General features: G+C 45.8%; 2 protein-coding genes across 4 annotated transcripts; one reads left to right on the forward strand and one right to left on the reverse strand.

Moving 5' to 3' along the window:
* Positions 1–16,312: 16,312 nt before the first annotated feature.
* Positions 16,313–63,252, forward strand: LOC125436159 (low-density lipoprotein receptor-related protein 2-like). The gene is made up of 30 exons (XM_048502873.1): positions 16,313–16,380; positions 17,688–17,801; positions 17,903–18,022; positions 19,598–19,723; positions 21,597–21,803; positions 22,885–23,053; positions 24,782–24,950; positions 27,947–28,169; positions 31,781–31,906; positions 32,708–32,932; positions 34,100–34,411; positions 35,703–35,912; positions 38,602–39,021; positions 40,942–41,157; positions 43,059–43,297; positions 43,611–43,737; positions 44,923–45,098; positions 45,939–46,128; positions 46,997–47,215; positions 48,991–49,174; positions 50,773–50,974; positions 52,459–52,623; positions 53,848–54,048; positions 55,293–55,827; positions 57,031–57,159; positions 58,568–58,678; positions 59,317–59,553; positions 60,899–61,421; positions 62,563–62,674; positions 62,882–63,252. Exons 1-30 carry the CDS (start codon positions 16,320–16,322, stop codon positions 62,924–62,926), a joined length of 6,093 nt encoding a protein of 2,030 aa, XP_048358830.1. The 5' UTR covers positions 16,313–16,319; the 3' UTR covers positions 62,927–63,252.
* A 4,945-nt stretch (positions 63,253–68,197) lies between these two features.
* CLDN23 (claudin 23) lies at positions 68,198–77,588 on the reverse strand. 3 transcript variants are annotated; one of them, XM_048504030.1, is made up of 3 exons: positions 77,432–77,588; positions 72,634–72,750; positions 68,198–69,559 (listed from the first exon to the last, which is right to left on the reverse strand). In XM_048504030.1, the coding sequence occupies exon 3, from the start codon at positions 69,550–69,552 to the stop codon at positions 68,776–68,778; it is 777 nt and encodes a 258-aa protein (XP_048359987.1). In that variant the 5' UTR covers positions 69,553–69,559; positions 72,634–72,750; positions 77,432–77,588; the 3' UTR covers positions 68,198–68,775. The 3 variants fall into 3 exon arrangements, with proteins under 3 accessions (XP_048359987.1, XP_048359988.1, XP_048359986.1); XM_048504031.1 differs by having other exon boundaries at positions 72,634–72,852; XM_048504029.1 differs by lacking the exons at positions 72,634–72,750; positions 77,432–77,588 and adding an exon at positions 72,327–72,543.
* Between the last annotated feature and the right edge of the window lie 48,637 nt (positions 77,589–126,225).

Below are 126,225 nucleotides of genomic sequence, written 5' to 3' on the forward strand. Positions count from 1 at the left end.
ATTATAGCAAAACGTTGCTCTCCTTCCATAGAAATATATCATCTTAAGCATGGGTAACAACTTGAATATATGAGCAAGATTCAAGTCCAGCTGCACTTTAAAGACCAACAAGATTTTTAGGGTATAAGCTTTCGAGAGTCAAAGCTCCCTTCATCAGATACAAGTAGGAAAGGCCCAGGGAACTCTATTTCTACTTCTATCTGAGAAAGAGAGCGGGCAGCTCAATCCAGAGCCCTGGGGCAACCAGGGACAGTGCTGCTTCAGTACCACTTCGCTGCCTCCAGAGGATGTTTTGGTAGCACAGGGTAGCAAAACACACAAAAATCTCCCTCCTGTCAAAAAGCCCTCCATTGGATGGCATAAGTCCATGCCCCAGGCGCTGATGTCCCAGAGGCAAAGTTGGGGTGGAAGTCATTACGTTGGCTCTACTCCCAATCACGCCCTCGGAATGCTCCCAGCTATGCCGGTGCAGCATTCTGCACCAAAGGGGAAATGGCAGTCATTAGGCATTGTGGCTCCCAGGCACCTGCATATCTGGCTCCTTTGTACCAGCACAGCTGTGCTGATTCCAGAAGTGAGCCTGCCCCCTCCCCCAGTTGTGTTCTTAGTCTCCCCAAAACCTATGCCTTGGAAATCTTGTTGGTCTCTAAGGGCGAATTCCCACTGCCTCCTTAGCACGGTTTCGGGCCACTTACTAACACGGTTTCATCGACGTCCTCCCCATGACTTCTGTGGCAGCAACCGTTTCTGACGCTCGTTTTACCCATTAATGTGTGTCCCGGCAGAACCTGGATGCAAGTGGGTTGGGCCCCGTTACCACAGTTTACGGCTGTTCCGAGGGGAGGAACAAGGTTTGGAACCTGGAGTTGTTCCCCGCCCCAGAGCGTGACGTGCATTTCGCGCAGCCAATCAGTGCTCCCGGCGCTGTTGCTGTGCGTGCGCATCGTTTGGTCAGTTTTGCTTTCCGCTGTGGGAAATAACGGTAGAAAGTTAATCGTTTAATCGTACATCGTGCGCATGGTAAATTGATGAGCGGTAAACTTTTCATAATCAGTTATAATGGACAAACGAGTGATTTTGCCGCACAAACAGGATTAGAAGGATAGTTTTTTCTGCAATGGCTGGCATTTCGGCAAGCATGCCAAGTCTGAAGGTCCCCAGTAGAGGTGTGTCGTGGCGGCCAGATGAGACAAGGGACCTCATTGGGATATGGGGCAAGGAGGAGGTTCAGAGCACACTTTAAAAAAAATATAGAAACTTTAATGTGTTTGAGCGCGTGGCTGCTCAGATGCGGCAGAGGGGCCACAGGAGAAGCGCCTTGGAGTGCCGCACCAAGGCGAAGTCCCTGAAGAGGGACTTCAAGAAGGTCGTTCAGCACAACAAGATATCAGGAAACAGCCCAAAAACGATGCCATTCTTTGATGAGCTGGCCATAATTCTTGTAGAGGACAGGAATGTTCATCCCCAGGGACAGCTCAGGACTACGGAGCTTGCTGTGGGCAATTCTTCAGATATGTCCCAATCCACCACACCATCCGTGACTCGTTCACCACTGCTGACCATCAGCCAGATGGACATCTTGAGTCCCTCTCTCTTCTCCTCAGGTAATTTCTCTCTCTTCTCCTCAGGTAACTGGCTTCTGCGGGGCTTTCAAAGGCGCCTCGCTCCCCAGCAAGGCAGCGGGGCGAGGCGCCTTTGAAAGCCCCGCAGAAGCCGGCAGCCAAGGCGAATCAATTGCAAACGCTACCTCAGAAGCAGTTTAGCAACAAGTGGTAAGCGGGCTTGCGAGGAACTGGCGAACTCCACCTCACAAACCAGAAAGACAGTTGCACAGTAGAGCGAGATCTTAAAAACCATTCAGTTGAACACACGATTGAACGGTCAACTACTGGCTCGCTAACCAGGAACGCAACTGTAGATTGATTTGACCCTTGCGCAGTCTACTTCCGGGTTGATGGAACGATCACGTTTCTGAGCATGTGCAATACAAGTGAAGGATCGCCTGTTAACCGATTTAACGGTAAAACTTTCAGAAAATAGTTGCTTTACAGTAAATGACAAGTATTCATAGTGGTTGCACTTCAGCTTTCGCACAGGTTTTTTAATGGGTAAAAATGGGTAGTGTTTCTGAAGTGGCTAACAGGTCCCGCCCAACTGAACACCGACCAATCAGATTAGGGCAATGAAGCGCGATCACATGGCTGTGGGGATTGCAACGATGCCTGCACCCGGGAGTGTCTGCTGTCTGCTCGCTGTGGTGGGGAGGGAGAAACTGTGATGAGGAGGACACGGATTCACAAGGAACAGGTTTGGATCCGCTTGCAATTTTCAAGTGGGAATTCGCCCTAAGAGGCTACTAGACTCAAATCTTGCTCTTCTACTGCAGACCAACATGGATACCCACCCACCTGAAACTAATTTGAATATATGAATAGTTAGCGGCTGTTATTTTGTAAATATGAGCCTGATTGTGATTGGGTTTGAATCAGAAAGGTGGTGTAGAGGGAGGAGGTGTAACCCTTGGCATCCCAGTACCCTTCTTCTAATCTAGAACAATCTCACAGAGTGGCTGCTGGGGCAAAAATATAAGCCGCTTACAGAATGCCAGCATCCAAGCTGCAGTGAGGAAAACAGCAATTCTATGGGCTGAGAAAATGGCATGATATGGGGAAGGGTTAAACCTTACCCCACAGCCCTGATGTGAATCTGGCTCCTACAAGGCTGTATGCCAAGGAGGGGAAGAAATTTTTGGTCTCTCCGAACACGGATCTCCCAGAGTATCACCTGAGTGGGTGTTCCTCTCCCAGTCAACCCTCCTCAGGATGAGGAAGCAAAAACCACCTCCACCGCAGTTCCAGAGGGCCAGTTATGTAAGTCTGCTACAGCACAAATCAGCATGAGCCTGGCAGCACCTTACAGACTATCTAGAATTTATTTCAGCATAAGCTTTCACGAAGCAGAGCCCGTCATCATCAGATGCATGAAGAGTATAATCATGCTGTGGATAGGTGCATAACTGAAGTTCCACATAGATGGGAAGCTGTAGCAGAGAGAGGAGGAGAGGGCTGTTTCCAATCGTGTTGTAAATCATTCCCTGTCCAAGGCACCAGAAGTTGTTGCACATAATGAATGGGAGAAAGAGGTCAGTTGATGGCCTGATTTAGCTCAGCAGAAGCATCCACTTTGGGTGCTAATTTGTTTCCCATAGCAAAGAGGGAATATTTGGAAGGACATTAACTCCTGCTCCAATTAGACATCTAAACATTCAGCATTTTGAGTTGGAAGTTTATCAGGAGAGATATAAAGAAGGGCTTTTTAAAAACACACACACGGCATTTTAAATACACCCTCTTTTTTTGCAATTAAATCTTGCATGTCGGCTCTGGCCTTTGGAATTTCTTTGCTCCTGACTGCGGAAATATGAAATATGGCTTTTGGGATGCAGGAGTTTCTGTTACACGACCTCAGTTATTCCCTGATGAAGTAACAACTCTGGGCCAGCTGCCCAGAATCCTATCACATGCATCAAAATACTTTAATTTCTTAGAGCCTTCCGGAAACCTCATTGGTTAACCAAATCAGGAATCCAGTTACATCACCCAGTACTTAGTGCGATTCACTTAAGAATAGATTTTTCACCAGCATAACAGACTTGGACCAGCTAAGAGCAGTGACCAGAAAATGGTCAGATTCAGACTTTTGCAAAGTGAGATCCCCATGGAAGATTCTTCCGCTCTATTTTGCCATCTGCACTTGGCTGTCTGTTGTACAGCTTGTTCCTTCCTTCACTTATTTGTGACTGGCAGAGATTCAGCTGTAATTTGTGTTTTCGGAACCCCACCAAATCTTTTGTATTGATCTGTTCTGTTTCAGGAGATGCACAAAATAAACAGGCAACCTGCCCAAAGTCAGCTGTCTTTTACAGACAGCTCCCATAGCAACAAGGTTGCCACCAGAACAAAACACACGCGCGCATGGTAGCAACAGGTTCGTTCAGAAACCTCTGAGACTGGTGATACTGTGATCTGACATTCCTTTCCTAGCTGTTTTGGTCACCGGCGCCATCTTGTGGAGAATATCTTTATTAAAGCAGGAAACAAAAATCTATTTCTTCACGCCATCCCAGAAGCAGGTAAAGAACCTCTCCCGTGTAGTGTCTGTCGAAGGTCGATTCCCCACCCACCATTAGATGCACGCTCCTCACGGCAAATACCCCGGGGTCCTGCAGTACTCCCCTCTACACCAGCAGTGACAACGCAGCGACAACGCAGTCACCCCAATTCTGCTGCTCCTCCTACTCCTCAGCGCACGTCATTTCGGATCCTGGTCGGAAGTACACCTTTTTGAAACCGCGCACCGAACACGGAGCAGGGGTCCCCTCCACTTTCACTTTTGAAGTGGGGAAAGGGCCTGTGGCTTTCATGGTCAGAATTAACTGGCTGATGTGGGTTTTCTGGGCTATCTGGTAGTTTTGCTCCTAACGTTTCGCCCCGCACCTATGGCTGGCATCTTCAGAGACACATCACAGTATGACGTGCCACAGAGAGAAACACATCTACCCATGACATGCCAGTCATAGATGTGGGTGAAACACTAGGAGCAAAAAGTACCAGACCATGGCCACACAGCCTGGAAAACCACAACAGCCAACCTGTCCCATCTTCAGACAAGAGCTGGTTCCTGGAACCGCATGCAGTCCTGGAGTTGTCTTTGGAAGGGCAGGAAGGCAGATCCTGAAATAAGGTGACTGTGTTGTTGATGTTACGAAAATTTCATCATCACAGAATCCTTGCACTCCCAAGGAGAGTTACACTCTACCAAGTCCATTGAAATAAAAGGATTTAAGGACCTAACTCTGCTTAAGATGCATGGTGGGTCCCCAAAATGAATCTTTGGTAGGCTGTTGAGCACAGTGAGGAATCAATAAACATTTCCATCAAAATGGTCAGGGTTGTTCATTGTTACCCAGTGCATAGCCAACATTCATGGTGGCCCAGATTAGTCCCCTTTGGCTGACTCATGACCAGTCCACACATTCTAAACTCTCGACTGCCTTGGCTGCCACAAAGACTTTCCATCAGATGTGCACTGCTCAGAACTTAATTCCCAATTATGCACAGGCATAATTCAGACCAGGACCATGGCACATCCATCAGTCTCTTCCCGCCAGTGCCATTGTCCTACCTGAAAGGGATTTGGGAAGCCATAATTTGTCCTACTTGGGTAACTTGCATGCAGCCACAAGCTCATTTAAGTTTCTTCAGAAGGGCAAACAGCAGTTATTGGAGCCATTTCACATCAGGAAAATGGCACAGGAGGAGAAGAAGAGTTTGGATTTATATCCCCCCTTTCTCTCCTGTAGGAGACTCAAAGGGGCTTACAATCTCCTTGCCCTTCCCCCCTCACAACAAACACCCTGTGAGGTAGGTGGGGCTGAGAGAGCTCCGAAAAGCTGTGACTAGCCCAAGGTCACCCAGCTGGCGTGTGTGGGAGTGTACAGGCTAATCTGAATTCCCCAGATAAGCCTCCACAACTCAAGCGGCAGAGCTGGGAATCAAACCCGGTTCCTCCGGGTTTGATTCCAGATCAGAGTGCACCTGCTCTTAGCCACTGCTCTTAGCCACTATGCCACTGGGAAGTCTTTGGGGAGAGGCTGTGTTACTCAGTAGTAGGTCATCTGTGTGGCATGTAGAAGGCCCCAGGTTCAATCCCTGGCATCTCCAGTTAAAAGGATTAGGGGCAGTAGGTGATGTGAAAAACCTCTGCCTGATACTGAGCTAGCGTTAGTTTGAGTAGGCAATGCTGTCCTTGAGTGACCAAGGGCATAATTTAATATAAAGCCACTTCATGTATTTCAAGGCTTAAGCCCAATCTATCCACACACTGGAGTTTCAGTCCAAAGTGGGCCCATGCAGATTGAGAAAGGAAGTCGCAAGTGATCCATCTGACTGAAAGTCATTGTGTGATAGGCATGAGGACGTTGTATTGTGTGAATGGGCCTGTTCTGGAGAGGACTGCTTGACCTTTCCCTACCCTGAGCTTGTAACAGATAAGTTCACCAATTAAGGATTCAATTTATTTTATTCTGTTTAATTTATACCCCACTTTTCATCCCAGTGCAAACCCAACATGGCTCACAGCATTCTCCCCTTCTCCATTTTGTCCTCACAATAGCCCAGTGAGATAGGTTAGGTGAGAAGAGAGCCCCCTTCCGCACATGCAGAATAATGCACTTTCAATCCACTGTCAATGCACTTTGCAGCTGGATTTTACTGTGCAGAACAGCCAAATCCACTTGCAAGCAATTGTGAAAGTGGATTGAAAGTGCATTTTTCTGCATGTGCGGAAGGGGGGCAGAGAATAACTGGCATTTTCATAAGTATAGGTGTAATATCATTTTTAGAAGAAAAAATAAACTAGAGTGTCAATAAGCCAGCTGGGATCTTTGGGCATTTTGGCATTTGAAACAGACTCGTCTTTCACCTTCAGAAAGCAGACTATACTCTGTCTCAGAAAAAGATGTTAGTACGGTCAGCTGAGATGCAGCAGCTTTCGCATTAGGCTATAGTTCTAAACAAATATGAAAATTATAATTCATTTTTACATGCTGCCTTCATCAAAACTGTACAATAAATATAATTCAGTATAATTAAACTGAATGCAGAAATGTATTTTTACTTTCAAACAAATGTGTGTCTGTGGGGTTGGATAGGCACTAGGACCCAGGCAGAGCATACTACAACATTCTACAACAAAGAATGTTCTGAGGTGGAGGAATATACAATCCTACTAACATCTTTTTTCTGAGACAGACTGTAGAAATTATACTTTTGACACCTGATACAGCAGCCTACACTTTTCCCACCTGACAAAGTTCAAAGCTTTCATTCCAACGAAGCACCATACTGATGAAAGCATTTAGGCAGGGCTCCCTCAGCTTTTTGAGCCTGCTGGCAGAATTGGAATTCTGAGGCGGCATGATGAGCGCAGCAACAAAATGGCTGCCACAAAATAGCTGCAGGAGGCAAAACAAGTCACAAAATGATTGCCACAGCTTTACCCTTAATATCAGTGTAGATCCTTGTGCTATTCCCGAAGCAACATTTTTTAAAAATCTGCACAGCCAAACAAATCTCCAATAGCCAATCAGAGGCCTTTTGGGGCACAAGATCTACATGGCCTCAACTTTCCTTAAGAAAGTTGGCAGGCACCAGAAAAGGTGCTGGTGGGCCTCATGGCATATACAAGCACCAAGTTGAGGAGCCTTGCATTTAAGGTCTTCAGAACGACTGAACAGTGTTCCCTGGCAACATAAGTTTGCCTCTTTAGTGGGCCAGCTCTGAGTAGGAATATTGCTTTTGCTTTGGAGCTGTCCAAAGGCATGGCTCTAGATGCCAACAAATTTTTTCTGCCAGAGCTCCTGTGTCTTTAACAGCAGCAGCAATGGACAGAAATTCAGCAAGGGAAGTCTTTCAGGGCATTGCCAAGAAGAAGATTCAATTGTTGAATGCCTGCTAACCATAAAAGAACAGGAGCCTTCCCTGGAAGAGGAACCATGAACTTGAGAAACCATGCCAGAAATAATTTTATGGACCCAAGAGCCAACATATTAAATTAAGGGTAAGGGATCTCTGGCATGCATGCTGATGACACACAACATTTGGCACTTACATCTGGGTCTCCCCTAAGCCACCAACAGATGTTTGAGCCCAAGAAGGCAACAGATGTTTGAGCCCAACACACATTCTCCTGCCTCCTCAGCCACTAGTTGAGTCCAAAACAAACCCTTAACATGTTACCAGCACTGCTGTGACTTGGCTTATATCAAGTTATGTCTTTACAACACCTACCTCCATTTGACAAGCACATCAATATCTTTCTAGGTCAGGGGTCTGCAGTCTTTTTCAGTCTGTGGGCACATTTGGAATTATGACACAGCTTGGCATATGAAGCAACAAAATGGCTGCCAATGGAGGTGCTGCTGCTCACAAAATGGCTGCCACAGCTTACCTTCAGTAACTCATTGTAGATCCTTGTGCTATAGTGGCAGCTGTTGGCAAAGTCACATTTTAAAAGCTGCATAGCCAATTGAATCTCCAATAATCCACAGGTTTCTCTATCTGGCCCCACCCATTTCCTAAAAACTATTGGTGGCACAAGAAAAGGTCTTGGGGTGGTACCAATGGGCACCACACTGGACCCCTGTTCTAGGTAAAAATTGCTCTTTTGGTGCTTGATCCTCCCAATAGCAGTCTAACACTGCATTAAACACACATTAAATTAATTCTTGCATCATCACAGATACATTAACAGCTTGACTTTTGTTTGTAAACTGTTGTTTTTATTAGCTGCTTTGAGATTAAGAAGATAAAGCAGGATATAAATGTTTTATACCAGCATTTAACCAACCAGTTGATAAAACATATTAGATAGGTAAGCAAGCATTCTCATACATACACACAAAGAATTGTGTTGCCTCAAACATTCTGTAAAACAAAACTAATATGTTGAAGCTTGCCTCTGCCTAGAGATCATGTGTGTGTATGTGCTAATTACAAGTAAAGAAGAGAAGAGGATTTATACCCTGCCTTTCTCTCCTGTAAGGAGTCTTACAGGTGGCTTACAAACTGCTTTTCCCTTCCTCTCCCCAAAACAGACACCTTGTGAGGTAGGTGAGGCTGAGAGAGTTCTGAGAAAACTGTGACTAGCCCAAGGTCACTCGGCAGGCTTTGTGTGCAGGAGTGGGGAAACAAATCCATCAGATAAGAGTCTGCTGCACATGAGAAGCAGTGGGGAATCAAACCTAATTCTCCAGTCCACCACTCTTAACCACTACTACACCAACAGCACATCCAATCATAAACTCAGCACAACTCCAGGGGTTAGGACTTCAAGCAGAAATTCGAACCCACATCTCCCTCCTGTCATCCCAATTGTTCTAGGCTGGGCTGGAGATCACTTCTGTAACAACCTGCACACACTAACTTACAAGTAAACCCCATTCAGCTTAGTGTTAATTACTTCTGAGAAAGAGCAGGGGTGTAAAGCTTAAGGCTAGTGCTGTCTGACCCTTTGAAGGTTTGTGGTGTGGTTCAATGAGCCCAATTCCCAGCTAAGTGCACACAGGATTGCAGCCAGTGTGATCTAGTGGTTAGGAGCAGGTGGACTCTAATCTGGAGAACTGGGTTTGATTCCCCATTCTTCCTCATGAGCAGCCAACTCTAATCTGGTGAACTGGATTTGTTTCCGCACTCCTACATTCCTGCTGGGTGACCTTGGGCCAGTCACAGTTCTCTCTGAACTCTCTCATCCTCAGCTACCTCACAAGGAGCCTGTTGTGGGGAAAGGAAGGTGTTTGTAAGCCCTTCTGAGTTTCCTTACAGGTGGGAAAGGGGAGGGGGGTATAAATCCAAACTCTTCAGCCACAGTTTTCTTCAAAAGTAAATTCTACTGCTTTTACTCCCAAATAAGATTAAGACGGAATCACAGCCAGAACCCAGGAACATTTTCTCAGGGGAAAGTAGGGGAAATATCCACGAAAAGTAGAACAGAAGTCCCAACTGTGCCTTAAAGAGGAGCAGAATTTATTCCAAGAGAAGTTTCCAGGTGTCACCTGTCAGTTCATCACATGCACCTGAGCGCCCATCCCTTTGGTCTCTGTTTTGAAATTGGCCCGATCTTACACACCCAGCAGTTAGAACTAGAACAGATCATCCCACCCCCGGAGCTGTGGTTAAGAGAGCCGGACTTGTATCAGGGAGACGCGGGTTCGAATCTCCCTCTCGTGCTCGCCGGGTGTCACTCTTGGTCTAGCCTACCCCACGGGGTTGTCGTGAGGACAAAACGAAGGCGAAGAGCACAAAGCAAGCCGCCTTGGGGGCGAAAGGCCAGGCACAAATAGAATAAACAAACAGGTGTCCGCCGGCTGCCTTCTCCGTGCGCTTTGGTCGAAGGGGTGGTGATGGTCACTTCCAAGGAAGCGGTGCTATAAGGCGGCCGCCTGCAAGCCCGGGGCACCGACTTCCGAGGAGCCCTCCTGAACCTTCCGAGGGCCCTACTGCACAGTGGAGGGGGCTCAGGATCGCGGGGCTCGCCAGGTGCCAAAGGATTGGCGGAGGCGCAAAGCTGGGCTAATTGGCGCGCGCGCGCCCTGCCCAATGGGACTCCGGCGCGGGGCAGATAAAACCCTGGGCCGGCGCTGGGCCCGGCATGGCTCCCGTCTGTGTCCGCCCCGGGGGCCCTTTCCAGTCTCTGGCGCAGCTGCCGGCCCGGCCGGCCTCACCTCTCCTGCCTCATGGGGCGCTGTGCGCTCCAGGTTTTGTCGTTGCTGCTCGCTGTTGTGGCTGCTGGCTGGGGGGATCCGTGGCTTGAAGAGGGTAATGGGAGAACTCTCTGGGGTCCTGGAGTGGGGGGAGCAGGGGGCGTCCTGAGGTGCCTGGGCGGGGCTGGGGTAGCTCTTTAGGGTCAGTGGGGTTTGCAGTGGGGTCGCCGTGTGGCCTTAAAACCCGAAGGTCAGTGGTCTCTTAAGCCCAAATGGCACCTGCTGGAAGAGTCAATAAACAAGTGTTGCTATTTGGTTAGAATTTACTTTGGAGAAAAACTGTTCAGTGCACGCTTAGTCAGGGAAGGGACCCATTGAGCTACACCACCAACCTGCGGAGGGCTGGACAGCTCTAGCCCTAGGCTTTACAACCCTGTTCTTACTCAGAAGTGAGTAGAATTAAGGCTTAACGGGGCTTACCCACAGGCAAATGCATGCAGGTTGCTGCCCTAGAAGTGACTTATTGCCAGCCCAGCCTAGAACAGCTGGGGTGACAGAGGAGAGATGAGGGAGACCCTGGTTCAAATTCCTGCTTCATGTTCTAAGACTAGTTGGGTGGCCTTGGCCAGGGCAGTAGTGAAAGAAAAGGCCAGGCATTCTTGGATCCTCTGCTTTTTAGCTTAGAATTCTCACCAGAGAATTTGGAATTCTCACCAGAGAATTTAGCTTAGAATTCTCACCAGGCTCGATTTGCGAGTCTAGTAACAACCAATGTTACTTAAAAATTAGCTTCAGGATGTGTATATGTGGGTGTGTATAATCTTGAAGCCCATTTTTTAAAAAAGAAAGTCTTCCTGAAACTAATTTCAGGGGATTTGGCATGGCAAAATAGTTTCTTGAAAAGCTAACTGACTTTTCTAATTTGGAGTAGTAGGTGTCCCCCCCCCCATTAGTTGGAGTACGTTTTGCAGTGGAAGTAAAAGGGACCCTTGACTGTGTTCCCAGACAATATTTTAGCATTGCGTTTTGTGGAAGACTAGAGGGTAGAATTCAGGGGCTGCTTTAATGCCACAGAATCCATTTTGTAAACGAACTGTTATCTCCTGCCTGAAGATTGGCAGCCCTAATTAGTCCCATTTCTTCTCATGCTGTTTGGGTCTTCTGAAGTTGTCCGTGCTCTTGGAAAGCAAGCCTATCGGCGTTCCCAGAAATCCTGCTGGAGCAGTTGGTCTTCTAATCTTTGCTCTTGGGGAGGGTCACGTGGCTTCCAACTTCACCTTTCTTTTTTCTTCCCCTTGCAGGCAGACGCTCTTGCAATGCCTCTCAGCAAGCTGCGTGTGGAGATAAATGTATTCCTTTAACATGGCTTTGTAACGGTCAACAAGAATGCCCAGATGGGTCAGATGAACGCTGCGGTAAGTCTTCCGGCTTCATATCAACTCTGTTACAGGTGTGCCTGCTAAAGAGATGCCTTCCCACCTCACTGGGGAGTTTAAAAAAACCCAAGGCAGCATCTCTGGTAGTGGGAGTCAACCGCGGTTGCCTGCCTGGGGCTCGTATCCCCCTTTCCCCAAAGCAAAGAGCAACTCCTGTTTTTCCTCCACTTTACTAGAGTAAGAGCAGAGGTGGGATCCAGCAGGTTCTCACCAGTTCCCGAGAGTGGGGTACTAATTATTTGTGTGTGCCGAGAGGGGGTTACTAAGTGGGTCTGCTTTTCCGTTAGAAATTCCATTAGGTCCAAAAATCATAAAGTCCTGTTTCCTATGTGGCTGGTTAGCGAAGGTAGAAAACAGGATAATTCTCCCTGTTGGGCTGTTTTAAAAACATGTTTTAGAAATATGGTAAAGTTTCTTGTTTAAGGAAAGTATCCTTTTGATTTCTAGAAACAAAATTAAGTATTTGAAAGTATTAAGTATTTGACAGGCAGTCAATTAGAGGAGAAGTAGTTGTTTCTGTTGGCAGTAGACGATCAGACTTGCTATAATGAGTTTAAATTATGGACAGAAAGATACCAGCTGGAAATTAGGAACTTTTTTTACAGTAAGAGTTTTTTACAGTAACAGAGAAATTATTAATGCCCCGCCCCAGAATGCCCAGCCACGCCCCCGTCATGCCCCACCCAGTCCCATTGGCGCTATGCCACTGTTTGAATCCTACCACCATGGGAACCTGTTACTAAAATTTTTGGATCCCACCACTGAGTAAGAGGTGCTTTTAAAGAACTCAGCAGGTGTTGCCTTTGTGTCTGCAGGGCCTTCAAAACTGGCTACCCCATCACAACACATTTGATTTAGAACTTGCTAACAATCTTGTAATAGGTCCCAGTGCTCCATGGCAGCCATTTTGTGGTGTTACTGTGAGCCGGCAGCATTCATATGCTCAACAAGGTTAGGGGGCCCTGTTTTACAGGGCTGGATTTCTCATAAATAGAAGGGTGTGGCAATATGGTGCTTTCAGTGTACATTTGTCACTTTCAGTGTATGTTTGTTAAGCATGCACAAAGAACCAATTGCTCAACTATATAGTGGCATTCCCCCCACCCCCACCCCTGCAAAGATACTCATTTGGAGTGGTAATTCCTATCTTACTTTTGGTAGTCTACATATAAATAGAAAACAGTTTTTCTCCAGTTTCTGTTCTAACCAGCAAAGGTATCCAGAATCTCCCAGCCATGAATCATTTTGTTGGGCATCTTCTAGCCATTAGTTCCATAAAAGCCTGGAGAATAGTATGCTATTTTGCTATTCGTGGCCATAAGAACTCTTACTATACGCTTGCTGCGACTGCTAAACCGCTTCCTAAGCAAATGTAGGTGTAATTGTCAGTAAGATAACTGATGAACTTGTAAAATTGAGTCACTAGACTTTTCGGCAGGCTAAATGGGAAGCTATTAAAGCAAACCAAATGCTCCTGTTTTTCCCTCTCTAGAAGAAGCATGTCGTGGTGACCTACAGGCATGGCAGTGCCTTGATGGGAGCTGCATTCCTGCCACCTGGCTGTGTGATGGTGCTGTTGACTGCATGGACGGCTCAGATGAAAAGAATTGTGGTGTGTACCAAAGGTTTTCTTTAGTAGCTGGAGGAGCCAGGCCTCTATGCAGATATCAGCTTCAACAGTAAAGCTGTTAACACAAAACATTGGCTGCCTATGGCTTTGCCCTTAACAGTTTCTATAGTTTCTATATACAGTTGCCAACTGATCTGGAGTGAAATGTCCAGTCTCTTCAATAGAATCTTGATTGGGTTCAGACTAGGTGATATGAGAAAAAAAAAAGATGGCGACACTGGGGAAGGATGCCTGCAGAGCTACTCCACAAATACTGTACATTTTTCCTTGATCGTGCTTGCTTGTTGTTTGTGGTCTTAAAATAGTTAACAAGTGCCTGCAGTTTGAGAGCTGTGTGAATTTGGGCTGAAGGGAACTGCTTCCCTGAAACAGACTGAGGAATCTGTGGAGCCTAATTGAGTACCTTCTTTTAATCATTATGTGGGCTGCCTGGTAGTGATTTATGCTTGAGACCTAATGACTCCCTCGACCCCCGCTCCTTGATTTTCCTTGGACTTTTAGATGTTTGGCACTTTAAAGCAATCATTTAACATACTGGCAAGATTTCTCTCCTGTTGTTGAACTGGAAGGTTGAACTCTATTCACTGATACTACCATGACTGGGTAAAATGGCAGCTGGAGAACGCCTGAGAAATACGGAGGAGTTGAGCCCTCCTGTGCCTAAGCAATTAAAAATTGATGATTTTTTTACACCTCATAGTGAGTCTCCGTTTAATTTTACAATCCCAACATCAAACGGTTTTCCCCTCTGAAGGGAAACACACTCCTTGCTTCTGCTCAATATGAAGGTGGAACTGTGGGAGTCACTAACAACGCTGACCCAAGCTTGAGTTTACCTATGAGTAGTCCCATTAATTATAAATTGCCAGGCTCTGAGGAGCTGGCCAGGACATCGCAATCCACCTCCAGGAAAGGAGATGCAGTCTGCGAGATGTGCTTGAGGAGTTCTGCTGACACCACTTCTCTTTGTAATCTTCTTGCTAGAACTCTTGATAACATTCACAATGAAATAAAAAAATCAAAATGAATTTGGACTCATTGTGCAAACAATTCTCTGAGCATCATACTATGGATTTAGCTCATAGAATTAGGAACAACTGTGGTTTAAAGCAGACAGAGCCATCTGCACTCTTCATCTTAAGCACAAATTAGCACTATTTCACATAAAGGTGTCTCCAATACTCAACATACTAATTGCCTACAACTGATACATGACTAGGTGATATTAATTTACCTCAATTCCTGAAAAGCTTCAACAGGCCATTCTTATACATTAAGCCTGCATTAAAGGGACAGGATGCTTTTCCTGAAAAGCTTCAACAGGTCATTTCTATACATTAAGCCTCCGTTAAAGGGACAAGATGCTTTAATCCATGCCAATAGCAATCCTAATTCCATATTCCGTTTTCCTAATTCCCTTTTCTCCCCTCCCCTCATTTTGTTCTCTCTCCCTTCATACATTGTATGAATTAGGAGTTCATGAAATCTATCTGTCTTGAACTTGCTGAATTTTTAATATAATCTGGATGCAATTATATTGGATTGCTACAGATTTAAGATATTGGGTAAAAAGTGTCTGCCAGGATCCCAAGAATTTCTTGTGTGTTTCAAAACACCTTACATCTCTGAATCACAACAGAGACTATCTGAAACGTTACCTCAATGCCCTTGTTTGAATTTGGGGTCTTCAGTCACCCCAATGTGCTCTTTTTCATTCCATTAATTTTGCTTGCCTGCCTGTCTACAGAACAGGAAGAACCCTTCCAGGCTGTACAAACTTTTTTTTTAAAGCCCTAGAAAAAAACTGTCTCATTTATGTTTGCCAGTGGCAGTTTAAGGATTTGTTCTATAATATGAGACCCTTTGGAAGCTGCTGTTGATACGTCATCCATTTTGGGGGGGAAAAGCAGTATGAGGTTTAGTTTGACTTATCAGAAAATGTAGGTTTAATGCTGAACACATCTAGAGCTGTTATAGGAACATTATTCTTCCTTAGGGTGAGGGGGAGAGAAGACTATGAGAGAGATGTTGTAAAGAGACCTTTAGTCCAAAATTGCCTTATGGGGAGCATGAAAAAAAAAATCTCCTGATCAGCTTGCAAATCTGAGTTCTTACTTTAGGTGTATCACCTAGAACAAGAGCTTGAATCTCTCTAATCTGCAGGTCTGTTAGGGCTGATACTAGCATCTGCTCCCAGGGCACCTTCTATGCCAATTAACCAAATTGTCCAGTCTGGTCGGATCTCTTCAGAGCTGAAAAGCCAAACTGGATCGGTACTTAGTTTGGGAATCACCAAGGAAGATGATTGACATTATATGTAAATATTTGAATAATAATTGAACTTTGGGCCTCTTCTCTAGAGTCTGAAACTGCAGGTTACATTTTAGGCTATTTCCCTTTGAGACACATTGGTGGGGTGACCTTAGTCCAACACAATTAAAAAAAAATTACTAAGACATTACAGGGAACTGTCATTTCTGATGCCGGTGTAGTGTAGAGAGCCAGCATGGTGTAGTGGTTAAGAGCAGGTGCACTCTAATCTGGAAAACCGGGTTTGATTCCCTGATCTGCCACTTGAGCTGTGGAGGCTTATCTGGTGAACCATATTAGCTTGTGCACTCCAACACATGCCATCTGGGTGACCTTGGGCTAGTCACAGTTCTTTGGAGCTCTCTCAGCCCCACCCATCTCACAGGGTGTTTGTTGGGGGGAGGGAGAAGGGAAAGGAGATTGTCAGCCCCTTTGAGTCTCCTTGAAGGAGAGAAAGGGGGGATATAAATCCAAACACCTCCTCCACTTCCTCTTCCCTCCTCCTTCTTTTGTTGCAGTGTGCGGAATGAAGAAAGTCCCATGCCAAGGAACTAATCAGTGCATTGAACCATGGGAAATATGCGATCAGCACACAGACTGTGAGGATGGCTCAGATGAAAAAAATTGTTTCATGGATAAGTGCCTGACTGGTCAATGGCAATGCCAGAACAGAGTATGCATAATGGCAGACTGGAAATGTAACGGCATCGACAACTGCGGAGATCTCTCGGATGAAATCTGCAGTAAGCTTTTGGGCCTACTTTAGCTGAACATATATAAGTTGGTTGGATATGGAAATTCATCTTAAAACTACACTAAAGAAGCATAATGTAAACTCCTGGAATAGCTTGCTCTTAAGACTCTTGTGTGCGAAGAGCTGTGTAAAGTGCTGGCAAGTCTCAGCCAACTTATGGCAACTCATAGGGTTTTAAAGGCAAGCAGCTAACAGAAGTGGTCTGCCATTGCTTTCCACTGCTCAGCTCAACTGCCCTGGCCTTCCTTAGTGGTTTCCCATCCAGTTACCAACCAGGGCTGACCCTGCTTAGCTTCCAAGATCAGGCAAGCCTGGGCCATCCATGTTTGGGTCTGAAGTATCCTTACAAAAGTTAAATTCTAATTGTACTATGTAATTCCTGCTCTGAATTAAAGGATGAGCCACTGGTCAGAAATCTTCCAAAGACTGAGTGGTAATGCTCATGAAAAAGGGGTATGGGAACCCTTCTTCACATAGACTAGGCTGCCTTTCCCCATTTTGCAAGGAATGTTAACTTATCCGTGCACTGTTCTTTGCAGCTAGCTTCACCATGAATCCAGGCCATTGAGTGCTGTATGCTTACTTAGAAAATGTATATGCTGCCTTGCTGGAGACCAGTTCATAATAGCTTAAGAAATAGAACAGGATAATCCTGAAAATGATTAAATTTAAGCAAGCCGCTGAGAATCCGTTCATTAGTATAGCAGCTCAGTCTGCCAAGATGCCGGCACACATGGAGTGCCACGCTGAAACTCTAATCTAGGCTGCTCTTTGAACCTTACTCCCTATGCAGATGTGAACAAATTGCAGCTTGTACAGTTAATCACTGAAGCCTGTTCTAATAAGTAATTTTTCCTAATTGGCTGCAGCTAACTGTGGCCTATTCACAATGATGCCCCATTGTTATGTTTAGTGTCCCAGATCTACTCAATTCGGGAATATTAGGCTTAGTCTTGACTGATTTCGGCGCTCGAGACTAACGCTTGAGACCCAGCTAGTATGAAGCATGTCTAGTGGTTGGGTTACAAAATACCTTGTGTTGGCTCAAGGTCCCATTTCCCAAGCACTCGTGCCAGGGTAATGGCACATAAATGTGAATACTTGGATGCAGAGTCACTGTGGTTGTGTAACGCTGGAGCAATATGTGTGTGCTGGTAATCTCCATCATGAGTTGTGCTTTAGGCGGAGGAGACATGAGTATGTACTGTGGCTTAACTATTCTTTTGGGGGACGGGGAGTGCAAAACAGTTTGTAAACTCTGTATGTTATTTTGACTAACTTGGCCTTTGAATGCAGTTCACTGCCCAGACGGAATGAGAAAATGTGATGATGGGAAATGTATTCTAGAGTCCACCATGTGCAATGGAGTGGAAGACTGTCTCGATGGCACTGACGAACCCATCACTTGTGGTATTGTAACTCCCTTGAATTCATCTCTTACCATAACGTTCTATATCATGAAACTCGCAGCCCATACGACTGCAATGCTTAACTCTTGTCTCTGCATCTAGGCAGGAATTGTTCTGTGAACAATGGAGGCTGCACGGACACATGTACTGAGACATACTGGGGGGTGAAGTGCTCATGTAATCCTGGTTGGGATCTCCATGCCAGTGGTATGAATTGTACAGGTATGTTTGAAGTGAAGTCCAGGCGTAATTATTAAGGATGCTAGCTCCCTAAACTAATGGAAAGTCAGCATGGTGTAGTGATTAAGACCTGTGGACTCTAAACTAGAAAACCAGGTTTGATTCCCCACTCTTCCACATTAAAAGGGAATCTTTCCTGGTCAACCAGGTTTGTTTCCTCACTCTTCTTATGAAGCCCGTAGGGTGATCTTGGGCTAGTCAGAGTTCTCTCAGAACTCTTGGCCCCACCTACCTCATAAGGTGTCTGTTGTGGGGCGAGGAAGGGAGGGAGTTTAAGAGACTGTTTGAGATTCCATAGAGAAAGATGGGGTGTAAATCCAAACTTTTCTTCTAATAACTGGAAGTCAGGCTGCCTATACCCTACAATATGTAACCAATATGCATACCTTGCTGAAGCCATTAATCACTCTGGAGTGAACATATCCTGCACTCTGGAGTGAAGATATCCTACACGTCTCTTCAAATTAGCAAAGGGCATTGCATTTCTAACTTGTTTTGGATCTATCAAGGTAATTAAATGAGTTTTGGTGTTGCAGAACCCTATGAGTTCTGGTGTTGCACAAAACCTTCTAGACCAGTGTTTCCCAACCTTTTCGAGGTCAGGGTACCATTGACCTCTTCATATCTCACGGTACCCCTGCCGCCACCCCCACCTTCCCCTTCCATTGCCCCTGCTTGCCACACCCCCTCCTTCCCCTCCCAGGGTGAAGGGAAGTAGTGCGGGGGGGGGGGGGGCTGCTGACCTTGCGGCAGGCCCTGCCCCATGGGCCAGCTCCATGTCCTTGCTGGCACCGGTGGGAGACACCACAAAAATGAGGGGGGGCGGTAGTGTTGCCGCGGTACCCTTGGGACATGCTCACGGCACCCCAGGGTACTACGGAACCCTGGTTGAGAATGGCTGTTCTAGACTGTAGATATGTTTAGCTATTGGTGTGGCAGCACTGAATTTTTAAACTCGGATTATGCAGTGTACTAGCACCTAAGGCAATAAGGTAGGTCCCTGAGCTTCATAGAGCTTCACTGTCTATCAATCTAACACTGTGAAATTTCAAGTAGCTAGAAAAGCTTCCTGTTGCTCAACTCAGGGGATACAATTTATTTTATTTACAATGACTTTTTTCTAGTAAAACGTGAACCCCCAGTCAGAACAATTAACTTTCCAGCTGGATCTAGATGCCACTTACTGGAAGAAGAGTAACTCTGGCCCTGCTTAGTATTGAATGACTGAATATAATGGCATTATATTCCACATGTTCCTTCAGGGGCTTATTGAGCACAACTTCTGTACAAGTACACATAAGTGGGGGGGGGGCAGGGGAAATAATGTGTGAAAGAGCATTTGCTCTGTATTCTACGACAGAGATTGTGCTAGTATCCTCTGATAATTAATATACTTGCTGTTGAAATGATTTAATATAGAATAATATACTTGCTGTTGAAATGATTTAATACCTGTGCACCAGAAGAAAGACACTACAATGTCAAGTATAGAGACTTGGCCTTGACACTTTAGCAGTATCTGTACTTAGTGATATTCCTACTTGTTTTTCATTGCAGATACTGATGAGTGTGCAGTAGCATACAGCCCTTGCAGTCAATTGTGCAAGAACACAGTAGGATCTTTTACCTGTGACTGTGTACCAGGATATCAACTCTACAATGGAACTGCTTGTCGGGCTTTTGGTAAGTCTCTGACTGTGCCTAGTATGGCTGCATTTTGAGTGCTGAAGGAAAACCAGAGCTCTTTTGCAGGGACATTTAGTACTTAACAAGGTATTTCGGTAGAAGCAGTAGCCTGCTGTTCTAAATCAAGTGACACAGAATCTCTGGCTTGACCCCCACTGGTACCGCTGGTCTAAGACCGTTCTCATTAAATTTTATTTGATTCTGATTTGACATCCTATGTTGTAAAACAGGGAGCTGTTCAATTTATATTTCTATAGTTCTATCTAGGCCATTAGTCAGGGAGAACACTTAACTGCCACAAATTGCTATAAAGCTGTAAGTATGACAGAGAAGAAACTGTTTTTACCTCTGTGTAGACACAAATGAAAAGCAAGGGGTGTTGCTGTTTGCTTGTCACCATTGGACAGGGGTCATGATATTGCAGGCTGAAGGACCCAGGTTCAGTCTCAAGGGTTTTTTTAAAGAAGCTATCAAATGCAGATTTTCACTAAGTGGGTTTTGCATCCTTCAGTGGCATTTGAAGCTAAATAAATCAGAAGGGTGCGTAGTGATGATGTATGTAGCCATCAGCCAATCAGCCAATCCTGTTTATTGGAGAAAGTCAAATATATGGTCTTCTGAGAACAAGCCTTACTAAGAATTTTTTCCCTTCAAATAGGGAAATGGTAGTCTAGAGTCTAGGCCCAGCTGAGCTGACTGGGAAGACAGGTAATGGGGTGATGTAATCAGCAGGAAACAGGATGGCACGATGGAATAGCTGTCATAGACAGTTGTGCACTTTGGAGCAGGGTGGCCAAACCATAGCTCGCGAGCTGCATGCAGCACATAATATGTGGCTCATGGCCAGGGAGGCTGATCAGGTGACTGGATCTCTCCTGGCCTGTCCCCTGCTCTACATGTCCTTGTCCCTGGACACGCTGCTGCCTTTTGCCATGGGGCAGGGAGGCCAGAAGGGTGGCAAGACCTTGGGTGTGGGAGGTAGGCATGCCCAAGGCTCCACAGCCTCTGTAATTTGTACAGCCCCAACAACACACAGTTGGATTTTGAACAGCTCACAACAAAGATGGAGACTTGCAATATTTCTATTAGCAGTAATAGGCAGCAACTATTATTAGCAATATCTGTTTTTACCCCTTTTGTTTTTATTTTGGCAGTCTTGTTTAATGTTCATCAAAATTTAAAAATTTTGTATGTGTATAATTATTACATTGGTGTATTTCTTAAAATTTATGCCCGGGCGGCAAAAGCATGTCCAGCCTCACCCCTCCTCCTTCCCAGAAGTAACTGGGCCTTGCCCCCCATGGTGCCCCCCCACAGAACCCCCTTGCCCCCCCACCCCCCCAGCTTACCTGAGTTCAGCCAGTTGCAAAAAGCAGCTGGCTGAAAAAGTAGCCTGGTGGGAACTACACTTCCCAGGAGACCTTGTGAGCCCCAAAGTCTCCTGGGAAGTGTAGTTCCCACCAGGCTACTTTTTCAGCCAGCTGCTTTTTGCAACTGGCTGAACTCAGGTAAGTGGAGGGGGGGCTGGCTGCTATTTTGCCCCCCTATGCCACTGCTCATTGGTACCTATTTGGTCTAGCTTAGCTTAGGGAAGGTCCATGGCTCAGTGGTTAGAACCTCTGCTTTTCATGCAGAAGGTTCCGGGTTCAGCCTCCAGTTGAAAGTGAGCGATGTGAAAAACCTCTGTCTGAGGCCCTGAAAACTGCTGCTGGTCTGAGAAGACAATGCTGATTTTGGACCAGTGGTCTGTTTCAGTGTAAGACAGCTTCATGTGTTCATAGATTTCTCTGAACCTGTTCAGTGTATATTTAACTGTCTGCATTCAGCATCCAGTGGAGAGCACAGGTTAATGGGAGAAATTTGTTCCTAGGTAAAGCTACCAGATTTCTACTGGCTGTAAAGGAAGATCTTGTACTCCTGGATTCAAGATCTCATGACTACAAGGTCCTCGTGAAGACCAAGACAACACTTGGCTCTGTTGCCTATGACTTGTCAAGGGATGCTTATTATTGGGCTGATGAAGACAAAAAACTGCATGTTTATTTTATGGGGGGAAATGACCGTCTTCTCTATCCAGGTAAAAGAGATCATAATCTTTTTCGGATAATTGCTTTGAAGTGCTGAGCTAGAAGCAAACTTTTCCTTTTGTATCTTTGATTTGATTTATGAAATCTTTGATTTATGAAATCTTATACCTTGGTAAATTCTGCTAGTTTTTAAAGTGCTGCTGTACTCAAATTTTGTTCTTCTATAGCAGCACTTCCTTCCTACCTTCTTTGGCCAGAAGTGTTGGGGGCTGATGTATATCTACTGTTAAAAATGGATTATAAATGAAGCGAAATTGCTTCAAGGCAAAGCAAAACTTGCTTAAAAGACTAACTGCATTGAAACTACCCAGCATGCTTTATTTTATTGTTCCTTTCATTCAGAAATTCGAACAAAGGATCTAAGCTCTAATTTTGTAAACAGAACTGGACTTTCCAATTCTGCAAAGTTGTTCCTTCTCTTGAATAATTCTAATCTTTAAATAATCAAGAAAGTTTTTGTATGATGCTATAAAGTTGTGTCAAAATAAGACTGGGAGTCATTTACTATTTGTAATTATGGCTTACTTAATTTTGTTTATAGTTTGATCATAATTATTTGATATGTTTTATATGCCAATCAAGGTTTATGTCTGTCTGATCAACACAATGTCTAGCTTAGTATGAGCTTTTGTGAGTCACAGCTTACTTCTTCAGATAACTTGTTTAGGCAGCCTGTTCTATCAACTAATAGTTGTTAAAGGACTAGTGCATTAGGCTCTTACCAGAGGTCTCAAGATTTAAAAGGCCCTTGTGGCTAGTGTGTAGGCTTTTCTATTTCAATACTGAGTTCCTACAGCAGTCTCACAGGGGCTACTGAGTGAAGCCTAAAAGCAGGTAAGTCCTCTTTGTGGTTTTGGTTCAGGTTTCCATTTGACTGCCATGGCTAATAGCTGTTAATAAACCATCCTACATAAAATGATTTAATCCCCTTTGAAAACCATCCGAGTGAGGAAGCACTGCTTCTTCCTGTGGCAGCTGATCCCTTAAATAGCATATTAAACTTTCTTATGACCCTTTTTTTTGGAGTGATCCTATTTAGATTGGTAACTGATGCTGATTAACTCTGTCTAGATGCTGGAGAGGTCAACAGCATCTCTGTAGACTGGCTGACAGGGCAGCTGTTCTGGGCCAGTAACTCACCTGACGCCATCTTTGCTGGTTTGAATGACGGCAGAGGATATGTGAAAGTCCTCGAGAAGAACGTGGTGCCGGAGCAGCTCACTGTGTCTCCAGAAAGAAGGCAAGATTACTTCAGGAAGCATGTCTCAGTTGGGCTGATAGTTGGAGCGTGAGGAAGGGAAACTCCAAGTCAACATGATCCAGCGCTTGTGGGAGCAAGTGGTGTGTGCTTGATGGTGAAGTAGGCTGGCTTCCTCTCTTTCCACAGCCTGTCTGCAGGACCATCCAACAAACCTTTTCTGGGTATCAAGGGGGGCTCTCTCAGGCATAGGCTTGGAAATCTTACAGGCTTGTTGCGACTGTTTTGCAACACCTTTTGTGAATGTAGTAGATCTCTCATCTCTCCACTACAGCCTAGATGCTTCTGCTGTATCAGTTCCATTTTGAAATGTTCATCGAGTCACATAGATGACTTCCAGTTGGTGAGGGCTAGTGAAGTAGGCAAGCTGCTTAATGTGTAGGCCAATGCATCTGGACTTGACCCTCGACCTGTGTGATTAATAGTATGTAGTTGGATTGTTCAAGAGGTTCCAGGAGGGGATCATGGTGGCAGGGTGTTCAAGCTTCTTTCAAAGTAGTAGCCCAGAGGCTCCTGCTGAAGGGAATGCTTGTCCTAAATAATATTTACTGGTAGCCAACACTGTGCCCTGACCTAGGTGGCCCAGGCAACCCTTAACTTGTCAGATCTTGGAAGCTAAGCTGGATTGGCCTTGAGTAGTACTTTGATGGGAGCCCACCAAGGAATACCAGAGTCACTAGAGCCGTGGTGGCAAACCTTTGGCACTCCAGATGTTATGGACTACAATTCCCATTGGGCTGATGGGAATTGTAGTCCATAACATCTGGAGTGCCAAAGGTTCACCACCACTGCACTAGAGGAAGGCAACAGCAAACCACCTCTGTTAGTCTCTTACTTTGAAAACCCTACTAAGTTACCATAAATCAGCTGCAACTTGATGGTGCTCTACCTTCATACGTAAATGTATACATACACACCAAGCTAGGGTTGCCAGCTCCGGGTTGGGAAATACCTGGAGATTTTGTGGGTAAAGCCTGAGGAGGGCGGGGCCTGGGGAAGGGAAGGACTGCAATGGGACACCATAGAGTCTATCTTCCAAAGCAGCCAAGCAGCCATTTTCTCCAGGTGAACTGATGCCTGTCACCCGGAGCAGTCATAACAGCGGGAAATCTCTAGCTACCACCTGGAGGCTTTCAATCCTACACACAGCCAACCCTGTTCTTGTCACTAGGCAAACCAAACCCAATCACCAGCCACAACATGATATTGGAACATCTAAGGCAATCTGAAGTCAACATACTGCTTGCTGTAGAAACAGCACTAACATATTGGCTGTAGTAGGTATGTGGACATGGTTTCGGTAGTTTTAGCTCCTAACGTTTCCCCCGTATCTGTGGTTGGAATTTTCAGAAATGTTAGGAGCTAAAACTACCAGACTACAAAAGCCAGTTGATTCCAGCCATGAAAGCCTTTGACCATACCTATATTTAACTACATGGCACACCAGTCCATGTCTCCAGTGGGTTGCCATCCTGTGGCTGTGATGTACCTAGGTGGCTTACTTGACTTGTATGGGAATGGCATTCTGATAACCTGACTACAACTCCTGGTTGTAAGGATACCTCAACAGAGTGGCTGTACAATAGGATATTTACTTATTCTTTGGACTGCTTTAAGCGTACTGGTTGCTACCCTGCCCTCTTGGAACACATCTAGCTCTTTGTAGCACTGCAGTATTTTGTGGTGCTCTGACTTACCTTATCCCTGCAGGTACATGTACTGGGTGAACCGTGGTGCAAAAAGCAGGGCTGTAATAGAAGGTGCAGGGATGGATGGCTCAGACAGGCACTTGATCGCTGTTGTAACCAAAGAAGGACCAGTGGGATTGACTCTTGATCATGTAACTGGCAGGCTGTACTGGATCAGTGAGTATAAAGAGGTATGGAATTTGTGCATAAGCATTTTTGCTTGCTTTGTTCTAGTCTATCAAGCAATAAGGCTCATGTCCAAGGCACTGGAACATCTCCTTTGCAGACTATTCCAGAAATGTCTCTGATGAGGTGTCTACAAAAATGACGCTATCACAGCAAAGTGCATGGCAGTAAAACTGCATTAACAAATTTTGCCAAACATAATGGTCATTCTACATGCCTCCCATTATACAAGGCCAGCTACAGAGTCAGCGCTATGAAATGCACACTGCTTTTCAAAATGCAGTGGCATACGTCCTCCAGCCTTTGTCTCAGAACAGCAGCATGTGGCCAGTTTTCACAGCATGTGGGCCCAGGTTTCTGCCCAAGCCCTTGAGATACTGGCAATACCCTCAGAGCTGAAGAATAGTTGGTTTTTATACCCTGCTTTCCTCTATCTTTAAGTAATCTCAAAATGGCTTACAGTCACCTTCTTTTCCCTCCTCACAGCAGGCAACTTTTGAGGTAGGTGGAGATGAGAGACTTGTGGAAGAGTGGTGAACTGAATCTGGTTCTTCAGATTAGAGTTCACTGCTCTTAACCGCTGTACCGTGCTGGGGGTGATGGTGTAGGCCAGGGGTCTTCAAACTATGGCCCTCCAGATGTTCATGACTACAATTCCCATCAGCCCCTGCCAGCACGGTCAAGTGATAGGGCTCATGGGAATTGTAGTCTCTGAACATCTGGAGGGCCGTAGTTTGAAGACCCCTGGTGTAGGCAGTAGGTATGGCTTATATCTACCTTGCCTCTTAGTGTCCAACATCTGGTTCAGTCCCCAGTCCGTGAACCTCACAGTTGAAGCTCTGTCTGCTTCTGATGTGTCTGGCCAAGGGTAGTCCTTCTCTGTCCCCCATTTGATTGCTGGCACATCAACATCGTCACAGTTAATTCTGGGGTTTCAGTGCTTGGACCACAAACTACTGGTCTAACTGCTGTATTTATCGGTGTGCAACTAGCAATTGCTGCTTTAAACAGCAAAGTGCCACAGGGGCTTTGCAGTGAGACATGATGCAGGGAAAGATAAAATGTTTAAGGAAGAAGAAGAAGAAGAAGAAGAAGAAGAAGAGTTTGGATTTATATCCCCCCTTTCTCTCCAGCAGGAGACTCAAAGGGGCTTACAATCTCCTTGCCCTTCCCCGCCCCCAACAAACACCCTATGAGGTAGATGGGGCTGAGAGAGCTCTGAGAATCTGTGACTAGCTCAAGGTCACCCAGCTGGCATGTGTGGGAGTGTACAGGCTAATCTGAATTCCCCAGATAAGCCTCCACAGCTCAGGCGGCAGAGCTGGGAATCAAACCCGGTTTCTCCAGATTAGATACACGAGCTCTTAACCTCCTATGCCACTGCTGCTCCTAGGTATTGCTAAAAGTAACTTGCTGCTAAACACAGCAAAAAACCTGCCATAACACCACTACATTCAGTCAATATATGGTGTGTTTCATGAATGAAACACTAGTTCAGTGATATTTTCACTCAGTGACTTGGGAGCCGCCTGTGGCTCTTCTGAGCACCATTTCTCCCATTTGACTCTTACCCCATGTTTTAAGGAAGTCTGCCAAACCCCTGCCTGGTTGGGATTGTGAGCAGCAGGTGGTCCCCACCTTGAAACAGCCAATGCTGGAGGAATGGGTAAGTTGTGAGCTTCCCTGAGGTTCAGGTCTCATGAGCATGATGGAATTAGCATAGTTCAGTCAATGACTGCAGATATGGCTATCTGTGAATTGCAGAGGGAGTGGCACTACATTAGATAGAGAAGGCCAGTAGAGTGTGGTGTTGCTGTGTCAGGCAGCAAAGGTGTGTTTGTCAGTGCATTATTATGAATATCAGAATATTATCCCTTCACGTTGTAGAATTCTTGGTGGGGGGAAGGGTCTATTGGCCTTTCAGAGGTGTTGATGGCTTTTTAAAGCAGCTGTTGCTTAACACTTGTGGTTGATAACCGACCCTAAGTCAGGGTGTGATACTGTGGTTTTAAGTTACCATGACTTGAAGCTAACTTATGGCAAAGCACTTAAGAACATAAGAACATAAGAACAAGCCAGCTGGATCAGACCAGAGTCCATCTAGTCCAGCTCTCTGCTACTCTCAGTGGCCCACCAGGTGCCTTTGGGAGCTCACATGCAGGATGTGAAAGCAATGGCCTGCGGCTGTTGCTCCCAATCACCTGGTCTGTTAAGGCATTTGCAATCTCAGATCAAAGAGGATCAAGATTGGTAGCCATAAATCGACTTCTCCTCCATAAATCTGTCCAAGCCCCTTTTAAAGCTATCCAGGTTAGTGGCCATCACCAATCTCTTACCAATCTCTGCATATTCACCCACAAAGTACTGGGTTTCATTCAGAAAGTGAAATCTTGTATTGTTTCCCATATTCCTGGAACTGAGTGTGTACAATTAAGGGTTGAGCGTCCAAACCATAGGTAGGCTAATATGAGGAAAATTATTTGTCAACTGTGCTGGGTTTGTAAAGTAATGTGATTTGAAGAAGAGGAGAAGAAGAGTTTGGATTTATACCCCACCTGTGAGTCTCTCCTGTAAGGAGACTCAGAGGAGCTTACAAACTCCTTTCCCTTCCTGTCCACACAACAGACACCTTGTGAAATAGGTGGGACTGAGAGAGTTCCAAAGAACTGTGGCTAGCCCAAGGGCACCCAACAGGGTTCATGGTAGAAGCTGGGAAATGAATCCAGTTCACCAGATAAGAGTCTGCCACTCATGTGGAGGAGTGAGGAATCAAATAAGGTTTTCCCGATTAGAGTCCACTTTTAACCACTACACCATGCTGGCTCCTGGAATCCTTGTGGACAGTGTGCTATGCTAGCACTGATAGCACGGCTTGGCATAGAAAGTGTATGCCACAGAAATGCATCTGGAAAACTAGCCAGCAAAAGTGGCTATCTGAAATGTTTCATTTGCAGATGGCACCCTAACTTCAGGACTATGACTCTGCATTGTTTCTTTGCAGTCCATAGAGACCATAAAGGTGGATGGGTCTGGCAGACATACTTTCCCTGATATGCTACCAAATGAGCAGAATCCTCACAGCCTCGCTGTCTTTGAGAACTCCTTCTTCTGGGCGGACAGCTGGCATCTCGTTTCTGCATCCCGTACCTCACGAGGTGTTCGTACGTTGCTGAACTCTACAATCTCCTCCTTCGCTGTGCTCCACGAGGTACTTCAGCTTCCACGTAAGTAAAGCAATCCTTGTCTGGCTAGCAAGTGACCCAGGGATAGTGGGATAAATCCCTGCCTAAGCTGTAGCAGCACCAAATGCACAACAGTGCTGCTTAGAAATGCATGTCACACCGACAGTGACCTCTGGTGGTTGCTCTGCACACCCTTCTCGCTGCCTTGGAAGCTGCTGTTTTTGATGCTGGGCAAGGGCAAAACCTGTCTTGGGCCAAATCCCCACCAGGAAATTCAATCTAGATCAAACCAAGTTTGAAAATAAATTGCACCTTTTCATCGAGGTTTCAACCTCCCCTCCGCAGCATGTTTCCAGTGAAGACATTTAGACCTATCTCGGATTCAAGAAATATAACAATCCCCGCTACCACGCTAACGGCTTGGCAGGTTTCTCCTGATTGGCTGTCATGCCGTGTTGGAGCGGGACCTTTTTTCTCCTGCAAAAACGTTCTCACATTATGACGTCAGCACATCTCCCCCGCCCAAGTTTCTGGTTGGTTATTGTTCTCTTGTGCTCTCGCAAGAACAGCACCGAGCGCACTGATTGGTTGTAAGGCATTTGCGCCATGCTCCACGGTGGGAAATTTGAACCAGGATTAGAACCCCGATCCTCCCCTCCAAACTGGATCGAAGACGTGCTTTTTGAAAAAGTAGTACTTTTAAGCAGGTTCGGCAGAGACGCAGGATAAGGGGGAGAATGAGCGCCAGAACCGGGATGAACCCTTGTTTGTCAATCAGGCAGTGGGGAGTTCTTCCTGAATCCTTGATATTTTGCGTGAGTATCACGCAATTCATTGACCGTGGGGAATTGGCCTTGGTTACAAAAGCGCTGCCTGATAGCACAGGCAAGGGGTGCTGTTGCACTTGCCCTGTGTGTGGCCTTTCCAGAGGCAGCCAGTCAGTCATTGTGAACAAAATGCTGGACTTGATGATGCGACTTTGGTGTGGTCCAGCATCCTTAAGAAGGATGCAGATTGCCCTGGTACAGCTGGGCTTTGCTTTCTTTTCTCAGGGATGCTGCTGCTCTCTACCACAACAGAATTCAGAGTTGTCACACTTCTGCACAGACGCTGTGCATTCTGCTCCCCCCTGCCCCCAAACTTCAGCAGGCTTTCAGGCTTCTGCACGACATTGTTACAGTCAGCCAACTTCTCATTTTTCCCTGGTTCCTCGGTCTTCCTCCCAAAACCTGTTTTGGGGCACTCATTCACGGAAGACCAGAGCTGCATCAGGCTTGGGATGGAAAGCAGCTGATTTCCCCACACCTACCATTTGCCTCCTTACTGCTGGAATGCTCCTTGCTGGATATGAATTGTAGTAGGAAATCATGGCAGCTATAATGCTAAACCTACTACTGATTTTAGAAAGGAAAAGAGTGTTTGGGGATCAGGTGGGGGATACTGCAGTTGGGGTCCAGGCCCACGTGAGAGTTCTAGTGGGAATGCCTCTGCTTTTGCAGTGGCAATGAGAGCACAAAGGGGAATTTACTCCAAGTGAAAATAAGAATGTATCCCAGAACACTGCACTGAATTACACGAAGGCTTTCTGTGTGTATAGGGGTATAGCTTGTTAAAATGGTGCCCAGGGCTCACCCTGAGTGCCATGCCTCCTCCAGCTGCACCATGCCCCATTGAGTGCTGGCAAGCAGGGCTTGCCTTGTCCTCATCCTTCATATGGAGGTTGGGAGTGGGGCCAGGTAGGCTCACCCCACCCCCTCTCCACATGGAGATTGGATGTGAGGTCAGCCGGCTGGCTCTAGCCTGCTGAGGCCAGTAGCAAACCACCACTCTGATCTCCACATGGAGATTGGGGCAGGGTGCCTGACCCTGGACTTGAACTCCATGTTGAGTTTGGGAGTGGGGCCAGCCCCCTCCCAAGCTCCACATGGAGTTCAGGAGTAGCTGACCTTTAACTGTACTCTGGCCCTGAATGGGACTGGGGCACAGTTGCAAGGGTTTGTGTGGCAATGCGCCCCTACCCCTCCAGGAAGTGGTGCTTCGGGCTCTAGCCCTCTCATGCTCCACCTTCACTATACCAGTGCATGAATGGGTGTTACTCCAGCTCTGACCTTGAGTAGCTGGCAATTCCTCTTGCATGCATGGTATCCCTGCATTTTACCCTGGCCTGTATACCCTTGGATGTAAATTGTCTGTACCAGAAACGAGTGCATTGTCAGGGCCAGATTAAACTTGTGTGCACATAATTATTAGAACAAAAATTTGCTTGCATAGTGAAGTAATTATTCGTTTTCATTTGCTGTGCAGCCAGATAATACAATGAATGTTTTGACACTTAAGTAATACTACTACTTCACCATTAATAGTAATGATCCTCTGATTTTAGGAAAAACAGCTCACTATTTGTTACAGGTCATGTTGCTAAGAGTGAATTAACAGCATATGTTATACCTTTTCTTGTTGTAATTTTATGTAGCACAAATATGCCTAATAAAGGACTTTGTATTATATTGTACTACTTCACCATACCTGCGCATACAACACAGCAAGGAGCCAATATACGCCTATGCATACACAAAGCCCACGACACGTACCATGCAACATGCAGTTCCTCTGACATGTAAACAACAAACATCGTGAGAATATGGCGAGATGCTGATTTCACCAGACAGCTTGCAAACATTTAGCACGGGGCCCTCGAAAATGCTGGGCCTGTAGCATAGGCTACTTTTGCTTCTAGGTTAATCTGGCACTGTGCGCTGTAGATTCAGGTGTTTAAATGTAATTCTGCTAATCATAAGATACAGTGAATAGGTTACAACACCAAAGTCACACCATCCAACTAGAAATCCTGAAACCAGGCATGCCCATGTGTATCATGGCTGCAGAAATAAAGCTTTAAAGGTCACAAGCAGTGGTGGGATTCAGCAGGTTTGCACCACTTTGGCAGAACCGGTTGTTAAAATGGTGCTTGTAAGCAACCAGTTGTTAAATTATTTTAATCCCACCACTGGTCACAAGCTTAATTTAATCTTGGTTTTAGATTCTTAGGCCGTTTCCACACGGCCATGCTCGGGGGTGCTTCGGCGTATATGACGCCGACGCACACACCCCCGCTACTGTTCGCACGAACAGTCCCGGTAGGGGCAGGGAAGACGGCGCAGTGCTGTGCCATCGCCCGAACGCCTTCCCTTCCCTCCGACCTTCCGCCGCATTGCCCAGGCCAGGGGACACACACCCCTGCCCTGCGCGACAGCTCTGGAGTCGCAGGGCAGGGGGGGCGTGTCCCCAGGCCTGGACGACACGCCGGAAGGTCGGAGGGAAGGTAAGGTGTTCGGGAAAGGGGGGGGATGGTGCCTTCCAGCCACTGTTTCCAGAAAACCTTGCTCAGAGAGCGAGGTTGGGAAACAGTGGCTTTGCACTGCTGGGATGCAGCGGCGCCCCCCATGCAAACAGCTCCCTAGGGATGGCGTTTTTGCCATCCCTAGGGCGCTGTTTTTGGCCCGTGAGGAAAGGGCCTTGGAGTGCTGGATTGTGATACTTCTAGCAGCTTCTGCAGAGTACACATCTTTCCTGTAGCTGGAGTCATTTTATTACAAGGGTAGATCTAGCCAACTTGTGAACTACTTTAACAACTGCCCCATCTTGGTCACTAGGTCTCACAAATGTGTGTCTTCCTGGGTTGTGCAGCCACATCTGCCTCTTGTCGCCAGTCCATCCTAAAGGTTACAGATGTGCCTGTCCAGAGGGCAGTTCTCTCCTCCCTTCTGGAAAATGTGCTGGTAAGCTTGCATTTACAAATTCACAAGTGAAGCAAATGGACCAGAAGTGTACTTGCACTGTGAGTTATTTATCAGCATTTAATGAAGTATTATTGTCAGTTAGCTTTGACATTAGTTGGAATTGACCTTTATTGGGTTATACAACCACGATAATTGACATTTATTAGAATTGACATTTATTGTGGCTGTATGACTGCATAGTTTTTTCTAACTATAGTGGCTGTGTCACTCTGCTATGACCCTAATATTAACCTTTAAAGGGATACGTTTCTGTTGTGACACAATTGTGTCAGTTGCGGTTAATACACACAGAGTTGGAGTATTTATCTGTATTTATTATACTTTTCACCATTAAGAATAATATAAATAACAGTTCAAGCCTAGTGTTACAGAATTTGGTTGTTTTGTGTATATATTAATGGAAAAATTCCTTGGGAAACCTAGTAGTAATGCTTGAACACGCTTTCTTCAAGCAGTACTGTAAACCAGGACTCTTGTGACACAGTGCAGATGCTACATTAAACTTGGTTTCTGATTGAATTTCGAGATCTATCCCTGGAGAGCATGGCCTGAAACATATGCTGCTCTGTCCTGCAGTCCATCAGCCTTAACACTAAGCTAGGTTGAACAGCCAGCTGAGCTCTTTAAACTGATCTTCTGTTAGAAGGCGGGATGGGATGATGCTACTGAGAAACTTGATTTTATTGTGTGTTACTGTCTCTTTTGCTAGAAACAACCTTCGACTTCTCGCTGAAAGGCTGCCCTCAAACTAAACACTAATGCAACTACTCTTTCCCACAGCGCTGGAGGTGTTGTATGCTACTAATAACAAGATCTACTTACTCCAAGTTGAGCCAAAGGAATTGGAGCGTCCGTGTAAACTGGTGCAGACCTGGTCAGAAAATATCTACTTGCAGGACATGGACTGGCGCCGGGGCTTAATCTATTGGACAGATAGCAAAGGGCAGCTGATGCGCTTCCATAGAGCGACCAGAACAGACATGATGATCCCTACTAATTCACCAGGTGACCATGCGCTGTGTTGGGGTAGGGCTGTTGTACAAGTAAAAAAGCATACATTTTTTCTAGGAATGTTTTTTGGTAGAAAGGGTTGGCAAAGAAGCCAAGTGGAGGGCACTGAATGTTCAGTGGTTCTGCTCCTAAATGGCTGAAGATTCTTCTGAGAGCTCTTCAGCATTGTCCAGAGATTCAGAGGCCCTGTTGTGTTGGTCATCATGAAACTGGTTATGCATAATGAATGCTCTGGCCAGACTGGCAAGGAACTAGTCCAGGATCTGGTGCAGTATTGTGGTGCAGATTGCCACAATAAATAATCCTTTGTCTACAATCAGGGGTGAGATTGGTTAGTGGCTTGCCTGGAAATATTTAGATATACCAGAGGCATGGTGAGAAGCACCATGAAAAGATGCTTGCTGGGTGCCTGCTCACAAAGATGTTGAATCAAATCCCTAACTAAATTCAGCTGCTTAGAATATACAGGTTGGGTGGAAATTGCTGCTGATTGCTGATTCCCCAGCCTCCGAGGGCTCTGGTAGGCCCCAGAGCGCAGCGGTAACATCAGGGGGCTTCAGAGCTACCCCTCTGGCCTCCTCAGGAATTGATTCCAACAATGGCCAGGCTGGTAAAGTAGCTGCACCCAGGTTTCCTTCCTTCCCACCAGAGGAGAAGGACCCTTCATGGGAAATAACCAATGGTTGCTTTTAAAGAAGAGAAAGAAGAAATAGTGGAAGAGCGGACAATGAGATGCCGTTGTAGATACCCTGGTTGAATGGTTCTATTGACTGTAGCAGCACTAAAACTTTCTATAGAGTGCCTGGAAGTTCTGAACTTAAGTTAAGGGAAGGAGAAAGCTATAGAAAGGCTGAAAGTTTACTTGACCACTTGGTGGCAGCAGGCAGCAATGGCTTAATGTATAAAGGTGTTCCGAGAGTTTCAGAGAGGATCACAATTATCTGCCCTTAACTTAATAAACCTCTAGATCTAAGGGGGTCTCACTCCTTAAAGTGAAGGGAGAAATTGTCCAGAACTGTAAATGAGGAACTTTCAACCCAAGCTGATAAAACAAATGAATGTGGATGGTGGCAATGCATATCAGCAAAAAGTATTCACCTGCTAACAAAGGGAGGAGGCAGTTAAGTGAGCTTAAGCTGACTTTATTTTCTTGTCTCCTAGTCTGCGCAGCAAGTGTTGAACGATCCTCTGGAGATCTGTATTGGCTGAACTGTGACAGAACAGAAATTAAAGTGACTAGATATGCTGGCATGATGACACAGGCCCTCTATCGTGCCCAGCATAGAATTTGGCGCCTATTCCTTGATTGTCAGAGAGCATCTCTTTACTGGCTTGAAAGTGGGAAACCTGTTCAGAAGATGGACCTCGATGGCAGCAACGTCAAGGAAGTGTGGAACAACACCTGGACAGAGAATGCCCCAATTGCTTTTGATATCGGCTCTCTCAGCTTTATCTGGAGTTCCAAAGATATGGGTACTGTAGAATATGCTCACATGTCGCCAAATGCTAGCTCCTAATTGAGATTGTGTAGCTTCCAGGGTAGCCAAATTCAAATTCCACTGTAAAAGCTAGACTTTGATTGCCAGTTTCTAGTTTAGCTTGCAAATGGAAATAATTTTACGCATTGAGTGTTTTTTCTTAGAATATGATGAGTGAGTGAAAAGAATCGTCAGAGCTAGCCAGGATGGTGCTAAAGTAAAGGCATTCCTGTGAATACACTTTTTACTGGCATGACTCAGACCAACTGATTGCAATAGACTGCAAACATCATTCGTGTTCTGAAAGTTGCTTTGTATGAACTTGACAATTGTGGAACAAAACTTTTGTTTGTTTCAGGTAACATACTGGCTTCTTCAGCTGGTAGAAATTGCATCTTGTGTTAGATTACTGGGTGTAATAGTGCCTAGCCAAAATTTCTAATTTAAAAAAAGATGTGAAGGATCCACTCAAATGTGCAGTTATGTCTCCGATCCACAGCAGTTCTTTGAATGTTTGTTTATAAAGGGAGTTTCCATGTTGGCAAGTTTGGAGATGGTTTATCTTAGTTCACCAGAGCAATGTTGATGAGTATTAATCGTGTCTACAGTCTTTTGTATGTAGCTTGATTAAGCTTCCAAGTAGATCCACTTAGAATCAGGGCCGGAACTGCGCCAGGAACTGCACCTTGCCATGCCCCTGCGCCGGCGCGCACCCGGTGCGTCATTCCCCCTCCCCCCCGGTCCCCTTGGCGCTACGTCACTGCTTAGAATAGTTCTCAGTTCCATTCAATGGTGCTTACTCCCAGGGGAAAAGCATTTTAGGGTTATTTTAAGTATGGCAGGCTAGGTAGGACTAAATGAAACATTTAGAAAAATACAGTCCAAATAAATTCTGCATGAATTTACAAAAGATATTGAAGGCATGATACGAGAATGTCCCTTAATTGACTTGACCTTATGTTTATGGTCTTAATGTTATATGTTTTTGCACTCGTGTACCTCTTCACAATCCATTTCCCTAAAATTGTACCCATGTTTTAGCAAATCCATGACATACTCTTTTTCACATATCCCCAAACACTCTGGTGTGTACTCCTGGGGGGTACATGTACCCCAGGCTGGGAACCACGTCTTTTCAAAAACCTTAAAATACCCCTTCTAAAATTTTAAACTGGGTTACAATACCCATTAAAAAACTAGAATAAGAGCAGTAAAGCACATGGAGCTTAAAAACAGCACTGCTGCCATAGCATGTATAAATATAATGACGCCCTTCTTGTCTGCAGTACTTAAAGGGTGGAGTCTAATTGGTCGCAGAGAGTATAATCTGAAAGAGAGCTGGACAGATGGAATAGCAGCTGCCTATGGGCCTTTCCTGGTGTCATTCAACAAAACAACACTCATGGTATGGGATAAAAGATCGATGGAGCTCTCTGCTGTGCAAGTAGCTGATGTACGGAAAGCCATGATTGTCTTTGATATAGACCCAAATGCTGGTAAGCTGAATCTGCACGTATATTTATCTGTGTGGTAGGCATCTGAGCACCTGTAATGCCTCCCTTCTGAGAGCATTAGCCCGTACTAGCCCGAGTGTGTCAGAAATCAGAAGCTAAGCAGGGTTTATTTATTTATTTATTCATTTATTTTATTGGACTTTTATACCACCCCATCCCCGAAGGGCTCTGGGAGGTGTACAACATATATTATTATTATTATTATTATTTATTTAATTTGTATACCGCCCGATCCCCGAAGTAGCCATTTAAAGCAGCGATAAAAATATCAGTTCCTATTCCAATTATATAAAAAGCTCAGCAAATTAAAATGGCGTCCAGCATTCCAATAATAAAAAGTCCCTCCCCCCTCAAAGAGGGAGGCATGGCGAGTCTCATTAGATGACAGGTGGCCCAGTTGTCAGGGGCCGAAGGAAAGGGGGCACCATTAGCGGCTGGTTCCTCCAAAGGCCCGGTGGAACAGCTCCGTCTTACAGGCCCTGCGGAACTCCCCAAGGTCCCGCAGGGCTCGGACAGCTGGAGGAAGAGCGTTCCACCAGGCCGGGGCCAGAGCCGTAAAGGCCCTGGCCCATGTGGAGGCCAGCCGCATCACTGAAGGCCCAGGGACCACCAGTAAATTGGCCTCCGCCGATCGGAGAGGCCGTGTGGGGACATATGGGGTGATGCGGTCTCTAAGATACGATGGTCCCAGGCCGCGTATGGCCTTAAAGGTCAACACCAGCACCTTGAAGATGATCCGGAACTCTACTGGGAGTCAATGCAGCTGGCGCAGCACAGGCTGGATGTGTTCCCAGTTGGCGCTGCCTGTTAGCAAACGCACCGCTGCATGCTGAACCAGTTTTAATCTCCGGATCAAACGCAAGGGAAGGCCCGCGTAGAGCGAGTTACAATAGTCTAATCTGGAGATTACCGTTGCATGAATCACAAAGGCCAGATCCGTTTTGGGAGAGGAAGGGGGCCACCCACCAGGCCTGACGGAGGTGGAAAAAGGCGGCCCGGGTTGTATGGGCCACCTGGGTCTCCATTGAGAGAGACAAATCCAGGTGGATCCCCAGGCTGCAAACGGAGGGGGTCGGTGCCAATGCAAGGTTGACCTTGGTTGGTACTTGCATGGGAGACCACTAAGAAAGTCCAGGGCTGCTATGCAGAGGAAGGAAATGGCAAACCATCTCTGCTCATCTGTGGTGGTACTCTTGATCTGAGCTATGGTGCTTGCTATGGCTGAACTGTTTGGCTCTACCAATGCCGGGGGAAGACTGCCTTTCCCCAGTAGTTATACATAGTTCCTAGTTACATAGCAGTTCAGATTCTCACTGTCCCAGGCCGTGTATGGCCTTAAAGGTCAACACCAGCACCTTGAAGATGATCCGGAACTCTACTGGGAGTCAATGCAGCTGGTGCAGCACAGGCTGGATGTGTTCCCAGTTGGCGCTGCCTGTTAGCAAACGCGCCGCTGCATGCTGAACCAGTTTTAATCTCCGGATCAAACGCAAGGGAAGGCCCGCGTAGAGCGAGTTACAATAGTCTAATCTGGAGATTACCGTTGCATGAATCACAGAGGCCAGATCCATTTGGGAGAGGAAGGGGGCCACCCACCAGGCCTGACGGAGGTGGAAAAAGGCGGCCCGGGTTGTATGGGCCACCTGAGTCTCCATTGAGAGAGACAAATCCAGGTGGACCCCCAGGCTGCAAACGGAGGGGGTCGGCGCCAATGCAAGGTTGACCTTGGTTGGTACTTGCATGGGAGACCACTAAGAAAGTCCAGGGCTGCTATGCAGAGGAAGGAAATGGCAAACCATCTCTGCTCATCTGTGGTGGTACTCTTGATCTGAGCTATGGTGCTTGCTATGGCTGAACTGTTTGGCTCTACCAATGCCGGGGGAAGACTGCCTTTCCCCAGTAGTTATACATAGTTCCTAGTTACATAGTAGTTCAGATTCTCACTGTCTCATGTTTGTCATGAAGTTAAGAAACTGCAACATGGACCAGTGATGGGGCCTACTTTTAGATGGCTCTGAGTTGCACACATTGATGGAATGGATGCCCTGTCCTTTGTCTAGAGCCACTATATTGATGAGAGCAAATAGGGCACAACTATTTCACTGTGCTCTGACTTTATTTTGCTGTCAAGTCACAACTGACTTATGGCAACCCCAGGTAAGGTTTTCAAAACGAGATGTTCAGAGGTGGTTTGTCTGCCTCTGCATTGTGATCCTGGTATTCGTTGCTTGTCTCCCATCTAAAAACTGACCTGGACCAACCCTGCTTAGCTTCTGATCGAATGAGACTGAGCTATCCTGGGCTATCCAGGCCTAACTACTCTGTGATAAACATCCTGTTGCTTTATAGCCAGCTAGTTTTTCTTTTGTGTGTGGGTGGCTCTGGGGCAGGGGTTTGCTTTCAGCCGCCATGGATTATTGGGAAAGGTAGTGGATAAATGGGTTTGATGCTTTCTTAGTTCCCCTCCCATGTGAGGTTTGTCAGTACAAATCCCATGAACCTTTTATAACTTTACATGACACCCAAATGGGTCCCCTCTTCCCTTTGCCCGTGGAAAAGCTATCTGCAGACAGCCTGGTAGCTTAATAGGAAAACCCATGCATTAGCATGCAGGTCTGTACAAAGCAAAATCTCAAAACGCCAACTAATGCTCAGCTGTTTCTCCTTGAAGCACAAGATGCTGCTCTTCCGGTGTCTGCTTGTACGAGTGCATTGGCGAGGGCAGTTTCTGCTCCTACGACAGCTAGCATTACTACTGCTACCACTATAGCTAGCACTACAAGCTCTACTGCACCAACGGTCCAACAAACAACCATCTCAACTATGGCAACCACCAAGGCCGCAATCCCAACTACTCCAGCAGCAACCACAACCACGATCCCAACTACTCCAGCAACAACCAAGACCACGATCCCAACTACTCCCACAACCACCCAACTTATGATCCCTACTCCTCTGCAGTGTCGAATGTTTGAATTTCTGTGCCGCAATGGGGAAGAATGTATCCAGCACGAATATGTCTGTGATGGAGAGAACGACTGTGTGGATGGGTCTGATGAAGAGAACTGTTCCCAGTTCTGTAGCAACCAAGGTACTAAGTCCCAGTGTCCTGCTGCCAGATCAGGAACTTCACTGTGTCTGGCCAGATGAAGTTAGTTATTTAGTTCAGAGGAAGGCATTCCCTGGCCAGGTTCCACAATGCATGGTCCTGTGTGGTGCACTTGAAAGGGGACCTCCTACTCCAATGAAACAGGAAATTCTGGCCCAGTGGCTGGCTGTGTGGATCAAGGCCAGGCTGTGGATCAAGGCCAAAGTACTAGAACCAGGGGGCATTCATTGAAAATGCTGGGGGGAAGAATTAGGACTAATAACAGGAAACACTTGTTCACGCAACGTGTGATTGGTGTTTGGAATATGCTGCCACAGGAGGTGGTAATGGCCACTAACCTGGATAGCTTTAAAAAGGGCTTGGACAGATTTATGGAGGAGAAGTCAATCTATGGCTACCAATCTTGATCCTCCTTGATCTCAGATTGCAAATGCCTTAGCAGACCAGGTGCTCAGGAGCAGCAGCAGCAGAAGGCCATTGCTTTCACATCCTGCATGTGAGCTCCCAAAGGCACCTGGTGGGCCACTGCGAGTAGCAGAATGCTGGACTAGATGGACTCTGGTCTGATCCAGCAGGCTAGTTATTATGTTCTTATGTTTAGAGAGGCATGTGTGGAGCTGACCAACTACTTCTGCTAAAATGGGGTGGGGGTTCTGTACAGTGGTCTTGTTCATACTGAAAGGAGGACAGGGGTTACAGCAAACCTGATTATGAAGCATTCAGAAGTCTAGTCATTTATGCTTGATGAACACCTTGAAGCTGGAACAAGAACTGAGGGAGAGATGACAAACAGGTTGGATGGGATTGCTTTTCCTTCAACCAGTTGGCCAGTCAGGCTTAAAATAGCAGCCAGCCAAAGAAAGAATTTTTGTTTGAGTGTTGCATGCCAGTTAGTCATCTCTGACTTATGGCAGCCCTTTGAATTAATGTTCAAAATGTTCTGCTGTTCACAGCCTTGCTCAGGTCTTTCAGACTGAGGTCCATTCCTTCCTTTATTGAATCTATCCATCTCAGCATTGAGCCATCCTCTTTTCCTGCTTCCTGCAACTTTTCCTAGCATTATTGTCTTTCCAGAGAGTCTTTTCCTAATGTGACCAAAGTATGATATCCTCAGCTTAGGTATTTAAGGTTTTAGGGAGAATTATGGTTTGCTAATAAAAGCTTCTCAGCTTCATCAAAATAGCTTGGTCTGAGCAAAAATACCTGTCACGAGATTAAGACTTTCGAAAACCATAGTCCATTAAGACTTTTCCAGAACATCTTCTAATGAAATAAATTTGCATTCTGTAATGGAAAGATTCAAGCTGTTAAAGTAATAAGCATAGATGCTGAACTCCTATGGGCAAAACTTGTGAGAGCCAGCATGGTGTAGTGGTTAAGAGCAGATGGATTCTCATCTGGAGAACCGGGTTTGATTCCCCACTTCTCCACCTGAGTGCCAGAGGCTTATCTGGTGAACCAGATGTGTTTCCACACTCCTACATTCCTGCTGGGTGACCTTGGGCTAGTCACAGTTCTCTAGGAACTCTCTCAGCCCCACCTACCACACAAGGTGTCAGTTGCGGGGAGAGGAAGGGAAAGGAGCTTGTAAGCCACGTTGAATCTCCTTACAGGAGGGAAAGATGCAGTATAAATCCAAACTCTTCTTTGTTCCTGCTTCATAAGCATGTATTAAGTTCTGTTAATGGTTACAGGCAATGGTTTGATCCTGCTGTAGTTCTGAAGACCACCTTCTCTGCCCTCCCAGCTTCCCACATAATCCTACAAGAGCTGCAAGTAGCACTTGGCTGTGATGCTCAACTGTTTCCCCCTTCAGCTGGCATCTCGGTAGTTAACCACTCTCCTACCTCCCTTTTTAACCTGCAAACCTTAATATGCAAAACTCTTGTCATTCTCCAAAAGGAATGTTTGAATGTGAGAGCGGCAACAAGTGCATTGAGGAGCGATATCGCTGTGATGGCTTTCCGCACTGTCCGGATGGCTCCGATGAATCCAGCTGCTGGGTGGCGACAGCAGAGTGTGCCCTGCGCTGTGACAACGACTCACATTGTGTGCCTGAGAGCTGGCTGTGTGATGGTTCTCCAGATTGCCTTGACCAGAAGGATGAACAGAGCTGTGGTAAGGAGACCTTGGGGTATTTGCACCTAGCAGGCACAGGGATTTCTCAACAGGGACATTTGATCAATAGCCCCTATAGAAGGCAGTGGCAGTCTTTACAAACTGTAACTTGGATGAAATGCTGGCCTTCCCTTAATGAGCTTGTGTCTTCTGTGGAGGCTGGCTTGATTTAACCAGCTTCCTTGTGCCACAGCCTTGTATACGAGCCCACACAGTGAACTTTTTCTTAGCTTAAAAAAAAGTGAACTAGTTTGCAAGATTTTGCATTTAATCATTCAGCTTGGGAAAGAGTAATGCCTTTGCGGCATCGAATTGCTAGATTAGGGTTGAGCTCTCCAAGCTGGCAACAGGTGAAACAGGTGAACCTTCCCAAATCTCATATCTGCTCATATGCAGAAGTTGTTGGTAAGGCATTCCTTCTGCTTGCTCCCATAATAAAGTGGTCAATGCATGGTATTGCAAGCTCGATCCACTATCCTTCCATTTAAATTTCACTGGAAGAAATTAAACTTCCAGTGGAACTCTAATGAAAGCAAATAAGGTTGACTAAATCTAATATTTAGCAGTGGCGTAGTGGTTAAGAGCAGGTGCACTCTAATCTGGAGGAACCAGGTTTGATTCCCCGCTGCCGCCTGAGCTGTGGAGACTTATTTGGGGAATTCAGATTAGCCTGTGCACTCCAACACAGGCCAGCTGGGTGACTTTGGGCTAGTCACAGTTCTTCTGAGCTCTTTCAACCTCATCCACCTCACAGGGTGTTTGTTGTGAGGGGGGGAAGGGAAAGGAGTTTGTAAGCCCCTTTGAGTCTCCTTGCAGGAGAGAAAGCAGGGGGATATAAATCCAACTCTTCTTCTTCTTAATATAGTGAACTCTTAGCAGCCTGAATAGCTGAGAATAGCCCGAGCTCAGAAGCTAATCAGGGTCAACCCTGGTTAGTGCTTGGATGGGAGGCCACCGAGGAAAACCAGGGTTGCTCTGCAGCGGAAGACCAAGGCAAGCCACCACTGCTAGTCTCCTGCCTTGAAAACCCTTTAAGAGTTTACCATAAGTTGGTTGTAACTTGATTGCACGTAACTATTTTTTAGTTTATTTTATTGAATTTATACCCTGCCTTTTTCTGTCCATGGATGGGCTCAGGGCGGCTGAGACATACAAAAAATATACCTCTAGTGATAAATAATAAAAATCCACCCATTCAAATTACTCCCCCAACCCCACCCAGTGCCGCCTTATAATTATAACATTATATGTTCCTGGGTTGAACTGCCCAGGAGGGGGAACTTAATGTGTTGGTTGTGGATAAAGATAAATAATTGACATTATTGAAGTCCAAACTGTTGTGTTTTAGTGGTTCTTCAAACATACGATAGTAACAATAAAAATTCATGCCCAAAAGTGAGTCACTGGGTTTCCAGAACACTTTAAGGAAGTACTTCATGTTGCTGACCTCACCTTTTTGAATTCCGAAGAACACCGAAGCTGCTTAAACGTTGATTGCAACTGGCAAAAGGAAACATATTATTTTGTCAGTATCTTCCTGCAACATAGGAAAGCGCATGATCTCCACAGAGGGACACTGAGGGAGGTCAGTCAGGCCCCAGGTGACACTGCCATATAGTTTGTATCCCATACTCCTAATAACTTAAATTTGTATCTTGTCAGCCTTTGTCTAACCAGGCATGTTGATCTGGTATTTATTTATTTATTTATTGGTCAGTATGCCGCCTTTACACTTCCAAATACAAACCAGTATAAATACATTTAAAACATTTAAAACTTCAAAACTTGAAAACAACTTTAAAACTCCTAACTTTGTAACTTGGGGTCCAAGACCACCAACAGAGCCTGTGCAAGTGACTTTCAGGAAGCCATGTAAGGCTAAAGGCTGTGTTTGCTTTCAGTTCAAGAGGAGTGCACAGAACAGGAATTCCAGTGTAAAACTGGCCAGTGTGTTTCTTACTCCTTCCGCTGTGATGGAGACTATGACTGCAAGGACCACTCGGATGAAGAAGGCTGCATCATCCCCAAACTCCAAAAGTGCCGTTCAGATGAATTCAGGTGCCTGAGAACTGGAGAGTGCGTCCTAGAGGCATGGAAGTGTGATGGGGACATGGACTGCAAAGATGGATTTGATGAGCAGGTATCACTAGTGACTTTGGTTTAGTAGTGCACTCATGTGGTCATTTTGCTTTCCCTGAAGCACATTGTCAGTTCTGAGCTACAGCATAGCAGCATGTGGTGGACATGAACCATTGTTAGAGGTTGCATTCACAGTGCTACAGTTTCAAAGCTTATATTTCCAGTTATAACAAGAGGCTTGTGCAAATGAAAGCGAAGGCTGTCAGCATACTGCCGTAGGCCTCTTTTGTAGCCAGATCAGCAATGTCTGACTTCTCCTTTGTGATACTAATCAAGGATACACCTGAGTTCACCTGATTGTTGTTTCCTTGCAGGACTGTGAATCTGGAGAAGTGCAGTGTGCCATCAAGGAGTGGCGATGCACCAGCCAGGAATGCATCCCTGACTTCTGGTTGTGTGATGGGGAGGAAGACTGCAAAGATGGGAGTGATGAGATGACATGTAAGCTCACCCCTCCCCTGGCCTCTGCGCTTCATTACTGGGGCTCTGATGGGCATTGGCTGATGGCTCAGCCTCTAGCTCAGTGGTTCTCAACCTGGGGGTCGGGACCTCTTTGGGGGTCGAACGATCTTTCACAGGGGTCGCCTAAGACTCTCTGCATCAGTGTGCTCCATCTGTAAAATAGATAAATGTTAGGGTTGGGGGTCACCACAACATGAGGAACTGTATTAAAGGGTCACGACATTAGGAAGGTTGAGAACCACTGCAGTAATTGCACTTGGCCCAATTAGTGCTTAATCCGTAAAGGGGAAAAACCTCTTGAAATCCATCATCTGTAGTGGAGGAAATAAAAATGGCAAGTGGTTCTCAAAATGAACGCTGAAGCTACAGCAAAGTAGGTTGCGGGGCAGGTCTGCGCCAAAAATCCCTGAACCAATTTGAGGCCAGTGTTCAGGTGGGCCTGATAAGATCCTGGTTGCCTACCTGTACCTCCCCAGGGACGATGCTTCACAAATGGTGTTTCTGATGGGAAAAAAACGTCTAATCAGACATTCCAGCTGACTTTTCTAACCTGAGCTGGTAAACCTGCCTTTAACTTCCTCACCATTGATTGCCTTTTCTGCCACTCACTGACTTTGAGAAACTCTGAAGCTGTTTTTTTTTAATATCCCTTCATTTATCCCTACCTTCTTTACAAAGATGCAAGGCAGCTTACAAAAAATAAAAACGATTCAGGTTGCGTAAGAGGTGTAGTGGGATATACATCATTCAATTATGACATTGGGAAACAGTGCAAACTAACAAGAAGCTAGTCTAAGGCATGGCGTACTAGAGTGCCGGAGATAGGTTATTAAGGTGGAAGGCAATGCGAAACAAGGTGAGAGATGCAATAAACATTGCAGTGTTCTTTAGTCCTATTCCCTTATACAAGCAAGATCTTGAGCTCTTCCATTATACTGCAGTTCCAGTCCCTCTCAGAATGTCCTCCTGAATACTTCTGCATATTCTTTGAAACAGTGAGGGGCCAGTTGCTCCTCCAGAACCATGGAGATCCAAATCTGGATCTTGAAATGCAAGTTTGCCTCAAGGCGGTAGGAGGCACAGTTCAAGCATAATGAATTGGGAGGGGTATGCCAACCCTTTCCTGCGCAGAGACTTTCTTGTTAAACGTTTCCTTCACCCTAGGTAAGCCCAGGAAGTGCAAAGGTTATGAGTTCCAGTGTGACACAACCTGTATTCATTACACTCGTGTCTGTGATGGGATCCGAGATTGTGTGAATGGATCGGATGAAGGTGGAAGGTGTGCCATACCATGCCAAAGATCTTGCTCCCAGATTTGTTACAAGACGCCTGCCGGGCCTGTAAGTTAGCAGTGTTCAGTACTTAAAACACCTTGTTAAATTGGAAACTGGGGACTGTAATGGGGCAAATGAGTGGCAATCCACTAGGACGAAGGGTTTTTTCTTGAGAGCATTCACTCTTTCACCTTCTTGGGATGAACAGATGTTGAAGGAAGGCAAGGCTTTTTTGTACTACTGTGGTACAGAAGATGCCCTGACCTGGATGGCCCAGGCTTGCCCGATCTCCTCAGATCTTAGAAGCTAAGGTGGGTTGGCCCCACTAAGGTGGGCTGGTCTCTCAGTCAAAAGCTGCCCTGTGGTGTGGTGTAATTAAGAGAGATCACTCTAGAGCAGGGGTCTATGCTGGCAGGGGCTGATGGGAATTGTAGTCCAGGAACAGCTGGAGAGCCGCAGGTTGCAGACCCCTGCTCTAGAGCTTTATAGTTGGTAAACATATCAATAAATAACTTAAGAATGAAATCATTATGATTTCAAACATTGCCATCTGCTGTGCTCAGGGGGCGATACTGTCAAACACTGAGCTCTGCCTTGGAGGATCTTCCTCATTATGTCCTGGTCTGCCCCTTATATTCAGTTCCTAGGGACAGATTTCTTGATAAGACCATTCCCAGGGCATACCTTTTTGGAGATTGATTGACAGATTCTCTGTCTATAGTCACTAAACTTTCTGTTCTGCTTGGAGCCTTTCAGTTACTTACTGTACTGTTGTTGCTACATTTCCTAGCATTGATGCTGCTGAGAATCAAAGTTCAGGCACCTCACTACAGCTGAGAAGACTTTGTCTAGATCTTCAGCAGATAACAGTAATTGGGGCCTTCCAATGTGTGTTCTTGCTTTCAGAAATGTGCTTGCAATAAGGGGTTCAGGCTAAGCCGGGATGGACGTTCTTGCAGAGATATCAATGAATGCAAAGATCCGACATATGAGGAGACATGCAGCCAGACGTGTCTCAATGCAGTTGGTGCCTACAAGTGCATTTGCCATCCTGGATACTTGCTGGAACCGGATCGCCACACGTGCAAAGTAGGCGGTAAGAATCTGTTTGGGGGTAGCTTGGTTCTTCTGGCATGGCTTAAAATAAAGCAAAGTTGTTTGGAATCAGCAAAATTCTTTTACTGTTCCTGGTTCCGGTTGCTGATTAGTTTGAATCTATTCATTCATCTATGGATTTTTGGAAGAAAGCCCTGGAAATGAAAGAACTACCACAATTCCTCTTGCTAGCTGAATACTGGTGGTGAGAGGTTACATTGAACAGCCTGTAAACTGACCCATAATCTTTGACCTGTACCTGGAGTTGTCTACCCTAAAAGCATCATTTACCACTAGAGTTCAAGTGCTGGCAAATGGGAGAAATCTAGTGTTTGCTAAGAAAATCAGTGAACAACTTGGGTGTAAATGACGTCATCTTTCTAGGCATAAAGAATAAAGATGATAATCTCTTAAATCTATACTACAACTGAAGTCTATAAATAGTGACCAACATCGAGGTGAGCCCTGGAGTTCTCCCAAATAGAGATGATCTCCAGGCGACAGAGATTGGGTGTCTTGCCGAAAATGGTACCTTTGTAGGGCGGAGTCTTTGACATCGCATCCCTGCTGAGTTCCTTCCCTACTCCCACTTCCCCAGGCACCACTCTTAAACCAGAACTAGCAACCATACCTACACATTATTGTGTAGATATAACACTAAACACAGCACTACTAAATCCATTTGAACAGAAAATCATGGTCGTAGCCATTTTTTGGTCTAGCAACTGGCTCAAGTATGAAGACCACAGAGCACTTACTGTGGTCCAGAGGTAGAGATCAAATGAAGCCTATTCAGGAAGTGACTGATGGTCCATGACGGTATTAAGTTGGTGAATCCCAACACAAACTCTCATCTGTCTTTGCTGTAGGCTCTGAGCCAATGCTGCTAGTTGCAGTCCAGTTTGACTTGATCCTCTATGGACTGAGGAGCATGAAGGAGGATGTTATCTTGACGACAGAGAAAGACTTGATTATTTTTTCCATTGACTATGACTTGGTGGACCAGAAAATATTCTGGATGGATCTTAATGCAAAAAGTATTAAGTGGATGAACACAAAAACCAAGGAAAGGGGGAGTTTAGTAAAAGGTAGGTCTTTTTTCCAGTGTTCCGGCATCTTTATGAAGAACCAAATTGGACTAAGGTATGCTGACTTGAAGTCTTGATAAAGTCTACCAAATGTATATAGATTTCATCTTAAACTTCAATCTGACTCATAGTAGCCACTTGAATACAGTGCTTCCCAAGCTAAGCTGAAAGCAATGAAATATAGCAGGGCCACCTGAATTTTAGAAGATAGTTGAGAAGATAGGAGGTAAGTGTACAGCAGTCTAGGAAGTGCTGCAGAAATATAACTGCCTTCCTACAAGTCAAACAAGCTTCCTCTAATACCTTAAACTAGGTGGCAATAAGCAAGTGGAGATTGAGGATGGGTATTAACATGTTGAATTTGTTTTGCTATTGAAGTTTTTTTCTGAGTAGTGCTTAGGCTGAGGGTCCAAGCTTATCAGATGCTTTTAGGTCAGGGGTTCCAAAATTGGTGCCTGTGGGTGCCGTGGTTTCTGCCAAGTGTTTTTAGAACATGAGTATGGCCTGGTGGGGCTTTTGTCCAGCAAGGCTTCTGATTGACAGTTAGAGGGCCTATTCCGCACAAGCCCCTTAAAATGTTTGCAGAACATTTGCAAAACTTTTTTGACCCCCCCCCTCCATTTGTCCACACTCACCCCTTGAAACAATTCCTGGCTGCCATTTTGGTTTTTTTTTTCAATTTTTTCCATGGAATTGATTCTTCAGTGCCTTGTGCTGTGATTCCCGTAGCTTGTATAATCAAAACTTCAAAGATTTAACCCTCCCAAAATAAAAAGAACCCAGCAACGATGAAAATAATTAGGTGAGAAGGAATGGAGCAAGCTCAGTGACGTGATAGAAAATGGCATTGGGCCAAAGGTTTGGGGATGGCAGTGAGGCATAGAAAACAGCTATGAAATGATAGCACAGATAGTACAGCCATTAAAAGGTTTTAAAAACATTTTAAGGTTAAAGAATATAAAACATTTCCAGGCTGGAAATAAAATGTTTATTTCCAGGCAGCATACAAAACATTTCCAGGCTTCATATAAAACATTTTCAGAACGTTTTGGGGTAAAAACCATGCAGGACTCCACAAAGGAACATTTTGTTTTGGTTGTATGGAAGGGGCTGAGGTTTGATTGGTTGAGCAGATTTTTAAAAAACATGGCTTTGGCAAAAACTGCCACCACTGTGCAAAAGACTAAACGTAAGCTATGGCACTAGACTGACGAGTGGCGTTCAGCTGCCAAAACCTGAGGCCTACAAAATTTGCATGCAAAGGCCGGACTTCAGAAAGGATGCTCTAATAACTGGTGTAATATAATCAAGCTATCAAACTACTGAAAACCTGATAGAGCTACCCAAAGGTGCACCACTTATTGATAAACGCTAATTTATTTACTTGTCCTAGAACGTAAAGGAAATAAATACAACGGACTCATGCTTCACCCATGTATTACACAGGAAATAGGTCTACTGCGTAACAATACAACTGAAAAGGAAGTTTTAAGATAAAAGGTTTAGGGGCTATAGACTGTACCACTGGTTATAGCTCATACTACCTGTTGCTGTAAGTAGGTTTGCACTATATAATCTTGCGGTTATGTAATGTGTCATGTTACTTACCTGTACTGTGCTTCACCTCTGGTTGGTTTCCATGTCAAGTCAAATTCTATGTACTATATTTTCAACGTCCCACTTTGTTTAATGTGCCTTCCTCACTAGAACTCAAGGCAGATTACATAGAATAAGTACAATCGACAAACCCCTGAAATTTCTGTTTTATTTTCCAGGAATAAGGTCTGATTGTATAGCTGTTGATTGGATAGGAAGAAATCTCTACTGGACTGATGGGACAGCTGGACAAATCTTGGCTACAAAGCTGAATGGTACTTGGAGAAGAAATCCAGAATACACCGTGGTTCTTGAGGAAGACTTGGACCAGCCTCGCTCACTGGCTCTTCATCCATTGGATGGGTAAGATTTTGAAGCCATGACCTGTGGATGCTGCTTGTTGCTGGAATAGCTTGTGAGAATCTAGTGTGGTCTCCCAAGCTATGCATGCCTTCCTCGTTTTCCCTCAAAGAAGATGCAGATGAAGGCAAAGTTTTAAGAATTTGCAGCTGCAGCTGACTGGGTGAATGTTTAAGTTTATAGGGATTGTCTACATCAGGGGTCTCCAACCTATGACCCTCCAGATGTTCATGGACTACGATTCCCATCAGCCCCTTCCAGCATTGCCAGTTGGCAGTGCTGATGGGAACTGCAGCCTATGAGCATCTGGAGGACCATAGGTTGGAGACCCCTAGTCTACTGGAAGCAAATAAGAGTTTGTCATGTCGAATTCCGTTTGGGATCAACAGAAGCAATGCAGTTTCCCTAAGAGTTGGGCCGAGGCTCAAACCTGCATGGAAGACATGCCTCTCATCAAGGTGTGATACGGTGGGGTTGACTTGGTGCTCTACCACCAGCTTTGCATGTCGGAAGTCCTAAATTCAATACCCAGCATCTCCTGTCTGAAACGCTTGGGTGGTAGATTATATGAAAGATATCTGCCTAAGATTCTGGAAAGTTTCTGCCTCTCAGAGTAGACAGTATTAACTATGATAGATCAGTGGTCTGAACTGGTATAAGACAATTCCTTATATTCACCTGAGAGCCAAGGAACTAAAAATGATTGTAGAGTATGTTCAGCTCGCACTGACCGATCAATGAATAGAAAAAAATAAAGTACAGGTCTAATCCACCGTGTTAATGTGGTCAAATGAAATACATGGCCCAGATGAGTAGCTTGGATCGGCTTCACTTTTTTGTAGATGGTTAGGAGCATGTCTGCTTGTGATGTGGGTGAACTTAGGACCTAACTATGTGATGTGCTTGATTTGTCAGGCCATAGGTGAGCAATCAGACTCTCATTCAAATGTACATTGGGGGAACACCCCTGAAGTACTGCCCATTTCCTCAGTGCTACAAGGAGGGAGAAGGGGTTCCAGGACTCTCTCACACTCCTCTTTTGCCAGCAGAAGAGTTGCAGGGGTTTCACCCCTTTTCTCTGGTTCCTTGTGTCCTTCCTAGGATGCATGGAGCCAGAGGAAAATGACAAGAAGTCTCATATCCAAAGAGGGGCAACCAGAAGTTTTCTTCCCTCCGCCCCACAGGACTGAGCAAATTAGTACTTTTTAAGGTGAGTTTCCCCAATGTACATCTGAAGTCTCATTGTGCACCTTTGACCCAATAAGTGCTGGGTGTATAATTTAGTTACCCCGTAGTTATCCCATCGTTATCCCACATTTCTTGTCTACAGAGCTCCTTTAAAGGGAATATTTTTCCCGGTTGTAGCTTGATCAAATTGGTTACAATTCTTGTATGCAAATGTCCTGGGATCCTTGTGGAAGAAGCTAGTGCTAGGGTATGCTTCACTGACTTTGCAACACAAACTCTGGACTTCTTTGTCTGTTCTAAAATGGTAGCAGGTAGAACTCAGAGTCCATACAATGAATTGTCCTAGAAATATGCAAGCAATAATGACCAAACTTTCTCTTATACCAGTGTCCTTACACCCTTGTGTTCCCTAGAATGATGTATTGGGCTGAAATTACAAGTGACCCCCACATAGAGGAAGCCAGCATGGATGGAAACAACAGAAGAATACTAATTGACACTGGACTTGGCTGGCCCACCAGCATAACCCTTGACCTCGTGAGCTGGAGAATCTTCTGGTCTGATGACAAACTTCACTCCTTTGGATCAGCCAAGTTGGATGGCACAGACATAAAGGTACAGCATGCCAATAAACCTGCCTGTCTCCAGGCTTGGGAGGTCATTCTTGAAATCCAGGACAATTGAACCAGGGGGCATACATTGAAAATGCTGGGGGGAAGAATTAGGACTAATAAAAGGAAACACTTCTTCACGCGTGTGATTGGTGTTTGGAATATGCTGCCACAGGAGGTGGTGATGGCCACTAACCTGGATAGCTGTAAAAGGGGCTTGGACAGATTTATGGAGGAGAAGTCGATCTATGGGTACCAATCTTGATCCTCTTTGATCTGAGATTGCAAATGCCTTAGTAGACCAGGTGCTCGGGAGCAGCAGCAGCAGCAGCAGCAGAAGGCCATTGCTTTCACATCCTGCATGTGAGCTCCCAAAGGCACCTGGTGGGCCACTGCGAGTAGCAGAGAGCTGGACTAGATGGACTGGTCTGATCCAGCTGGCTTGTTCTTATGTTCTTATGTTCTTATTGCTTGTAGTACTCAGTTTTAACACTTTACTTAGTTGTAGAAAGGTTTGGCAGGATTTGGTTTTTAAAAAATTGTTAAAGATGGCAGTGAGGGAGTGTACACCATGAGATGTTGTGAAGGTCAGGATATTAAATGTTATTTTAATGTATTAATGGCATGCTATGACTCATGGTAACCCCAGCACCATGGAGTTTTCATAGCAAAAAGTGAGCAGAGATAGTTTGCCATTGCCTTCCTCTGCAAAGCAACCCTTGGTATCCATGGGTGATCTTCCCCACCGATGACCCTGCTTAGCTTCCAAACTCTGACGAGATCAAGGTAGGCTGGGCTCTGAGGCTGCCAGTATTTGATCAGAGGTAGCATGATGGTCTCTACCCTAACTTCCACCCAACATTCTGAGCCACAATGACTTCTAAATGTAGCTATTTCAGATAAGGCTTGAGGAAAATAGAGGGGGGGGCACCTTTATTAACCTTCTTAGATTAAATAAATTTGAGACTTAAAGCTATATACAACTATATATGTAAAAAGGCTTGAAACTTTATACAAGTGTAGCACACAGCATTTTTATCATGCTCAGTTGTAACAGTTCAGTTATCGGTTCCTGGGTGCAGGGAACAGTTGTCAGACATGCTTTTGAGGTAAACCGACTTCTCAGGTGTGATGCCCCTCTAGAAACCAGCCTCTGTAACAATAGCTCCTGTTTAAAGTATTCACCAAAAAACTAGGCTCTGAGATAACACAGTCTCCTGTGATGAGAACCTTCCAGTCTCTCTGACATGGTAGCACATTTTTTCTTTCTTGTTTTCCCCCTATTATCTGGCTTCTTCAGCCTTCCATGGGTCCCAATTGGATGTTAACTGCACTCCATACACAGACCACACAGGCATGCAGTAATTTGGTGACTGACACAAAGGGGAGGGACCTCAACCAATCCATCACAGAAGTGATGGACCTCAAATCACGCTGGCTTCTAAAAATCCCAAACAGCTCGAGACATCTTCGCATGTTGCCTCTTAGGTATTCCAGCTGCCTCAGATTCACAGTCCCTTCTCGGTGACAGTCTTTGAGGATAACGTCTATTGGTCCGAGATGAAAACAAGAACTGTGCAGAAGGTGAACAAAAGGACTGGCAAGAACAGAGCAGTCCTCATCAAGCGTCATGGGCAGCCGTACGGGCTAAAGGTACTGTCAACATTTCAAGTGGTGAAGATCTCTTTACAATATAGTAAGGGTAGAATTTGGGACAAAAGGTCTAGCCTCTTGGCATGGCAGTGAGATCTAAAAATAAATACAAGCTTCTCCAGGTCAGCTAGTGCCTGAACAAACCCCTGATTTACTGAGAATTGGCTAAGCAGCATAACAATTCGAAGTTGGCTAAAGAGAAACTTGGCTTGGGATAAGTCAAAATACCATTCAGAGCTTGCTGTTTGCATTAAATGTAATGTAACATATTGAGAACTGTTTGCATTAAATGTAATGTGACATTTTGAGTTCCATCCTATGATTCTACCTTCTAAAATTGTTTTATGAATAGGTTTCCAATTGCTCTCTTAAAATATTGGCCAGATTTTCCTTTGTAAAATGCCTGGCTCATTAAAACGATGGTCATGCAGGAGCGGTGGGCTTGGTTGTCATATAGAATGTAGAGAACTAACTTTACCCAGGGAAGAACTTCCCCTTCTATACCATTCAGATCAGCATTAATGTATTGTAGTGTCCCCAGTGTAGTGTCCATGGACTCCATAGCACCTGCCAACATCTTTTTTTGGTTGCCCAGGTGTTTTTTAAAAGGGGTTGGGGCCAGGTAGAGGCTTCTGATTGGCTATTGGAAATTGTGTTGATTTAAAAAAAAAACACACTTTGGCAGCAGCTGCTACCACAGCACAAGGATCTGTGCTGTTGCTGATGTCACAATCATTTTGTGGCCGGCTCTGGGTCCTGTGGCAGCCATTTTGTTGCACCCATTTTCTTTCTGAACCCACCAAGCCTTATCGGAATTTCAGGTGCATTTCAAGTGAATTCACACGCTCAGGAAAGTTGGGCACCCATCTATAGAGCTCATTGATTCAGCAAATAACTTACAGTGAGCACTAAGATTCTATGTTCTAGGTAGGGTTGCCAGCACCAGATTGAGAAATACCTAGAGATTTTGGGGGCGGAGCCTGAGGGGATGGGGTTTGTAGAAGGGAGGGACTTCACCTGGGTATAGGGCCACAGAGCCTACCTTCCAAAGCAGCCATTTTCCCCCCAGGGGAACTGATTCTGTTGCCTGGAGATCAGTTGTAACCTCAGGAGATCTCCAGCCACCACCTGGAGATTGGCAACCCCAGTTCTAGGATCTTCATATTTTCAGCCACCTCCCTATGCAAGCAAAGCTTTACAACTTGCAAACCATTTTCCCCTCAGGTAATGCATGGAGTTCTTCGGCCAGCGGCACCCAACCCCTGTGAAGGAAGCAGCTGTTCACATCTGTGCCTGTTGAATGCCGACAAAAGAGGAAGCTGTTTTTGTCCAAGTGAACTTGTGCTTTCCAGTGACAGATCAACATGTGTCCCCCTAGAGCAGTCTCCATTCATGTTTCTGGTTGCCTCCACAGTGATTACAAAGGTACTGCTCTCAATGAGCTTTGATATAAACTAGCTAAGAAAGGAGGGGGCGGGGATTCAGTTTGTCCAGAACTAAATGTCTGTCTGGACTCTTGGGTTGCCCCTTTACCAGTCCTGCATAAGTGCTGGTATTTCTCCCTGGTAAGGGACACCTTTTTCATTATAGTTGAGCGTCCAGAGGCAAAGCACAGCAGAACTTTCAAGAGGCATGCATATATGCTGAGAACTTGGAGGCCAGTTCATAGTTTCAAACCCAGTATAAGGAATCTTTATTAGAGAACTCTGTTCTAGATAGGAAAGTGAAGAGAGGGGATCTCTATTCTAATCTAACTTGCTGGATGCACAATGGAAATGAATAGTATAAATATTAAAACATCAAGCAATCTCAAATAACATGTAAACCTTAATTACGAAACAGCAACCCACAGTTTTTCACATTGGTGGAATCCCCACTATACTCACGCGAAATATCCAGGTTTCACGACAGACTCCCCACAGTTGCACTGCCGAACACAGATTCATCCCGGTTCTGGCACTCCCTCTCCCCCTTATCACATGTTTTTGAAGAACCTGCTTGGATGTGCACCTTTTAAAAAAACACATCGCCAATCCATGTCGGTGGGGAGGATCGGGGGTCAAATGTAGATTCAATTTTCCTGCCGTAGAGAGTAACGCGGGGGCTTCCGGCCAATCAGAGCGCAGTGGGATGTGCGCGGTGTGCGTGCAGCCTTTTGGGGGGGGGGGGGTTTCACACCGGCTGAGGCTAATGTTGAGCCGTGTGCATGAGAGAATGGGCACCGCTGAACCGTGTGCACAAGAGAACGGTAGCCACTCAGAAGAAAGCTGGATAGGTGGGGCTACTTATGTGCTAACGTTAGCATGTTAGCACATTCTTTTCGTGCAAATAAAAAGTTTCCACCCCAGCGCAGCACGACAGCCAATCAGGATAGACCTGCTAAGCCGATCGCGTGTTTGTGGGGAGTGTAGCATTGTTTGAAGCTGCGATAGACATAGATGTCTTCACTAGAATCATGCTGTAGCAGGGAGGGAGAATTTGTGATGAAAAGATGCCGATTCTTTTGAAACCTGGATGTATCTGCATTTAATTTCTCAGTGGGGATTCGGCCATTGATGGGATCGTTGATGCAATTCAGCAAAACCAGAGAAGCCGGAGTGGGAGGAGGCCAGATAGTATCGTGAGCTATTTGAAAGCTAACCTAGTTCTGTTGGGCTGTCTTATCCTAGGTCTACTTGAAGAAGCTCTCTTCCAGTTCTGGAGAGGTAGCTCTTCCTAACTACATGACTCTCCCTTTGACCAACACTGTTCCCCTGACAGTCACAGACTACTCTGTGCACAACTCAGCTTTTTATTTTGCTGAATGGGAGGGTAACTTCATCAAGATGCTAACGATCAAAGATGCTGGAAGATCTTCCTTGAAGAAAGTCCTACCTGTGGAGGGGGCTGTGATCTCCTTAGCTCTAGACTGGCTGAGCGGCAATATCTATTGGATTGACAAGCGCCCAGCCATCAGTGTAGCAACAGCAACTGGCCAATACTCATATGTGGTGATTGGTGATGAGCTTCACCGCCCGATTTCGATGGCACTGCATCCCCCAACTGCAACAATGTGTTTGGCTGACTTGGGTCCTGAGGGCCGTTCCAAGATAGAATGTGCCTTCATGGATGGCAGCAGGAGGAGAGTTCTTTGGAGGAGGTCTCAGAAGCCTATTGGCTTATCCATAGTAGAAGCAGGCAGCTGGCTATACTGGGCTGATCAGGGTAAGTAGTAAATGTTTGTGGCACAAAGTAGCCAGCTAGTCCTGGGGCGTGGGGGTCTTTTGATCTTGGAGAGAAGTAGATGCAGCAACTGGCTGTGCTGGGCTGATCAGGGTAACTAGTAAGTATTTGTGGCACAGAGTAGCCAGTTAGTTCTGGGACATGGCGGTCTTTTAATCTTCTTGGAGAAAAGTAGGTTATGAAAATAATGGGTGAAGATGGGAAGAACAAAGACAGGACTATCCACAAAATGAAGGGCTGTGCAAGTGCTTGAAAAAGTGCTGTGTTGAGGTAGATCCAACCATTCTTTAAATAACCTACCACCAAGTTAAGCATCTCCTTCTCCAATGGAGAGCCTCTTAAGTTGAAGGAAGTCTTCAAACCTGAGTCAAAAGCAAAAGTTATGTGTAATTATTTAAACTTTACTCCATGGAATGGTAAGGTTAGGACAGTGATGGCGAACCTTTTTGAGACCGAGTGCCCAAATTGCAACCCAAAACCCACTTATTTATCTCAAAGTGCCCACGCGGCAATTTAACCTGAATACTAGGTTTTAGTTTAGAAAAAACAGTTGGCTCCAAGGCGTGCATTACTCAGGAGTAAGCTTGGTGATAGTCGGTGGCTTTGCTTTGAAGCAACTGTGCAACTCTTCCAACGGGTGAATCACAACCCTAGGGAGAGGGTTCTATCCAGAAGTAAAGCCCCCCATTGCCAGCAATCGTTTTGCTCCCAGGTTCTGCAAAGGATCACACTTTTCAGTTCTTCGTGCATGAAAATCAATAGTGGGGTTTAACAGTGCTTTAACAGGGTTACCTACGTCCTGCTTCCCCAAAATCCAGGGTCTTAGTAGGTTTAATGCTAATAACAATTCCAGCCCAGGCCAGCCTCCAGATGTGTATGGCCAGCGGGCTCTGTTTTTGCGTGCCCACAGAGAGGGCTCTGAGTGCCACCTCTGGCACCCGTGCCATAGGTTCGCCACCACTGGGTTAGGATCTACCTTGCTACTTCCATATGGAGGTTCTAAAGCTGCAGCCAAACTTGCAGCATGTACTTTTTTCAGAGACCCTAGCATTCTGCCAATCCAATTCCTTTAACTATCAAAAACATGCTGATATTAACAGGCGAGGAACTGCTTTCTATGAAGCAAGTGAGATGGTTTTCATGCAATACTCTGTACACAACAAGACTTTTAACTGTTTGCTGCAGCCAAAGGTGTGGTGGAACGGATACGACTGGATGGCACCCGATTCCGAGTCGTACAGGGAAGTCTGCGTGGTCTTAAACTCTTTGCAGCTGGAGAGGGAATGATGGTCTGGACAACTGCACCAGGAAATGGTAAGCAGGCTTGAAATACCTACTTCATCATTAATGGGATGTTAAAATAAATGTATAGCAAGGTATTGGGGGGACGAAGGCCTCTACTGATATGCCAGGTTACCAACCTTCATGCTCAAGTGGAAGCAACTTGGATACCAAGATCTTGGGGTCTAGGTCTGTGGACCTGGCCGTGTTGGGGAGTAGCAGAGGGGTCTGGGGCAACTCTCAACACCTGTTTTTTGACACCATGCTTGCCACCCCTCCCTCCGCTAGGGTGGGTGGGCCAGGTCCAGATGCCGGGCCCCCTTCCCTCCCCTTCCTTGCATGCCACCCCTCCCTCCCTCCCCTCCCTTCCATGCCACCCCTCCCTCCCCTCCCTCTGCTAGTGTTAGAACAAGGAACCCAGAAAGTCTGCAAGTTTGCTGATGAAGTGAGATTTTAAGTTTTTGTCTTGTAGAACTCACCTGAAGTTCATGCTTTGTTAGAAGCTTTAAGTGATATTTATTTGGGTGTCAATGCAGTGCTTGGTGTAGTCAGCATGGGGCAGCGGTTAAGAGCAGTAGACTCTGGTGAACCAGATTTGTTTACCACTTCTGCATTCCTGCTGGGTGACCTTGGGCTAGTCACAGTTCTTCGGAACTCTCTCAGCTCCACCTTCCTCACAAGGTGTCTGTTGTAGGGAGAGGAAGAGAAAGGAGTTTGTAAGCTGCTTTGAGACTCCTTAACAGTTGAGAAAAGTGGGGTATAAATCCAAACGGTCTTCTTTTTCTTCAGCTAGTTAGGTGGCCTTGATTCTAGCTATTCCCTAGAAATTGAGGGAGTCTGTGGTGCCCTGACTTGGATGGCCCAGGCTAATACAGTCTGATCAGAACTTCGGAACTAAGCACAGTCAGCCCTGGTTAGTATTTGGATGGGAGGCCACTGAGAAAGTTCCGGTTTGCTGCACAGAGGAATCAACGTCTAACTACCTCTGACTATTTCTTGCCTTGAAAACCGTGTGAGTCATCAGCATCAACTGCAACTTGAACGTTGCGAAAAGAAAATGTAAAATGGTAGAATGCTATATGCATGTATACATTGACAAGGCATCCTCAGCATGAATAATCTGTGCCTGGCAGAATATGCTGCTACAGGAGGTGGTGATGGCCGCTAACCTGGATAGCTTTAAAAGGGGCTTGAACAGATTTATGGAGGAGAAGTTTATCTATGGCTACCAATCTTGATCCTCATTGATCTCAGATTGCAAATGCCTTAGCAGACCAGGTGCTGGGGAGCAACAGCTGCAGAAGGCCATTGCTTTCACATCCTGCATGTGAGCTCCCAAAGGTACCTGGTGGGCCACTGTGAGTAGCAGAGTGCTGGACTAGATGGACTCTGGTCTGATCCAGCAGGCTCTTTCTTATGTTCTTATGTTCTTACCTCTTAGGCTCTACCAGGGTGTGGTACAACAAACTGGAACAGACTATAGAGCGGCGGTGGTTTCAAGTAGGTCAGAACCTTGTGGATGTCAAAATTTACAGTCAGCTAAGTCAACAAGGTAAAGGTCATGTACTGTTCATTTTGACAAAACAAGACCTGGTTATCTTTGCCAAAGACATGAGTGCCTAGCATGGTGCCAGCTTCAATTCCAGGTTTTGGAGGACCCTGGGCCAAATGCCGAAGGGACCATTCTCATCCTTCACCTACCACAAGGACTTCCACTCATGCCGTTTCCCCCCTGACCATTTGTAAGTCTTCCTACTGCCTTTATGGCTTTTCTCAAATGTGCTGAGTGTTGTATGATGATGGGAACACCAGTTCTGTGCCTTCCAGGAGAGTCAAAATCGTGCAACACCTGCAAGTCCTTCCAGGGCAGAATGTGTTTGGGAGGGAATCTGTGATAGTGGGCCCTCTCAGGAGCCCTAGCATCTACCCTCCCTCAGGGTATGTTGCCACCGGCTTTGGTTAGTGACTGTACCCTTTGAGGGGACCCTTCAGTCTTTCAGTCTCTGTCCAATTTGAGCAGACTCCAGAAGTTTGGGCATCTATGCATGCTTGTTGTAACAGTGGTTCCATCCCTGCATCTGCAGTGCTGTTCTGGCCATTAAGTAACCATACACTTCTGATTTCCCTGCCAGTTTGAGAGGGATACAGCGATGACTCTGAAGCAGTTAACATTTCTGCTGTTGCTTGCAGGTAGCAATGGCTGTGCAGAAAAGAATGGTGGATGCAGCCAACTCTGCTTACCAGTTCCAGGAGGAAGGAACTGCAAGTGTGCCCATGGGTATAACCTAGAACGTGGCACTGAGTGTGTTGAAGCAATGAAGTGTTTGCCACCATTCCGAGCTTGTGCGGATGACAGCAAATGCATTACAATGGCCCAAATCTGCGATCGTCGCCTCGATTGCTCTGATGGATCTGATGAGAGAGGCTGTAAGTCATCCCCAGTCTTGGTAGGACCCACTTCTTAATGTTAAGGTAGTATTCAGTGCCTCCCTCCTCCTCCCAACACAGTGGAAAATTAGGTTGGTAAGAACTGGTTAAGTGTGAAAGCCAGATAATAACAATCAATATCTGGAATGTATTGTTTGCTATTCCATGGTGGTATGAAGAGCAGTTTGCTTAACAATAAAATCACCACCATATATTTGCAGAACCTGCCACTGACCATCCACTAGCAAACAAACACGTTAAAATAAATGGATAAAGTTGAATCATCCGTCCCAGGGCGTGCATACGCCAAGTGTATACAGTATTTGTTCGGATAGTTCCCATCTTTTCCGGTTGCCGCTCTGCGCACGTTGCCTAAGTCGCACATTTTGTATCTTTGTGGTAATGAATGAAGGTACAGCTATTAACCGTCCAAGTGAAATCAGTGCTGGATGGAAAAGGACTATTTTCATAATCTTGAACATGTAGAAGTGGGCAGCGACAACTAAGGCATGAAAATGTCAACACAGAGTTGCATCTTCCAGCTATGGATGCACTCTGAACTAATTTAAGGACTGAAACACTTTTTCTGTTCACCAGTAGTGTTGAATGTTATATGAAGCAGATACAATATGGTTAGAAAAGTAAACAGCTTATGATTCAGCCGTGGTCTCAAAACTCATATTCCATTTTATGACACTACAATATTTATGGTTTTTGAATCGGACGTTCCTTACCACCACAGTGCGTGATGTGAAAAGTTCGGTACAGAGGCCAGACCAGTAAACCCAGTAAAGTTGCCAGATCTGGACGTCCCTGCTGCCCCATGGAAGCTTGCTGGGTGAACTTGGGCCAGTCGTGCTTTTTCTGTCTAACTGACTCAAAGGTTGTTGTGAGGATAAAAATGGAAGAAAGGCAAATAATGTGAGCTAACTGGGCGGAAGGGCAGAATAAAAATGAACCAGATACCTATCTAGTAGGGCATGTTGATTCCACAGACTTAAGCCAGTGTTATTAATTTCCTCTTCCAAGAGAATCTTGGGAACTTACTTGTATGTGATGAGGAGCAGCGGTCTCCAAATGCCCAGCATCTCGCCCAACAGATTTCCTCACGGACCTCGAGTTGGCCATGCTTGCGGCTAACTGCTCCCTCCCACTTCCTTCTCTCCAAGCATCATACCTGTTCTTAAAAGCTTATCTAACAATCTCTGGGATTTTTTTTCAAACCAATGTGCACTACAGCCTTTGAAAATATGTAATCTTAATGAACAGCTATCTTGCTGCCATTAGGTTGTGTCCACCCAGCTATTTTACGTTGATGACAAGTTTAACGGTTTTCTCCCTTCAGGCTCCTACCCTGACAGGGAGCGCTCACAGGTCACCGGGAGGCCACAGATCCCAAGCGTATCTCAGGCTGCTACTAAGACCACTTCTGGCAAAGCCACCGCCAAGGAACCCACTACTGGGGTTGTGTATGTACAACCAGAGATAACGCAGTACTACAAGAAAACGTCTAAAACCCAGAAAGTCACCACGGCAACAACACAAACACTTCCTGTGAGCAGATGGCAAAAGACCACACCGTTGACGGCACAGAAGCGGGAATGGCCTGTTGTGACACAAGCAGTGTTGATAAGTGGACTGGAGCCCCAACCTTGCAGCAGCGAGACCTGTAACATGAGGGGTGACTGCACCGTTAAAGGTGATACAGTGAAGTGTCACTGTTCATTGGGATATAGTGGGGAGTACTGTGAAGTGGAAGTCAGGTCTAGGTCAGGTCCTGTCATCCTGAGCATCATCATTATCTTACTGATTGCTATGGCGGCTGCGGCAGGTTTTATCTTTTTCTGGAAGCAAAGAACGCGAGAAAGGTGAGCCAGTTTCTTGGAACACATATGTAAGGGGGGCACTTGCATGTTTCGACAGTGAGAGGACTCAAATGCTTGTTCTGCAGTAATGGAATGGCAGGGCTTTTCACACTGTGACACCAGCGTGGTGTAGTGGTTCTAGCAGGGGAGCGCAGCTATCGTATACCCTTGACCAAAGAACGGTACCCAGCTTCTATCTGGGATAGTCGTCCTCTTCCACTGAGTGTGCAGCTTCGGGAAGGACGCATATGGAGCAGTGAGGGAGGTAGGGGACACCTGCCTACCCAGCCAGATTAGCCGAATCAACCCTGGTGATCAATGGGGTGACAGATGTCACAGCCAGATCACCCTCACATCCGGTGTAGTGGTTAAGAGTGGTGGACTCTAACCAGGAGGACCAGGTTTGATTCCCCACTCTTCCACATGAGTGGCACACTCTTATCTAGTGAATGGGATTCATTTCCCTGCTCCTACACATGAAGTCTGCTGGGTGACCTTGGGCTAGTCACAGTTTTTCAGAACTCTCTCAGCCCCATCTACCTCAAAAGGTGTCTGTTGTGGGGAGAGGAAGAGAAAGGAACTTGTAAGCCATCCTGAATCTCCTTACAAGAGAGAGGCAGGGTATCAATCCAAACTCTTCTACTTCTCCCTTGTAAAAGAGGGAGTAAGGTAGTAAGGTATTGACCAAAAAACGTGCCGAGGAGGAGCTCAGAAAATGGTGCCGAGGAGGAGTTCAGGGAAGGGAGAGAGGCAGGGAAAACACCTTAAGGGGATCATATAGCAGTGAAGCAGTTTTGAAAACATTTTAGTCAAAAGAATAATTTTTAAAGGAGATTGACTGAAAACGCTTTAAGGCTGGAAATCAAAAAAAATTCAGAACCAAAGGGGAAAAACAATGTGGAATTCTATGGGGGAAATGTTTTATTTCCTGCCTCACAACATTTTAAAAGATTTGTACAGAAAGGCCCACTCCAATTTGTGATCCTTTTAACTTCAGATCTTCATAGCAAAACAGTCTTCACTTGCAATATGGCATAGATGGAACTATGGGAAAATTGTTGAGCCTTTGTACTGTCACCATTGTTTTATAGCAGCATCAGGGCTTCAGTCTGTTAATAGTTAACTTTTGTCCTTCTTTCTCAAGGACTTCAAGTACATCATCAACTAGGTTTCTAACCTATCAGAAAGACAGAGAGCTTGAAGAGAATGTTTTAGAGAATGAAACTGTTATCAATGATGCATATGAACCAGAGCAGGTAAAGGTGCTGGCCAGATCACAGTTGTAAGCCTAAAATAGCATCCTCTGTAACATGAAGGTGCAGCAAGCTTTTGGGGCTGCACCTGGTCAGCCTATTTAACCCAGCCTTCTCAAAAATTCAGTGCTCACATCTATTTTAATGAAGAAAAACAAATGGATCTGTGGCAGCACCACTTGGGCTAAAACTTGTTTCTTTCTCCCACAGGAACTAAGAGCCCCCTTGCCAACAGACAAAGGCACAGATATATAACTGAAAATAAAATATTTGCAAATACTCATACTCTTGTTCTTGAAGTGCAGATTCAGGAAAAAACAATGTGTTGTGTAGCATTCTGTCTGCATACTCCAAAACTAAATAACAACAGGGCTCCATGGATTGAGACTACTACCACAACATCATAGGAGATAGATAATAGAAGATATTTACATTGTTTTTATTGCCAACTCATACCTGGTTTATGTTTTTGTGGCATACTTCAGAGCAGCATGATCTTGTATTAATAGAAATTAAGCCATTAGGCGTTCTCTCTCCCAAATCTTGAACAAAAGTTTGCCATGCAACTAGTTCTGTTTTATATCCACTATATTAAAGTATCCATGTTTACTTTTTTTGCAGAAAGCTCTACAAACCAATGTCTTCATTGCCATAGAGTATCTCAGAAGTTAGGCTGCCAGAGTGTAAAGACTCTGTGCTTCAGCCAATAGATGTCTTTCTTTAAAACATTGTATGTCAGCCTCCCCCCCCCCCCCCCCCCCCCAGTTCGGAGTCTCCAAGGTGGCAAATGTGAAAACATTTCAGACATTAGAAAACATTTAAAATACAGATATTAAATATATAAAACAAAAAACAATGCTAATAGGAATTGTTGAAAGAATATCAAACAAAGTTTTCATCCACTAGCAGATGACAAAAGATGTACTCTGACCCAGACAAAGGTGATAGTAGACAGAACTCAACATGCCGGACCTTCTTTGTCGTAGAATGCTTTGCCTGGGTCCTAGTGCCTACCAGTTTGCAAAAGGCAAGTACTGATGATGTCGTTCAATGAACTATAAATGCTTTTGTATCAAAGTACCACATCCAATAATGCACAAAATGGTTTTGCAAAGGCAGCGTGTAAAAATAAATGATAAGGGAGGAGATGCAGATCAGAGTCTGAAAGCAAAGGTAGGAAATGAGCAGTGTCCAATTATGGATTGCAGTCACTTAAAAAAAATCACTAGTGTTGCAAGAAAGTTAACCTCATTTTGGGGTCTATGCAAAAAAATTTGGGGGTGGGCGTACAAAAAGCACAGAATTCCAATCTCCTTTTTAGAATGCCAGTTGTAGGTACAAACACTGAACTGTCAGCTAAAGTTAAAACGCAGTCCAGCACAGTCACACATCAAAGATATTAGAATCAGATGCTAAGACTCTGACATAAGAATGGACCTGTAATTATTGGTCTAATATAAGTAGCATCATCTCTTTTGAACTGCATAAAGCAAACACCAATTTTTTTTAGTTAAGGGGTAGAGCATATATGCTTGGATTCTTCTCAAGCTCTGGAAGTAGGAAGTATTGATACGCTCTCATGCATTTTTTAAGCTATTAATAACAAAGATTTCTCCCCTTTGAATTAAAAATATGGAGCTTAAATGCTTGGAGTGAGAAACAAGTGTTCTGCTCCAGACTTTGGGGGGTTTCATCCTTTACTGCTTAGAAGCAACAAGCACAAACAGTTGCCACTGATCCAATACTTATTGTGTATCTCTGCAAGTACTAACATAGCTCAGCATGGTATGAGGGCTAAGAGTGGCAGTCTCTAATCTGGTGAACCAGGTTGGTTTCCCCACTTCTCCACATGCAGCCTGCTGGGTGACCTTGGGCCAGCCACAATTCTCTTCGAACTCTTTCAACCCACCTACCTCACAGGGTGCATGTTATGGGAAGGGGAGGGAAAATGATTGTAAGCTAATTTGAGACTCCTACTAGTGGAGAGAAGTGGGTTATAAATACCAACTCCATTGCTTGTAAGATGAAAATTTAATTTTATTCAAGCCATTTTAAGTGCATCTGTTTAGGTTATACTTTCTCGCCATAAACCAGCCTCATTAAAGACTTTTCTGGGTCTTCAAGTCTTCATGCCCATGCTATAAAATTTCACTTTAGCACATAAACTATCTTTATTCTATTCTTGGACTCCACTTTGGTGGTAGTGGGAAGACTTGAACACAGTCTTGAAAGGAGGATTTTTGAACTTGCTGAGTGGGAATAGCCAGAGTCTGCTACAGACTCCTCTGCCAGGGTGTTTGGTAACCAAAGCAGCCTGCTGGCAAAAGCCCAAACTGGCTATACTACCCAGCATGGACTTATTTGTAGACTCAAATCTGGAAGTGGTCCCACCTTCTCTGCTTGGATCAAATAATGAAGCACCATAATCTCATTTTTCCTAGACCTGGCGTAGCTAGATATATCAGATGCAGAGACTGAAAACAATGGAACATTATTATAGTAACAGAATCTTAATATTTTAAATCATTTCAAAGGAAACAGCCAAGGAAAACTGGCCACAAAGTAATGTAGGAATCATTCAGAACTTTTTTCTTTAATAAGCATGAACTCCATCCAGTCTGGAACCACTGAAAAGATAATTTATAACCTAGATCCATGGCTATTCAATGGCAGCTTCTCTCTTCCCCCACATTTCCCAGGTCATAAATTTATTCGGTGCCCATTGGCCATCAAACACTTTTAGCCTATACAACCAACCAGTCCTCAGGTTCAGGAACTGTCAGTTTTACCAGTGTTCTGCAACCAATAGGAACTGCCACACCAAGATTTAACTGCCAACTTTGCTTTAATAAACTGTGATGGTGGTAGGGTTTGTGTCTCAGTGTTATTTTTGTCACCTTTAGTATCTTATTCAATATTACTGGGGTGTACTGCCCAGGGGGACATATGGGGTCAAATGTCCCCGGCCATTTAGTCACACCCCTACTCTTTCTCCCTGGGTCCATACACTGACTTCAAGACCTGGTGCAAAAAAAATGTTTGGTTGTGGTGGTGGAGAGCGGCCACCCGTGCGGGGGAGGGGGAGTGGAAAACTCAGATTTTGCACCAGGCTACATTTTTCCTAGATACACCTCTGAATATTACCCATGCTCCTGCTTTTCTGTGTATTGTTTCCCACAAAATATATTTCATTCCTAGGATAATTTAACCTACATTTATCATCAAAAATCCCATACAAAATAACAACCTGCTCTGAGGAACTGGAAACTTGAAGGCAAAGGGGCAGAATGACCATTTAATTTATTGGTAAATTTCCCACTTGGCTGTGGCCATGTATGCCCACTGGAAGCCAGGAACAAGCTAAGCTAAGATCCAGTGTCTGAGTACCCACTTCGCTTGCTCTCTCCTGGGCTGCTCTAATTTCCCAAGCCTCACCTTTGGCAAGGATTTTTTTTTAACCATACCTCCATCAGAATTTGGAAGAGTCCTTCAGAGCTCATTAAGATTTCTATTGGATCACTGTTTTTTTTGGTTCTGAGAATATGGTTCAGTAGCTTGAAAAGACCACCTCTGCATCTTTGAACAAATCTCAGGGATTGGCTAGTTTTATAACGGCACCAATATGGGGATGGACCCAATTACTGCTAACAGGATGACAGTTTTCATAAAATATCTTTCATGTAACATCTTAAGTTATTTGATACAGAGAGAGAGTCTCATTAAGAGTGAAATTTCAGTGCAGAGGAGATTATGGTTGGAAAACGATTCATTAAAGAGAAGTCAGGAACAAACTTGTAGCATGTCCATCAGAATGTACAGTGATCCAATGTGTTACATATTGTTTAATTTCAGTAATGGATAGCTAAGGCAAATAATGCTAGATGCCTTTTTGAAGCCCAGCTGGTGGGGGGGGGGAGTGGGGCAGGGCAGGGGAGTCTGTCGTCCCTGGCCTCGGAGAGCTACTTTTATAAGCACTGAGGCCGGAGGCCGGGGGCAGGCTTGGGGAGATGGGGCCACCTAGTTTAAACACCATTGAAAGTGATGCTGTTTGGGGGTGGATTCCAGCATTACTTGTTTAAACTAGGGACTCCCGATTCTCCTTTTAAATCCACCTTAAAGTGAGAATCTGGGATCCCCAGTTTAAACAACATTGAAAGTGATGCTGTGACCCCCAATTGGGGAGACTGGATACAACACCATAATTTTTTTTCACAGCAGTAATAAAAGATTTTGAAAGCATTTTGAAAACGTTTTCAATTTTTTTTATTTTTGCTGCGTGGCAGGGCCCATTGCTGTGTTCAGATTTGTGAGTTGGGGCATGTTCTATAGTGTGAAAGTGACTTTGAAACAACCTGGTGTAAAAAATCATTGTTTGGTCACGGTGAGGGAGGAGGCCACCCATGGGTGTGTGTGGGTGTGTGCGTGCAACAGCAAAATTCAGATTTTGTTCCTGGGCTCCATTTTCCCTAGATACACCTCTGGGTATCAGATACTCTACCCTGTATTTTTTGGACTGTAAACTTAAAATAACGTGTATTTTTTTGGACCGTGAACTTAACACAGATCTGTGCACTCTGTTGATTAATCCCCTACTATCATCAAGAAACATTCATCATCCTGCTTACATAGTTTGCTTTTTGCTGAATGATGGTAACCCTGAAATCACGATCTAAGATGCCTCTTTCTTGGCGCTTATTTTTAAGAGACAACAACTGCACTTATTGCTTTTATTAACCAGGGTCATTCATTTCTGGGATTTTAAGCTGCTATATATCGTAATTTACTATATTTGTTTATGCCAATAAAGGCGTGAGATGAAATGAGTAAAGCTAGAATCACTGTATTACTTTTAACAAACTTCCTCTGCATAGGTGAACAAAATTTAAGTCCAATAAGACCATAAAGAGCAAGAAAATTGACCATGGTATAAACTTATATCCTGCACAATTTTTTTATCCTTAAAGTGCTATTTGAATTTTGTTTAGCTACTCCAAACTGACACACCTGTCCTCTTGAAACTGTCTGCACAAGTGAACATTCCATAGCTTCTAGCTGTTGAATACATATTCTGAGTGCCTTTGTTGGAGTAAACAGTGGAGGACTGAGCAGAAAGAGGTCTTTGTTTGAGGGTACAGGATTTCACCAGGCATACAAGATAGATAGGTGGGGTAAGTGAAACTAGTGCATAAGTGATTCTTCATTGTGTATTGCGTTTTCCTGTCCATTTGTAAACAAGATACTTTCATATGTCCTGAATACACAGTCACACCCTGCTGTGATGTGTTCTTACAGTGCAATCCTAAACAGTTACACCCTTCTGAGTACACTGAAGTCATAGAAGGGCACTGTTGCTTCCTGAAGAATATTCTAGATCCCTTCCCTACCTTTTCAGCTTTAATGTTCTAAAATGGGAAGTTTCTAGTATTTTTGCTTATGGAGATCAGAAAAAAATGGAGGTACTCCATCCAATTGATCTATGAGGAGTGGACAATGAATAAAATTACAAAACCACTGGAATAACTGGCAAGGAACTTGGCACTTTTAATTCACATCATCTCATTAATTAAAGGTACTGAGTTCTTGTGCTTACAAAAATGAATGGCTTTGCTCCTGATGAAAAAGATTACTTCTCCTAATTATGTGGATGGAGACATCGATAGGCTTGGATCCTGTGGGGTTTTTTTTTCCATGGAGCATCTCTTCTTCCACTCTCCCATCACACCAATGTAAAATAATCTTTGACAAAACAGAGTCCCCCAGAACAGCATGGGGACACCAGTGAAAATCACTCAGTTTTTCCATTCGCAGAAATTTGCTGCAGTCATTCTTTCCGCAGTTGTGATCTGATGTCTAACATTTAATGAAACATCAACTGAAGAAACTGTACCCAAAAAATGAAGCTCTGAGATCCTCCAGTGATGCAAGAAATACAGATGCTGCACCCTGTTGTAGAGAGGTAGGAAGAAAATTTGACTGATAGGAAACTCGCTGGTGGACATGCCTCCATTGGATACTTTACTGTCCTGACATGATTCTGTAATAACAGTTCCTTCTGAATCCCACTTGAACCTTGTGCTCCCTTGCAAAGGTCTCCTTGAGTAGGGCTATAAATCTGAGTCACAGGGAGGCCTGCTCCTGTAGCTGTACTTACTGGCCCGCTCATCCTCCAATACATCAAGAGCATTGGTGTAGGACCTAGGTGTCGGAGTCCTGTTATACATTTCAAAATCTTTGTTGTCAAAAGAGGAAGCAACGGTTGTGGAGGTAGCCAGGTCTTGCTGTTTGGCAGGTGGATAATTGTAATTTGCAGCAGCTTTCTTTAGCTTGCATTCCTTGTAGCACTGAGAAAAGCTGATGGTAAGGGAGATGCCCCCGATAATTTCCAGACAGCTACCTAGGTAACCAAGGACCAGGCAGTAGCCTACCTGCAAAGTGCTGCCAGATGGTACGGGCAGGTTGTAGAGTTCGTGGTTGTACCAGGAGATGGCAATAAGGCTCAGCAACCCAGAAATGAAAAGCGACAGGCCACCCAGTCCAGCCAGCAGGAAGTGGGGTGTTTCTGTCCAGCAGCGTACACCCAGAGAAGCCACAACAAGTCCTAGGACAAGGACTGCCAGAGCGGAAGGCATGAGCCCTTTGGAAACTTGCACAGGTAGCTGGGAAAAGTAGTTGAGGCTGTCTTCTATGTTGCACGTGGTCTCGTGGATGCTTTGAGTTTCCTCACAGATGTCCCAGATGCCCTGGTGCTGGATAATATCAGAAGACTTGTCAGGGATCCGACTCACATCCCTCCAGTTGGGAGCCAGAGTGCTGGTCAGGTTCAAGATAAGGCCGCAGGGACCTAGTACGATACCCACAATCATGGCTGCCGGGGTCCGCATGATGTGCCTGATTGTGGAGGTGGAGAAGAACTATTAGTTTTAAATACATTTCTGAACCTTCTTTCCCTTAAGGAGAGACCCTTTCCACATGAGGGTGACTACAGAGGTAAAAACGCTAGCCTGAAAGCCAGGGGCTTCCCATACAATGAAGAAGAGGTCATGTTCCTAGGGCCCTCTAAAGGCCAAACTAGACATTACTGTGTCCATGAGTCAGACTTGCGGTGGATGCCACCATTTTAGATCTGAACTTAGACCATTTAAAAAATGCTACAAGTGCCCAAACAGCCCAAATGCAGCACTAATATTACAGCCTCCACTACAGGTCAGACCCATGGAAGTGGGAATGTCTAGTTTAGCCCTCTGCTTAAGTGTGCTATTGGATATTGCCCCCCATGCAAACCAGGTCCTCTGACAATGCATCCTGCTGAAAAAGGTAGTGAAACATTTTTTTGTCCAAGAAAGATGGCTGTGAATCACCGCAGGCCACGGTTGCTGCTCAGGAGCTGATTCCAGCCTCAGTAAGGGCGGAAGCAGATAAGTGGCCATGCTAGGACAGGGCGCACACCAGCATAGCGGCTGCCTGCTGCCCACGTCAGAGAAGGGGAGGGTTGCTGAAGGAGCAAGCTATCCTTTGTGCCGGCCATGTGCTTGGGCTGGCTAGCAATTTTCCCATCCACCTCTCCGTGTTTTCAATAAATTGTTAATGGATGTTACATCATCATAGCCATCGGTGGGTTTTGACGCATGGGTATTGTTCTGGAAGGGCCAGGGGAGGGGAGCTAGGGAGCTACCCCCTCGCTTTGAGAACGATAGGAAGTGGCAAGAGGCAGCCGCCCTGCCGAACAGGGCATCTGGAGAACACCTCTTGCCAGGAGCGTCCACCCGGCAGACCCCCACAACAGAGCGAAACCTCTGGACGGGGCATCCGCCCGCAGGAGCTTCGCTGTGATGTTTAGTTGTCCAGATCAAGACCCCTGCTTGGCCTCATGCTTCTGCATGATTAATAAAGAGTGGATATGGCCAATCTGATCTACCCCAGCCAAATGTGTGGTGTGATCACTGAATAAGAAAATTGCTCAGGGAATCCCACCCTCGGACAGCAACCAAAACAAAAGAAACTCAGCAATAGTTATTAGTGAAGATGCTGAGGTGTAAACAAAGGGGTGGGGAGAAAAATATGGTCCTTAGAGAAACATACTTTATACAGAGGTTTGAGGTTTGGGGCAAGGGCGTGAGCTGCTGAAGTATGACTGCTTTAGACATTTTAGTATGAACTGTCAGTGGTTTTTCTTTTGAAACGCAAACCTCTGAATTTTTATCTATTTACTTAAAACATTTCTATGGACCCCCATATTTAAAACATTTTATGTATTTTAAAATTCTCTGGGGTCCCAAGATGGCAGGCATGAAAACATTCTGGACAGTAAAACATTGAGACAATTTAAACATTAAAATCGTGTTTAAAATAGATATGTTTTATTTGTTTTAATTACCTAAGTGCAAAAATATGGAAGTGGGGGAATAAGAGTTATGGAGGGAACTCCAAACCAAACCAAAAAGACTTCACCCGTTGGCAAAAGACAGTGATGATGGAGTCATAGGAATCTTCCTGAGGAGGAACCTCCATAGTGTCAGCTATATAATGCTTCACAGAGCCTTGAATTGGTCCCAGAAGCAAATTGGGAGTCAGTGGGCCTTTCCCCACTTACCTTAAGCCCCGCGCTACTCTCTTCAAGTAGTTTGGGGTCCCCGGGCACTCCCCATGACATGGGCGGTGACAGCGCAGTCGCCCGACGCTGCTGCTGTCGTGCCCCCTCAGCGCGTGGCATCCCTGGCGCTCTTGTAAACGGCGCCTTTTGATGAGGTCATGGGGACGCCTGGGCACGCACCAGGGATGCCGCACGCTGAGAGCAGCGCGCGGCATAGGGGGGATCCTGGTGAGTGGGGAAATGCCCAGTGTAAACAGATCAAGACTGGAGTGTTATGATTCCTATGTCCCATTTCAGTCAATACATATGAAAGCAGTAGATTAAAGCAGAACCTGTGCAATTTCTGGGCCTAAAACATGCTTTGTGAACAGGGACCTACTGGGGCTCACTCAAACTTTCAATCTCAGAACTACCACGCTCTAAATTCTAACTGTAAACAATTGCGGATTGACAGAAAAAGACCTTTCATCAAGATTTGGCTGGTTTCTGTTCTGCTCCTTAGCCTCCCAGCTGTGACATGAGCCCACCCCAACTGAACAATATCCCCACTTTGGGATGGAGCTGTGTTGCCAAGTGAAATAATCCAGTGTGCTATGGTTTCCCATATGTGCCAAGGTGATTGCCTACCGCTGTCAGACAATATCAGGGAAAAATAACCGTGGCAGATGAAGCATCTTTTAAGAAGCTAGCTACCTTGTAATTGAGGAATGCTTGACCGAGTTTCCAAACAGCCCCAGGATACCAAGGAAAAGACTTAATAAAGGCTGGCAGCCCACAGCCCAGCAACAGAAATACCTCAACAATTTGATACTACCCTCCAAGCTCTGCAATTGCTCCTCCAATCTAGATCACATTCCCTTTGGATCACATTCTGGAAGAGCTCCTGAAAAGTCCGCTCTTACTTCTGAACACTTTGTCTGCCTCACCTAATACCAGTAAGCTTCCCCCAAGTGGATAATCTCAGCAGGTGGCCGATTCAGACTTTTGCTGCCCTTTCTCCAAAGCAACAGTGGTGCTATTCAATTTTAGCCAGAAAAGGCCTGCTTGCACAGTCCCTGCATTTACCTTCTCAGGGGCCTGCCTTGCCCAAGCGGCCCAAAAGCTCGGAATCAGCTTTCCAAAGCCAGCCAGCTTTGATCTGGCTGCGGCTTGTTGCAGAAGCACCGGTTGTATCTGTAGCTTTTGCTCCTCTGTACGCCCAGTGAAAGAGAGCTGGCTGATTTGACCGAAACCTCAGTGTGTACAGAGAAACTAAGCCGGCGCTGCGGCCAAACTCGTTCTGAGTGGTATTTTTTTTAATAGGAAAGAAGAGGAAGGAGGGAGGGAGGGGGTACAAAACATAAGGTGGAACAGTGGAATCAGGAAATGTTACCTTTTACAGGTGATGACAAACCAGCGGCTTCAGGGAATCCTGCCAGGAGGGTGTGGTCTGGTTTCGAACAGCTTCATAATCCCACGTGCCACAGTGTGAAGGTGGTAATTTATATTGCTGTGAGCAAAGGTCTTTGTTTGAACCACAAAACATTGTAACACTTGAATCAACACTCCTCATGCTTCATTCATTTGAAAAATGAGACTGAAGGGCTGGCCACTGAGAAGCAAAGGCGAGTTTTATTCCTTGGTGAATTTCATGTCATAACCCTTCAAAAAAAGGTCACATGACCCAGGACACTAAACAAACATTGAAATAAATGCAAACAACTTATAATAAAGACTGTGTACATTATCCAGAAACCATTTCCTTTCATACCACTCCTGTTCTTCTCCTATCAACTTAATTGGCATTGCCAACTTTTCAACTGGCCCTACAGTAGTAGCTGTGCCTTTAATAGCACCCAGATATACAGACTTCCACAGGTAGTAACAGTTTACAGTGCATCTCTGTAGTGGTGGAATTGAAATTTCCAAAGAAATACTGATCTTCATCTGCTGACTTCTCTGTGTGTATTTCTGGTCAGTTATTGGGCCTTTCCCCACTTTTCCCTCGGCTGCCGTCGCTGCGCGCAATTCCCAGCGCGCGGCATTCCCCTCGCGCGCCCGGGCATCCCCATAACCCTGCGGTCATCAAAAGGCGCCCTTTGCAAGAGTGCCAGGGATGCCTCACGCTGAGGGGGCGCAACAGTGGCAGCGTCGGGGCGGCTGCGCTGTCGCTGCCCCTCTCATGGGGAGTGCTGGGGACCCCGCGCTACTTTCCTCAAGTAGTGCGGGGCTTAAGGTAAGTGGGGAAAGGCCCATTGTTATTTCTTTATATGCTGCCTCTTCAAATAGCTGCTTGATAAGATGATGAACTTTTAGGCGTTTCTGCCTTTGTGCAACACCTAGCTAGAAGTCCCATTCCAAATAAATAAAATATCCTGGGGATCTTTTTCTCTGCTGCTTCAGCCATTCTATATAGTCAATTTTATCTCTCTGCTCTTCCCCATTTTGCCCAACAACACTGTGAGTAGGTTTTGCTGAGATAGAGCAGCTGACGCATCAACCAGCAAGCTTCACAGCTGGATTCTGAGGCCGATATTGTAATGAGGCTAAAGTGGAGTGACATTGACTTTTTCAGAGCAGGTTGAAAGCTTGGGGGAGCCCCTGGACCCTGTCTTGCTGTTTGAAAAGCTGTTGGGAACAGTGGCTAGGAGCTCCTTCTATCATGCATCTGATATGCCAGCTTTTTCATCACCAAGTCCTAGACTCAGCTCTTCTGTTCATGCTGATCCATGCTTCTGTAACCTCATGGCTGGATTACTGCAGCACGCTGTATATGGGGCTGCCCAGAAACTCTTAACTGGTCCAGAATGCAGCAGCCCAACTGTGGCTGGTGCTAGCCATTGGGAACATAGGCTGCCCGCTTTGACACAGTTGCCTCGGCTGCCCGCCTGTTTCTCAGAGCAACTGAAATTGCCGATTATGACCATGACGACCTGAGACCCACATATTTGAAGGACTGTCTCTTTCCATATGTACCTGTGCACCCGCTATAGTCATCAGGTGGCCATTTATGGGCTATATACCACCACAGAGTGGCCCGTCTGGCACCAAACAGAGCTCAGGCCTTCTCTGTCATGGCTCCAGCTCTACGGAATGGGCTTCCTGAAAAGGTGAGGGGGTCTCCCTCGTAAATCTTCAGGAGGCACTGCAAGGCCTGACTTTTGAGGGGGTTTAAATGGCAGGCATCTTTTAAGGAGGCGGGAATTTGACGTTTGCAATTTTATATTTGGTTTTAGCTGAGGATATTTTAGATGTTGTTTCAGAAAAAAGATGATAGTATGGTCAGTTGAAGTGCAGCAGTTGAGAAAATTGTATGCTTTTGCATTAGAATATAGTCCTGAACAAATATGAGAATTATCATTCATTTTCACATGATGCCTTTATCAAAAAGATTATGTTGTATAATTAAACTGAATGTCAAAATGTATTGTTACTTTCAAATGGACGGCGGGGGGAGGGGAGGAAAGCAGGGCTAGGTTGGCACTAGGACCCTGGCAGAACATTCTACAACAAAGAAGGTCTGGCATGTTGAATTCTGTGGTGGAGGAATATACAATCCCACTAACATCATTTTCTGAGACAGACTATACGCAGGGGTAGGGAACCTGCGGCTCTCCAGATGTTCAGGAACTACAATTCCCATCAGCCCCTACCAGCATGGCCAATTGACCATGCTGACAGAGGCTGATGGGAATTGTAGTTCCTGAACATCTGGAGAGCTGCAGGTTCCCTACCCCTGGACTATAGCTATTATCATAGTTGCCTTGATCACAGAGGAAAGGCAGACTATAAATGTTTTAGTAGGTCTCTCAGATCTGAAACTAACTACTGTGCCATTCAGGCTATAACATAACATGGAGGGCTCCCTCTACCCACAAGTGCCCTGAGGAAATTTTCCCTCCAAAATTCCAGCTGTCAGTTTATGCTGTGACTGAACAGTCCCTTTGTCAACTGTTTTAATAAAACAGTAGCATAAAAGTGTTGTACTTTAGGTTGTATTTCACCGTGTGCTTTCCCATCTGTATAATAATTTTTAAGTGCTTCTACTGCTCAGTGTGGGCACCTCTCAGCCAGGCAGAGGTCTGCTCTGAGAAACCACAAAATTATACTTCTGACAGAAGGGAAAGGGTTTATTTTATGGTTTCTTAGAGGCACCAAAGGATGTATAACTTTAAAAGAGGAAAAATTAAGTTTATATTTACAAGAACAAAAATGGTTTCAGTAAAATAGGAAATATTAGGAAGCAAGTAGTTGGTAAGTTGAGATGTTAATATATTCAAGTTGTTACTGTAACTTTCTTTGTATTCGGTTACAATATAGTTCAGGTCTCTAGCTTGGTTTGTTTAAGAGGTTACATTCAGACTGGTATGTACAGATATTTACACTTAAGTATTGGTGAAATAATATTCAGTATTCAGTTTTCCTTTTTCTTAGTTAGAAAGTCCTTCAGATTACCCTCAGGGAAGTATTTCAAAACAGTTTTTCCTCACACAAACTGTAAAGACAATCCCTCCATTAGATATGTCTTCCCCCCATGTTACTTTACAGAGCAGGAATTAATTCTATCTCTCAGAAAATCAATTTCATTTCTTTTCTCTATTAGAAACCCACCACTCTCATAAGCTTCTCTACTTAAGAATCTGACTGTGAATTCCTTTCAGAGAAATCAAAATAACAATCTATGTGTTTTTTTAGTGGGACTGTTTTGTTACACCAGGGACTCAGTACAGATTCCCATTCAATCTGACTTTCCAGTCCCTCAATCAGAGTAGCTTTAAAACCAACCAGAGAACGGAGCTTACCACACACATCTGCTCACTTTGAATAGAACTCCACTCAAAATCTCTTCACACACTGACTAAAAAACTCCTTGCGTGATGCATTCCAACTGCAGTAAATATGACCAAGTGTTGGAATTTGTCACAATTTTTACCTACCAGGTCCCAAAACACTGCCCGGAAAAAAAACCCCCATCCCCTTATGGACAAGGAAACAGCCATCGCCAGGCCATCCTTTTGGTGAGAGGCCAGAACAGGTAAGATTATTTCATTTTCCATTCCTTTTCAACATGCAGCAAATCCTGGCCTCCTTCACTTTTAGGCTGAACTTTGGATTATACTGCACTCCCCACCCTCACCCCCAATCCTACACACACATAATGATTTAATAGGTGTATGATAGGCAGAACACCAACTGGTGCAGTTTCTTAAAATTCTATCTCTGTGGCAAGGAAAGCAGCTCTTGCAAATTTTTAATTCTCCTGCTACAATCATAGAGCAGTGCCTGCATTGTTTTTACATTTTGCAATTGCCCCTTCCTCACCTGCTGTTTTTAAAAAAAGCTACTGAGGGGAGGGGGCGTAAGTTGATCAGGACTGATTGAAAGCTCTCTTGCCTTTTGCTTCAGCAGCCTCTCTTTGGCAAATTCAAGAGAAGTCTAATCCTGGGTACAGGGTTGATCTTAGTGATTCTGATGCTCCGGGCTGACTCTACAATGGGGTCCCAGAGTCATTGCTGACCCAAGACCAGGACCAAGCAAAGGGTGGTCCTCGCCTTGTGCAAAGTAGGCTTGAGCTCTTGCTGGCACCAGACAGGATGGGTGTGAGCTAGGGTTACCAACTCCCAAGTAGGAAATATCAGCAGAGTTGGAGGTGGAGCCTGGCGGTGGAGTTTGGGGAAGGACAAGTTTTGAGTAGGGAGGATCCTTAGCAGGATCCTTTGGAGTCCACTCTCCAAAGTAGCCATTTTCTCCAGGGAACTGATCTGTATAATCCAGAGATCAGCTGTAATGCCAGGAGATCTCCAGCCCTTACCTGAAGCTTGACAATCCTAGTATAAACAGTGGCAGCAGCCTGTTCTTCTACCCCCTCCTTCAGGGTGAGGGGCCATGATGACTGGTCAGTTCCCCTCCCAGCATGGAGTCAAGTGTACTTGCCCCTGTTGCCGATTGGCTAAGATCATACCTGTTAGGGAAGCTTCTGGAAAACTTTGTTGTTAATGGGGGAAAGTTATTTTTATGTTATCTGGGTTCCTCTGAAGGTCAAAGAACATTAACTCTCTGGGAAACGGGCCAGAAACTAGTATTACATTTCATGGAGCCCAAGTTGGTTGACTGGAAACAGAGGGAAAATTACCATCTGGGGAAGTCAGGCCAAGCCTGATGGGGAGAAAGATAGAGTTTGGCCAGCTTACCTTGCATGAAGTTCTTCAATTTGAGCAACAGTTTGTTAGAATCCAGAAGCAGAACTAACTCTGTAGTGGCAAAATCCAGAAGTGAGCAGACTTTGTAGTTCCCCAGAACTGCATTAAGCGAAACACACAAAAGGAGGGAAAGAGAAACCAGCATTGCTGAGTGCAGGTCTGCACCGTGTGACCGTTTAAAGTTGAAACGGAAGAGGTGTCATGTACACTAAATTAGGTTAGATTGTGACTGCTGTAGAACAGTGTCAGGTTACTTGAAAGGCTCAGGCAACAGAGAGGGGTGCTTTCCCTCCCTTTGAATATGCAGCCAACAAAAATAAGCAAAACACTTGTGACATCTTAAAAAATGACAGGGTTTTATTCCAACCCGCAGGCTGTAGCTCATGAATAAAACATTGTGAATTTGCTGCTATTGACTAGCAGGGCTAACCTCTAGAATTAAAAGCCAGCAGTTGATGGCGATGTGAATCAGGATGTCCCTGGTTCAAATCCTGCAAGGGCCACAAAGTCATTGGGCAGTCATTGGACAACCACTCATCTCTCTGCATGTAATCCATCTCAAGTAGGATTGCTAGCAGGCCTGGGGAAAAGTTCTCCTGTCCCTTAATGGAAGCTTGCTGGCTGACTCTCTCAGCCTAACCTACCTCCCAGGGTTGTTCTGAGGATAAAATGGAGATGAGGAGAATGATGTATGCCACTTAGGGTCCCAAGTGGGGGAAAAGGAGGTGTTTAAAAAATTAAAATAAATAAATAAATAATAGAAGCTTGATGTGCAGAAATGGGCAGCCAAAGCTTTCCACATAGCATAGAAGTAAATAACATCACCAACATCCTAGTAAAGTTGCCAAGTGTGTGTTGAGAAATTCCTGGAGATTTGATTGGTTGCTCCATATAAGGCGAAATAGTTTCTAACTAGGCAATTTACTAATCTAATTAGACAAAGAGCACATACCCTATTCAAAAATAGAACTTATCTATTCCAGCTTGATAAACACCAGATGTCTGTAGCGTATACTTGCAACAGCAGCATTTTTCAGCTGCCAACCCTGGCCTTTGACACTGGCTTCTCCGCCTCACAGTCTAAAGTAGACTTTGCTATCTGTTTTCTGTTTTTTCCCCAAAACAGACAGCACCATTTGTCCCCCACTACATCCTAAAAAGCCTTTATTAAAGGGGCAGAATTTTTCCCAGGACCAGTTTATTTGCAACCCTAGCCATAAGTCTCAGTGAGAAAGGTGGAAGATAAATGAATAAATAAGTAGATTACTGACACTGAAAAAATGCAAAATTGTTAAATGAATTGCAAATCCAAGCAGACCGTTATAGGTTCTCTAGAGGATCTTGTGGCAACGGCTTCAACAACCAGCTACCTGTGTCATTGTTAATACCTGCCCTGCCCCACCTGTTTTTTCACTAAACACCTTTTTCATCCCTTTTTCCAGTCCGGTAGACTTTGGCTGCATGTTGAAGCCATTTGAGACTTTGGCTGTATCTGTATCTCATGAGATAATTGTTCTATCATTGCACTGTAGTGGTCATTCATAACTAGATTTTCTTTGTGGACAAAACAATCTGGTTGTGAATGACTGCTACAGGATACTGTCCAGACAAGAGTGGATGCACCCACTGCATGCCCATATATATGAGAATCTGCTTGGGGGTTAATAACCACATTGCAAATATGTCATGCTCCATCACAGAATTCTCAGCTTCCACTTGAAGAAGAGTAAATCTAGCTGTTTTCCTTCCAGAGACGTAAGGGGAAATGTGTAAGCCATTTTTTTTGTTTCTACTGCCTTCGAAAGAATGAGGGAGGAACAGCAGTCTGCTAGAGCTGATTAAGGCCTTTTGTGCATATAGCACCTACCCCATTTCAAATATGTTTTTGATTCTGTCATTTACCTTGATGTTTGTCCACACTCCCCTCCTCAAAACATTGTTTTCTGGCCACCGTATTGTTCTCACTTTTTCCACTAATGCACTGCAGTGATAATACATAGCTTCGCTGATTCAATGGCCCATAAAAATGGTGTGTGTGGGGGGGAGCAAAAACAAAAATGGGAAATGTTAAGAGGAGAGCGGGAGAGGAATGAGGTTTGGAACCAAAAATATGGCACAACAAGCACCAAAGGGGAGGTTTGGAGACCAAATAGGAGGTGTGGAAAATGATCAGTTGTTTTTCCAGGTAAGAAAAGCCTATTTTGCCAGGAAAGAAAGGCCAGGGTGTGTGTCTGCCGCAGAGTTTTTTGCCCCACAGTTGACTCTTCACTGCTCCCCAGTTCTTTTTGGGATTCGAGGCAGGACCGGTGCATATTGCCCCAAATGTTTCTTCACAAGCCTGGTGCTTCTCCATTTGCACCACAAACTCTTCTGCAATGTCTTCCGTGCAATGTCTAATTGGCAGAATCTCCCCCTGTTCCCCCCACCCACTTTGACTATTTTAGTTTTACAAAACACAAACCAGGTGCTGAGAATTGGTGCCCTCAGCCCCCCCCCCTCCCCACCCCCCGGCCCGGTCTAAAATCATTATGTGTGCAATAAAATCGTCTTCCTCCACACATCCCTGTCTAAAATCTAAATCTAAAATCCTTGCATGTGCAAGAGAATCGCCGCCCTCCTGTTCATGGTGCCTGCATGTAACCCATGCCATTTTAGTATTTTTTGGTTTTGTTGGATCTTAGAGCCCAGGGGATAAAAGCTCACTGAGCATGTGCAGTTGGTAAGCTTGCTTACTTATTACTAACTGCAAGAGCCCCACCCTCCTCAATTGATCTGGAAAAAAAATATCCTGGTTTGCCTTAGTCATATGCTGTCTTTGGGTACCAGCTTTCCACAGCCTGCATTCTTAATACTAAGAGTTCTTCTGTGGCCAGCAGAGGACAGCAACTGCTGGCAAATAAACCAGGCCAGGATTTTTTTTTTTTTTAAAAAAAAGCATGTCCAGTAATTCAGGCAGAGTGTTTCTCACCTAGGCTGCAGAAATGTTGGTAGCTATTGTGGGAAATTAGCAGTACAATCCTAAGAACATTCTTCTGGGAACAAAACCCACTTTATAAACCTGAGTAGGATTCTGAGCAGAACAATTGTTTCCTAAGACAGTGCTATTGCTTCCGTTTTAGGACATTGTAAAATTTTGCAGCAAACTTGCTTGATTGGCGAACATACCGCGGTCAGCAGACACAATCCCTCTTGAGCCAACCTGTGCTCTGTTCTAATGCCTCCTCACGTGGCTGTTGAACAACTTAGCAGCTGCACAGGGGATGTGCTGGGAGAGTTTTGATTCGATTCGCCTTGTAGGGCTTTTGTGAAATCAGTTCTACCTGGGGTCAGAGAAGGAATCACTGGTATATATTATCGAAGTGGAAAGGGGCGCGGGGGTTGGGCCCCATGGGGGAGGGGGCAGGTCCCAGATGCCATTTTGCCCCAGGCTCCATCCCCCCCACACCTCTGGTCGAAGGCTTTCTCATCTGGAATCAGCTGGCTGTTTTGGGTTTTCCAGGCTGTATGGTTGTGGTTTTGTAGTTTTTGCTCCTAACATATCTATGGCTGGCATCTTCAAAAACATTTCACAATAAGATTTGTTTCTCTCCTCTCACAACCAAGAGAAACAATCTTACCGTGACATGCCTCTGAAGTTGCAAGCCATAGATGTGGGCAAAACATTAGGAGCAAAAACTACCAGACTATGGCCACACAGCCCAGAAAACCCAAAACAGCCAATCATGGTTATGTCTACAGGAATGACCCATTTGGGTATTCCTTCCAGCTATTCCTTCATAAGACAGAAGCTCATGACATTCTGTGATTGGCTGCATGGCAGCCATTTTGTGGTAATTTTGTGCCCTACAGATGGCAGCCATTTTGTCTAGTTTCAGAATCCAAAGTTGCCCACAGGCTCAGCAAAGCTGGGACCCCTGAATCAAACTCTTTCCAAAACCCGCCTAAGCTAGGAGACACCACAATCAAAGCCAGTTAAAAGTTCCTTAATTAAGTACAGAAATACATATAAACAGATTAGGCAATACATCTATAATTAATTCATCCTTTCCCCCAAGCATTTTTCTGACACTTGTTTTTCTACCCCTTATATATCCCTACACATTTTTATTCCGTTTATTAAGGAAGGTCATTGTGGTGCTGGCTGTTGAAAATCATCACATTTCTCTGTGTCTTGTGGAAGGCAGGCAAAGGTTGAGCTGCAAATGGAAAGGAAATTAATAGGTATTAACATCAAGGGAAACCTGGAGGGCAACAACTGCCCCAGCATGATGTGGCAGATACGCTATTCTGGAGCAGCGCCAAGACTTCCTTGATATTTCTTCTTGGTGGCCTGCAGCAAAAACCCTGTGGCTTATAGATGGGATCCATTAAATTAATTGTTCAGTGACTACTGGCAATATTAATCAAATAATTTGCTTCTGGCTTCTGGCCAGGTCTGGAGAATGAAAATGAACTAGGACAGCATAAGCAAATGTAGTGGTTTGATGCAAGCCAATATAACCTACACGGCAGTCAGGATTAAATTTTTGGATGGATGCTGGGCACGGAAACAAGTTTCTGAATGGCCTGGGAAGGGTATAGGATTGTCAGCTCTGGGTTGTGATATACTTGGTGATTTTAGGGGTGGAGGGTGGGGTTTGGGAGTGACTTCAGCTGGGTATAATGCCACAGCATCCACCTCCAAAGCAGCCATTTTCTCCAGGAGAACTGATCTTGGTTGTCTGAAGATCAATTGCAGTAAGGATCCTTATGGGGACCCTTGTGGCGAGCACATATTATACCAATGTACTGATTCCAGGTGGAGGACCAGATCAAGTTCAAGATTTTCATACTTACTTTTAATGGCCTAAATAGTCTGGGATCAGTGTACCTACCATGTCCCCAGGGGCGTACCACCCTAGGGACATGGGGATACCCATGTCCCCGGGCGCATGCCTTTCGGTCAGATGGGGGGTGCCCGGCATGACCAAACGGCATGTGCCACAGCTGCACACCACCAAGCCCCACCCACACCTCCCTGCAGGTTGGCTTTTCGACCATGCCCCAAGCCGTGCCCCCAAGACCCACCCCTGGCCTCCATGCTTTCAAAAACCAGCCTGCACAGAGGCCGAGGGTGGGGCTTGGGGCATGGCCCCATCCACCAAGCCCACCCCCTGACCTACATGGAGATTGGGGGCATGGCCCACCCAAGCCCCCCCCCTCAGCCTCCATGCTTTCAAAAGCTCCAACTTTCCAAAGCCAACCAGCACAAAGGCCAGGGCGTATCTGGGGGCGCGGGGGGCACCTGGAGAAGGAGTTGTCTCTGGGTGCCATTTCTCCCTGATATGCTTCTGCAGGTCCCCTAAAGATCCAGTCAACAAATGAAAATCTACTGGTAGTCCCTGGCCCAAAAGATGTCCGGCTAGACTCAGCTAAGTGCAGGGAATTTTCTGCCCTGACCCCAGCATGGTAGAACATTTTGCCTTAGGAGACCCACACCCTGCAGAACTTAGTACAGTTCTGCAAGGCCTGTAAGACAGAGCTGTTCTGCCAGGTATACGGTTGAGGCAGCTATGGTTCCTCCCCCTTGGCCTCCCCCTTTTCCATTCCCATCTGTTATTTGACAACTTCTGACCTCTTCCCCTCAGTGATTGGTGAAATTATACAGTCAGCACAGTAGGTATTAGTATAACAATGTCATTGGTTTTATTGATTTTAATTGATTGAATACTATTAAATGTAGTTAGCTGCCCTGGGCCCGTGAGGGGAAGGGTGAAGTATAAAACTAATAATTAATAAATAAATAATTTAATGTCAGGAGATCTCCAGGTGCAACATGGGGGTTTGCCACTCTAGAACAGTATGAGAAATCAAGGGCACTGATGAGAAAAGTAGATTACGTAGTGGCCTTTGGGCAGAGGTGGGATCCAGCAGGTTCTCACCAGTTCCCGAGAGTGGGTTACTAATTATTTGTGTGTGTCGAGAGGGGGTTACTAATTGGGTCCGCTTTTCCATCTCCACGCCCTCGCCTCCCTGAGAGGCATACTGCCTTTGAACGTGAAGGTTCCATATAGCAATTGTGACTAATAATGTAACTCCCTGAACTGGGTTAATCCCTTTCAGGTACTGCAATTCATTGATTCTCAGCCTTTCGTACCTTTTATCTCACCAGTCTCTATCAAAGAACCTGTGTGTTTCACCATTGCTGTGTTCAGATTTGTGAGTTGGGGCATTTTCTATAATGTGATGATGATTTAGAAATGAACTGGTGCAAAAAAATTTGGGGGGGTCGTGGTGGGGTGGCTGCCCATGGGGGGGCATCCAACTCAGGTTTTGCCCAGGGCTCAGGTTTGCCTAGGTACGCCTCTGCCCCCTTTGCTGAGGGGGGGGGGGCTGGCGAGGGAACCTGTTACTAAAATTTTTGGATCCCACCACTGCCTTTGGGCCAAACCTGCCCCTCTAGGGTGGCCATTTGCCTCCTGATTGCCAAGCTAGAGGCAAAAGGAAATGTTGTAGACACTAGTAACTGAGAACATGTGGCTTGCCAGCCCAGCCACAGCCATTTCAACGTGGCCCACCAGTAAAACAAACTGCTGACCATGAACTTAGAGGAAATTGTAGCTTTCTGTCTCTCATGAGTAGCCTTAGGAAATTAAAAGCAAATGAGAAAGCAACACACAGAAGAAAGGCAGCAGCTGATTTTTAATTCTGTGAGGACAAAGTGATTTGGTACAAGGGAATAATATATTAAAGGAGAGAGCTTTGAAAGGGGTGTAGGTGGGAATCAGAGCAAACTTCAAATGTTATCTCAGCAGTCAATCCTTTATAGAGCCTCATGTTCTCAGGGTGTAATTCTGGCCTGGACTCGGTTTAATGGCCCAGTAAGATACAACACTGTTGCCAACAGGACCATTTATTTGGAGTCTGTGTAAAAAAAATAAAATAAACAGGGTAAATTAAGAGCGTGTTAACTGGAACCTCCATTCAAACAACAAAGGCCTAAAGGTTACCTGGAATGCCAGATCTGTCAGGATATAATTTGAGGCATTTAAAAAGCATAAAGGAAAAAGCATACTGGATTGATGGGCTCCCTCCAGCTCCATACTGCAATTCACTAGAACTAAGCCATATGATTATACCGGTAATAATACTTATTTATATAATAATACTCAAAACGTTCTGTAAGGTTAAGAGGCATTGTGGGGTTCCAGGGCTATGGAATTTTAAGGCCCGAATGGGGCCACTCTGTATAAGGGAATGCTGAGGTAAATTGATCTGGAGTTTTCAATAATTTTATGCGCTGGCGAGCTCTTCTCTTTGGAATTTCAGCCTCCATGTTGGATCTGAGGATCCCTCGGGGCATTTAAAAAGCATTGAAAAAAAGCATGACAGCTCATCTCAGAATGAAAGCTTATCTCCAGATTGCAGAGATAAGGTTACCTTGGAGAAAGTGGATGTTTTGGAGGGTGGACTGGATGGCACTGTACCCCAGTGAAGTCGCTATCCTCTCCACACTGCATTATCAACTTTCCCTACTTAGAACTGGCTACCCTATTCTTTCATCCCCTGCTAGTAGTCAGGGGAGACCTGGCAACCATATTTTGCAGAGTGAATCCAGTGTGAGCTCATTAAAATCAGTGGGCCAAAACTAGAGTCACTCTGCATAGGATAGCACTGTGAGTTCAATTACATGTGCTGTCTGTTGGCGGGGGAGGGGGGCGCCCACCTTATTTTGCATTTTAAAAGGTAGACACCTATATAAATATGCAAGATTCATGAATGCCTCCATTATAGACCTGAGTGACGTTCCCATGTTAAACATTGCCTCTGCCATGGTAATATGCCATCCATTCTTTCTGAGCCTCAGTTTTCCATCTGTGATATGGGTCTACGATTGACCTACCTGGAGATCTTCTGCTTTTATAATTGATCTCCAGACTACAAAGATCAGTTCCCCTGGAGAAAATGGCTGCTTTGGAGGGTGAACTCTGGCGATATCCCCACTGCTGTTTAATCCCGGGATACTCACCTGAAATATCCAGGTTTCACGAAGAATTCCTCACAGCTGAACAGCTGAACACAGATTCATCGCGGTTCTGGTGCCCCCCCCCCCCCCCGTATCCTGTGCTTTTCTTGAACCTGAATGTGAACCTTTAAAAAAAACCTCGTCTCCAATCCAGATTGGTGGGGAGGTTCGGGGGCCTAATGTGGTTTCAAATTTCCCGCCGTAGAGAGAGTGATGCAAATGCCTTCCAACCAATTAGAGTGCGGCGGGCTGTGCGCGATGCATGCGCAGCCTTTTTTTTCATTTTGCTCACCTTTTTTGTTTCACTCGGCTGATGAAACGTGTGCATGATGGAATGAGAACTGCTCCAATGTGGGCATAAGAGAACGGGAACCGGTCAAACATGAGCACAAGGGGTCAATCAGGAAAAAAGCTGCATATCACTTGTACGCGTTTACGTGCTCATGTTACCATGTACTGTCGTGACAAAAAAAGTGGGGTTTTTTGGCACAACAGCAACCAAAAAAAGTTTTTGGGGGGGCACAACAGCCAGTCAGGATACACCTTCCAAGCCGATCGTGTGTAAGTGGGGATTGTCACATTCTTTGAAACTGAGATAGGCATAGATGCCTTCACTAGAAACATGCTGCAGTGGAGAGGTTGAAGCCTTGATGAAAAGGTGTAGTTTATTTTGAAACCTGGTTGTATCTGTATTTAATTCTCAGTGGGGATTTGGCCTCTATGGCATTATATCTCACTTTGGTCCCTTTCCTCCACAAGCCTCACCCTCCCCAGGCTCCACCCCCCAAAATCTCCAGGTATTTTCCCATCCAGAGCTGGCCACCCTAGTTGGCATTTAAAGGTACATTCAAATGCATAGAAGTCTTTATCCCTCTGTGAAAAGCCAATCCTTAAAACGAGTTGATCTTGAGGAACTGGCTCCGCAAAGCAAGCAGGGGCTTGGGTGTCAGAGGCGGCCGTCTGTTTGTGTCACGTGAAAAATGATGGATAGAAATGCCCCTGACTGCTTAATAACATTTTAGGCTCCCTGTGGGGAATTGCTCTGCAAGCCCTCAAATTGTCTTGTGGCTCAATTTAGCGCGAGGTCAAGGAGGCAAACATTTTAAAAATGAAAAAGATAACCGGAGCAGCAGAGTTGTTGCCTTGCTTGATGACTAGGAATTGGAATGAACTGGTCAGGGGCTCTCAATGGCTTGTGTGATTATGCTCCTTGGATTCAGGAAGATTTTCAGCTGACAGTACCCAGCAGCCGATGCTTTTCCTGGCATGGCAGTCAGGGGGAGGGGTGTAGAGCTTTGTCTGTTACAGAAGGGAGGGCCTGGGGGTCAATAGTATAGCTTTTGCTTCGGATGCACAAAATCCCAGGTTTGATCTTGGATGTCTCCCATAAAAAGGATCACATGGTTGGGAATGTGGGACCCAGGAGAACCGCTGCCCACCAGAGTAGACAACACTGCCTTGTGTTAGAATGCTGAAAATGGACAAGTAGAGCAAATGGCAGAAATTGACACACCTGTATGCTTTGGCTTTGAATGGGAAGGAGATTTTAATTGCTCTCCTTTTACAAACTCACACTACCACTCTTGACTGCTTAGTACTGTTCAGAGAAAGTTTGGACAGCCCTAATGTAGTCGTGCCCGCGAAGTCAGCGTAAGAACAAGACGAGACGCGGAGATATCATCTGGTGGAGAGAGCCAGCAGCGGGAGCGCAGGGGTCCGTGATCCTGGCAACTCTCCCGCGTGCTAGTTCCTGGCACCTTTTATTCGGGTTACAGTGGGGGCGTGCAAAGGGGTGGATCGGTAGGAGGCCGGGAGAGCGGGAGATCATCATGTGATGCATGATCTCATCTGGCTGCTACGTGCGGGAAGAGGTATCCGCGTCTGGGTCTAATCCTCACCTGGGGGCGAAAGCTCCATTGTCCCTTTGTCTAGGACACCCGGTGGTTGTGAGCCAGGTAGTTCATGACCTGTGACTCATCAGGGGGTGGGGGATGGGGGGAGCGGGTGCGACCAGAAGGCCGTGGTCGGGCCGGCATTCCAGCGCTCTACCTACGGTGCTGCTGGGTCAGCGGCTCACCCCTACATCTCCTCCTTTTTTACGTTTTAGAAGGGAGGCCAAATCGTTAGGGGCGATTTAGAGGGACGCTTACCTCTTCCGCCGTTTGGCCAAGTTGGCCGAGTTGCTTGTGCAACATGAGAACTTGGTTGCGATGTAAGGGAAAGTCGAGGGGTTTCTTACACACGTTACAGGCAATATTAGATACACATTGAATAAAACAAGATCCGACGATGAGGCATACAATCATGCCAATGCAGAGCTGTACAATAGCACTTAACCATCCCCCCGGTAGCCAGCTCCAGAGGGCTGACCACCAGTGGGGCAACTCGTCATATTTCAGATTGGATACAACTTCTTGCAACTCACGCACTTTCATATGAATCAATTGCGAATTATCAGAGAGATTAAAACAACACATATTATGTACATTCTCACAACCTTGGTGATGCAATAACAACAAATAATCAATAGCAGCACGATTATCTAGAGTCGCTTGACGAAGTTCTTGCTGCTCGGAGGCTAGGGCATCCAGAGCGATGGAGGTAGAGTTGATGGACTTCGCAAGGGCACAGGCCAGCTGGCCAATTGTCTTGGTGTTGTAAGAAGCAAGTCCAGGGACTCCCAGTAGGGAAGTCGTGAGGGAGACGAACTCTGCTTCGGAGAGGGCAACTGCGTCGCTCCGGCAAGAGGGGTCGAGGGGCAGAGCGGAGCGGCGGCGGCGCCCGGGCTCCTGGGGTGGAGCCTGAGGCAGGATGATGGTGAGGCAGCTGAGACAGCAAAGAGTTCCGGCAGAAAGTCGAGCAGGGATGTAGTTAAAGGTTCTTTCCCCGCAAGTCCAGAACCAGCCCTTGGGGAGCAGGATGTTTCCGTACATGGGGGGAATATCCTCCATGTGTGTGCAGTTCCAGTTGGCTGAGCCGGTGAACGGGCCCGGGCCGGTCTCTCGTCCTGTCGCGCCGGCAATGCGGGCGCAGGTGTTGGATTTGTGGTTGGCGACGGTTTTGGTAATAAGGGAGAGAGCGCCGGCCGGGAGGGTTTGGACGACAGGTCCCCAGTCGGCGCTCATAGAGTACTTGATGGATGAGGCATTCATGAAGGGGCTTAGGCCAGATTCCGCTAGGAAATCTCCAGGGGCTTTGCAAACGGGGAGCAGGCAGGAGCTTAGCAAGCTCCCGACTCCTAGGTACTGGCCCAGGCAGAAGGTCGAGACGTTGGCAGCGGCAGCGAACCGTTCCCAGATGTTGGTTTGGTCGAGGCTCGTCAGGGGGTGACCGACTGTCACCGGCAGGAGGCAGCAGAGCAGGCAGAGGATGGTGACCGCTGAGTTGGCGGTGATGATCGCAAAGATGGCAGCACAGAGATCTTCGGGTGTCTCAGGGTAGCCTTGTTGACGCAGCAACTCCCGAGCTTGGCTGGTGATCGCTTTGACATCCCCCCAGGTCATCCGGGTCTTTGGGCCGTTCGGGCGTTGGTGGCGTCTCCGTTGAGGCCGCGGGGCGGGATCCTCCAAAGAGATCCGTTCCATCTCTGGGATGGGGTTGGTTTCTTCCTGGCGCCATTCCATGGGCTGGCCGGTCATGGCGAATCGGGATCCACAGAGGACCTGTAGGAAGAAGGACTGAAACACACCCTTTTCCCCAGGTTATGGGAGGGGCCGGGTCCCGCCAGGCTCGGTAGAGCAGGTTGCGGGAGGTCAAGTTCGAGTTTTTTGTTTGATATGAGAAAGCTTAATTTGCAGCCTGCGTGAGGGTTGCTTTTAATGCAATCCGTTGGGGGCCTCCGTTGAGGGCCGCCTACTTCTCTTTCTTTAGTTTGTTTGACAGGGAGGGCAGAGGGTAGGCGATCCTGAGGGAAGCTGGCTTCAAAACGTCATCAGGGTGCGTCAGGGCGAGGGTCCGAGCCTCAAGAGAGGGGGGGGCAAGCGGACCCTGAGGGAATTGTGGGTATGCATGCTTAATTTGCAATACAAAGGGGGCTTGGAGGGCGCTTTGGGGGTAATGGGTGCATCAGGGAGACAAAACAACCAGGCGATTAGGGATAGAATTCCAAACACAAGAGGGGAGGGGGTTTTCCCTGCAACGGGGGATGTACTTACTGTGACCTTGGTGGTCGGCTCACAAGGGCTGTAAGGGTGCTAAATTTGTGATCAATTTATCTTGGGGAAATGCCGCCCGCCGAAACCACTCCTTAAGGGGCGGTTTCGGCTAAGCGCCCCGGCGATGGCAACCACAAGCCAAACAGGTTTGTTAGGGGCATAGTGGCGGCAGCCCCTTTTTAACCTGGGGCCTGTCCTGGCAGTGCTGCGGTACCAGGATGGGCCCAGATTTTAATCCAGGGAGGGCCAGTCAGCCAATTGGCCCTCCCGCCTTTGCTGGTTGAAAAATGGAAGGGAAAAAAGGGAAGGAGAGGAAAACAGCTTCTGGGCAGAAATCAGGAAATGGAGTCAGGAAACACGGTTGGGGTCAAGGATCTGTACGATGGGGAAAAGTGGTAGGGGCGGATCTATCCGTCCCAGACTAAGGTCGTCTTGACCTGGCTCATGAGGTCTCTTCCCCAGAGGTTAACATGAATGTCCAGAACGATGGGGCGGACCGTGAGCTGCCGCTCGAGCCCTGGGCTGTAGACCGTGAGCGGGCGGATGCTCCGTCTCACGGTTTGCTTTCCTCCCACTCCCCAGATGCGCCGGCAAGCCTCGGTAGGTCACTGATCAGGCCACTCGGCTGCTCTGATGATGGTTACGTCGGCGCCAGTGTCCACCAGTCCCTTGAACGGACACCCCTCTATGGTGAGCTCCAGGTACGGGCGGGAGCTTCTGATGGGCGTCTCCACCGCTGCGACGGTGGTGCTGGCTGCATCCGGATGGCTGCTTGGGCTCGTGGCCTCTACTGAGTTGATGGCGGGCAGCGCGTGGGGCAGGAGGATCAGCTGCGCGCAGCTGGTTCCGCTGGGCAGCTCCTGAGGGATGTTTGTCCATACCTGGAGGTGGATGGATCCCTGGTGCGTGGAGTCGATGACTCCTGGGATGATGAACAATCCTTGCTCAGCGGCGGAGGCTTTTGGCAACACCAGCCCGATGGTCCCCGTTGGGATAGGGTCGCTATACTGGGTTGGGGTGACGAGGACCTCGTGGGGGAACTTAAAGGAGATAGGCTGGGTGCATGTGAGCGAAATGCCACGAGAGGGGGTTGGTTTGGGCGTGGGTCTCGGTGTCTGGGGCTGCTCTAGTAATCTCCTCCTTGTTCCTGGGCTGGGGAGACGCCCGGGCGCGAGTTTCCCGACGGGCATTCGCTTCTCCAATGGAAGCCTCTCTGGCACTGGGGGCATCGGGTTTTAGGCAGCCTAGGGGGTCTTCGCCTCCTGGGGGAGGAGGATCCTCCTCCATCGGGATTGTAGGCTCTCCCGCCGGGCAGCCTACACTCCCTTTTGGAAGTGTCCTGGTTTGCCGCAATTGAAGCACTCATCCTGGGGCTGTCCCCTGGCGGTGGAGAGCGCTGCGGCTAGGAGGCTGGCTTGGTGGGTGGAGGACCCGACGTCCTGGCAAGCCTTAAGCATGTTGGCCAGTTCCGGGTTCCTCCCCAAGCCGGTGATTGCTCTGCGGCACTCAGTGGAGGTGTTCTCCTTGGCGAGGCGCAAAAGGAGCTCGTTTTGGGCCTCCTCGCTATCTACCTGTCTCTTGAGAGCCTCCTGGAGCCTGTTTACGAATTCAGCATAGGGCTCTTGGGGTTTCTGGCGGATGGTGGAGAAACTCTGGGTTGGCTGCCCGGCACTGGGGACCTTCACGAACGCCTTGTAGGCACACTCAGAGGCGACTGCAAGGGTGGCCTTGGGCAGGATGATCTGATCATTTGGGAATTAGGCTGAAAGCGTCGCTTGGCCACGTAAAGCTTTCTTGTGTAGAAGCGCCGTAAGAGGCTGCTCCTCTGTTCCACGCACTGCTGGTGGTACTCGCTTTCCCAGACCACATACTGCGCGGGGTTCAAGAGCATGCGAAAGGTGGTCTTCCAGTCCTCCGGAACCATTAGGTGATTCCCCTGGAGCTGCTTCCAGCATGCTTCTCACATAGGGGCTGGTGATTCCTACGTCCCACATCATGCGGAGCTCTGCTTGAGGATGTTGGCAACCTAGGGGAAGTTACTGGACAACTCTCCTAACTGATGCCATCCTCCCCCCTCATGATACGGTGTAGTGGATAGGGCACACAGCAGAGGAGATCGGCCATCGTCCTCCGTCAGGGTTTCCTTTTTCTGCAGGTCGTGTGTAATACGCTCTGCTAGGGTTTTGAAACCAACGCCATTCAGCTGGCGCTGACGGATGTGCGGTAACCATGAAAAAATAGAAGAAATGAGGCCAGAGGAAGGAGCTGTGAGCAGCGGGAGGATTCAGATAGGGCGAGGAAGCAAAGGGAGGCCAGAAGGAGGATAGGCGTCCAATTTAGTGTGGATAGAAGAAAATTCCGGGGGGTGAAACTGAAGCTGGAAAGGGTGAGAAAGGAGGGCGATCTGCAACCCAAGGGAGCCTGAGATCTGCAGGCTGATGGCGACCTTAACGTACTTGCTCCACCACGTCCAGTAACTTGGTGACATCGGCGCGTGAGGCTCTGTGTGAAAGAGTGCGCCCGATGTTTTCCCAATCCTTTAGATTCCAATGTCCCCCTTTCTGGGTACCTGCATGGACATTGAGCTTCAATCTCATCAACCAATTTAAACTCCCCTCTCTTCTGGAGACCTACGCACATTTAGCTAAGCGCTTTGGTTAAGCCTAACGTGCTTGTCTTAAGCCCTGCTTTTGCAAGCTCCCCATACTTACAGGTGTTTACCGTCGGACAGAAGAGTGTCCTAGAACTTCGGGTCCCCTGGATGCATACGATCCAGCGGACCCGGGCAGTACCGAGATGAGGGTCCCTGGATGCACCACGATCCAGCGGGCGATGCGGTTACAACGGCCCTTTCCCCAGGTGACGGTAAAGCAGGGTGAAGTTTCGAGGATTCCCGGGTTTAACCAGCTTGTAGGTGATGCCTTGAAGTCAGCGTAAGAACTGAAGCCGAAGCCTTGGAGATATCATCTGGTGGAGAGAGCCAGCAGCGGGGAGCGCCTTGAGGTCCCGTGATCCTGGCAACTCTCAGCGATGCTGGTTCCTGGCACCCCTTTTATTACGGGTTACAGTGGAAATTGCAAAGGGGTGGATCGGTAGGAGGCCGGGAGAGTGGGAGAGCGGGAGATCATCATGTGATGCATGATCTCATCTGGCTGCTAATAATGCGGGGGAAGAGGTATCAGCGTCTGGGTCCCTGAAATGTCCTCACACGAGAGCTCCATTGTCCCTTTGTCTAGGACACCCGGTGGTTGTGAGGCAGTTCTTTCTTGACCTGCGACTCATCAGAGGGTAGAGGGATGGGAAGCTGGGTGCGACCAGAAGGCCGTGGTCGGGCCGGCATTCCAGCGCTCTACCTACGGTGCTGCTGGGTCAGCGGCTCACCCCTACATCCTAATTTCCGTAAAGGTTATGATCCTATGCATATTTACTTGGAAGGAAGACCCAGGCCCTTTATGCATACAGTGCTTACCCCATGGCTGGCAGCTTTGCGGTAGATTTTTCCTGTGTGTGTTTAAATGGGATTCTCCTGCAGCAGTGTCCCAGCTGAGCCAATCCACCATTTAACCCACCCATTCTCTCCATGCAATCTCCCAGCTGGAGAGGTTCCTCTCTGCTGCCTTTGGGCTGTGTGTGTGCGTGCTCCAGCAATAGACTGGCAGTGTTGCAATATAATTTCAAAATTTTTTAATTGCTCTGAATTGCTGCCCCCAAAACCTCTGAGAACTGCTGTAGGGTGGGCAGGGCCAGATGGGGAGGAGTGAGAAAACCCAATCCCAGCCAAATGTATGCCGTCTACCTTCACTTTCCCTGCAAAGCAAGAGGAAAAAATCACGCTTTCAGAGAATTTTTGAAATCATAGAGATTCTGTGTTCCGAAGCACCATCAGTTCGGGAGAGGGGAAAACATGCATATTATGGAGACTCCAACTCGAAAGGATTGAGCACTTACGGTCGAGAATTCCCCACTCATCGATAGTCGAATGCCGCGTGCCTGTTACTCCAAATATCGAGGTTTCCAGCAGGAACTCTACCCACTACATCAGTTAAACATGCATTCATCCCGTTTCTGGCCCCCCCTTTCAGTACGTACATTTCAGGAACCTGGGTAGAAAGTAGAGCCCTTTTCAAAAAAACAGCTTGCTTCTTGGCTTTATCTGCTGGAAGCAGAGGGGAAGTTGGGGGTGTGAATCCAGATTTGAACTACCCGCCCTTACGAGTGACGTGGAGTCTCCCATCCTATCAGGATGCAGTGGGCTGTGCGCGATGTGCGCGCAGCCCTTAAAAAAAATTCACTGGCCAGAGATACACGCGGATACGAAGCAACATGGGGCTGGTTTTGACTGATTGACTGAGTAGAAAGCAGTACAAAGCAGTGCTATCGCATCGGAAATCACCGCGTGGATCCGAGTACATGGAGGTGCGCGGAAACAGGGCTTTGCTTTAATTGCCTGTTTCTTTGTCTCCTTGTAGAGTCGTTCTGCTCATGCTTGCGCAGACGTGGATCCATCAGTTTGAAAGTTAAAAAAAATCCCGCCCCAGCAAAACGCAGCAGCCAATCAAGATAGCCCCTGAGCGGATCGCGTATTTGATCCACCGACAGTGGGGAATCCTGCATGGCTGTCGTGTTTCTGGGAACAAGGGGGCAGAAGCTGCAGTGGGGACCATGAAACCGTGTTCAAAAGGTCCCGAAACTTACCAAACCGGTTTGTATCTACTTTCATTTTTGAAGTGGGGAATCGACCAATGAGAAGCAAACCACAAGTGCATAAATGGCCCCACTGAAATTAGTGGGATTTATTCCTGAGTAAACTGCATCAAATCACAGTGTTCACTACACAGTCAATTGGTAATAGCAGCTAGTTTACTCAGAAATAAGTTTTAGGTTTAAAAGTTTACTAAATGGAAACATGATAAGGAAATATAAAAATATGTGGACTGTGGACAGAGTAGTTAAGAGAGAACATTTCTCCATTCATCTTAATAACCAGAAGGGGCATCCTAAGAAATCAATTGGGAATAGATTTAGAAATCACACAAAAGAAAACACTTCTCTACAAAAGTATAACTACTGTGGGATTGCTAGAATACGTGAAGTTGAACATTAGATTATACAAGAGGGACATGTGTGTATCCCATCACTTTCTCTCCATCATGGCTCCAAGCCTCAGCACACACCTTAAATCTGGCTGCAACAATGATGGTGTTTGGGAGCCACTCTGAAGCCAGAGCAGCTCACAGCATTCTCTACAGTGTCAGCCAGGAAGGAAAATCTCCCAGAGTGCTCCACCACCATGGCTGGGCCCAAAACCCCTCCCAAGGTCCACCACTGCTGTGGCCGAGCCAAGAGTCTCTCCTGGTGTCCACCAACATGGCTGGACCTAGAGTGGCTCCCAATGCCCTCTGCCATGGCAGTTGCCTATGGAGCACATTGCTGTGGCAGCAGCGGCCACCTCCAGTTCAACTCATAAGTGTGTTGTCTGTACATGTGTAGGCAAATTGTCGGTTTTTTAAACAATTAGAGGAGATTTAAACCCCCAATGTATTTTTTTTCACTTTTAAGATTTTTCTGCAAACCTGCGGGGGGGGGGGGGATCTGTTTAGCATCAGTGTGTCCCCATCTGTATATTTAGGCATCTGCAGAGGGGTTCATTCATTGCTATTAAATATCTAAATGCACACACACACATTTAAAAGATGTGATTTTATTACTGTTTTTAAAAAAATTTGTTAGTGAACTTGGTGGCCTTTACAAGAGCACAAAGGGGATATGTATTTTATCTTATTTTAAATCTTCACTCTGCCCTTGAAGATTGCTGAGTGACCTTGGCCCAGTCTCTCTTTCTTAGCCTAGCTGAGAAAATAAATTAGGGGGAAGGAGACTGATGTAAGTTGTTCAGGGTACCTGTTGGGGAGAAAGATGGGAAATAAAAGAAGTACATTAATAATAAATAAAGCTGGAGACTAGGGCAAGGGAAAATAAAATAAAGTTTGGCTGGTGAGTGGGGAAAGAAGGAAGCAAAAAAAAGAAAAAATAAATGCAGGCTTCTGAGAGGAGAGAAGGAGGAAATACTGGTTCTGGTGCGTTTTCCGGACTGTGTGGCCGTGGTCTGGTGGCTCTTGTTCCTAATCCCGGAAAACCCACCAGAACCAGTTGAATCCGACCGTGAAAGCCTTTGACAATACAAGGAGGAAATAGTTTGGTGAAGGGGATACTGGGGGAAATGAAGGGACCACTGTAAAGTCCTTGTGGGTTCTCTGCTTGTTTAACTGTGGCCCCTTCTGCACATGCAGAATAATGCACTTTCAATCCACGTTCAATGCACTTTGAAGCTGGATTTTACTGTGTGGAATAGCAAAATCCACTTTCAAACAATTGTGAAAGTGGATTGAATGTGCATTATTCTGCATGGGCGGAAGGGGCCTGTATCTCTTAAAAATGTATACTCCATCTTTCTTCCTAATGGAAACCTAAAATGGCTTAAATGATTCTATCCTCCACTTTGTCCTCGCAACAACCCTAGGACATGAGTTACTGTGTGACTGCACCAAGAATACCCAAGGAGTTTTATGGAGCCCCAGTGTGCCAGAATTTGAACCTCGGTCTCCCAGATCCTAGTCAAACACTAACCACCTACACAGCAATGTCCGACAAATTCATACAGTTACACAACTTCACATAGGGTGAATTCCCCCCTCCCCCACCCGTCCTGCCCAAAACCTGGATGGCCCAGGCTAGCCCAATCTTCTCAGATACTAAGCAGGGTCCGCCCTGGTTAGTATTTGGATAGGAGACCACCAAGGAAGTCCACAGTCTCTACAGAGAGGAAAGCAATGGCAAACCTCCTCTGAATGTCTCTTGCCCTGAAAAACCTATGGGGGTCACCATAAATTGTCTGTGACGTGAAAGCACTTTCCACCACCAAGTCTATTGGCCTTAAGAGATAAAGAGAACTTTATCTGATATTCAGAGGAAATATACCTCTGAATATCAGGTGCTGGGGATAAACAACAGGAAGCGACCGTCACCTTCATGCAGTGCTGGTGGGTCCATAGGAGTCTTTGTTGGTTGCTGTTGGAATTAGAATGACTTGGACTGAACAGGTCTTTGGTTTGAGCCTGTAGGTCATTTTTAAGTTCTGGGTGATGATTCAGGTTTTCTTTTCCTGTTCTCAGACCCATTTCGTATCAAGTTTATAGCTCTCCAGCCATCTGTAAATATGCTTCCTTTTTCCCCCCTGGAGAAATCAGCTGTGTAATGTAGAGCAACAGAGATTGCAGAGCAAAACTTTGTAACTTGTGATTCTTGTTTGACGTCTTTGCTGTGGGGATGGGTTGACATTAAATGTGGAGATTCATGGAGAGGGCCTTCCAGAGATGTTTGGCTACAGGATGAAAGTTTTTCCCCCCCACCCTGTTGTGGGAAAATAGATGCTCTTGGCCTGTGGTCAAAACGTATTTTTACTGAGGGTCTCTTTGGTATCATGGTTAGCATGTGGATGTGGATGGACCTCTCCTGGAATTGCAGCTGATTCCCAGATGATAGAAGTCATTTCCCCTGGAGAAAAATGTCTGCTTCAGGAGGTTGACTCTGTTGCTTTATACCCCACGGTGCCTCTCCTCCCTAAATTCCACATCTTCCCAAGCTGTTCCACGAATCTTCAGTAATTCCCAGTCCAGAGTTGGCGTTACTTTTGGGGGATGAAATGGTTGATGGCAGACCTGGATGTATTCCCCAAAGAGACTGGCCAGTCTTAAAATCATGGCTGTTGTGAAACCACCTTCTGGTCTGGAGGCAAATGGAAAATGGCAGTGGCCATTTATGCGCTTGTGGTCTGCCCCACAGTGAGTGTACATTCCCTGACTCAACCTCCATCAGCGGTGGCCCTGGCCACTGCTGATAGGGATGGGGATTGGGGGGGAGGTGGAGCCACAGCAGCCAGCAGGGCCACAGCTTGCCACCGGCAGCTGCCACCCTTGGCTCAAAATCAACTGGCAGTGACCCTGCTGCCTCCAAAGACGAGGCAGCAGGGCCATCACTAATGGATTTTGAGTCAAGGGCAGTGGCAACCAGTGGCAAGCTGTGGACCTGCCGGCTGCTGTGTCCCCACTGGCTGCTGCAGGCCCCCCAGCTCAAGTGGGCCACGGGGGGCGGGGCGCAGTGGTGGGATTAGCTACCGGTTCTACAGAGGTGGGGCGATCCAGCTGAATTCCACCATTGGTGATAACTGCTGGGTTGGTCTGAGCTGCCTCCTGATCCAAAAGATGGTTTAAGAAAGAGACTAGCATGGCGCTTTGGTACAGAAACCCATTGGTGAAATTTTATGATGTTCTGGCAGTCAATCAGATGTTGGGGACTGATGTTCAAGAGTATAGATCTTAATTGTCTGAGTTTGGAAGGAGATTGGTAACATCTTAACTCCATCTTGATTGTGCTGTTCCCTTATACTTGGAAATCAGGAATAGGGTGCTCACAGTGGTCCCTGCTCTTAGGTTCACACAGCAGAGATGAGTATGTTCAAAACAACATCCATTTATTAGCAAGAAGGTTCGGGAATGGAAGCAACTGGTTTCAGGAGAAGATTGCTCATGGAGTCTGTAATTTTAACTAACACCCAAAATCAAGGCACGGAGTGGTATTGCAGCCAAAGTTCTGCTCATGAATTGAGTTCAGTCCCAACAGAAGTCGAATTCAGGTAGCTGGCTCAATAGTTGACTCAACTTTCTCACCTTCTGAGGTCAGTAAAATGAGTACTTGCTGGTGGTAAAATTTAGAAGGCAATGGTAAACCACCTCATAGTCTGCCTAGTAAATGTTGTGATATGACATTACCCCATGGTCAGTAATGACCTGATGCTTGCACAAAGGACTATCTTTACTTTTTAAAAACTCTACTCCATATAACTGAACCAGCACAAAGATATCAGAGGGGAAAGCGAACTGTCCCATTGTGATGTAGATAACAGATACACCACATTGCCAACGGCATGTATGACACAAATTGATGGCACAGTTCCCATTACTGTCAATTTCGATAGTAGCAGTTGCCAAATATGCTTGTGATGAAGTACTTGTGGGATTCGGCATCTCCTGCTCTCTTACAGTTGCCAAATCGAGATCAGAAATACCTGGCAATTTGAGGGCATATACCAAAAGGTTAGACCTTCAAGAGTGGTCTAATTATAACATACCGCAAGCTTCCTAATATATGACAGGCCTTGTAAGATATTAATTTTTATTCCAAAATGCGCCATACCCATTTTCTGTGGGATGTCTGATTTTTTTTCCTAGGTGTGTGTGTCTGTGCTTATGCTTCCAAACAGCAAACTAAAGGTTAATGTCTAAATCCACGGGGATACCAATATTTCGCATGCTGCTGTAAAACCTCTACTATGACCTATTTTCAAGAGTGGTCTAATTATAACATATTATGCACACATAAACATAAATTAAACAATTAGAACTATTCAAATATTGTGCCAGACTGGGTATGTACTTAAAAATGTATACCAAATGGACTTTGTGCCTATGAAATTAGATTGTGACCCAAGTATGTTTAGACTTGTAAAAACACACATCTGAGGAATACAATCTTAATCTTTCCTTCTGGAACGAGATGACATATTCAAAGGCTGATTATACACTGGTGCTCTGCCCCGCAATGACGGTACATCTCCTTCAGGGCAGAGTTTTGACTGAGGTTTACGGTGTGACAGATTCTAGAAGTCCTGCTATTCCTGAAAGTGGGCAAATCTCAATGTTTTCTCTAGCTTTGGGAGTTCCACTCCTTCTGGCCTTCCCCAGACCCTGCCTCACTCCTTCCAGGCATTTCTGGGGGAGTTACTTTTCAAAAAAACCCCCCAAAATAACTATAACAAGCCTTCTCAATAGCAATATGAAAAATAGCAATATAAAAAAATTAAAGGGTTTTTAGCAAAACAGTATTTAATACTACTGATTACATTTCAGATGGCTCCAAAGATCATGCTGTTAGGCATTTTTCCAAAAAGCTTACCAAAAAAATTGCAAGAACTATTTTTATACTTATTAATAGCAGCCAGTTTTAACTGTGGCCACTTTGACAATGGAGAGCTTTCCTGTTCAAGAAAACTGAGAAGACAACATTAGAGAATACTTTAACATGACCAACTGACCCATCTTGTAAATAGACCAGAACATGAATTTATAGAGAATCTAGCAGTAAAGCCTATTTTAAATTAAAATAAAATGGACCCTAGATAGGTAGTGGAGGAGGGACTGAAGGATGGAATGGAGAGGTTTGGGGCAAAGGGAAAGTGGAATTGGGAGGCTTGAGGTGGAAGGAGGATGGAATTGGGAGGCTTGGGCCAGTCTGGGAGAGGGCAGATGAAGGAGTGGGGAGGATTGAGCCGGGGAGGTAGAGCACAGAAAGCTGGCACTGCCCCGCCAGTCCAGGTGGCTGTTTGGGACCTCGGACAGGGGGGTGAGGGAATGGGGAGGGCTGGGCTGGGCCAATGAGGCAGGGCACAGCAACCCAGCACTGCCCTGCCAGCTTCCTCCTGGAGTGCGGGGAGAGTTGGGGTTGGAATGTTGGAATTTAGTGCCCTCTTTCCACCAATGGCCACTTTACAGGAGTGAGTCCGAACACTTTAATTGGACAGGGGATCTCAGCCGTTATGATAACATTTCTACCCTCTATAGTGAATTATGTATAAGGATGGGAGTTGTATTCTAAGTATTATATGATGGAAAGATTTACTAATGCACCTACTTGATTATTTATGTTGTTATTATTCATACTTTTAATAATATTGAATATCTCTTTACATATATACATTAACAGATAATTGTAAGTCAAGCATATATAACATTCTAACCAGATTAGAATAAACATTTCTTGGACCATTGTAATAGTTTTTTGTGTGTATATATAACTATATGTACTTGTTTATTAATTTTAAAAACATATTCAATTAGATTACTGTTAGAATGAGTTAGGCTGCCTATATGATTAATAGTTAAAGTTGTTTTTATGCACTATACAAGTTAAAGTTAGCCTTAAAACCGTATATTTAACTGTATGTGTTTTTGAGGGCCTGTGTATTTGTTTTTTTAGGGTTAGGGTTAGGGCCTGGGAAGGCTTTTGTTTGTGTATGGGGTTTTCTGTCATGGAGTGTGGTGGAGTCTCCTCCTTTGGGGTTTTTTTTTACAGAGGCTGGATGGCGTGTCTGTCAGGAGTGCTTTGTGTATTTCAGCATGGCAGAGGGTTGGACTTAATGGTCCTTGTGGTCTCTTCCTACTCTATGATTCTGTTAGTTTATTTTTATTAATAAGATTATAAATGCAGATCCATTTCATATTTAATTCTGATATAGATTATATTTGATTCTGAGTATATATGATTATGTGTTTAGTATAATTAGTTTTTCTAATTGTGAACACAGTTATGATTTCACTTTTAACATTTTCTGTATTTCCTTAGTTGGTAAAATAAAAAATATATCTTTTAAAAAACAGCAATCTTAGCTGACCAGCAGGTGTGCGAAGGTCCAGGAAAGAGGGGATGCAAGCAAGCCACGTAAGCTTGGGCAATGGGAGCACTTCAACTAAGCTGACCCCAAGCAGGTAAGCTATTCAATGACAAAATACAATTTCCAACTGGCAAAGTACAGCAGAGTATAATAGAGTGGTGGGGCAGCACCAAGCAGTGATCTTTGGTGCGAGAACAGGGGTGTTGCAAATCGGCAAGAGCGTTCCTAGTTTTATCAGTGAAATGTTGGAGAGGAGGCTTTTCTTCCCCACATTTATGCACAAGATAAGGGCAGCTGCCAGTAACCTGTTTTGTTTCCAAGATGATAAGCGCTTCAAGCTGCATGCAGCTCAAAGCACCTTTCCACTTTAGGCCAGACAGAAAATACCAGTAGGCAGAAGGCAAAGGCTCTTGCCCCGTCACGGAGTTTTTGAGACAGATTTGCTTTCCGGAAATGCATTCTGAGAACTCTTCTGCTCTCGGACACGCAGAGGAATTCCTGCTATTTACAAATCTAAAATAAAAACGGAAGCAATGGGGGTAACAAAACATTGGCGTCGAATCAGGAATGTGAAAACCTGGATTTGAGTAAGAGCAGGAAGTTGAGGTATTCATTTTTTTCCTGGCAACCTGGTCCCTCATGATGTGTCAAGAGTTCACTTATACCACCGTGATGCCCACAGGGGTAGCTGCCTGAAATATCAAGCGTTCTGCAAATCCACATAAGCTGAAATGCTCCGGTGTGAAAGAACTCGAAAAGATGAATGATTAAGGTTGTTAGACAGACTGCTACTCTCTAACTCAATGTTCCTTATTCTTCTGTGATTGTATTGCTAAAAGGTTTGTTGATGTTGTAACAAACTTTGTTGTTGTTGCCTCTAAAAATAAAAAAGGAAATTAATATTCAACTTCGAATATCAGAGATACACAAATTGACTCTTTTTAGGGGTTAATTTTCCAGCATGTCAGGGGAAGACCTTCTTTTAAAACGATATCCTGCAGGTGGTAATGTGATTCCTGACTGTTATCTCCATTAAAATGCTTTCTGCTTTCTATATAAACTTCAAACCAGGATTGCGCTTCTGTTATGAAATGAATACTCCTATCAATCGTAGAATTCTCTTGGGTAGAGGCCTTTGGCCCCAGTGCAGACATAATAAAACATGTTACGCTTGTCTTGTCAGAAATGTTGAGTCTCCCAGAACAGTTTACTGATAGCTAATCTTCCAGCCAGTGGGGCACCAACAAATGAAGTGTGACAGGAAGTAGGTCAAAGAAATATTTCCTGCTGTGGCTATTTGGTATATCAGCTAGCTTGATACTGTAACAGCTATATCCTCAGGTTCCTGATGCAATCAGCTGCATACTGTCAAGGACTGGCAACCAGCACTCCCCACTCGTCCCGCCCCCAACACCCTAGCCACAGAACCTCCATCTTACCTGGATTTAACTTCAGCTGGCTCTCTTTCAACCATTCCACTATTGGTCCAAAGTGTTACCTGAAATGGTAGGGTTTATCCATTTTAGAGTGGAGAATTAGCAGGATAGATCTTGCTTTGTGAGAGGGGATAACTAAGGATCTTTTCCACCAGCGTTTACAATGGTGGGTTTCCGCAAGAAATCTGCAGGAGTCAGAGAAATAAAGTTAACAATTTTTATTGAAAGAATAATAAACTTACAGGCACACAAATATTAAAACACAAACACACCATTTCAAACAGTTCTAGGCTATAGACAGAGTTGGGGGGATAGATCTGAAATAGAGGAGCATGTTGCGGGAAAGGTAATAATGACCTTTTCCTGACAAAGAGGATCTAGAGACAATGGCCTGCATTGGATTCTAAAGATGGGGTGAAAATAGCACTGGGAGCAGTGCAACTAGAAAGAGAGAGTTCCAGAAAACGCTGAACAAAGACTGAAATGTGGCCAGCCCAGTTATAGGAAAACTTAGCCCTCTGACAATGTTAAGAGAGCTTAATTTCCCCAAACAAAGAAAGTTCCTGTTGTATAGGAGAAGACAATGCAGTGAACATTTGGCTTAACAATTCAAGCCAGGGAACATCCAGCAGTTGATTAGATTTAGGGTGGAATTGATGAAATCATGTCCAGGGTTATTCCAATTCAAAGTGAGGTGGTAGCTTCCAGAAGTGAAGCGGGAAAGAAGTGATATAATTAACAAGGCAGACAGGAACACAGGTAAAGGGGGGGGTTCTCTGGCTCAAACCCCTCCCATTACATGTCCGGCTTGCTTGAAACAATGCATGGAATGGAACAGCTGGAAAGTCCTCAGTCACGGAACCCACCCCATTAAAAATCTATACCTACATCACTAAAGGCAGAGAATACCTGTCATAGAATTCTGACTGTATAAGGCTGGCTGGCACCTTAGCATATAATTTGTAAACAATGGGATGGGAATGCTGAGTCCAGGGGCTGTGGCCATTTCTCAGGGTTTGGCCATTGTTTTCCAAATAGCTGCAGGAAGGACATACTGACTGGTGAGCATACTGAATGAGGGGGTCAGGAGACTTGTCCAGACATATCCTTTTCTTATGGGCAACATAATACAGGGGCTGGAGATGGACTCCATTTTAACCTGCATTGCCAGGGCACCTTTATGGAGGAGAGCACTGCTTCCTGAAAACAGGCCCTCCTGTCCCGCCAGAAGCCAGCAGCTGGCCAATTATCTGGAGTGGTATCCAGATAACCATTCATCAGCAGATATAGCTGTGTGTCATCAGGGTACTGATGATACCCCTATCCCAAACTTCTGGATAGGCCTGGCAAGAGGGCACATGCAGATGTCTAAGGCAAGTGGTGAGAACTCCACATTCCAATGAGTGGCATGCAAAGGATGCCTCACCGATTGCTACCCTCTATCTCTTGCCATGGAGGAATGAGCACAGCCACCGCAAGGCTGTCCCCTTGAATCCCAGTGCCAGCAAGGCGGCTGATCAAGATGTCACGATTGAACAACTCAGGCACTGCTGTCAAATTGTTACCGCCCAGGAAAATAAGCAAAATATTTTCCTTTTTTTAAATATAATTTTTATTGGATAGAGTATTAATACATTTGTTACATTTAATATTTTTCTTCCATCTATACATTTTTTCCATTTTCTCCCCCCTCCCCCCTTCTTTCTATTAATTATTTCATGCAAGCAGTAGGAGGTTCATTCTTCTTATTCTCTTATTCCATGGCTCTTCGTTAAATCCGGCATCTTCAATCCATTTTTCAAACACTGTCCCATATCTTTCATGATATCTTCTTATTTTTTTCTTTCCATAAATTATTTCTGTCAGTCTCCTCAACATCTCTCTTAGCTGTATTTCTGTTCCCATATATATTCCAACCATTTTTTGAAATCCTTTGTCCATTTTTATTGTATTCTTTCCAAATTAACTAAATATCATCATGCGTGTTCTGCTACTAATCATTATTTTTTATACATTGGTTTGAAAGGTTCTATCTCACTCTGATATGCTCGTCTATTATCCCCAGCCAATTAGAATAATTCTTTATTTTACACTCGAATTTTTGCCTTTTACCAAATAGTTCCTTACAGCCAAAATATTTTCCTGAGTCATGGGTTGCTGTTTCACTTCACACTGGTTCCAGCTGCCTGGTTTTATGAGACTTGTGTGGTTCAGGGAGACTCCATAAGGCTCACAGAGAACGCTTATGTATGATGGTGCCAATGCTATATGGTTTCCTTCTTGCTCATGCCCTTTCAAGATGTAATGTAAGCCCCTCCTTTAGCTTGAATTCTCATGATTAGTACCTACCTTTGGGATTTTTTTAGTTTGACTAGGTTCTTCAGTTAGTAGCAGTTAGTAGTATTCAGTTAGAATAACAGTAGCACCGACCCGTCTAGGTCCAGGTGTCTCTGAAGATCATTCGTGAGGGTGGTCAGAGCCGTTTCCATCCCATGGCCAGGGCAGAAGCCGGATTGGAATGGGTCCAGAGAGCGCCCTGAGAGCTAGGTTCTTTTCTCTGGCCAAAAGACAAGGGTTCTGATTCACTCTAGCTGCCCTTTAAAAAGGGCTTTATGAAGTTGCATCAAAGTACAAACAGGGTAACATATTTAAACGCACATCTCATTGAAAGGAGCAGAGTGAGGATAGAAAGCAACACTTTCACATTGGGATACAGATATGATTTGTGTCTTCAATTTCCAGTCTAGCAAGTGATACCAAAAGTTCACTTTAACATGCCGTGATCTTCTTACCTTGATTAGAGCAAGGTGCTTCAAAGGGAAATTTCAGAAGTTGTGGGCTCTACTGATTTTTTTTAATTTAAAAAAACCTTTAATGGCATAATTAAAACAGCAACAGCAAGATAACAGCAACAATGGCAACACCAGTGTGATAAATACGCTCTCCAATACAATTATGACCGTTTGCTAATAACAGAGCACAAAAATTTAGCCAACGGTTCTAATACTCTTGCAGATCCACAATCCAACATGGTTACCACAATTGATAAATCAGTATAATCAATGAAGGTTCTTAGCCCCGGGTCTAGATATTTATTTCTAGCTAAGCTATGTAACGGCTAGGAATTGCAGAAGGCTACTTGCGCTACTAATGGCCTTACATCATGACACTACCTGTCAAGTCAAATGCTCTCCTGATGGTATACTTACTCTACTGATTATCTTCAGTGTCAAATCCACCCCCCACCCATGTTGTTATAGCTGTTTGGAAAGATTATAAACGAACCTCAACTTCTGTAGCACTAAATGTAAACTGAAACCACCAAACCTGTTTGGTGCCCTTTTTGTAAATACTCTATTGTGAGCAACAATGGAAGGAATCTGGAAAAAATAGTTTGCTATTGAGCTTTTAACTGTGCAAGATGCAGAGCGCTGGCCTGTCTTTTTTTTTTCCAGAGGAAGAATCAAAACTCCACAAGACTCATCAGCCATGCAGTCTTTTTAGCTTCAACTATCTCTCAAGAGGAGGGTTGTGATTGTAAATGCCCCCCAAAGTGAGAATTATGGCTGTGACAGTCAGAGCTCATTCTACACATGCAGAAGAATGTCACCTTCAAAGCTGCTTTCTCTCCTTTGCTCTTTGAAGCTATATAAGAATACATAAAACCACCCTGCAAACAGTTGTGAAAAGTGGGTTTGAAAACCTAATATTTTAAAATGAGGAAGGGGCCTCTAGAGATGATGATAATTAGGACCAACTGCCACCAGAACTTAAAACCAGAAGTGGCATTTATTGCTTTTTACTGCAAAATGGCTATACAATTGGTAGGAAGACTGCACTAAAAGATTACCACACTGCATTTAAAAGATTAGCATTCTGTGTCTGGAAAGGCTATTCAGCTCTTTATAGGATCTGCTGGTGTTCTGTAAGAACTAAGATGAAATCTTGATATACTTGTCAGCTGCATGGATGCTACATAATTTAGTGGAACTGCAAACATTTTAGACTATAGCTAAAGGTTAGCGCAATAAATTAGAGCAGTGGGCAGATTAAATTCAACCAGGGCAAATGTGACTTTGGAAAGGAGAATCAAATGTGCAAATATAGATTAGGAGAAATTGGATGAAAAACAGCTCTTCTGAGAGAGATTGATGTGCTTTAAATTGAATCAAATGCAATGTAACTATAGGTCATAACATAACAAAGCATCAGATATAGGCACAAACAAGCACCGTAAGTACATAACATTAGAACAGGGGTCTGCAACCTGCGGCTCTCCAGATGTTCATGGACTACAAATCCCATCAGCCCCTGCCAATTGGCCATGCTGGCAGGGGCTGATGGGAATTTATGAATCCATGTTTATCTGGAAAGAGCTCCCCCAGGTTGGAACCCTGAACCATTAAAGCTATATCAAATACCAGGTATACACTACAAACCCCATCTGATCACTATCTAAAATATGCCCAATTCTCAACACAACTAAAATTTAAACACTGCAATTTAAATAAAAACCCTTATTTTAGCATGTGTGTCTTAAGTAGGGGATATAAACTTCTTCCTAATTTTAGCAGGAAAAAAAATGTAGCCATTTGAAAAGTAACACGAGGGAATGTATCTGTCAGTAAAAAAAATAATGCACTCCTCATCAGAAGCTGAAAAATTAATAACAAACTGACACAGCAGTTTATTTCTTATATTTCCTTAAAGGAGGCAATATACAACATAATGCTTAATATCTTCGACTTGATCATAGCCGCAGGGACAAAACCATTGCTCCGTAGGAATTTTCTGAAATCTGCCAAAAAGATAGGCAGAAGGCATGCTCTGGCAACATACGCTTGTAAATGCATAAAAATCTGGAGAAACTGGATGAAAAGCAGCCCTTCTGAGAGAGATTTATGTACCAAATAGCATGCATTTGATTCTACATAACGAAAGGTGGCTCGTATTTGCTTTGTTTCTTTGGAAGAATTTCTTCCCGGCCCCTCCAAAGTAAATTGTTCAGAGCAGCTTGCAATCATATAAAATATGTAGCTGCACCATAAAATCATCAGACTTAAAAGGAAATAAATCACTAACATTAAATGGAACTAAAGTCGTGGCCAGGAAATTCAGAGCAGCCATAAATAAAGACAGAGCTATCACCACAGTAATAATGACAGTTAAACTTGCAATTTAGCAACGAGGATCCTCATTAACCAGAATCAAAGCTATCAATTAAAGGCAGAATGACATAACAGAAGTCCATCTGACACCTAAACACCAACACTAAAACATCAGATGAGGTGATGGGGGGAATCAGAACATATTTGGAAGTGTGTAGATGTCTGTGATTATAATTAGTTATCCATCGTCTCTCTCAACCCACCCAGAGGCAGGCAATGGCAAACCACCTCTGTTAGAGTCTTGCCGTAAAGACCTATGGGGTTGCCATAAGCCCACTGTGACTTGATGGTGCATTCACACAGCACACAATTCTACAACACGTGTGTCTTTTCCTTCTGTGCCGACATGCTTTGTGACATAGAGTAACTTCTTATGACATTTAGAAAAATACATGGAGTGTGAGAAAATTTGACAGCCTAACACAAGAGTGTTAGTGGCCCTTTCATCACAAACCTTTAAACATATTTTGAGACAGGAAATAAAACGTTTTCTCCATGGAGTTCTGCACTGTTTTTAACCCCTTTGGTTCCTAAAAAGTTTTGTTTGTAGCCTCAAAATTAAAATGATTCTTCAGTGGAAAAGTTTTCAAAATGGCTTCACTGGGCTGAGTGGTCTCTTTCCATCCCTCTCTTCTGCCCCCAGACTTCCTCCACGGCCATTTTCTCAGCTCACTTCGTGCCCTTCACCTATTAATTTCCTGCTTGTTTCTTTTATTTTTTGAGGGGGACTAATCTTCAAAGGATTGAGTATGCATAGTGTAGGGAATTTCAGCATGATGCTGTGAAGCTTTGAAGCATCAGTGGATTCTAAACAGACCAAATATAACATGTGTAGGATATTATATGAACTATTTGGGGAAGGGACTTTGCACAGGTCCCGCTCTCCAAATGAGTTGGGACCGTTTTATTCCCCTCATCCCAGGATTTCCAAAAATCGCTACAGGCTCTCCTTTTGCATAATCCTTGGTGTGAGGGATTGTGGGACAATCAGCATGGCTGCAGGGATTCCTTTCTGTATGTCTGACCAACTACGCATGTGTTGCAGGAAATTAAAAAAAGAGAGAAGCATCTCCGTGTGAAGGTGCAAAAGCAAATCAGATTGTTTCCATGGGCTCCATCACTTCCTGAATGGGTAAAGTGCACACATGGGAATGGGAAAAAGGAAAACAGGATCATTCATAATGACTACAACCATACATACGCTGTGCAGAACCCACTATCGATCCAACAGCAAACTCAAAAAGGGGGGGGGATCACAAATTGGCAGCCAGGAATTGTTTTGAGGGGGTGAGTGCAGACATATATTGCCGTAAGAGGGGGGGGATTGAAAACTTTAAATAAAAAATTTAGGGGATTTTTTACAGAAATGGCCATAGTTAAGCATCACATGAGAGACATCACAAACACCAACAAAACTTTATTTTAAGGGAGTGGGGTTTTTTTGAAGTAAAGAACAAAATAAAGAAAATCCAGTCCCAAATGTTTCATTCAAGTCAGATGCCTGCCAGTTGCGCCCACCATTTTGTGTGCCACTGCAGAGATTCTCTGTGTTTTGCTGAAAGTTCCACAGACCTTTCCTCTGCTTGTAGCTTATCTGTGCGTAATTTGAATGTAAATCTGCTGTGATTTCAATGTAAAAAGTAGATGAATCAAGTTTATTTTGCCTACCAATTCTGTACATGTGTTGTTTTCCCCTTTGTTTGTTTTGAGGGGGATATCAGCAAAGGTATGGTGACACAATTATAGAAGCTACAATATGCGCATATTTGTATTGCCATTGTTTTGCAGACGTCCCCCTCAAAACAACGAAAAAAAGAAAAAAAGAAACATGGGCTTTTGTGTTTCATCTGGCATTCCCTCAGTGATAATTCCTTTCTGCCCAGTGTTATAATTGTTGGGTGGGGCTGATCTTTGTCTTTGTATGCATTTTAGTTCCGATTTTAATTTTTTTAAATGATTTGTGGGGGTTTTTAGTATGGATATTTTAATTTGTTCACCGCCTCGGTGGCCCTTGTGCAGGCAGGAAGGTAAAATATAAATCATATAAAATAAAATACATAAATATATAAATGCCTGCATCTTCTTGAGGGAGGTTTCTACCAAAAATAACTATTTGAGTATATATAGCCAATGCCAATGCTGGCCCCTTGTGCTTTGAGCATTGCATTACTTGAAGGCATGGCCTTGCTACAAAATACAAACAGGATACAAACATTATTGTCGGACGAGATTACCCTTCCGTGTCTGTTGCTTTTGCATGCCAGCTTCCTTCCTTCACATAATGTTCCTTTTGTGCGAGGTTTTGAATAGGATACATAAAGACCCCGAATAAGGGTCATTTATTAGTTTCTTCACACAGGCCAACAGAACAGGGAGATAACATGGCCTCAAGTCTGATTTCAGGCGATAAGGCTATGTTCTGGTATGTAGCCAAATACTCTTGGCAGTTGGACCTCCAGGAAAACCAAGCCAGGTGCCAAATATTTTTTTGTCACACCAATGGTGTATTCTCCACCCACACAATTTTTTTTATGAATTCTTTCAGAAGCTGTTAAATGATACCACTACTACACAATGGCATATCTAAATGGGACAGGGGGCAGATTTTGAAGTGTCACGTGGGGGCACATTCACCCTGTCCCCCCTTCCTCCCCCAGGAGGTTCCTGTACCCCCACCCATCAGGTGCTTCTTGCCCCCTGCTTCTGCCCCCTGCTGCTTCTGCTGCCCCTGCCACTCACCAGCTGCTTCTGCCTATTGCTTGCTGCTTCTGCCGCCCCCCCCCACTCGCTCACTCGCTGCTTCAGCTGTTTGTCTTTAACCTTTGCTGCTAACCTTCTGCTCACCTGCTACTTCTGCTGCTCTCCTGCTGCTTCTGCCCACTTCTGCCACTCACCCACCACTTCTGCCCCCTGCCACCCACCGCTCCTGCTGCTCGCTCACCAAAATTTGGGGGGGGACACAATTTTAGTATTTGCCTCGGGCACCATTTTCAGCAGGAATGCCACTGCTTCTGCACTAGATCTAAGAAAGGGAACAGAGCTGGTCTCACGTGAGGTGACTAATGGTCATGAAAGAGCAGCAAATTTAATCTATTATTATTATTATTATTATTATTATTATTATTATTATTATTATTATTAATTACATTTCTGCCTGTATGGGAGCTGTTATCTGGAATTTCTTCCACAGTCTTAATCCTGCTGGGGAGAGAGAGAGAGAGAGACTATTTACAGAAGACGGGCTAGTGTCTGCCATTCCCCTTGTGTTTCGAACCCTATGGAACTGTTCCTCAGGAACCCCCATTTCTCTGCCCCCATTTATCCTAATAGTATATTCATGTTACTAAGTATTTGCATCCCCCACATGTCCCGCATACAGGACTGAGAATTTTGTGCTCAGAACTTCATGTGTGTGTCTGTTCAGATTTAGGTTATGGTACACAAGGAGAGAGCGTCACCGTGCTGTAGTAATTAAAGTGTCAGACTACTACCTGGAAAACCCAGGTTTAGACCTCACTCACGTCATTGTACCTTGCTGGGTGTCCTCAGGCCAGTCACACACTCTCAGCTCTGACTCTGGCTAGTATTAAGATGGGTGTAAGGGCCTAGTACCCCAGTCAATAACAAGACTCAAGAATGGCTTCAAGAGCTTTATTGAAACTGTGTCTGACCCATATGGCCTGGTAGCTGAAACTGAGGTCCCAGCTCCCTGGCTCCTCGTATAAACGTTAAGGTTACAGTCAGATAGCCCCCACCTTTGCATTCCCCATATCAGCATGAGAAAGGATAGTTGGAGGCAGTTGCGGTAGATACATTGTTTTGGGAATGGCCTGGCCATTAACGGAAGAGGAGAGATTAGGGGCCGGTGAACTCCATTCACTACCTTGCTGCAAAACAGGAAAGCTGGGCCTCTGGCCTGGGGCAATGTTGATACAAGACCAGTCACAGCAAGGCATGCCCAGGCATGTCTCAGGCGCTTTGGCAGGCCCAGGATGGTTGGGCCTGACATTCCGCTCCCCTTAAGGCCCCCTCCCACCCGGTCGATCGGGGCACGCTTTGTGGAAGGCCTTTATTAAACGGGGCACGCACACATGAGAGTGAGAGACCCATTCATTGAAACCAGGGGGTAAGTTAGTCCAAGCCACCAGGTATTGGAGGCGGCCTCGGTGCAGGCAGGAGTCCAAAATCTCGGCGACTTCATGATGGGTTTCGCCCTTCACCCGGATGGGCTCTGGCGGGGACGGGTACCACTAGTCGTCCTGAGCTGCTTTCTTTATGAAGCTGAAATGAAACACAGGGTGTACACCACGTAAGTTTTTAGGCAGTTCTAGTTTCATAGCAACGGGGTTGACCACCCAGATTACTTTGAACGGCCCCAGAAACTTAAGCCCCAGCTTCCGGGAGCCTGGCAAACCCCTCAAGTTTTTTGTGGAGACATAGGCTAAGTCTTAGGGGCCGGTGAACTCCATTCACTACCTTGCTGCAAAAAAGGAAAGCTGGGCCTCTGGCCTCGGGTGATGCTGGTACAAGACCAGTCACAACAGGGCATGTCCAGGCATGTCTCAGGCGCTTTGGCAGGCCCAGAATGGTGGGGCCTGACATTCTGCTCCCCTTAAGGCCCCCTCCCAGGAATACTAGGGCTGTTATGCAAAAGCAGACAGTGGAGGTTTTGGAAAACCCTCTGGGGTTGCCATAAGTCAGCTGTGACTTGTCAGCAAAAAAAAAGGAAAAAAGGAAGAAGATGCTTAAACTTCCACATTTGCCCACCCTAAAAAGGTCCTGGGAGCTGCTGTTTGCCCCTTTGGGGAAACTTGTATGTTGCTAATGGGAATACCTTTCTCAGGGAATCAATACCTTGAAACAACTTGCTTGTACCTGAGATATCCGTACTTGCAAGCCATATGTCCTGTCTCTGCTTACATCTTCCATTCACAGTTATGGATGGGAGAAGCCTTGTTCTTTGCCAAAGAGAGACCGCTGTAACAGCCCAGGCAAAATGACGCAGATGCACATCTGAATAGCTATCAGAAAGCTTCAACCCCCTTGTCGATTTTTTTCTGATCTCTTTGTGGCAGCTGATTGCAATAGCATTAGCTTATTAAATTCACCTTGGCAACATTATTACTGGTACGTTACCCCAGCCTTTTGGTCATGAAAGGGAAATGGGCCTAAAATTCATACAGCGGCATGATCAAATCATGGGCAAAGTCAGAAAGATGACAAGGCCACACCTGAGTCAGTCATTAAGCAAATACCACACTGTTCACAGCGTGAGAGCAAGAACATGCAATCTTTGTCTGCTTTGAGTAATAGCATAATTGGCAAAAGCCATTGATGTGAAAAGGTTTCCCTGTGGTTCCATTAATCCTGCCAGAACCTTCAGATTTGCTAAAATCTGTAGAAATTAGACCTGTTAATGGTACGTTGTGATCACTGTATGTAATTCTTTTCAGAATAAACACAAAAGGCCGGTCCCGGTCTTTAAGAATTTCCACTTTAATATTAACACAGTGTGGGAGGGAGAGAAACAAAGACTATAGAGATATTTAGGGAGTGAGTGTAGGGTAGTTATCATTACACTGTCAGTCTAGATAGAACATGGGTGTCAAACTCATTTGTTATGAGGGCCAGAAATGACATATATGAAACTTAGCCAGCCCGGGCAGGTGGTGAGCCTGTAGCAGGCTTACCAGTCCAGAACAGCTCTTGGGGAGGTGATTGGCACTGGCAGAATGGTTAGCTGTCTCAGCTGGTGAGCCTCCATTAGGTTCAGCAGCGCAGACTGGCATTGGGGGAGGGTGGCTGCCTGCATTATGCTCACACGCCCACTTCTCACCTTGGGAGGTGGTTGGTACTGTAGGTGGGGGAGTGGCTGCTTCAGCTGGTGGGCCCAAAGCAGGCTCACCAGCCCAGATCAGCATTGGGGGTGTGTGTGTGTGCTTCAACTGGCTAGTCCACAGTGGGCTTGCCAGCCCAGATTGGCATGGGGAGGAGGCGTGGCTTGGCCAGAGAGATCAGGTCTGAAGCGGGTGGGTCCCCGGACTGGTGAGCTCACCAGGGCAGAATGGGAGTGGGGTCGGTGACTGCCTCGACTGGTGAGCCTGCAGAGATCGGCCAACCAGATCAGGAGTGGATGGATGGTGGGTGGGTGCCTGGAATGGTGACCATGCAGCAGGCTCACCTGGCTAGATCAGGAGCTGCAGGGGGAGAGGGGAAGTTCTCAGTTGGCTCTCGGGCCTGAAGTCCTCTCAAGGGGCCACATGTTTGACACCACCATTCTAGAATGTGAGAGTCTTGGGTTGCAGTCCCCATTCAGACATGAAGACAGGGTTGACAGGTCTTCCTTGACCACCAGCAGGTGAAGGGTAAGGTTGGCAGATCCAGGTTGGAAAACTCCTGGAGATTTCAGGGTGGACCCTGGGGAAGGACAGGAACCTCAGGGGTGTACAATGACATCATGTCCACCCTCCAAACCATTCATTTTCTCCAGGGGAACTGATCTCTGTAGTCTGGAGATGAGTTGTAATTCCAGAGGATCTTCAGGTTGCACCTGGAGACTGGAGTGCCTATTAAATCAACGTAATCTACCTCAGAGTTTTTGAGGATAAAATGGGGAAAATGGGTTTGTCATCTAGAGCACACTGGAGGAAGGATGAGAAAGAATTCCACAGATAGGTAGTCAAGGTATGGCCCATCCAGGTCTGCATTCTGTTCCTAATTTGTCCAGAAAGGGCCTCCGGGCACCCCAAATCAAAGCCTGAAGGTTGTTTATTCACTGTAGCTGGTAAATGGAAGACTACTGGTTCTGAAAATGATTTAATTATCTACTAACTACCAGTAGCCATGCCAGCCTTTGCTTAATGACCTTGGGATTCCTTGGTGGTCTCCCATCCAAGTACTAACCAGCGCTGACCTTGCTTAGGATCAGGCTGGCCTGAGCCATCCAGGTCAGAATCCAAACATTCAGTGTTGTAAGAGAAGGTAAAGGCATGTTTTGGTCACATTATGAGAAGACAAGTGTCACTGGAGAAGACAATAATGCTAGGAAAAGTTGAAGGCAGCAGGAAAAAAGGAACACCCAAAATGAAAACCACAATCCCTTAGTCTGCAAACCTGAGCAAGGCAGTTACTGATAGGACATTTTGGAAGTCATTAATTCATAGTGTTGCCATAGGTCAGGAATGACTTGACAGCATTTAATGCACACATGCAAAGGGATACGCTCATAATGAATGCAAAACCTACTTCTTGCCAATGACATCAGCCATTGAAACCTACTGCTTTCTGCATAGCCCCATCCTGGGTTATGTGCCTTGGTGACAGCCAATTTCTCAAGATGGAATTCACAGGGTGGGGAGAGGGACCCAAGCTGTGAATTCTAACATTCTTGCCTTACTTGCTTTTTCTCTCTTCCTAATATGCAGTTCCTCCTTTGGACCAGGACCACAGCACAAATATAGCACAAGCCCACCCCTCACCATTATCCCAAGCAGACAGTCAGGGGGATGTATTTGACCCACTGATGAAGGTTACATGGCCACATGATCTTCCACAATGGGCCAAACAATTTCTTCCCTAGTCTGCTTTTGTAACATACAATTGTGACAGAGTTTACAGGGTCCCCGGCTATGCATACTCTGTGAACTCTGCATTGTGAAATAAAGTTTGACATAATTGAGAGAGAGGGATGGAATGCTGGCAGTTGGTTTTTTATACAAAGCTGATTCTTGAGGGGGGTCTCATCTTTCTTCTGGTGGGTGGGGGCGCGTATGCATCCGATGTGGCCAGTTACAAGGTTTCCATAACTCAGATGTTAATGCAGCTGCCGAACATGCGAGGAATGTTCTGGCTACTACTTTGATCAGTGGGCCGAGACCTCTGGTATCTGAAGAAAATGACTCCCCTCCTTATTAAAAACAAAAAAGAGGAAGCTGAGCTCTGACTGAAGGCGTATCCATGGCTGAGAAAGGAATGCAACTGGGTCAGTCGTCTGAGTAGCGACTGTGAACTGGTAATTCAATCATCTTCCGACATCTGATCATTCCTGAGCCGTGTCTGGCAAATACTTTAAAAAGCTTCTACCATCTGCAAGGCAAGAGAAGGGCAGGGAGTGGCTTTGCCATCACAGCTGCACAAGAAACATCTTGTTTCCTTTGAACTAAAATCTCTTTGCAAGAGGCTTCTTGGAGAGGAAACAGCATGAAGCTCCAGCTATGGTCCCTCTTTGCCCTCTCTTGGAAATATTAAAAAGAGAGAAATGCAGAGGTCGGAAGCCCACATACTGCAGGTGTCAACTCTGGTCCTAATAAAGATGTTCTTTCATTTCCATGTAATTTTTTTTCTAATGGACCGGAATGGTTATTTGCTTATAATCTCTTTGTACCTCCTGGTGTATGGAATAGTGAACTCTGCCCAGAAGAAATGCAGACTGGCTATTTTTACTGGCTATTGGGAGAGTAGTAAGTCAAGAGGTGCTGATCTGGCCAGGAGCTGTTGGCTTCTTTCAGGTCCATTTGGCGGTGGTAACTAATGGGAATCTGAAGCGAGTCTACAGCCTGAAGCTTTCTATTTTCTCCCTGTTTTCACTCATTCACATATCAGAGAAAACCTTCCTTGTATCCTCCCACTCTACTAAGACAAGTCTGAAGCCTTCCTCTAACCCTTCTACATGTCAAAGAACGCTAATAAACTAGTGGAGCAAGAAAAACTTCAGACTTGGCTGAGCAGAGTGCTGTGATGCAGAGCAGATCCATGTGGGTTTGACTATGGAAACTGTCAGTAAGTTTAAGATATTGTTGTCCTTACATTTATAAAAGATGGCTTTGAGGGTCTACTCTAGACCATGAGTTTGGTACTTCTCACACTTTCATTGCCAGGGAAACATCTCTATTTTTCCTGGATAAAAATTGCAGGCATCCATCATTCAGATAGATAGATAGATAGATAGATAGATGGATGGATGGATGGATGGATGGATGGATGGATGGATGGATGGATGGATGGATGGATGGATGGATGGATGGATGGATGGATGGATGGATGGCTGTATTTTAGCTGGCTGAAAGCTTGGCTGGCTGGCTGGCTAGCTGGCTGGCTTTAGCAGCTGGTACTGGCTGGCTGCTTCTTCTAACTTCTTCTTGGCTGGCTGGCACCGCTTCTTGGCTGGCAACTACTTGGCTGCTTCTGGCTGGCTTCCGCTGGCTTCTTCTTCGGCTAGCTGGCTGGCTGGCTGGCTGGCTGGCTGAAAGCACGGCTTCAGCTGGCAACAGCGAAGCTGGCCAACGGCTGGTTGGCTGGCTGTCTGGCTTGCTGGCTGGCTATTTCTTCAGCTTCGCTGGCTGGCACAAGCGTGCTGGCGTGCTAAGCGTGCTGGCGTGCTAAAGCCGCGTACGTACTGGCGATGCTGTAGCGTACGCTGAAAGCGTGCTGGCTGGCAGCGGCTGGCTGAAAATTGCTGGCTGGCGGCGTGCTGGCTGGCGATACCGGCTGGCGTGCTGGCGTGCTGGCGTGCTGGCGTGCTGGCGTGCTGGCGTGCTGGCGTGCTGGCTGGCGTGCTGGCTGGCGTGCTGGCTGGCGTGCTGGCTGGCGTGCTGGCTGGCGTGCTGGCTGGCGTGCTGGCTGGCTGGCTGGCTGGCTGGCTGGCTGGCTGGCTGGGTGGGTGGATGGGTGGATGGGTGGATGGGTGGATGGATGGATGGATGGATGGATGGATGGATGGATGGATGGATGGATGGATGGATGGATGGATGGATGGATGGATGGATGGATGGATGGATGGATGGATGGATGTTCTCAACCATCTCCTAAGGACAAATAAAAAAGTAAAGCTAGTATGCCAGCACTGAGTTATTACTGGCCCATGGGGTGATGTCACATCACATTTACTAGGCAGACTTTTTTATGGGATGGATTGCCATTTGCCTTCCCCAATCATCTACACCAGGGGTCTGCAACCTGCGGCTCTCCAGATGTTCGTGAACTACAATTCCCATCAGCCCCTGCCAGCAAGGCCAATTGGCAGGGGCTGATGGAAATTGTAGTTCATGAACATCTGGAGAAACTGCAGGAATTGCATTGACTAGGATCTACACTTTAGCTGGGTACTCCATTTGCCACCCCGAGAATCTCCAGAAGGACAGAAGGCTGAGACCAACTACCTTGAAATAACTTCCCTGCATGAGGATCAGAAGCTCAGAAGTTGGGATTGCTTTATAGCTTTGAATGCAGTATTGCAGCTTATTACTCTGCACTATGAAGTGCCTCTACAGAGGATGGAGAAGGAGGATAATTCTTGCAGTTGCAGGATAGTGTTCCAGTTATTTATCGAGGAAGGGCAGTGGTAGACATCTGGTTGGCATGCTGAAGGTCCCTGTCATCTCCAATTAAAAGGATCCGGTAATAGGAGATGTGAAAGATCTCCACATGAAATCCTGGAGAGCAGCTGCCAGTAATTACCTTGATGGGCCTGTGGTCTGATTCAGCATGAAGAGGCTTTATGTGTGTTCCTACTAATATCAGTGCTTTCTCAGGCAAGTGTGGTGCTTCTGGGATTCCTCTGTATCTGCAGCTGGGCAATGTTAGGAAATAATGGGGTGATGCTCCTGGCTATCCATTGGCAGAGAGAAAGTAATGGTGCTTCTCTCAGAATGATGTCACAGCCCATTGGCTAGCAAGGGGGGAAAGACTGTTTCAAAGCACGATTGTAAAAGCGCCCCCCTGATATTTCACGCTATAGGCCTCTTTTATAGCACACTGTAGTACACTAGTACATTTAGGGTTTGCTAACCTACAGATGGTATCTGGAGCTCTCCAGCTATTACAGTTGATCTCCAGATGGCCAAGAACAGTCCCCCTGGGGAAATTAGCTACTTTGGAAAATGGATTCTGTGGCATTATACGCTGCTGTGGTCCCTTCCCTCCTCAAGCCCCACCATCTTTAGGCTCCACATCCCAAATCTCCAGGGCATTTTCCCAACCCAGAGCTGGAAATTCTAACTATATCCCACCTCACCCTGTGGAAATGATTGCTTCAGAGGTTTTGTGTTGACTTTGTAAGGTATCTCATTGCTCCTGTCCTAAGTGAAATGTGGGCCTTGACATTCCATTTATGTTATTTTGTCAGTCATGTCACTTCAGAGAGAAATCAAAACAAATGGCTAAAACCGTCCTACAAGCAGCTGTGTGGTTTGATTCCCAGAGCGGCATGCAAGCTACATAGAATGTGCATTATCACTCTGTCAAGGAAGAATTTTAAAGAGGAGACACAACAGACACAAGTTAATCCTCAGAAGGGAAAGTGATACTTCAAGAGCTGGTTTGACGATCTTTGTGAAACTTGCATCCCCCCCTCCCCCCCGCCCGATAATTTCTTAACACTAATGCCCTGGCAACACAAGGCCAGGTCTCTGTGACTCAAGTGGGCCAAGTCAGTGACTTTGCATTTACTTTCACCTCTTCCAGCACAAATTTAACTTAGTCCAAGAGGAAGAGGAATGGGGGAAGCTGCAACATTTCGAGTTTCCCAGCGATCTTGTAGCAGCTGACCTGGAGCCTCATCTCCTGAGCCACCATCATTTTCTTCAGCTGAAACTTCCCTGGGTTTCCACTTTGCTCACTGGGGAAACCCACTTCTATCCTATGGGGCACATGGGTTGCCTGAGAGGGCAAAATAGCCCTCCCCCCAGATCTTTTCATGCAAGGAAAACAGCCTGAAGGGGGAAACCCGAAGGTCCTTCTTCTCATTCTCCAAGGTTCTAATATGAAGTGGGCTCCATGCAAACAGAAACTGAGGAGGACCCAAAACTCACATGTAATCTTGTTAACATCTGGCACAGGGTGAGGCCCCACACCTGACCTCCACTTGTGAAGAGGCTATTTGACCAGATATCTGAAACCTCTGTTTGTTTACATTTATTCCTCATCTTTTACGACAGTCTCAGGGTAAGTTACCATAAGAACATACAACAGTAAAAATCCAACAACAGTAAAATCACAATAAAAATCCATCCTAAAATCCCTAACACAATCTAAAAACTCCCCACTCCACCCATCCACCTACCCACAAAAAGGGAGTGTATACAGACATCTTTGGGGGGCCCTCACAGCAGGGGCAGGGAGTCAGCCAAATGCCCAGGTGAAGAGAAAGGCCTTTCCGCACGGGCACTGAGTGGGGGTGCGTTGGCATAAACAATGCCGACACCCCCCCCCCAGGACCGTTCACACAGATAGTCCCGGTAGGGATGCAGGGAAAGGCACAGCCTTTGCACAGGCTGCATCTTCCCCAACAGGCTTACCTGCTCCTGCTGGCTCCTATCACATTGTGGAGACCAGGGGACATGCCCCCCTGGCCAGAGCAATGGTGCTGGAGATGGAGGGCATGTCCCCTGGCCTCCACAACGTGATGGGAGCCAGCAGGAACAGGTAAGTTGGCTGGGGAAGGCAGGAGGGAAACGCCGCCTTCCAGCCACTGCCATTCGCACGGCAGCAGCTGGAAGGCACCCCTTTTGAAAAACCTCACTCGTGGAGCGAGGTTCAAAAGGGGCGTTTCTGTGCTGCTTGTGCTGCTATGCGAACACCTCCCCAGGGACGGTGTTTTTGCCATCCTTGGGGCGGGCTATTCCGCCTGTGTGGAAGGAGCCTCAGAGAGATGAGATGTCCAGAGAACCTCTAGAGCAGGGGTCTGCAACCTGCTGCTCTCCAGATGTTCATGGACTACAGTTCCCATCAGCCCCTGCCACCTCACAATTCCCTTCAGCCCTTGCCACCGTCAGTCCCTCACACCTCACAATTGGCCATGCTGGCAGGGGCTGATGGGAATTGTAGTCCCTGAACATCTGGAGAGCCGCAGGTTGCAGACCCCTGCTTTAGAGGGAAGGCTTTCTACAATATAGAGGCTACTGTAGAAAAGGCCATCCCAGAGCAGTGGACTCTAATCTGGAGAATTGGGTTTGATCCCCCACTCCTTCACATGAGCAGCAGACTCTTATCAGGTTCCTGTTCCTACACATGAAGTCTGCTGGGCTAATCACAGTTCTTTCTCAGAACTCTTTCATCCCCGCCTACCTCATATGGTGTCTGTTGTGAGGAGAGAAAGGGAAGGAGTTTTTAAGACACCTTTAGACAGAGGCGTATCGGGGAGAAATGGCACCTGGAGACACATTGTCTCTGGGCGCCCCGGGCGCCCCACCCACCCATACTGTGCCTGGGGGTGAGGCCTGACCCCTGAGCCCCACCCATGGCCTCAGTGCTTATAAAAGCACCTCTCGGAGTATGGAGGATGGCAGTTTCTTCTGCTCTCCCCAGAGGGGAGGGCAGAAGCCGGGCTGCCGGCTTCCAGGTTCCCAGGGGGGAGGCGAGGTGACATCCTCGGGAGTCCTTGGCCCTGCCCATGTTGATGATGACATGGGCAGGGGCAAGGGAGCCCAAGACAACGAAGCAGCAGGACTTCCTGGTGCTTCGTCATCTTCGCGTCGGACCTACACACGTGGAGGGCCAATTTTGCGCCTTAACATGAAGGAGAGGCAGGGCACATGGCACCAATGACTCTCTATGCCCCTGCAGTGGCAGCAGATCTTTTCATACGGTAGCAACAACTGGCAGCTTTAACAGGGCTCATAATTCAGTAGGTGGAGTTCCACAATCCACCTGAAGGTCATGACCTGTGATTTGATGACCTGTGCTCTAACCACACCAGAACTATAAGGTTTTGACTGAAAGGCCTCCAAAAACAAAGGGTTGCAAATAACCACATTGGTTGGCACACAGATTCAAACATTACAAGTCAAATAAGATGTTTTCGCCAGGACCAATCAAATGGTGTCAGAACAGTTGTGCAAGCTTTCAAGTTCCCTGTGACTCTTCATCAGCATGGATGTCAAGAATAAAGAAAAGGGAAGGAAGGGAGAGAGAGAGAAAAAACATTTAAAGGAATGGTGTGCACTGTGCATATTTATGGCCTTAACATGATTTCTCTACCTCCTCCCTTCTACCTCAAAAACTTGCATTCAATGTTATGATTTTTTAAAAAACGGTTTTGTTCCTAAAAGCAAAACTTTTGTTTTTGGAATCTGCCTGAGTAAGTTGCTAAGAAAACAGATCAAAGCAGAACAGTGGGAGTCGAGATGCACTAGAACTTAACATCTCTATGAGCATTTTGGACATTTATCTTCGTGATAAACACCAGCTGCCTGCTGCCATCACCCTGCCTGTAAACTTTGGTACGCACCACCTCTGTGTTATGCTTCCAGCTCTTTATCATACTGTTTTGAGTTGCTTCAAAGCTATGAAGCTCTAATGTCTCCATCGAGTTAGATCAGAACCCAAACAGTTCCTGTTGCATCATTTGACTCCCACAAACAAGCGCTGCTGGAATTCACCTTGCCAAGGTTAACACTTGCACTGAAAACAAAAATTAATGGGGCTGAATGGAGGGAGAGGGCAGAACAAATTAAAACATATGGGGACACAGAAGCCGTTGATTGGGTGGAGAAAAAGCCAATCTGCAAACTTACATGAGACACCAACCAAAAGAAGACCCATTCCTCTTCCAAACCCCAACCAGCCCCTGGCCTTGTGTCTTTATAGGTGATTTCTCAATCAATTTATCTCAGGCTCTGTGATATGCTACAGGAAAAGTAGAAGTCCTACAATATGCTCCTACTGTAGCCCCTGTAGCAGTTCCAGTTATCTTATTAGACTCTATGGTTCCTCCAGGGGAACTAATATCTATAGTGTGGTTGGGTGGTTGGCAGTCATACCCTGGAGAAGTCACAGTTCTCTTAACCTCTGTGTCTGTGGGACACCTTGAAGAAACCGGCCTAATAACCACATCTGATGAGTAGATTCAAATTATACTACGTACTATATGTCATTACCAACTTAACAGTGAGAAACAGAGGAGGTTTGCCATTGCTTTTCTCTGCAGAGCCAGAAATGGTGGTCCTCCATCCACATACTGACCATGCTTAGCTTCCAAAACCTGATGAGATCAGGCCATACCATTCCAAATTCCACTGTGTAATATCAGTGAACCATATAGGTTTGGCAACTATCACAAGTTATATGGCAGAGGTCAAATCTGAGGTACCCTCATGCTTCTCTCTTTGATTCTTCACTGTGCATTTCACTTCTTCTCCCGACAGGCTCCTATAATTGCAATGTTTCTCTGTTCCTGTCACAGGTGCTCCTACTTCCTTGTGTGTCCCAAGGCTTTGGACCATGTTTCTTAACTGTGCCTTCTGGTAGTCTGTGACCAGCATCCCCGATAAGTGTCAGTCCTCCCTGAGTCTTCCTCATTTCACCTTCATCTATGGCTGGCATCTTCAAAGGCGTGTCATAGTCAGATGTGTTTCTCTCTATGGCACAATGTGGACTGGTTGTGTGGTGGTGTATACTTTTTGTCCACCTCACAGGTAAGACACTTTTGATCTCCCAACCAAGTACTTTTACCTAGTGATCCGCTGTGTGATACTTTTGAATACATTTCATGAAACCTACTTGCTTCTTCCTCAAACAAAAGAGCCAATCTTGACTTTCCACCACTAAATCGGAGGAGGAGCTTCAGAAAACAAGAGGAATTGCCTCTGGGTCTGAAGGGAGCACCCATTTGGAAACAGCTGTCTCCACTCTAGGAGGGTGCTTGGCTTGGAACCTCCCAACACCTTGTGATTGGTCCCACCCCCTGCAGCAGCTGTTTTGTTGTGGTGCTAGCAGTTCTCAAAACCCCCAAAGTGCCCTTTCATTTTCTTTCAAACTGAGGGCCTCTCTATGCAATACCAAGTCTTCATAATGGCAGATGACCCCAATACTTGGTATCAGGTTTGTGATGAGAGTTTTCTGCCTTCTGTGCTGATCCTTTTACGTTCTCAATCACATGCACAGCTTCTGACTGTGGACTTGTCATTGGCTCCACTGTGAAATTGGCATACCACGTATTGGCTACACATACCTTTCCTGAAATCAACCTGGGTTTTCCTGTGGCAGTTGCAAACAGTAGTAAGGATCCAGAGTAGTTTCTTCTAGGAGGCACCAAGCTCCTGTCATATCTCCAGTCAGGTTTGAGGAATTTTAACATGTTGCAATGTCTTGAAAACTTGCCTGATAGCAAACCTGCCCAATAGTCACTAGTCACTTTTGAAAGGGAGCTCCCATTTCAGACACGCATAAAATTGACCCTTTCACCAGCCTAAAAATATAATCTCCCGCCCTTCTGAGTCTTCATCTGGTTTTCTGCCCTCAAAGCAAAACATCTCCCTTTTGAGTAGTGAAAGGAAAGTGTTTCTCCAGATGACCCTTTGACCTGTGGTTCAGACAGCGATCGGTTTTGAAATAGCAGGGATCCTGACTTGAGCAAGAACAGAAGAGCTGTGAATGTGCCTATTATGAGTGTGATTTATGGTGCTTTTATGGGCCCATTGGAAGAGCCTGACCCACAGCCCTGAAGGGCTGAGAAGTCCTGCTTGCTTCCAACTCAAGAATATGATCCCTGAGGAGGATTATTGTCCCCTTCCACCTACACACATAACATGCTGTGCATGCTTTTTCTCCTACACGCTCAGCATGAAGCAAGGAGGGTACTGTGACTACGCTGGAGAGCTATGCTCTCTATGCTGTTCATATCCCCTCTACAGCTACTACAATGGTGCTCCAATCCTGCACTGCGGGAGTCTGCCAGTCACCCGTATCAGGAGCGGGAAGGTCTTGTGACACACCTCATACGTGTAATCCATAACGTGTGATTTGGGTTCATTTAGGTACAGGGTCTATTCATGCAAACTAGGATCCTGCTTCTAAGCCTGATCTGTGTGGCTGGGTCCTGTAACGTGAACAGATCTGGAAGGTCTGATCTGGAAGGTCCAGGCTAGCCTAATCTTGTCTGATCTCTGAAGCTAAGCAAGGTCAGATCCATGCTCACTAGTACTTGGATAGGAGACCACCAAAGAATTCCAGGGTCGCTTTGCAGAGGAAGGCAATGGCAAACTACCCTTGTTAGTCTCTAGCCTTGAAAACCCTGCTCTGCTACTCGATGGCACTTTAAATACATAACATTGGCTGTTTCCGCACGGCACAATTACACCAGGGTAGAACCGGGATCATACATACCGGTGCATTTATATCCTGTTTTCTGTCTCCGCACGGTTCCCCGCTTCTTTGCAGGAGCCAAGGCTGGACTGGGAGGTAATGCTCCAGTTTGTTCTGCGCGCCTTGCTGGCTCTTCCTGCTTCTCTACGCCAGAGCCACGAGGAAGCCTCTCGGCAGCCCCCTTTCTTCCCCACCGGCCTGCTAGATGTGGTGGGGGCAGGGCAGGGCGGAAGTGTGTGCCTCTCGGCATTTTTAGGAGAAAGTGTAGTGGCGAGATCAGTGATCTTTGAAACAATTGACAACTCCATCAATTCGTATGCTGTGTGGGTGTTAAGGAAGCAGCCATTTGGTGGTTAAGTGTTTTTACTTTGATGAGACACTGAATGAGATTATCTGGTGCCTTGAGGCTGGAGCCCCACCGACCTGCCGCTTTTAGGAGAAAGTGGAGTGGCTAGGCGGGAAAAATATCCCCCATGGTGTTTGCACGGCAGCGGGGTCACACAGGGACATTTTAAAAGAACCGCCAATTTGGCGATTTTTCAAAGTTGCGGGGCAAAGGGAAAAATAGCAGGACAACCTCTGGGATAGACCCTGTGCAGCTTTGGAAACCATGCGGAATTCCCAGCTGCGCAGGGATATTTTCTGTGCTTACCCTGGGATCTTTTGACAGTGCAGAAGCGGCCATTGTGGTGCTATAGCAATTGCTGGTTTTTAAAGCTGTCAGGGCAGGGGAAATGGCACAGATGTGTGCAGAACTTTTGAATATACACTTTCCAGACCCGACAGTGTGTGTTTGTGTACAGACTGTGTTATTACCAAAGAAATCAGATTTCTGAAAAAGTATACGAAGGGTAGGGAAAGGACTATTACAGCACGGCACAGTATGGATATTCCAAAAAGGTAAATAATCACTCCAGTTTGGAAGCAAAGCCAGAGAAAAATCTCCATAGGAAAGCAGCCAGCCGTTTCTTAAGCCAGGAGAATGCTTCTCAGAATGCTGAGCAGAGCAGTCAAAGTGCTGTGTCCATCACATTTGGATAGTGAAAGAGGAGGGAACCTCCCTATGATGGCCTACTATGTCCAACAGCAATCAGATTTATCATCCTTCCTCTGCCCTGCTCAACCCAACAACAGCTGTTTTGCTACTGATGAGCTCCTGTTCTCGAACAATTGCAATGTAAGTGTAAAGCAAGCATTGGGTGTAAAACAGGTGATGCCCCCATCATGGAGTTGCTTCTGCCAATTCAGTAGATTAAAAAAAAACCATTGACATCACTTCCTGTGTGCTCAGGCTTTAATGATGTTCTTTTCAGCTTTTGCTTTTGATGACTCTCTGATCTGGCTGCTTGCCTAGCATGTGTAGACTCTTTCGTGCTTCCATTTGCAGCTCCACCTTCTGCAGGTCTTTCTCCAGAAGAAAAATTAGCCTGCGGGCAC

The sequence above is a fragment of the Sphaerodactylus townsendi genome, linkage group LG07, assembly GCF_021028975.2.
Source record: "Sphaerodactylus townsendi isolate TG3544 linkage group LG07, MPM_Stown_v2.3, whole genome shotgun sequence".
NCBI classification, from domain to species: domain Eukaryota; kingdom Metazoa; phylum Chordata; class Lepidosauria; order Squamata; family Sphaerodactylidae; genus Sphaerodactylus; species Sphaerodactylus townsendi.

Coding starts and splice junctions, on each gene's coding strand:
- LOC125436159 (XM_048502873.1), top strand. CDS start 16,320: ATGGCAGACTGGAAATGTAACGGCATCGACAACTGCGGAGATCTCTCG. Junction 18,023..19,597: donor CAGTGGTATGAATTGTACAG/GTATGTTTGAAG, acceptor TTTTCATTGCAG/ATACTGATGAGTGTGCAGTA. Junction 45,099..45,938: donor ACAAGACGCCTGCCGGGCCT/GTAAGTTAGCAG, acceptor TCTTGCTTTCAG/AAATGTGCTTGCAATAAGGG.
- CLDN23 (XM_048504030.1), bottom strand. CDS start 69,552: ATGCGGACCCCGGCAGCCATGATTGTGGGTATCGTACTAGGTCCCTGC.